The sequence below is a fragment of the Suncus etruscus genome, chromosome 6 (genome assembly GCF_024139225.1).
Source record: "Suncus etruscus isolate mSunEtr1 chromosome 6, mSunEtr1.pri.cur, whole genome shotgun sequence".
Classification (NCBI taxonomy): domain Eukaryota; kingdom Metazoa; phylum Chordata; class Mammalia; order Eulipotyphla; family Soricidae; genus Suncus; species Suncus etruscus.
Window position 1 is genome coordinate 84,640,114 of NC_064853.1, and position 144,179 is coordinate 84,784,292.

Genomic DNA, 144,179 nt, shown 5'->3' on the forward strand with positions numbered 1-144,179 from the left:
AGCAATGAACACTTTTGTAAAAATTATTGTATCTCCAATGAAGTCATTAATACAATAGGAGAAAGTTTAGTAAGTTGTTGCCATTAGCAGTTAAAGTGGTGTGTTTATATAGGGATAATAATGTCAAACAGATAAAATTGTCCAGAAATTCAAAGCATTGTTACTGATACCATGGCAATTAAGGTCATGTTCTCAGCTGTCAGACCTCCTAGAAGTAAGATATTAGGGAAAAGTGCCTGCATTAGCTACAAACAGCCCTTGTGATATCAGCCCAAATAATGTCATCTCTGAAGTTTGTTCAAATCGAGTGTCTTCAAAGAAAACTTTAAAGGGTGATGAGGCAGGTTTGTCGGGAAAATGGTGGTTCTGGGTGATAGGTGCATCAGGAGTGGGTTTGGCAGGGTAAGGCCTTGTCCTTCCTTTTCCATCTGATGTGGGCAGCTTTTGCTGCATAGCTGGTGTACCGATATTCTTTCATGGCTTGGTTTATATCTCATCTGAGAAAAGTGAGTTATGGAGCTGGCTGGGTTTAAACATGGCAGCTGCATTTGTGGGCATGATTACAGCTGCCAGGCTTCCTGGAAGAAGAAAGATATGGGGTTGCGGAGGGTATCCACAGTCACTCCAAAAAGCCCTGCTGATATCAGCCTAAATATAAACATTCATGAAGTTTCATCAGATTTTTATTTGCCTTCAACATTACTCTTAATAGGACTGATTCAGCTTCTATTTGCCTATAAAATTATCTGGCTCTCCTTCAGTTTTGAAGAACAACTTTTCTAGATTGAATAATCTTTTATGATAAACATTTTATTCTTTCTTATTCTTTCCATTTAATTTTTTGAATATATCAATTGTATATCTTCTAGAAAGCAAAGTCTTGGGGTCCATAGCAATAGTACAGTGAATAATGTGTTTCTCAGCATATGGCAAAGAAGGGTTTTATCTCTAGTACTCCATATGGTCCTCTGAGCTCACGAGTTGTAATTCCTGAGTGCAGAGCCATTGGCCCCAAAATAAAGCAACACAAATAGATGAAATATTTACTGAAAAAAATCTGTATGCAATCTGGTGGAGAGAACTCATGAATGTCTTCTTGCTATATATGTGCTTTCCCCCTTGTATTTAAAATCTAGCGTTTATTTGCAGTGTGTATTAATATGGAACTATATAAATACATAATTTATGAAATTGTGTAGGATTCCTGAATTTAGATTTCTGTTGATTTGTTTTGTTTCATTTTGTCTTTAAGGTAGGTTAGTTAGTTCAACTATCATTTTTATAAATATTAAATCAGCATTTTTCTCCCTTTTTCCTTTTTTTGTCCCTTATAATACAAATATTGATCTCTCAGATAATATGCCGTATGTCGTTTTGTTAAGAGAGATTTTTTTCTCTCATTGAGTGAATTACACTGCTCAATTTTGAGTTTTTTGTTTTTGATATATCTGTTTGGAACCCCTCTATTGAATTTCTCAGTACATTTATTATGTTTTTAGTTTTATCATTTTTTGATATTACCTTAGGTTTTCTCTTTATGAGATGCCAGGATTCGAACCACTGTCCTTCTGCATGAAAGACAAATGCCTTATCTCCATGCTATCTCTCTGGACCCTCTAATTGTATTTTTTGTACTTAACTAAAGAAATTTGATTTACAAAGTTACTTAAAGTTGAGTTTTAGGAAAAAAAAATATTCCAACAGTAATCACACCACTAGTATTAACCTTCCTCCACCAGTGATCCCTTTCTCCTTTCCACATCCCTTCTTCCCAGTCCACTCATTGACATCTTAATAGGCACATTGCAAGGTTTGGTCACTGTAGTTTAGAGCTCATAAATTTAGTCTTATTGAGCCTATGCTTTGAATAGACAGCCATACTATTCTCATGTATCACTGAGGGCTCCACTAGTCTATTACTCATAATCCATTGGAATATGACCACTTTCTAGATTCTATGGGTCAAAGATGCTCCTTCTGGCTTTAAAATCCATCACCTGCCCCTATAGACCCCTCTTGCTGACACTGGTCTCTGTTACTGAACACAGTTACTTTTTTTTCAAGCTCATTTTGTTTGTTTAATTCATTTTTATCCTTATAATTATAATCAGTAATTTCACTAAGACATTATGAGACATGTTATGGTTTTGATTTTGTGTTATGGGGAGGGTAGAGAGATATATAGATTAGTGTGCATACCTAACTTATGCCAGCCCTAGGTTTATTTCCTGTTACCACATGGCCCACATTGCCAGGGTTAGCCTGGAGGTCCCTGAGTATCACAAAGCTTAGCCCTAAAGGTCCCCAAAGTTGGAGTGTCCTGGGTGTGCCTGGTACCACAAGGCTTGGACCAGCAGCACATTTTAACTCTGTTTGGTTGGTGGAAAATTACAGCAGGACTCTGGAACTCTGTAATTTTTCCACTACTTGGAGAAGTTCAACTGAAGTTTTGGTTGGTTAGGTATATCCACAGAGATTAGAGGTGAAGCTACTACTGATTTGAGCCATGGACAAAGTGAAAATTTGTTGTATGGGCATATCTGGTGAGCCTTCAACTGCTCATGGATAGAGCCTGGCTCTCCTCTCCAGATTGCGTCAGTTTTCAGCTTCAAGGCATGATTTTCCGTGGTTTGATTTATATCGTTCAAGTATAGAATGAATCTATGGAGCTAGATTAGTGCTTGTCAAATATTTTCTGTCGTGCCCTCCTAGGAAGAAAACATTTTTTCCACCTCCCGTGCAACTGTAAATAGTATCTTTATTTAAAAAAATTTTTTAACCTGCAAAAAATATATATAAAATAATTTGAGCTGATTTTTTAAAATCAGAGGGGATGTCTGTATTAATGGCTACAGTGAGCACGTTTTGCAATGCATAGCTTTTCGAAGCGGGTTTGAAGCAGGACACAGCAACTCTCAGCTCCAGAGACATACAGAGACATAAACAAGGGGGCTTAGCTTATTATGACAGTGTTTGCCGAGGTCAAACGCGCCCCCCTTTACGGAACCTCATGTCCCCCTGGGGAGCATGCCCCACTATTTGAGAAGCACTGAGCTAGATGTTGGTGGACAGGACAGTGGCTGTGGAACTCTGTTGCTTCCTGCCACTCTTCTTTGAGTCCTGAATAAAGAGCTACAGCCTGACATGACAATTTCTCTAATAGTTTTACTGTTGTGGAGTTTGTAAATATAAGATCTATTGGATTTTAGAGCTAAATATTTTAGAAGCTCATCCCTCAGGCAGAATTCTTAGATGGTAGGCCACTAGTTGTCAGATTCAAACCTCCTCTCCTCAGGATTAAGCAGAGGATGTGAATCTTCTACTTCAGGCTGCTGTTGGGGTACATAGTGAAAGAAGATCTTAACCTTTCTTGGGTGCTTTTTATCTCTCTCACTTGAAAAAAGTGTGAGAATATATCAGCTATTTTCAATATGTTCTTCAGAGGGACTTGTTACATAGTGAACTGTAAATACTATGAGTCCATGAGAAACGATATTTTTAGGAATTTCCTTTGTTAACATCTTCAACCAGAATCCAGTTAGACTTAAATAAGATGTTTGTGAAATAGGATTCACTCACTGTTTCCAAGCTTGCCAGGATAACAAAATAAAATATTTAGGTGGAAATATTTTATTTATTTATTTATTTATTTATTTATTTATTTATTTAATTTATTTATTTATCTTGGTGTTTGGGTCACCCGGCAGTGCTCAGGGGTTACTCCTGGCTCTACGCTCAGAAATCACTCCCAGCAGGCTGTCGGGAGATCAATATGGATGCTGGGATTCCAACCACCATCTTTCTGCATGCAAGGCAAAAACCCTACCTCCATGCTATCTCTCTGGCCCCTAGGTGGAAGTATTTTAAGACAAATGGAGCCTTCTATTAATATAAGGAAACTTTGATTACTGTAGTGTGCCTGAATAAGAATGAAATCCAGAACCAAATAAAATATGTAATATGTCTCATCTCTTCTTTCTGCAAGGAAAACAAAATCTCCATTGTACTTGTGATGCTGCAACCAAAAAAAAATTGCTTTAAATATTCTAATGTGGGCCATTAGTTCTCAGCTTTATTTTATTTATACTTATTTATATTAGTTCTCAGCTTTATTTTATTTATACTTATTTATATTAGTTCTCAGCTTTATTTTAAAAAAAGAAATTATGATAACTGGCTCATATTTTTTTTTTGCATTAGCTACTGAGTCCTTAAAAAATGCTTTCTGTAGGGCTATAGAGATATTATAGGAGGTAAGGCAATTGTGTTGCAGGGTCAGTCCTGGTTCCAAACTCTAGCACTATATATGTTCCCCAAGCTCCACTTAAATGCAAGCCTGAATTTGGAGTCAGAACTAACCCTGATTACCACTTGGTATGTTCTATGCCACCCTCAACATAAATAAACAAGCAACCTTTCTGAGACTAAAGGTATAATACAGGAGTTAAGGCACTTCACATGCAGCTGACCCTGGTTTGATCACCAAAGCATTGCTTTGTGCAGCCCTGAAGACCCTCCTGAGGGACTTCTATTTTCATTCAGAAAGAGTTTATTTTTATTCTGTGGCCAGCACCTCATTTAGAAGATGCCTTTTTCTTCCTCTCCATTCTTTGTTTTTAATATTTTTCGATGTGTGGTTTCCAGACTTCAAATGTGTGAGCCAAACATGTCTGTTCCATACTTTCTATTATCCAGTGCAAATTGAAAAAGGAAATTACAATGCTTCTTAATATTATTTTAAAGATATCTTCACACAAATGTTTTCAAATATTAGTATTTATTGCATGATTTGAATGGAAATAGTACAGATACATGCTAATCTGATTCAGTTAGTGCCTTTACTATTTTAGTATTCTGGAAGTTTCCCAGAATTTTGTGATCACTATGGTGGGGATAAAACCCACAAAAATCTGAGATTTGTAGTGAAGAAAACTTGTCCCATATGGGAAAATAAAGCTTTGTCTTTAACTCTTAAAAATTAATATTCCCAAACATGAAAATCAATTTTAATTTTAATGTGCACATAAGTTGTATGCATCTGGGAAATAAACTATAGATCTTAAATTAATCTGTCCTTATTAAATATGTAGAGTTGAATAATTAATTGGAAGCCTTTTTTTGTAATTTATATTTTTGATGTGTAAAGTCTGATACTTTTCACAGTGCATTTTCTTGAGACAAAGTTTTCACTAATATTTTATAGGACATTAATAACACTTACATAACCACATTTCCTTGATATTTCAGCACAGTTTCAAGTCATGTAGAGAAATTTTTAAACCCAGTTAAATGCCAAATATAACTGGAGAAAGAATGAAAAAGTAAAATGGGATTTATCACCAGATATATTTTACTTTGAGATACATACAAATGTTTGCTTCTTATTTGTTCTGTTATCAGGTACTAGTTGAGTGTTAGTGATATATAGATAGGTTTTTAAAGATAGCTTTGATGTCTATTGGTGGGAAAATAAGCATTCATAACAATAGTTTTGGGAACAATTCTCAAAAATATGTTGTTTTGAGAAGACAACATATTCTTTTTTTTTGTTTTTTTGGGTCACACCTGGCGGTGCTCAGGGGTTACTCCTGGCTCTACGCTCAGAAATCACCCCTGGCAGGCTCGGGGGACCATATGGGATGCCAGGATTTGAACCACCGACCTTCTGCATGTAAGGCAAATGCCCTACCTCCATGCTATCTCTCTGGTCCCAACATATTCTTTTAATTTAAACATGACCATAAAGATTTTTGAAAAGTACCAGAGCCAACAATGTATAGCCTGGACAATCCCTGGCATAACTGCACCACTGGACTTTCAGGCCCACTGTGTTGAGTGTAACATGAAGTGATCAATCTGTTCCATCTCCCATTCAATTTGGAATGTGGCCAGCAAAAATTTATTCAAATGAACTGGAAGTTTCTATTTTTAATTTAAATAGTTTTTTTAATTAAAGAATTCTTATAAGATTATTGAAATTTGAATTCTGAATTTTAGGCATATGATATTCTAGCAGCAATCTCATCATCTTCAACTCTCCTCCACCAGTGTTCCCATGTTTCTTCTTGCCCCACCACCCCAGGCTGGCACCTTGAGAGGCTCATTTTGAAGATTGGTGGTTGTGGTTTGGATCTCATGTTTTCAGTGTTGTTGTGTCTGTGTTTTAGATATACGCTCCCACATCAATTGTAGACATTACTTGTATAAACCTGTAGTCCCACCACTTCTGATTCTTTTGTTTTTTCATTTTTCAACCCTCCTTGATCGATTCATTTCCTTCTCTGTCCCTCTTCGTCCTGTAATTCGAGGCCAAAAGTAATTCAGGCACTCCCCTTTACAGCAGAAGCATTTCCTCTTTTGGTTATTCTCTATGTAAGAGATAAGTGAAATCATCCTGTTTGTCTTTTTTTTCCTTCATTCATAATTTATGAATTAGGCAGCATAGATCTATCAAGAAAGTAGAAAGGTATTCGAAGTAGTAATATAAAATGGAAAGTTTTTATATTTAAGAGAGACATTATCAAGGATTTTTCTGGTGAGTGACAAAGTGCATAAGAACATGGGGTGAGGGCATACCCAGTAGTAATCAGGATTGTTCTGTACTCTTGAGTGGTACCTGCTGGTACTTGGGGGGAAACCTGTGTTGCTGGGGACAGATCAGTCATTAGCTGCCAGCAACAGAAGAGCTTTATCCACTGTATTATTTCTCTTACACCAAGGATTAAAGAAAAAAATAATAATTTAAAAATATTGTCTCAAGGGAATTCACCTTAACCTGGGGGGAAAACAGGGAAATTATATCATGGTGATGTGTTTCTAATCCTTGCCAGAAAATTCCAGACTGATTGGTTAAATTTTACTTTGAGAGAGATTAAAGCTGAAAATTAGGTTGTATACCAAATCTTGATGACATTTTGCATAAATGACTTTTATTCGAGGCCCATTGTTTATTTTTTTAATTAACTGAAAAAAGACCCTTAACAAAGAATTCTAGTATGTTTTATTTTTCTTTTATCTTTCAGCTCTCTGGAGAAGTGATCTTGCAAATTGCCAATGAACCAGTTCTGCCCATGAGTGCTCTTGATGTAGCTTTAGAAGTTCAAAACAGCCTTAAAGGTAAATTGTTTTTGATTTTATAATAAATTTAATAAATTCATTCTTAAATTGATTTTAAATCAAGTTGAATCGATTTTTTCACATTTAATGGAAGATACCATGTACTGTCTTACTAGCTGTGGCAAAATAATGTCTTTCTCCCTTTTTTATAGAGGATTACTTATATGAGAGGAGCAAAAAAGGAACTGTATAGAAATGTTAATAGGAGTGATGTATAATCATATAAAAACAAAGCAAATTATACAGGTTTAATTGTGTTTTATTTTCTTAAATAAAATTTTTTATAATTCTTGGTTTTTGTTATTTTGTTACAGGTTCCCAGTGGAAAATATAGTTTATCTATCTTTTTTTAAATGTTTGTATTTAGCATTTAATTAATTCTTACAAAATTTGGTGAAGATGATTTCCTTTCAGATAAATTTGTATGTGGAATAATACTAATTCAGTTTCACGAAGGTGTGGATTCAGTCTAGATTAATAACAGTAGGAAAGGGACAAAACGTTTTATTTTGTGATGTCCACTACAACTTTTTCATGCTTAAATGCAGAAATGTAACACCTCCATATTTACTTTCTTTTTATGAATATAAAATATTTTAATTATACAAAGGACAATAGGTAATTAAATAATTCACTTCTTTCTGAGTCACCTATCTACTTGCAAGTTTTAGTTTTTATAGTTTTTAAATTTTAGTATTTATAGATGGCATCTCTTATAATCAAAACTTATATTTAAAGTAAAATGTATAAAGTGTCCTTATAAAATAATTGATTTTAAAACTTTGGCCTAACTATAATTTTATACCTCTGAAAATTTAATTATTTTTACATTTGTTTTGCTTTGCATTTTGGGTTGCATTCAACAGTACATTAAGGCTTACTCTTGGCTCTGTGCTAGGGTGTACACGTGATAGTGCTCTGGATAACATATGTAAAGCCAGAATCTAACCCAAGTTTTCTTTATGCAAGGCAAGTGTCTTATCCACACTGCTATCCAGCTCCAATATTTCTTTTGACTACCAAGATGGCTTGTCAACTCAAAGACAGCAAAAATTTATCCCTAAATGCTTACTATGATTTTTATTATGATTGAAAATTCATAACTTGGAAATAATTGAGCAGTTTATGACAATTTACTCCCATACTAAATGACCATATGATGCTGGCCTTCGCATATATTAGTCAATCTCAAATTTTTCTACTTTTGTAAAACTTCTTTTTTGCTTTTGTTATTAGGCATTATCTGGCTGTATTCAGGGTTTACTCTTGGCTATGTTCTTAGAGATCACTCCTGGCAAGGTTCAGGGAACCATACATGGTGCCATAGATCCAACCAGCATAAGCGGTATGCAAGGCAAGCACCCTATTTGTTGTACTCTCAAACACTAGTTTTGTGAGCCTTCTCTCACTGCTGTCAGTACTGTTATATTTTTGCCAGCTAGTCTAGGGTCCTTGAGTACTGTGTATAAGATTAACACAGAGAATACCAGATGGTTGTATTTTTGTAGTTCTTTAACAACTCCTATATATTTTTGTAGGCTGTAGCAACTGAAGAAACAAGAACTTCCATATCTAGTATGGCAGCCCCTATTTTCATTCCTAATAAATACTTCTTTTACTCACTTTATTTTTTCTCATTGGATCTCTCCCCAATCTTGCTTGTCTTCTTTTTTTCTTTATCTTCCAATCTCTATGTTCTATTGATCTTATATCACAGTTTCAATAGTTACCATCATGCTGTTAATTGTTTTGCTGTTTACTTATCCCTCTTCTTGTCTGTTTCTGTGTTCTGATTGATAAGCGATATTTAAAGTGAGGGATGGAATTGTATGGTATTGGTGGAACTGGGTGTGGCCAAAATTGTATTGTGTACAGCATTATAAATCAGATCTTTAAAAATGTCATATATTTATCTAGATTATTTAACTCTTATCTCCTCATATACAATAGTAGTACCAACAAGACTTGTTTTGTTTTCTATTTCTAATTAACTGTTTCTAGGATATTTGGGATTATAAAATACAGTTCAAATACATGACACAAAAAGAAACAAGAATCTCAAAGAGATAGCAAAGTGGTGTTTGCCTTGCAAGCAGCCGATCCAGGACCAAAGGTGGTTGGTTCGAATCCTGATGTCCCACATGGCCCCCCGGGCCTGCCAGGAGCTATTTCTGATCAGACAGCCAGGAGTAACCCCTGAGCAACGCAGGGTGTGCCCCCCCCAAAAAAAGCAACAAGAATAGAGCTTTCTTTGCCAATTATTTATTTTTCCTAGAAAAAACTTCTTTTAGGAACTGTATTTTTGGTTATATTTGTTTATTTGTTTGAATATTTTATTATTTCACATTTTTAATTTTTTAAAAGTATCGTTGGTTCTGTGTTTTATACTTAGAGCAGAATAAAATGAGGGGTGTAACATACATAATATTTAATATTAGCTAAATATCCATTCTAAAGGAATAACTGTCATGAACAGATTCAGAGTATATGTAAAATACTAATCTTGCATAATAAAACTGCAAATGTGTCATAATTTGTTTTTCTTAGAACATATTCTCTATAATAAATGACACTTTTGTGATAAAGACAAAATTAAATTTCTTACAAAGTAAATAAATAAACCCAACAGAAATTTTAAATGTCATTTTAAATACCAAGTGATATTATTCATAAAAGATTAAGGACATAAAGCTTCCTGAATATAGTACTTTAACATTATATTTATCATATTAATTTTTAAGTAAAGGAGGATATATTTGAAGGTCAGTAAAAATAAACTAATGGTCATTGTCAGAATTATAATACTATTATTTTCTGTGTGGGAATCTTGCATATTTTTTAAAGATATAATTAAAACCTTTCTTAAAAATGTATATATACGGGCCTAGAGAGATAGCATGGTGGTAAGGTGTTTGCCTTGCATGCAGAAGGTTGGTGGTTCTAATCCCGGAATCCCATATGATCCCCTTTGCCTGCCAGGAGCAATTTCTGAGCATTGATCCAGGAGTAACTCCTGAGTGCTGCCGGGTGTGACCCAACCCCGCTCCCCAAATGTATATATACTAAAATGTTCAGATGGATTTTTAAGAAAATTGTGAATTTATTAAGCTATTTATATAAGTGTTTGTTAAACATTCGCATTATACCTGGTATAATTTTACACCAAGCCACCAAATTCTAAAACAAAATTCACCAGCTAAATATAGATGAATATAGGACTTGAGTTACCTCCACCAAGCATGGCCTTGCTCCTAAGATTGGATGCAGTGAGGAGATTCTTATTACTGGATAAGCCATGAGTGTGGCCCATGCCGAGAGAATTCCATCAGCACTGCTGAGTATAGCTATGCCACTGCGACAAAATTTGAGGTGGAGATCAACACAAAGAGATCCATGGCTGGTCTTCTCCACTCCAGGGCCACACATTATCTCTAGTCAACATGTAAAAAAACACCATGCTGTAAAAGTGACAATGAGGAAACAACACAGAACTCCACTGTGATTAGAAGAAAAAGATGTTAGCCCTGAATAACCAACATGTACCAGCCAATTATATGTCCTTTTAGATAAAGATTTTAAAGAAATCTGGAAGATGTTCAAATAAATCAAAGAAAACATGGAACTAACTAAATAAATCATAACTAATACTCACAAAGAAATGCAATGAGAAATGAGAACATTTCAAACTGAAATAATTGGACTGCGAAACTTGGTAGACAAAATAAAAAATTCACGGTATGGTCTCACCAGCAGAGTAACAAATTTCTGGCTAAGGATAGACTCAGTCAGCTGGAAGATAAGCTGCATATTTTTGTTGAGTATATCCCAGATTGAATTGTTGTCTGTTTACTTTCTTTGAGGATTGTTTCTATTCTCTTATCACTTACTTTAAGTCTCTTATCCAGCTTCATCTGTTATATAAAGTTGTTATGCAGTAACTCATGGATAAACAAAAGTTCAGAAACTTGATAGACTCAAAACCAACCTTAAAATAAGAACCAAATGAAATCTACTTTAAATCAAGTACACAAACAAAACTACTATAAAAAGATGAACCTTAATCCAATGACAATTATTTCTCTCAATGCCATTGGACTAAATGTACCAGTTAAGAGACTAAGAATGACAAAATAGATCAAAATTGATCCCAATATTTTTCTGCTTGCAAGAAAAATATCTGAACAGTCAGAACAAAATTAGACTCAAAATCAAAGATTAGAGGGCATTCATTCAAGCAACCAACTCCCTAAAAAGGCCTATTGGCCATACTAATCAAATAGTGCAGACTTTAGGCTTAAGTAATTTACAAGACAGAGATCAATATTTCCTAATAATCAAGGGATATGTACATCATGAAGGAATTACACTTCTAAACACATATGCACCCAATGAAAGGATAGAAAATATTTAAAACAATTACTGATAAATTTGAAGAAATCAATAACAAAAGAATAATAGTGGGTGACCTCAACACAGTCTTTTCACCTCTTAATAGGTCAATCTGGCTAAAACTTAAAAATAATATACTGTCCCTGAAAAAAGAAATGAAAGAGAGTAGCTTAGAAGATATATAGAGAGCTCTCTGTCCCAGGAAAGCTGGATACACATTCTACTCCAGTGCACATGGAGACATTTTCCAATTAGATCACATGCTGGGTCATAAAACATACCTTCACAAAATCAAGAGCATAGAATTTATAATGACTATCTTTACAGATAATGATGCACTCAAAATAGAAGTGAATTATAAACAGACACAGGGAAATAACTTTAAGACCTGGAAATTAAACATCTCACTAATGAACAACCAATGAGTCAGACAAAATCAAAGAGGAAAACAAAAATTCCTGAAAAGAAATGAAAATGAACACATGAATTAGCAGAATTTGTGGAACACAGAAAAGCAGTATTAAGAGGAAATTTTATGCTTTGTAAGCATTCATCAGAAAATGACAAAGTTCCTATATAAAAATTTTTAAATGGCACAGCTTAAAAAGTAGTAAAATGATAAACAACCAGAACCAAAATAGGCAAATAAGAGGAAATAATAAAGCTTAGAGCAGAAAGTAATGAAGTGGAAACCATAAAACAACCCCAAAAACATCTATAAAAGAGTTGGTTTTTTGAAAAAAAAAATACCCAAGACCAATAAACCATTAGCAATGCTAGGAAAAAATAAATAAATAAACTGAATTAGAAATGATATTACTTAAAATTAAAATGATAACAAAAATTACTTTGAGAAATTTTGTCAAAAAAAGAAAACTTGGATGAAATGAATAAATTCTTGTATTCCTATAACTCCTCAAAATTGAACCAAATTGATATGGAATATCTAAGTAGAAATACAACTTTTGATGCAATTGAATTGGGTAATCAAAAGTGTTCCTCAAAACAAAAGTCCAGGCCTGGCTAGATTCACAAGTGAATTATTTCAAAGCTTTAAATAGTATCTACTACTAAATTTCTTTCAGGCTCTTCCAGGAAATTGAGAAAATTAAATAACTTCAAATAGTTTCTATGAAGTTAATGTCTTCCTGATACCAAAGATAGACAGAGATGCCACAAGAGAAGCTGACCAATATCCTTATTGAACACAGATGGAAACATTCTCAACAAAATACTAACATATAGGATCCAACAGCTCATCATGAAGGTCATACACCATGACCATGTAGGATTCATTTCAAAGATTCAAGGATGACTTGATATGTTGAAGTCAATCAACATAATAACTAAGATCAACTAAAGGAAAAATAAAAAATTATATGATCATATAAATAGATGCAGAAAGAGCATGTAACACGGTTCAAAACCCATTCATGATAATAAAAATTCTCATCAAGATCGGAATGTAATGAACATTTCTTAATATAGTCAAGCTTATTTACCAGAAGCCCTAGGCAAATATTATACTCAGTGGGAAAAATCTAAAACTCTTTTCTCCAGCCAGAGCAGTGGTGCAGGTAGTAGGGCAATTTGCCTTGCATGTGCTAACCTAGGTCAGACTTCGGTTCAATCTCCCAGTGTCCCAAGCCAAGGGCGATTTCTGAGCACATAGCCAGGAGTAATACCTGAGTGTCACCAGAAGTGCCCCCACAATAAAAACCCTCTATTCTCTAAGATCTGGCACAGGACAAGTTTGTCCCTTTGCATTACTTACGTTCAACATAGTATTAGAAATCAGGCAAGAAAAAGATACCAACAGAATACAGATAGGAAAGAGGTCAAATTTCAATGTTTGAACATACATACTATATTTAGAAAATACTAAACAGCTAGTGATATATCAAAGCAGGTTGGGTGTTTGCCTTGCATATAGCTGACCCAGGTTCAATCCCTGGCATCCCATATGGTCCCCTGAGCCTGCCAGGATAGATTTCTGAGCTCAATGCCAGGAGTAACTCCGGAGTACCACTTAATGTGAACCCCCCAAAAACCAAAAAGATAATGAAATATGCTAAAAACTCTACCAAAAAGGTCCTAGAAACAATAAATTTGTATAGTAAAGTGACAAGCTAAAAATTAAACATGCATTAATCTATGGCTTTTTAGTATACAAATAATGAAAAAAAAAGAAACATTAAAATAATGCAATTCACAATTGAACCACAAAAATCAACTACCTTGGAGTCAACTTAACTAAAGAGGTGAAAGTCCTGAACAACTGTAACAAAAAAATAGCAACAAAACACTCCTTTAAAAAATAAGAGAGAGCAAAAGATCATGGAGACATATACTCTGCATATGCATTGAGAGTATTATCATAATTAAAATGGAAATACTTTCCAAATATTGTAAAAAATCCAATGCAATGCCTCTAAATATATCCATGACATTTTTCAAAGAAGTAGATCAAACACTCCTGTAGTTCATATGGAACAGTAAATGCCCACTTATGCTAAAACAATCATTAAGGAAAAAAATTGTAGGTATCACTTCCTTCACATTTAAACTGTACCATAAAGCAATTATCAATAAAACAACATGGCATTGATATAGAGACATACCCTTAGATTAATGGAATAGACTTGAGATTCTGAGGCTGACCCCCTGACACACTATCAGTATTTGATAAAGGGGCAAGAAAGAAAAAGTGGAGTAAGGAAAGCCTCTTCAACAAGTGATATATGATAATTGGTCAACTACATGCAAAAACACTGAAATTACGTCTCCCTTTAACACTATGAACAAAGGTCAAATCAAAATGGATTAATTTCAGACCTGAAACCATAGGAAACAGTGACTAAGATACAAACTATCCAGAGAATGGGAGAAACTGTTCACCCACTACCCCGCTGATAAGAGGCTAATATCTAAGATATAGAAATTACTGACAGAACTTAACAAGAAAAAAAACATTTAGCTCCATTTAAAAATGATAAAAAATTTTCTCCAAGAAATAAAGATGGCATAAGACACATGAAAAATGCTCCACATCACTAATCATCATGGAATTGCAAATCAGAACAACCATAAGGTATCATCTCACACCACAGAGACTGGTACTTATCACAAAGAATAAGAGATAACAGTGCTGGTGAGGATACAAGAGAAAGAGACTCACACTTCCTACTGGTGGCAATGTCATCTAGTTCAAACTTTCTGGAAAGCAATAGGATATTCCTCTAAAAATTGAAAATTGAGTTTACATATGATCCAGTAATACTCCTAGGAATACTCTGTATTCCTATGTTCATTGCAAGACTATTTACAATAGCCAGCATCTGGAAATAACTCGTGTGCCCGACAACAGATGGGTGGCTAAAGAAACATTGGTCCATTTATACAAGGGAATACTTGCAACCATCAGGAAAAAATGAAGTCATGACATTTTTTATACATGGATGGACACGGAAATTATTGTGCTGAGTGAAATGAGTCAGAGAGACATAGACATATATTAATCTCACTCATCTGTGGGATATAAGAAAAATAAAAGACAGCATGGCAATTATATTTAGAGACAATATAGGTGAGAATCAGAAGGACCAAACCATGGTAGTAAGCTTGTTACAAAAAGCAGTGAGGACAATTAGGGTAGAGAAGGGGAAGCTTTGACAATGATATTTGGAATATCTCATTTTGGACAAGAACTGGTCCTTAAGTGGGATAAAGTAAATACATGGCACCTCTTCATTAACCATAATGCAAACCACAGTGTCAAAATGGAGAGAGAGAGAAAGAGAGAGAAGCAAAAAAATCTTCTCAGAGACAGGTGGTCATAGGGGTAAAAGAGAAAGGGGGACATGGCTGGCAGGAATGTATTGCCTATGAAGGGTTTTATAAATTGTCTAACTGAAACCCAATCAACAATTCTGTAACCACATTGCTTAAATAAAGCAATTAAATTTTAAAAATAGAGATGAAAATGTAAGATAGCATGGAAGCAACGCATTTGCCTTGCATGCAGAAGGTTGGTTGTTTGTATCCTGGCATCCCATGTGGTCCCCTGAGCCTGCCAGGAGTAACTCCTGAGTGCTGCTGTGTGTGACCCAAAAACAAACAAAAAAAAGAATTGATTTTCCATTTAATGCAAGTTTAATTTTCTACTTCTTGAACTCTCAAGAGTTCAAAAACATTTGGAAACTGTTTCTAATACTACTGGAATAGTTTTCTAAAATAGTCTTGAAAATGAGATTTAATCTCTTCACTAAAGTACTATCACAATAGCCAAGATATGCAAATCTAGAAATCAGTCAAATGATCATGAACAGAGAAATTGTAGCATACACAGCAGAATGCTATCATCCATACTAACCAGCTATAGGGAAAGATGAAATTATTCAATTTGCTGCTAAATGAATATAATGAAGAGGCTTTATTCTGGGTAGAGTAAGTCAAATTAGGGACAGATATAGAATGATCCCTCATATATATGTATATATAAAACATTTAAATAAATATGTATATTAAGGGAATAAAAAATTGCCAAAGACTGCAGAACTTTGGACTTGGTCTATAAAACTGAGTTTGCCTGATGTGGCGAGGTAGCAAATAGGAAGAGTCCTTGGGACATTGGTATAGGAAAGTAGGACTCTAGTGAAGGAAGTGGTGTTGGAATGATATATGAGTAAAACTATAAATAATGGTGTTGTAGTTTAATGGTAACTAAAAATAGTAAAAGGAACACATTAATCAGGAAGAATTTTCTTGGGGAACATTTTAGACTTGAGGTAATCACATTATTTTACAGCATTTTATCTTTTAGAGCATGTCCTATCATTGTAGCTCATTGGCTTTCTTCCTTTAAGCTATTGAGATATTTAACTGAAGACAGTGACATTTTTAATATATATCGTGGATTTTGTTACTGAGAAAGTCATTATATTTATATACTTCTTGCTGCCTGCTTATTTCATAAAAATATTAGAGTTAAATATATTAAATATGCAATGTAGGAAGAAGAGAGCTGAGAATAGAAATTGGCAGGTTTGTTCCAGGTTGGATTGCTAAGAAACAGTATAGATAGAAGATAGAGAAGATTTAAAAATTTTGAAGCATATATACATTTACAAATTAGCTCATAAAGCAGAATTAGAGAAAGATGTTGAAAGGTAGAGCCAAGCAAGGAATAAGAGTAAAAGCCTCGTAAAATGATATCTTGAAATTAAAAAAATATTGAAGAAAGGATGTTATGGCAAAATATGTGCTTATTTCTGATAGATTATGGAAAATTGAGACTGAAAATTTGCTTGGGTTAGCAATTAGGAGGTCACTAGTAAGCTCAACAAAAATTTTTATCATAGTGTATTAGAGAAATCTCATTACAGTCATTCAAAGATATTTTCTTCATAATATAAATTTGGAACACACACTAAGTAACTTTGAGGTGTTAAAGGAATAATACAGCATGTAGGGCACTTGACTTGAATGTAGCTGACCCAAGTTTGATACCAGCACCCCATAATGGCTCCTGAGACTCTTCCTGGATTGATCTCTGATTTCATAACCAGGAGTAAGCTCTTAGCACTGCCACATGCACCCTCGCCACACACACCAAAAAATGTATCTGAATAGTCTTTTTTATATATTTTCATGAGAATTATCTAGTGAATAGTCTTGATTTGATTTAAAATCCCAGGAAGAAAGCAGAATTGATTACCATGATAATGACTGCACAAATTGTAGACTTTGAGGTTGAACTTGATAATCATTTTACAAATACAAGGTAGAAGATGTGGCAGAAATTGGTATTGGGAGCTCATGAATATCTCTTTAACAAAGAAAACATTAAAACAGTGGGCATGTAAAGGAACTATGAAAATTTAGCAACTGTTGGGAAAATTTTCAGTCATGGTCCTCAGTAGGTACAGGGGTCCCCGCTGGCAATTATCAGTCAATAAAGCCTATATTTCAATGCAAAACCAAATATGTATTGTTGATCATATCCTAAGCTTCCAGATAAACTAGTGCCACCCCAGTGATGTTGTTGGTCTCCTGGAACACATAAAACTCTGTTATCTCCCATTCCCAGGAATGCATATATTTTAAATGAGATATCTAACATAAATATTAATTTCCTCCATCTTTTAGCAGGGGTAAAATTTAGGTGAAGCAGAAACAATTATAATAGTGGGTAGGGCTTTGCTGAGAAAGGTGGCCATTAACTAGATATTTAGAAAACTGAACATATATACAAAGAGGCACTCATTTAGATGAGCCAATTTCTCCAAACTGGGTAAAAAATTAAGGAGTAAAGTAATATAACAAAGATAGCTATAAATGAAAAAGGCTTATTGCAACTTATATCTTGGTGAAATTAAAGAATTGAGAATGTAGGAGATGAAAATATTTATTTGTGTCTACGGCCATACTACCCTGAATGTGCCCGATCTCGTCTGATCTCAGAAGCTAAGCAGGGTTGGTATTGGCTAGTACTTGGATGGGAGACCACCTGGGAATACCAGGTACTGTAGGCTTAGGGAAAAAAAGGAAATGAAAAAAAGAAAAAAAAGCAAAAGAAAGAAAATATTTATTTGTTGGTGGTCCCACTGACAAAGCATCACTTTAAAACTGCAGATATATTGCTTTATTTTGTGGACAAAAGAAACCAATAATATTATAGTGTGATATTACTTAAAATATTAAAAAGTTCTATAGTAAATATATAAGTAATTATAATTTTCCACGATAACATAAACAGATAAATAAAAGAGAGCTCAGAATGCTTCTACCTGGGGCCAGAGCGGTGGCGCATCGGTAAGGTGTTTGCCTTGAACGTGGCTGACCTAGGACGGACTAAAGTTTGATCCCGCAGCATCCCATATGCTTCCCCAATCCAGAAGTGATTTCTGGATTTCTGAGTGCATAGCCAGAAGTAACACCTGAGCATCACTGGGTGTGACCCCCCAAAAAAAACAAAAAAAAACAAACAAAAAGACCCCCCCCAAAACACACACACACACACACACACACACGCAGATGTTTCTACCTGAGTTTTGAAATTTTCAAGCAATAATATGACAGGAGTAACTATATTAAGAGAGAATGGCTATAACTAGTGCTAAAATTTTCAATGAGTGGTGACCTGAAGATAAGAATGTGATCTTTCAGCAGTGGTAACTTGGCATGGATAAATTGAATGCTGCTGAGAGGAAATAGAATTAAACGCTACACTGGACCAAGTGTCATGAGAGGAAAAGCAGGTTTTCAGTTATAGCAATAAGTTAAAGAAAATGTTACATAAATAGGTTAAGTTAATAATCTCTTCTTTAATATTTTTATCTAAAAGTATGTCAAAATGAGAGAGGGGAAAATACAGTTATTTTACAAGTATTGCACTTCAAGCCAGATAGTACTGTTTAAATATACCCTTAACTAAAATCTCTGTTCCCAATTGTATGAGCTTAGGACATTTTGGTTTCTTACTATTATGTAGGGAATGTTTCTGACTTGGGTGAAGAGCTTTTTTCCTTTAGCTGTTGGTTATTTTTTGGCTTTTATTTTCTTTTGATGTGAAAGTCCTTGGGTCTTTCTGGTTTGTTTTGTTTTTTTCACTCACAAAGATGCTATCTGAATTGGGATGTAAAAGTACTAAAATAGAAATAAAGCTAAAAGTAAGAGAAAAACATCAAGAGATATCCTCTTAACCATGATCTGTATATAAACATTAAGCCAAAGTGTTTAATTAGATATCATGAAGCAAAATTATTTTTTGTTCATTGTAATCAATTTTATTATTTTTTATTGTAGGCAATTGTATATATTTTCTTTGAAATAATTTTCTTATAATCTTAATTGTAAAATTAGATTAATGAACAGATGTGAGAATAATAGACAATGCTTGTCAGCAAATAAATATTACATTTTTATTTACATTGCCTATTGATTCTATTAGTTAAAAAGAATTTTCTACCACTTTAAGTGAAACAAATAATTTACCACTTATTTAATGTTTTAATTTTAATATAAGTATTTTATTTTGCTAGGGTATTTATGATTACTCTTATGTTTTTTATTACAATCTTTTTAAAAAATGACCTTCAAGTCTGTACTATAAAATATTGTTTCTCCTTACTGCAGAGTTTAAGTATGAAGGTCTCTGAAACCCAATTGCATTTTCAACAGTGTAATTTTTACCTCTTGACAACCGGCCATCTTATTTATTTATTACTCTAGTTTACAGTAACAGCAGACCATTCTCTGCCATTCTCAGAACTACTAGAAAGAGGGATAATTTACCAGTGAATAATTTGTTTGAGTTGATTTATTGGATGGTACTTGAAAGCTCATTTTGACTGAATGACCTTGGCTCCTAATATTTGGTCAATGCCAACCACATAATAGTTAGAGAATGAATATTTATATCTGGTGCATCTAGATAAAGTGTAAATAGAGACTGATAGGACAACTGTTACAATTTAAGTGTATTTTACAAGTATGCAAAAAATTACACATTCAAAGAAATGGTCCAGGTCATAGGGACAGAGAGGAGTATTGAGAATGAATATATTACCACATAACCTTAAACCAGGCAGCAAACTGGGCAGTGAATACTTAAGCTATTTAAGTACTTAGCCTGCTTAATGGTTTCATACTTTATCCATTTATTTATTATTTATTTATTTATTTATTTATTTATTTATTTATTTATTTTTACACTGCCAGGGATGAAAACCCTGCCTTGCGTATGCAAGGATGCAAGGTAAGCATTCTACCTCTAAGCCATATTCCTAAACTATTTTCTTTCTTTACATATAAAAAACAAGAGTCCAGAGGCCAGAGAGCCAGTACAAGGGTTAAATCACTTGCTGTATTTTTGATTGATGCTGGTTCAGTCCCTAGAAACACTTATGGGTCCTGAGTACTACTAAGAGTGAGACTTGAGCAGAGAGATAGGAATAAGTCCTAAGCACAGCCAGGTGTGGCCCAACTCTATCCCTCGAACTCCCCCTCCAACAAAATAAAGCAGGCTTCCAAATAATTGCTACACAACTCATGCTCTTTAATATTTGCTTTGTGTTTAATATCTGCTGTTCTTCTTTGTCAGAATTCTGGAAGTTAATTATTTTCCATCGTTGTAAAAGCTACAAATGACCAAATAAAGGAAACACCATTTTCATTATATCTCTGATACATGTGTTTAGGGCAAGCCAAACTCTGTGGGAAGCATAATTTTGAACTGCATGGCTTGTTTCCACCTCCTGATTATCTCACTAAATGTAAAATGGTTGTTGGCAGCATTTCTTTCTCTTCTTTGAAAAACTGAGTGCTGATTTGATCTGACTCTACTTATTTTTATACGCTCTGATAATTCATTAGTGCTGATCACTTAATTTTAGAAGAATAGTATTTTAAGGTGATACTACTGAGGCCAGTATCCTGTGTTCTGTTTGATTTGTAGTTTTATATTTGCAATGTCACTTTGGTTCCTTTATACAACTACACCTGTTTGTGATGAATCTAATATATATATATATTGTTTTCTTTATAATTTCTGATCAATTTCCCAGTTAGAAAATTAACTATGTATTGTGTGAATTATATAGCTTTTGGTTTCAGCATCTATGCTTCTAATACTGATTTTAAGTAACACAAATTCCAGCTCTGAATTGACCTATAGATACTAAAGTAGTATAAAAAGAAGATTGTCCCATGCTTTAGCTAAATTTAAAATTATCTCTATTAAGAGCCAGCAGTTTTAGAAAAAATTCACCTTCCTATGGAAATTTAAATCATACTAGAATTTTAATAGTTTGAGCCAAACGAGGAAACTAAGCTGAGGACTTTACTTTGTTGTTGTTGTTGTTGTTGTTGTTGTTGTTGTTGGGCCACATCTGGCAGCAGGTTACTCTTGGATTTGCATTCAGAAATTGCTCTTGCATGCTCTGGGGACCATATATGATGCTGGGGATCAAATCTCAGTTATCCCTGTGCAAGGCAAATGCTCTACCCATTGTGCTAAAACTCTGGCCCCAGGACTTAACATCTTATGTGATTAGCTTCTTTTTTTTTAATATCTTTATTTAAACACCATGATTACAAACATGTTAGTAGTTGGGTTACAGACATAAAAAAACAACCCCTTCACTACTGCAACATTCCCACCACCGATGCCCTCATCTTCCTCCTCCCCAATCCCCTACCTGTATTGGAGACAGGCATTCTACTTCTCTCACTTATATTTTTTTTATAATTTTTATTGTGACCAAAGTGAATTATGAATCTTTCACAGTAATATTTAAGGTACATAGTGATAATGAATTGGGGCATTTCCATCACCAATGTTGCTCTCTCTCCACCCCTGTTCCCAGCATGCATCCCATATCTCCCTCCTTTACCCCCACAAACTGCTAGTGTAACTGGTCCCTTCAGTGTATGGCTTGTTGTAGATTGGGTATTGATTCTGTTGTCATTGGCTTGGGATTTGGTGTTTAAGTATGATCCTTCTTTATTTCTAATCAATTTTCATATGACTATTTGGTCCTGGTACCATTTGTTTATCCCCCTCAATCTATGAGGCAGAACAAGATGATTCAAATTATGTGGTTCTGTTTGAAAAAAAGAAAAGAAAAAAATGGGAGTAGTCCATCTAAAGGTTATGAATATCAATTTAAAAAAAGGAAGGCGGGGCCTGTGAGGTGGCGCTATAGGTAAGGTGTCTGCCTTGCAAGCGCTAGCCAAGGAAGGAATGCAGTTTGGTCCCCCAGCATCCCATATGGTCCTCCCAATCCAGCGGCAATTTCTGAACACTTAGCCAGGAGTAACCCCTGAGCATCAAACGGGTGTGAACCGAAAAAACAAAAACAAAAACAAAAAACAAACAAAAAAAACAAAAAACAAAAAAAAGGAAGGGAAAAAAGGAGGGAAAAAACCCAGCAACTATTAAAAAAAGGTACAACAGCAACAATAAAACAACAACCAATTAATAACTACAATAATGAAGAGAAAAAAGGGAAGGAGGGCTGGTGTGGCAAGGTTTTGTGCTTTGTTTTTTTATAGGCACAGTAAGTATTCGGAAAATTAGAAACAGAATTCTCTTGGCCTAAGTGATGCAGGGTTTCTCCACCCTTGAAGCACACTGTCATGGGAATGACTACAGATTCAGTACATGATCATTTTCACACCCCGAGGTCTTTTTATGGTTCCAGTAAACTTTCCACTCAGTTATAGATGATAAAATCCGGCCTCGGTCACTAGAGATCTTGGTATTTGTTCAGGTCATAGGACATAGCCTAGTATATAGACTTTATGGTTTTATAAGTTCTGTTCCATCACTGTTGTTGTAATCAGTCTTCTGTAATTAGTGGTCTTGGTTTTTGCATAGTTCATAGGGCAAAGCCTAGGATAGAGTCTTTCTTTATAGTTTCAGAAGTTCTGCTCAGTCACAGTTGTCAAAGTCAGACCTCTGGAATTAGAGATCTTTCTTGGTTGTACAAATCCTAGGCCAAAGCCGAGGCTTAGTGTCTTTATTATTGGTCCCAGGAAAAGTTCTGCCCAGTCATGGTTGTCAAAGTTTCTCTCACTTATTAACATTGTCTTGATAGTTGTTACTGTAGTTATTTCTCTAACTTCATACACTACTCTTTGTGGCGATCTTCATATCTAGAGACTGTCCTTCTAGCCCTCAATTCTATTGTCTCTGGGCATTATTTCAATATTGTCTATAATTTTCTTAAACCCATAGCTGACTGAGACTATTCTTTGTCTATGTCTCTCCCTCTGACTTATTTCACTCAGCATAATAGTTTTCATGTCCATCCATATATAGGAAAATTTCATGACTTCATCTCTCCTGATGGCTGCATAATATGTATATGTGCCTCAGTTTCTTTAGCCATTCAGAATTTAAAACCCAGGGCAATTTTGCACATTGTCTGTGCATTGTTTGCTTACATAGATAGAAATGTTTAATAAAATGACTAACCATTAGATAATATTCCCCCACTAAGAATGTTTAGAAGAATCTATTTTCATTATGGATACTTACTACATTACTTTATTAAAGTCTTATTTAATTCAATGATACTATGTGTTTATTTCAAAAAATAAGGTGATACAGATCGTCAGGGTTTATTTTGCAAAACTATTATTAAACTTTCAGTCTATGTTTTTATCAAATAATAACCTTGCTTATTGTCTTTTTCATTTTGCCTTTGTATTCCTACATATACTATTTTTATATCTTGGTTTTTGTTCTTTTTTTCTACACAGATTTATTTTGCATCTGTTTTGTAGCAACCCACAAGCCAACCTAGCTGTGTGAGAGAGAGAATATGTGAGAGACAGACAGACAGATGGTAGACAGACAGATATGAGCGAGCAGCATCTTGCTGATATTTTACCTGGCCAGGCATGGGAGAGGGTAGCCTCTGGCCCTCAGTGGACCAGCAACTCTGCTTCAGGGTTTATCCTGCCCCCCTTTTTTAACAAGACTTTTACGTTTGTATAGTTAGGCCAATTGTCAGTTACAGGAGGGCATATTGCAGTGGGGGGTCTGTCTCAGTCCAATTGCCATTACATAGGGAAGGGGTTGTCATCGCCCCTTAAATGCACATTGATTAATTCCCTTAAATATACCAACATGTTTCATTCTCACTGATTACTTCACCTTACTTGTTTTAAATTAATTATAATGTATTTGCATAACTTCTGATGATTTTTAATCTACTTTCCCATCCTAGTCATAATCAATTGTATTACTAATTATTCCATCTACTATAACTTATGATAAAGCTTTATGCCCATAATGAATGGCATTCAATGGAATGTCTCCCTGAAAATAATTTCAAAGATGGGTTTGTGTTGAATAGAAGCCCTTGGATGGGGCTGGAGGAGATGGATAGAGAGCTAGATGATGGAGGGGCCTTTTTCCTCCAGCCCAGGCCACGTGTCTTCAACCCCCTCCAGCCGTTGGGTCTGAGGTTTCAGGGTAGCATCAAAGAAATCCAAACACAGGTTTCAAGAGATATCATCTTTATTCAGCCCTGGCCAACATGTGTGTCACCTATCATAACCTTTTATGCTGAATCCCTATTCAGATTCAGCCCTGCATTGTATTTTATCTCTCAGCCATCTCTCTTCCTGCTGCTTTTCTCTCTCAATACATCCTCCAAATCCTCTCTCCAACAATCCTCTCCTGCCCTTCAGGCAAAATCTTTTGTTACCCACCAAAGACCCCTCCCAGAAATGGGCAGGTCTTATTAGCAGGCAAGGTTACAGGAAAAATGGAGGATGGGGTAACAGGTTTGGTTTGTTTTTGTTTGCTTATATGGTTTAAGATGCTTTAAATAGGGCCAGAGTGATAGCACAGTGGTAAGAAGTTTGCCTTGCACGCAACCAACACAAGACTGATGGTGGATCGAATTCCAGCATCCAATATGGTCCTCGAGTTTGCCAGGGGTGATTTCTGAGTACAGAGCCAGGAGTAACTCCTGAGCACCACCAGGTGTGACCCACAAACCAAAAAAAAGTAAAAGAAAAAGATGCTTTAAATCTTGTTTTGTAAGTTAATAATGATGGCTTGGTTACATTGCTCTCAATGAGCAATAGGTTTGAAAGATAAAATTGGGAAATCTTTATGCAGTGACATCTCATCAAAATAGAAGGTAGAAGACTCCTATTCTTAAAATAACCATGTATTCTCACAGTTTTAGGAAAGAAAGAAAGAAAATACGGAGTTACACATGTAGGATGGGAGGGTTACAGGTTATTTGGCATCAGGGTGGAACATATAGACTCTCAATTGCTGTCCTTGACACATGCTTCTGATTGGACGACAAATCCTGACTGCTGATTAATGTTTTCTTAACTTTTAGACAAAGAGAAATGTGGGGATTTGTAATAGTTTCAGATTACCAAGACAGATCTTTTTTGTTGTTGTTGTTGTTGCTTGGCCACACCTACGGACGCTTAGGGGTTACTCCTGACTATGCACTCAGAAATCACTCCTGGCTTGGGGATCCATATAGAATGCTGGCAAGGAAAATGCCCTACTACTTCACTATCAATCTGGCCCCCAGATCTTATTTTTATTATTGATTTCACCTTTTAATTCCTTGGGGCCATCTTCAGTAATAGGGCAGAAAATACTTAAACTCCTGCTAATAAGTTGTTTCAAGGCTTTTTTTTGTTTGTTTTCTTTCAGCTTATTAATTCAGCCAATTAATTAAATTTATGTGCTAATTAATATACAATTCTCTGTTTCTAAGGAGAGTTAGAAGAAACCATATAAATTTAATTCATCCACAAAAGCTGTTCGAACTCTTCTAAAGCAGCCAGTCACTATATTTTGTGGCTTGAATAAATCCTATGGGATATGAATAAAGATCCTCTGATTCAACTTTCATATCAAGCGGGATACAATTATTGGGAGAATCTTTGCAGACAATATATGAATTATATCTTATTATTGACTAATATTTAGATATAATGTTAATATGTGTGTCCTTCCTTTTCCTCCTTTCCTTTATATTTTCTTTTGTTTTTTTTTTTATAATTTCTAGTGCATTGCTTACATATAGCTACCTACTATCTTCATGCATATTTTAATTTATTTAAGCCATGAATATATTCATCTATTTAAATATTTGAATTTATACATGAATAATAAATTAATGTTAGGTTATTTTAATTTAATAGTGAAGTAACATCCATTCCCATTTTTTTTCTCTGTGTGGGCCTTTGTTTATTTTACTTCTTTAAATAACCAGCTAAGATTTATTGTGATTCATAGTAAAGAGGCAAGAACAATAGAAAATGTAGATTAAAAAAGAATGTTGATTCTATTGGATAAAATCTCATTGACAATTTATTTTCTTCAATTTGGTGATACCACATATATATATATATATATATATATATATATATATATATATATATATTTTGGTTTTTGGGCCACACCCTGTGACGCTCAGGGGTTACTCCTGGCTATGCGCTCAGAAGTTGCTCCTGGCTTCTTGGGGGACCATATGGGATGCCGGGGGATCGAACCGCGGTCCGTCCTAGGCTAGCGCAGGCAAGGCAGGCACCTTACCTCCAGGGCCACCGCCCGGCCCCAAACATATATTTTAAAGATGATATTAAGTAGCACACATTTCCCAAAAAATATAATCTATTTTTCTTTAAATGAATTTATTATGTGGGGCATAATTCATACCTTATCTTGTCACTATAAATCACTGCAGTCTATTTCGTGATTTTGCAATTGTTAGCACCTTTAAAACTATGATAAAATCATTCAGATAAGAATAGATACTGCAAAATACTGTTACTATTAATATAAAAAGCTATATGTGTTTAATATAAAGTTGTAGCATTAGATTATGACCAGTGCATTTTATTCCTAAATTAAATTTAAATTGAGTAGATCTTTAACATTATAGCTATAAAAAAGAATCAAAAGTTAGAAAATGAAAATATATAAAATTTATGAAGTTGGAAATTATGAAACTCTGAAGAAAGACCAAAATAGGATTATAAAATCACAATTTACCTATATTTTGTTTGCTTAATTGTTGTTTTTTATTATTATAGTTTTGGTTACACAATATAAATAGTTTTAATGATTATGATGTTGACTTGTGAATCAATGCCAACCACCTCAGAAAATGCCCATGACCCTTTTACTCTCTCCTGGGCAACCTCTATCCCACCTTTTCCAATTCCTTGGTAATAATAAATTTTGTGATTATAATTCAAAAGTTGGCCATTATTTTATACTCTCTTCTTTCATTACTCCATGTATCTCAGATAAGTGATGTCATCTTGTAGTTCTCTATCCTTATTTCACTTAACACAGTGCCCCTAGTTCTATCCAACTTTTCATATACTGTGTGAGTTCAACTTTTATTGCAGCTGCAAGTATTTCATAATGTATATACAGCTGCAAGTATTTCATAATGTATATAGTCACTTCTTTATCTATTCATCTGTTTTTAGACATTTTGCTATTGTATTAAGAATACAGCAAACACATAAGACAAAAAATGTCTTGACAAACTAACCCTTTGACCGTCCCTCCTTGCCCACCTTCATCACCCCAATTTTTTTGTACAGAGTTACAGTATATATTTGTTTCACATCTGAAACTATTAATACATAATTTGGGTCAGTTAAGGGTGTCAGGTGCAACTACAGGACCAGGGAAGAAAGGAGGCAGGCAGGGTATGCCACACAGCTATGCCTCTCCTGAATTTTAATGTTCTCAACCAACCATTGACTCAATCATAAGTGGATTGTTTACAAATACATCAAGCTAAAAAAGAGGGGGATATAGGTGTTGTAGCAGAAACCACACAGTGAATGGTGGTACAAAGTGGGTGGTGGCAGTGGAGGTAGGGTCCTGTTCTCTCCCCTAATACCCATCTGCACCGTAAGGTGTGTCGTGATAGGCCTTTCCTCTGAATCAGCTTGGTTATTTTAGGAGAAAATATTATTCGAGGGGTTGTGTGAAACAAAGACAAAAATATGTGGATCATTGGGGGCAGATTTATGTATTTCAGGATATAAGTCACAAGTTGGAATGTCTGCGTTATTTGAAAATTCTGTTCTTACCTTTTTGAGGAATCCCTACACTATTTTTAGAGACCTAACCAGATGACATTCCCTAACAGCAATGAATAAGTATTCATTAACCATATTTTAACCATATTCTAGCCAACACTTGTTGTTTGCAATATATGTCAACCTTTTTGTCATCTGATATATTAGTTTTGGCAGATGGTAATGTCTCTGGTTTAATACTAGTTGCAGGCAGTGAATTATTGGCATTGGGGTGGCTTTTAGTTTGAACACGTGTCACAACTGAGAACATGCTTTTACTTTCCAATGTGGAAGATAGTTCAGAAAGTTTGGCCTGTACATTCTATATTACACAATACATAAAAAGGAACTAGAGTAGAATAAAGCCTATTAAGAGTAGTACCAAATTGCTTAGTATATGTATTACCCCTCCAAAAAGGGCATAGTAAAGGATAGAAAAAGGTGGTTAGAGATGTGAAGAAAAGTCAAGGTATCTATTTCCAAAGCTAGGACACTGTCAAACCTTGACCCAAAGGGGAATTATGGTCCTTATCCAACAGAGAATTACTCATCTAATTATCTACTTGGTCCACCCAGGAATCATGTCACCCATTATTGCTGAGGTCCCTGTTTGAGTGCCAGATGTAAATAATTGCTCACATCCCAATCCTAAATAATTGGGGATGTAGTTCTGGAAACAAGCCTCTGTAGAAAATAATCCAAACGAGGCTGAGAGTTGAAAAGGGTCCAAGGTTTTTTTTTTGTTTTTTTTTTTTTTGTTTGTTTGTTTGTTTGTTTGTTTGTTTGTTTGTTTTTGGTTTTTGGGCCACACTCCTGGCTATCTGCTCAGATATAGCTCCTGGCAGGCATGGGGGACCATGCAAGGCAAACGCCGGGTCCGAGGTTTTTCCAACCCTCCCTCCTTTACTTCTTTTACTTAGTAATTCATTAACTGTCTCCCTTAATAAGTCTCCCTTAATAAGTCAGGCTTATAATATTAAAAATATTTTATCATATCAAACTAGAATAGTGGAACAGTATAAATTAGATTTCTCCTCTAGAAGGTGAAGAGTAAGTGAAAAAGTAGGGAAGATTGATCAATATCATTGTTTGCAGGTTGGGAGGAAACACTTCCTCAACTGCTTTAATTTAAATAAATTGCAAAAATTGGCCCTTCAATGCTTATATGATACAAATGAGTTGACGTGAATGCATGATACCACATAATTATCTGAGCAAGCCTGGAATAGCCATGGGGGCAAATAGCATTTCTGAGAAGGAGCTTCAAAGCAAAAAATAAATAAATAAACAAAGAAACAAAAAGAAAAAAAAGCCTATGAATTGTGTCGAGGTGCTTTTGATGTCTGAAAAAGTTTATTAATATATCTTTGAAATTTTATTTCTTCACTGAGATCCACTTGGAATATGTTACATAGTGAAATCTCTGGTCATATTCCCAAGCATTTATTTTGTTTAATACTAATTCCTTCTTCTTCTGTTGATTACTTATGACTATATTAGAAATTATCTAAATGTAGTAACTAAATTATGTATATGTTCTTCTAGTTTTCTTAGTATTTACATAACACGTAAAATAAGACTCAATAAGTATATACATATTAAAATCAATTTGTATTTTACTTTGAGAAAAATGCATAAAAGTTAAAAATGTTTCTGTTTGGAATTTGGAAGTACATTTCAACTATTTTTTCAATATCAAGAAAATTCCACATGACACACTCTATTGTTTTTATTATAATATTTAACTTGCAATATTTGTCACAGTATAAGATGTCCTGCTACTAAGCTATAAAAATTTAATGGATGTCTTTCACTAGGAGCAAAGATGTAAAAATATCATTTTTAAAGATTATTTTTAATGATTTTATAGTATCATTTTTCTTACTAGTTGTTTGAGAGGCTAGCTCAGAGAATAAAAATATGGCTGTAGATTCTTAGGCCACTCAAAAGTTTCCAAAACTTTAATACAGTTTTACATTAAAAAAGTTATGAATATTCAAATATATATTGGAATGAATATGCTGCAGTTGTAGGGAAGTGATGCACAAATATAGAAATAAGATAAGGATTAACACGTGAAGGGGACAAAGCAATAGCAATGGGTAGTGTGTTTTCCTTGCAATCTTCCTGGGTTTGATCCTAGAATTGCATATGGTCCCTGAGCCTGCCAGGCATGATGTGAACAGAGCCAGGAAAAATCCCTGAAAGCTGTGGGATGTGGCCCCCAGGGAAAAAAAATAACACATCTGAAGATAAAATAATTTGCAAAAGAGTAACATATATTTTCCTTTTTAAAAATAAGTTAATATAGTTGTATTTATCTTTTATAATTTAATATTAGTAACTTAAGTTTGTATACACATTTATATAAGTACAAGTGTTGCCTAATTTTCATCAAGGAAGTTGAAGGCAATCTGTTAAGTAATTTGTTTTGACCATACTGATAGTAAGTAGACCAATGTTTTGCTGCTGTTGTTATTGTTACCAAATCGTTGGTCTTTAATTTAAATGTACATATCACTTCAAGATAAATATGTCAACAAAAACAAATAATTTGTGCTTTTTTTTTTTTTTTGCATAGGCACATTAAATATGGGGCAATTAGAAAGGGAATTCCTTTAGCCTAAGAGATACAGGGTTTCTCTGCCCTTAAAGTATACTTTCATGGAAATAACTACAGGCTCCATACATGCTCTTATTCTCTCCCCTAGGTCCTTTTGTGATGTCTGGAAACTTTGTGCTCAGTCGTGGATGATAAAATCAGGCCTCTGTAACTAGAGATCTTGGTATTTGCACAGGACATAGGATGGAGCCTAGGATGGAGTCTTTCTTTATGGTTCTAGAAGTTCTGTTGCATTACTGTTGTTTTAACCAGTCTTCTGTAGTTGGTGGTCTTGGTTTTTGCACTGATCCAGGGCAAAGCCTAGGATAGAGTCTTTCATTATGTTTCCAGAAGTTCTGCTCATTTGCAGTTGTCTCAGTCAGGCCTCTAGAATTAGAGATCTTGGTGGTTGTACAGGTCTTTGGCCAAAGCGTAGACTAGGATCTTTTTCTTGGACCTGGGATAGGTTCAGCCCAGACCTGGTTGTCACAGTCAGTCTTCTGAAGTTAGCAATCTTGGCTTCTGCACAGAACAAAGAATGACCTGTCTTCATCTTATTGTTAGTTGATGAGGTAAGACAATCTACTCTTAGACCAAGTAGTTGCCATTTCCTCATTGTCAGGATGTCTAGCACTGATGGTGTCAGAGCAGTGTTAAGAATGTCCCAGAGGGAGTTTGGTTTCTGGAGCTGTTGTGGAAAACTCTTCTATGTCTGATATCTAAGGTTCAGGGTTGGATGGTTGGATGGTCACTGTCAAATCACATGGAGTCTAAATTGGGTCCATTTGACATATGTTCAAGGTGGGAGGAGCCACTGTATTGAGTTTTTATTCCTAGTAGATAAGAGCTTGTTTCTATATGCAAAATTTACCCCTTTTTACTGTGCCTGTGCAAAAAGAAATGATGCTATATTATATTGTTGGTGAATTTGGAGGTGGGAGTGTCAGACTCCATCATCTCTGTGCCCTCAACAAATATTTTTATAAATGACTATATCAAGTCATGTATTAAGAAACATATACAGAAAGATAAAATATGGCAATGTTATGGGATGTTTTCAGTCAATGAAAGTAGAATGATAAATCAGATATAGAGGTAAATATTAATGGATATCATGTTATAATCAAAGTATAAACTACACAGCAAGTTTCTTCTATGATACACCAGATAGAGTTTTAGGAAATGACAATGAACAAAAGTATGAACAAAAAAGAAAAAATGTTTTAAGCTGATAGAGCCGATTTTATTTTAAGATCACAAAACATGAACAAATAATTGCTTGTGATCACAAAAAATTACCCAGATAAAATGACATTCCTCAATGGGTCTTACTTATAAAATAAATAAGCTCAACTCGCTCTTAATGGCTATTTAATATCTTTGGATCATTAGTTATAAAAATAGAGTAATTTTATAAAAATAAACCTGTTTAATTTGTAACTTTATACACTTGAAGTAATGTTTAGGGTGGCGGATTTAAAATATCATGGTCCTTTCTGGGATCAGCATTTCCTAAACTTGTTAATTCTCTACATCTGCATCATCATGAATGATAAATTAATTTAAAGCTAAATAAGCTAAAGAGTACAGCATGTTTCACTTGACTCAATTTTTTAGTAAATCAGAAAAAAGTTTTTCTTTTCAAATGGAAGATTTTCAGGAATACTGAACATGCTTTCTCTTCAAATGCAGTATAATCTACACATATATTCTTTCCCTCTGCAAATATATACACTTTTAGTTCTTCATATGTTAACTTTTTTGTTTAGTATTAACTATATGTTGTTAAAATAACATTGTTTTGTGAGTTGGAGAGATAGAATTTGAGTTAAGACATTTCCCTTTTTATGTGCCTAATCATAAGTAGACACCCAACACTATCAATAGTGAACTCGTAGCACAGAATTAGGAGCTAAGCTCTGAACAATGCCTGGTGTGGTACAATAACAAACAAAACAAAAACAGCATAACTTAGAGTTCTAAATTATTCCAGTAAACAAATTATGTATTTTTAAAATAACAAGTTTAAGTTTTAGAGGTTTTTTTGTTTTGGGTTTTTTTCGGGGGAGGGGTTGTCACACCTGGTGGTACTCAAAGGGTTACTCCTGGCTTTACACTCAGAAATCGCTCCTGACTCAGGGAACCATATGGGATGCTGGATTTGAACCACTGTCTGTCCTGAGTTGGCTGCGTGCAAGGCACATACCCTGCCTCTGTGCTATCTCTTCGCCACACAAGTTTAGTTTTTAAATAAAATAAATAATTGGGGGCCAGCGAGGTGGCACTAGAGGTAAGGTGTCTGCCTTGCAAGCACTAGCCAAGGAAGGACCATGGTTTGATCCCCCGGAATCCCATATGGTCCCCCCAATCCAGGGACAATTTTAGAGCACTTAGCTAGGAATAACCCTTGAGCATCAAAAGATTGTGGTCCCCAAAATAAATAAATAAATAAATAAATAAATAAATAAATAAATAAATAAATAAATAAATAATTGAAAATTATAGAAACTCTGAAATCACCCAAAAATTTAAAACCTGGTAAATGCCTATATTTGACCTTATATTTTACTTTGCATGACAGTCAGAAAGTCTCTCTGTGTAATCCTCATAAGAGCCCCTTCTCTCCAAAAAATTTTCTTAAGTTTACATTGTTTATTCAGTAAATAATTATTGAGTGTCAAACTTAAGTTATACCCTAATGAAACTGGAGTATGAAGATGGGATGTATTAAGCCTAATCATAGTAAAAGTTGGCAACTCTATCCTCAACATATATCAGACATGATCTGTAATTCTGAACTGTATTTTATGACTATATTCCCTTGCAGGGGTCTCAAACTCAATTTACCTGGGGGCTGCAGGAGGAAAGTCGGGTTGATCTTTGAGTGCAAAGTCACTAGTAAGCCTTGAACATTGGGGGGTGTGACCCAAACAACTAAAACAAAACAAAACAAAACAAAAAAAGATTCCTCTAGGGCAGGGCCACAAAATATTGTAAGAAGGGCCACAAATAGCCACGAGTTTGAGACTCCTGCAGGTGCTTTCTAAACTCTCATGCATATGGAATTATCAGATTAGCATACTGAAATGAAGATTTCTGTATTCTACTCATTAAGAGAATGAGCTGCTACAGAATGTTTGATACCTTGTAAATTGGTAGCCTTTGAGTATTACATAAAGAAAAATCTCTAAGATCTTTCACCCTTTGCATGCAACTTCCCAAAGTGAATTGATATAGACTCTACCCAAAGCAAGTCCCCATTCCTTCCATCCTCCAACTTCAATGACAAGACCTCAGCACTCCCAACTTAACTTCATTGGAAACATTATTACTATTGATAATTATGGCTGTTGGGATCAATTTTATTCTAAAAATGACTGTGTCCTCACAAAAAGACTGAAACTATAGTGAGGATATCTAGAAAATGAAGTATGAGAAAGGAATGCTTTATGAAAAATGTGGTAAATTACATAAACCTGAAACTTCCCACTATATTTAAGTATTTTACAAGTGGGAGTAATTTATTACAATCTATGAAACAATTTCCATGATTTTTTTTTACTTTATACATATTTTAGACATCTGTTTTTTCCAAGCATCACATGGCCTCAAAGTGTGAGAGCATGGATTTGAAATCAGGTGGTCTAAGTCTGGTAACTATAATCACTATTATAATTCTGTTTGGGGAAATATCGGGTTACCTACAGTACTCTGCTCTTAATTCTGTAATTAGGGTTGGTGCTCAGGGGACCACAGACAGTGCTGAGGATAAGGACCTGGGTTGATTGCATGCAAATCAAGTGCCTTACCCACTGTAATGTCTCTCCATCCTGTGGCCCTTCATTACATGTTACATAATAACATTTTATTACATCAACAAAATAGTAGGAAAACAACAAACAAAATAATATCAAATGCAAAAAAAAGCAATACAGTACAGTATTGGGTAATTTAGATTGCTTTTTATAAGTTAAAGGTGTATTTCAACTTCAAATTATAGGAAATTTCCAATTAGTCAAAGGACTCAGTAAACATTTAACATCATCACATGTTCTTTTTGTTTGTTTTTGGTCCATCCCCAACAACTCTCAGAGCTTATTTCTTGTTCTGCATTCAGAAATCATCCCTGGTAGGATCAGGGGGCCATATGAAATGATAGATTCAATAATTTAGATTAGCCAGGTGCAAGGTAAATACCCTGACCACTATGCATCAAACCCCTGCATCTCCTATTCTCAAAATAGAGTAATCCCTTTGTTACTTAAAAATAATACAAGACACACCTAGCTGTGCCCAGGGCTTACACTCTTCACTCAGGAATTATTCCTGCAGGGCAAGGAATGTATAGGACACTGGAGACTGAATTATGTTCTGCTGCATATAAAACAAATGCCCTACCCTCTGTTCTCTCTCCATTCCCAATATCTATATTTTAAATATAAGATATTTAAATTGTAAGATATTTTTTAGGTCAACAGATCATATTGCTAAAGTCTGGGTTATTATTTGCTCACTCATGACCAATAGCAGTCATGTATCTTAATTTTCTGATTCTATGAAATGGACTTGACAATTCCTGATGAATATAAAGATAAGCCTAGAACTCAGCAGATTCTCAACAATCGGTACTTATTTACTATTATTGTTAGTATGGGTAATAATTAAAATCATTAATAATAGTAACAATTTTAATATAAATGCAATGTCTAGTCACTATTTTTGACTGAATGAGCATTTCATCAAAGTTTAATTGATGTTGACTTTTTCTTGTGACAACATGATCACAGAATATATATATATATATATATATATATAAAATTTGGTGCTGAAAAGTTTTCTTCTCTTAGATGAATTTATTTAACTTCATCAGGTAACCTACCCAAAACTCATCAACTGCTAGCCATGGTGTCACGCCTTTGGCAGAATGCAGAGCTCTTTCAGTCAAATGAGATGCGTCCTGCAAATGATCCCAATGAGAGAATTCCCATCCGAGTCCGGATGCTGAATGACATTCTGAAAGACATGGAGAAAAACTTTTTGGTACAGCAGGTTCCAGCAGGCTTTTACAGGTAGGTATTATGTCTCAACTTTCACATTTTTGTGTTTAGTTTGAAATAGGCATCTTCTTTGAGAAAAACACTATTGTAACAAATAGGAAATGTTTTTATTGCTGAAATTGAAAACCATTCTTCCCCCCAAAATTTTAAAAACATAAATGTAAAATAAAAGAAACTTGGTTTTATAACATCAAATCAAAAATGACCATATTGTATTAATTATTATAAAGGAGAAATATTGTTACTAAATATATGGTATTAATATTTATGTATGGTTATTAAAATTGATAGGTTGTATTGGAAAAACAATATTTTCATTGAATCAGGAAATAGAATCATATTATTCTGCCCAAAGAATATCCTAGATTATCCAGTATAGTATGAAAAATCACATTTTTAATTTTAGGGGATATTTATATATAGAAACAGCCAGGTTATTGGAGATATTTGGCTAAGATCAAACTAGAATAATTGTGACCATGATGAAAAATTACATAAAGGTTATTAATTTATTTTTATGATTATATTTTATCTAACATGTTAAAATAGTATTAACACTTTTGATCTTGATGTAAACTTGACAAATTTTTAATGAAATATTTATTGAAGCAGGATTTGGAAGAGATTTTTAGAGGATTATTTAACTACATGATATTGTTTTTGTGGTTTCTTATATAGAATTATAGAAAGGGAGAGTAGTTTAAAATATTTAAAATACTTTTTTTGAATTGTTGACTTTTCTGAAAAGCTAGAATATAATACCAACATGTTTTTTGTAATAAATGCACAAATTGAATATGGAGAATGATTCATATAGGTGTTGTTATAGTCTAGACATTTGCATGTGTAAATATGTCTATACCTGTGGTGATGATATATTTTGTGTGTATATATATCACATGAATATTTGTTTATATATTTACATATATCTATTTTTATAAATATTTTCTAGTACAGGGTTTACTGTGAGAAAGACAGAAAGCTTAGAGTTGGAATAACAGAGTTAAAAATCTCAAATTTTGACTCTAGGTGTGTTTAGAGGATTGCATACCAGTAATAAGAATGGAGTCAGCCACATGCAAGGCAAGCACCTTATTAGCCTGAGTCTTAGCTCTCCAGTTCCAGACTAGATGAGTCTTAAAATACTGCTTAGTATTAAAACTCTATCATTCAACAAAACTCTTTATTTTTCTGTACTTTAAATTCTTCTTTATTTTTATAAATGATATGTTACAATAAGTACCATATTTTCCGGCGTATAAGACGACTGGGTGTATAAGACGACCCCTAATTTTGCAGTTAAAACATAGATTTAGGCCTATATTCATTGTATCAGACAGAACATTCCTGTGCTGCAACTGTATGTACCACAGTGAGCCAATCACAACAAGCAAAGGTTGAAAGGTTATACTGTAATAGACTTCCTTTCTGACTATAGCCAATCTGAGCAGGCTTTTTACAGTGTAGATTCGGGTCCAGAACATTGACTAATTTGCATGCATAAAAAGCCTGCTTGGATTGGCTGAGTTAGAGAGGCACTCTGAGCAGCCTTGCAGTGATTGGTGCAGGATCGAGTTGAAAAATTCGTTTTGTGGCAATATTCAGACAATTTTCGTTTAGCGGCATATTGAAACATTTTTTGGGATATACTCAGCGTATAAGATGAGCCCCGGTTTTCGGTGGACTTTTTTGTTTCAAAAATCGTCTTATACACTGGAAAATATGGTATTTGTTTTTTAAAATTTGTTTATTTAAAATTATAGTTGGAAATGATCATGCTGGACAAGAACTGGGTGCTGAAAGGGGATAAAGTAACATTAATGGTACTCCTTAATTAACAATATTGCAAATCCCATTGTCAAAAAGGAAAAAGAGAGGAAAACTGGGAATATTGGTGGTGGGAAAAGTCTGCTGGAGAAGGGTGGTATATATTCTATGACTAAAACTCAACCATGAACAATTTTTAACCACTGTGTTTAAATAACTATTGATAAAAAGTTACAAAATGATGTCTTAAGAAAAAGATATTAAATTTAGAATATTTATTATTAATAATTCTAGAATTTCCTCCCTCTCCTCCCACCCCTTTCCTTACTTGCCATTTCAAAGTTTACTGACTAGTTTATATCTCACGTTTCCTATGTTTGTTGAATCTGTGCTTTTTTATATGTAAATATACCACTCTCCATATATAGACGTCCCCAAACTCTTCCTCTTTCTGACCTTTTTAAATTCTTTCCTTTTCTGCCCATCTCCCTCTACCCTGGAAGTCAAGTTTTCAAAGAAGGGAAGTTGAGGTTAGCTGTTCACTTTTCTACCTAGAAAAGTGCCAAAGTGTTGGTATTGTGCACTTCAGCTTTCCTAACAGGCATTAGTAAAGCCTGAGGTTAAGGTGCATGTGCAAAAACTATCCTACAAGTAATATAAAACTTTCCCCCAAATAGTTACTGTGTGATCCAGCCAGAGTTACAAAATGCAGACACATTTCTGTCTATGATATCAAGAGAAAGTAGTCTTCTATACTTCAGTTATACCTCTATTCTTTAGACTTTATTTTCTGAATTTAAAGGAATGTCAGTCTGCTTTTTGATACTATTGATAGTGGTTGTGGTGTTAGTGGTGGTAATTGTGCTAGAGATAGTTTAAGACATCTGAGGTTTTAATGTTAATGCTTAATTTATAACATTTTGTCAGAATATAAACTCTTATAGGCAGTTTACTATGAGGTTATTTTTCATTAAAATGCTACTTACATATCAAATATTAAATGTACTTATAGTTATTTCTGCTCCTTACAACTACAGACATGATATGTATTGAATCTGGAAGGTTTAAACAAGCTGTCCTACTTTTAAAACCTTATATTTTATCTTCAAGGTCAATTATAGATTATTGATTATTTATTATTCTCTTTCTTTTTAATTCTTCTCTGTGAAACACTCACCTAGGTGTGTGTATATATATATATATATATATATATATTATGATATATATATATTATGTTTTAGATAAGGTCTCTGAAGTTTAAAAAAATTAAAAACAATGTACCAGTAATAACAAAGCAGACAAATTGCATAATTTAGTAATCAATGCAATCTATGTTTATAACAATTGTTTGATATTTAGCCAAGTAGTTGCAAAACAAAATAGGATGCAAAGAAAGAGATTATATATCATATATTATATATACATATATTTTTTATTTTGTAGACAAACCTGTAAGTGCTTAGAGCCTTCTCAGGGAACTATATCAAACCCAGGTTGGATGCATGCAAGACAATCACATTCTCTGCTGTACTATTGTTCTGACCCAGATTAAAATTTTAATATGCTAATGCCAACAAAATAAACTATTTCATACCAATGAAGATAAACAAAAAAAACAGAATGCTTGATCACAAAATTAATATTAAAGACTTTGCCGCTTCTATAGAATTAACACTTACTATAGTTGTTTTTCCCCTTTAATGCTTATGTTAATAAAACTATCTTTCTTGGATATGTGATTATAAATGTGCTCACTAAATTTATAAATTTAACAAATATTCACTATCCAATAAATGCTAGAATTGGCACTGAGAAAATATTCTCAAAACTATAAATATATATTTTACTCTGTGAACCTAATCTTCTAGTAAAGGAAGTTAAAGAATAATCAGATAAACTTATGTATAATTACAAACATTAAAAATGTCTAGAAGTATCTTTGCTTTTATGATAGTAAGATTTATTGGGAAGAACAATCTGGTTGAACTCAATCGATGTTTCTCTGTATCATCCATAAACCTATCCAATCATCCATCCATCATTACTCTATTCCTACTATCTTCCATAAAAACACAACATTATAGAGGTAATGAAGAGAAGAAATAGATTAAAAATGATGTGATACTTTAATGATCAGTGTGTATAAGTAAGCATTCTTCAAAGTAATAGAGGGAGAATATCAGTTATAGTTACATTTTAAGTAATTGGTTCATGTGATTATGGAAGCTGACAAGTTTAAAATCTGTAAGGATGATGACTAGAACATCACTAAAGTGCTGAAATCACATTTTGGGGGTTATAAAATATGTAGGAAAGACTGCTGGCAAGTTGTAACATCAGAAAGGATTTCAATTTGCAATAGAAAATTCGACATTTTTGCTCTTAAGGACTTTAACTGACTACAAACTTCAAGTATTATTTTCATAAATATAATGCTTATAAATGTTACTCCTAAAAGTAACTTTATAGAAACAGATAGATTAGCATTTGAGCATACTCTGGGCAACAAAGCTTAAACAAGTTAACCTCTGCCATTAGCTATCACCAGAGATAGTATTGATTTGATTAGAAAAAGAGAGAAGTTATATTTTAATATTTTAGAGGTAGATTGGGTGATGAAATAGATGTGATGATGAAGAGTTAAAACTAATAATTTTTTTTCTCATGAGCAATGTGATTTTAATAGCTCTGATGGTGTATACCAAATGAGTCATTCTATTTTGAATAAGATTTAAGCTGATTTCATGTAAATTAAGATAGCTTTTTGTTAAAACAAACAAACATCAAATGGCTAAAGTAGCCTGAGCCTTAGGGCAAAAATACTGTCCAATTCTATTTGGTCATTCCTAATGTAAATCAAAAATAAGCTTGCCTACTATTTCTCATATAGAAATAATTACAGGCAAATAGTAACTAACTCTTTAAATATAATGAGAAATGTGAGGAAACATGGCCAAACACTTTAGGAAGAAATGACCTAACACTGTGCCAGAGGACTCTTTTTTTTTAATCTTTATTCATAGTAGTTCTCTTTTTCTAATCAAAATTTACATATGTTCCATGATAAAATTTGAAATTTATGCTCAATTTGTTTTCATACAATATAGTCAGTAGAAATTTAGGCTTACGACCAGCAAGGCTTTGCAAAATCCGGCTCCCTGTGTGTGACACCAGGCGGGGAAAATCCGCGAAAGTACACCGGCCCAGTGGGGCCCAACTGTGAAAAACTGTGAGTGTGACCTGTCTATGTCTGTCTACTGTCCTCTTGCGTGAAACAATTGCGAGTGGGGCAAAAAGAGGCTCCAGAAACCTCGCTCGCCCAGACGCCATTTTCAGGGAGGGACTACAGAGCATGAAAACCAGCAAGGCTTTGCAAAAGCCGGCTCCCTGTGTGTGACACCAGGCGGGGAATATGTGGGAAAGTAGACCGGCCCAGTGGGGCCCAACTGTGAAAAACTGTGAGTGTGACCTGTCTATGTCTGTCTAGTGTCCTCTTGCGTGAAACTCTTGCGAGTGGGGCAAAAAGAGGCTCCAGCGGAGCACGGCCACTCTGCTTCGCTACGCGGCCCTGCACTCTTTCTAAGAAAAGAACACCATTGCAACAAGAAGGAAAAATCACACTAAGAACGGCGCTATATCACAGAAGCAAACATTTCTCTCTGGACTGTCTTATCTGTTGCATGCTCGGGCCTAAGATTTGACCCAGTGTGAGGCTTCATCCACGGAGGACTCCCCTCCCTTAGAGGCAAGTCAGCCCATCCAGAAAGGGAGGAGCCAGAGGAGTGTGCTTCCTGCATCATATAGACAATGAATACCACCACAACACGAAGAAAAAACCACAATACAAGTGTGACAATGGAGAAACAACGCAGGCCAGCATCAGACATAGAGAATGAAGATGACAATTCTGAGGACCAGATAACAACCAACCAACTAATCAACTTCTCAGATAAGGACTTTAGACTAGCAATATGGAAGATGGTCAACGGACTCCAAGAAACCATGGATCGAGTTGAACAGAACACTAATAAGAACCAAGAAAATATGAAGACAGAAATCACAAAACTCCAAACTGAAATAACATGTCAACTAACAGGACTGAAAAGTCAGTAAACGAAGTAAATGACAAAATGGATAAGCTCTGGGACAGGGTATCAGAAGCTGAGAATAGACTTGGTGCTGTGGAAGATGAGATACATAACAATTCCATACAGCAGGAGAGATTGGACAAAAAACTTAAAGCAAATGAGCAGACAATGGAAAAATTAGTCAAAGAATGGGAACAGATGAAAACAGAAGTCTATGATAAGATCAACAGAAACAACTTAAGAATCATTGGAGTCCCAGAGACCCAGGAAGAAAATTTCCAGGAAGAATCAACAGTCAAGAACATCATTAAAGAGAAACTTCCAGAGCTAAAAAATATATGTGATCAAATCCTACATGCCTGAAGAGTACCAACCAAAAGAGACCCCAGAAAAACCACCCCAACATACATCCTAGTCACAATGACAAATCCCACAGATAGTGACAAAATTCTGAAAACAGAAAGATCAAAAGGGGAAATCATGTTCAAGCAAGCTTCCCTGAGATTTACAGCAGACCTGTCACCAGAAACACTCAATGCCAGAAAGCAGTGGTGGGATATTGTGACAAGACTGAATGAAATGAATGCTTCACCCAGAATACTATACCCAGCAAAACTCACTTTCTGGTTTGTCGGAAGAATACATGGTTTCACAGACAAAAAACAGCTCAGAAACTTCACAGACACAAAACCAGTCTTAAGAGAAAAACTGAAAGACCTAATCTAAGACAAGACTACCCAAAAGACACACCAAATTTTGAAATAAAGATGGCGTTAAATCCCAGGACAATTCTTTCTCTCAACGTCAATGGACTAAATGTACCAGTTAAGAGACACAGAGTGGCTAAATGGATCAAAAAACTCAATCCAACCTTCTGCTGCCTACAAGAAACGCACCTGAATAGTCAGAACAAACATAGACTCAAAATAAAAGGCTGGAGAAAAATTATCCAAGCAAACAACACCCATAAAAAAGCTGGAGTGGCCATACTAATATCAGATAATGCAAACTTTATACTCAGGAAGGTTGTAAGGGACAAAGACGGACAATTTATATTAATCAAGGGGTACATAGAGCAGGAAGAATTCACTCTCCCTAAACATATATGCACCGAATGAGGGGCCAGCAAAATATTTAATACAACTGTTGACAAATCTGAAAAATAGTATATACAACAACACAATAATTGTGGGGGACCTTAACACGGCTTTGTCAACACTGGATAGGTCAACCAGACTGAAACCCAACAAGAATATACTAGACCTGAGGAGAGAAATGGAAGAAAGAGGCAAGTGGATATATATATAGGACACTCCATCCCCAGAAACCTGGATACACATTCTTCTCCAATGTACATGGGACATTCTCCAGGATAGACTACATGCTGGCACATAAAACATACCTCCATAAGATCAAGAGGATAGAAATTTTGCAGACTACCTTCGCTGACCACAAGGCTTTGAAATTATTTGTGAACTCCAAAGGGACTCAGAAAAAACTCATTAACACCTGGAAGTTAAACAGCCTCATGCTCAATAACCAGTGGGTCCGAGATGAAATCAAGGAGGAAATCAAAAGTTTCCTGGAAACAAATGACAATAAAGACACAAACTATCAGAACTTATGGGACACAGCAAAAGCAGTACTGAGAGGAAAAAATATAGCTTTGCAAGCACACATCAGGAAGGAAGAAGGAGCTTACCTGAGTAGCTTAATGACACAGCTAATAGAACTAGAAAATGCTCAACAAAAGGACCCAAGAATAGGAAGACAGAAGGAAATAACAAAGCTGAGAGCAGAAATCAACGAAGTGGAAACTCAAAAAACAATCCGAAAGATCAACGAAAGCAGAAGTTGGTTCTTTGAAAAAATAAACAAGATTGATAGACCACTGGCAAACCTAACAAAGAAAGAGAGAGAGAGAAACTTGATAACTCGTATCAGGAATGAAAAAGGAGAGATCACTACTGATATGACAGAGATTCAAAGGGTAATCAGAAACTACTTTGAAAAACTCTATGCCACTAAAAATGAGAACCTGTAAGAAATGGATAAATTCTTGGACTCTTATAATCTTCCACGGTTGAAGGAAGAGGATGTAGCATATCTAAACACCCCCATCACCATTGATGAAATTAAAACAGTAATCAAATGTCTGCCAAAAAACAAAAGCCCAGGTCCAGATGGATTCACTAATGAATTCTATCAAACTTTCCAAGAGGAACTACTGCCAATCTTGGCAAGACTCTTTCATGAAATTGAACAAACAGAAACACTTCCAAATAGCTTTTATGAAGCCAACATCACCTTGATACTTAAACCAGACAGAGATGCTACCAAAAAAGAAAATTACAGACCAATATCACTGATGAATGCAGATGCAAAGATCCTCAACAAAATCCTGGCAAATAGGATTCAATGCCTTGTTAAAAAGATCATCCACTATGATCAAGTAGGTTTCATCCCAGGAATGCAAGGCTGGTTTAACATCCATAAATCTATCAACATAATACACAACATCAATAACAAGAAAAATAAAAACCACATGATCATATCAATAGATGCAGAGAAAGCATTTGATAAGGTCCAACACCCATTCTTGATCAAAACTCTCAGCAAGATTGGAATGGAGGGAACCTTTCTCAATATAGTGAAGGCCATCTACCACAAGCCAGTGGCAAATATTATCATCAATGGAGAAAAACTGAAAGCCTTCCCTCTAAATTCTGGCACAAGACAAGGCTGTCCTCTCTCACCACTCCTATTCAACATAGCACTGGAAGTACTTGCTATAGCGATTAGGCAAGAAAAGGATATCAAGGGAATCCAGATAAGAAAGGAAGAATTCAAGCTCTCACTGTTTGCAGATGACATGATACTCTACTTAGAAAACCCTAAAGACTCTATCAAAAAGCTTCTAGAAACAATAGACTCATATAGCAAGGTGGCAGGCTACAAAATTAACACACAAAAATCAATGGCCTTTCTATATACCAATAGTAATAAGGAAGAAATGGACATTAAGAAAACAACCCCATTCACAATAGTGCCACACAAACTCAAATATCTTGGAATCAACTTGACTAAATATGTGAAGGACCTATACAAGGAAAACTATAAAATCTGCTTCAAGAAATAAGAGAGGACACACGGAAATGGAAACGCATACCCTGCTCATGGATTGGCAGGATTAACATAATCAAAATAGCAATACTCCCCAAGGCATTATACAGATATAATGCCATCCCTCTAAAGATACCCATGACATTCTTCGAAGAAGTGGATCAGACACTTCTGAAATTCATTTGGAACAATAAACACCCTCGAATAGCTAAAGCAATCATTGGGAAAAAGAATATGGGAGGAATTACTTTCCCCAACTTTAAACTGTACTACAAAGCAATAGTTATCAAAACAGCATGGTATTGGAATAAGGACAGGTCCTCAGATCAGGGTAATAGGCTTGAATACTCAGAAAATGTTCCCCAGACATACAACCACCTAATTTTTGATAAAGGAGCAGGAAATCCTAAATGGAGCAGGGAAAGCCTCTTCAACAAGTGGTGTTGGCACAATTGGATAGCCACTTGCAAAAAATTGAACTTAGACCCCCAGCTAACATCATGTACGAAGGTAAAATCCAAATGGATTAAAGATCTCGATATCAGCCCCAAAACCATAAGATATATAGAGCAGCACATAGGCAAAACACTCCAGGACATTACAGGCATCTTCAAGGAGGAAACTGCACTCTCCAAGCAAGTGAAAGCAGAGATTAACAGATGGGAATATATTAAACTGAGAAGCTTCTGCACCTCAAAGGAAATAGTGCCCAGAATACAAGAGCCACCCACTGAGTGGGAGAAACTATTCACCCAATACCCATCAGGTAAGGGGCTAATCTCCAAAATATACAAGGCACTGACAGAACTTTACAAGAAAAAAACATCTAATCTCATCAAAAAATGGGGAGAAGAAATGAACAGACACTTTGACAAAGAAGAAATACACATGGCCAAAAGACACATGAAAAAATGTTCCACATCACTAATCATCAGGGAGATGCAAATCAAAACAACGATGCGATACCACCTCACACCCCAGAGAATGGCACACATCACAAAGAATGAGAATAAACAGTGTTGGCGGGGATGTGGAGAGAAAGGAACTCTTATCCACTGCTGGTAGGAATGCCATCTAGTTCAACCTTTATGGAAAGCGATATGGAGATTCCTCCAAAAACTGGAAATCGAGCTCCCATACGATCCAGCTATACCACTCCTAGGAATATACCCTAGAAACACAAAAATACAATACAAAAACCCCTTCCTTACACCTATATTTATTGCAGCACTATTTACCATAGCAAGACTCTGGAAACAACCAAGATGCCCTTCAACAGACGAATGGCTAAAGAAACTGTGGTACATATACACAATGGAATATTATGCAGCTGTCAGGAGAGATGAAGTCATGAAATTTTCCTATACATGAATGTACACGGAATCTATTATGCTGAGTGAAATAAGTCAGAGAGAGAGAGAGAAAAACGCAGAATGGTCTCACTCATCTATGGGTTTTAAGAAAAATGAAAGACACCCTTGTAATAATTATTTTCAGACACAAAAGAGAAAAGAGCTGGAAGTTCCAGCTCACCTCAGGAAGCTCACCACAAAGAGTGATGAGTTTAGTTAGGGAAATAACTACATTTTGAACTGTCCTAATAACTAGAATGTATGAGGAAAATGGAGAGCCTGTCTAGAGTACAGGCGGGTGTCGGGTGGGGAGAAGGGAGACTTGGGACATTGGTGATGGGAATGTTGCACTGGTGATGGGTGGTGTTCTTTACATCACTGAAACCCAAACACAATCATGTATGTAATTAAGGTGTTTAAATAAATTTAAAAAAAAAGAAATTTAGGCTTGCAGATACAAAAGTATAAGAGTAAAGAAATTAAAACTGAAGAAACTATTAAATATTCTCTTTGCCAATAGTTTGAAATTTTCTTTTGTTCCCAATTTTATCTTTTCCTTAACCTGAAGTAAAAAATAGTTATTTTTCTAAAACCTGATTTTAGTTTTAGTTTTTATTTTATAAAAGAAAAGATCAAATAGATATATAGAACTCATCCTGCAAAATGAAAATTAAGCATTAATTATACAGTAAAACATAAAAATTAATTTCTAGATCTTAAAGAATTCCTTCATTTTATTTAATGCTTAATTTTATGTTTATGTTAAAATGTTTGATAATCCACAATGCCATATTATTAAAAGTTAATTTTTATATAAATAATATTATGTTTTATAAAATTTTATTGATCTCAGTTCATTAGAGCTATATTTTAAAATTTTGTTAGTAAATAAAACTTTCCATTGTAAAATAGTTTTTAAAAATTCTTATTGATTTTATGAAATTTTTATTTCTCATGCATAAGATATAAAGCAGATTTTTTTTGCTTCTCCGTGATTCTATTACAATAAAATGCCACATATTTGGCTTCAAACAGTAGAAATATATTCTTTCATATGTCAGAAAAAAACATAATTCTGAAATGAAGCTGTCTACAATGATCATGTGTTCTTTTTCTAGAACTCTCTAAGTAAGAATCCACTATTTATCTTTTGCATCTTCTGATGGCTCCTCATATTTTTTCTTACTGCCTATTCATACTATCTCCACCTCTATATTTACAGTACCTTATGTTTTATGTGTATCTATGTAAACTCTACATATAATTCTACATATAGCTCATATAATTATATCTGAGGCCCATGTAGATAATTTAGGACCATCTCCTAATAATATTTCTCAAAATTATCTCTCACAGATGTGCCAGTTGTTAATCTATGGATATACCTTTAGGGTCACCTTTGTAGCTTATCATAACAGCTAACATATATGTGGATTAGTTGATAATTTTCATAGATAAGTCATCTCAAGTCAGATCATTCTACTATGCTCAAACTTGAGGCTGATACTGTAGGAACTCTATTTCTCTTTGACTATCTACTTTCTTCATTAAATATTATTTTAGGATACAGGCACTGAAAGAAATGAGGACTAAGAATACTACTTGGATTTAGGAAACTAAATCAGGAAATTTGCTACCACATAGAGAAAACTAAAGAATATCAGTCTGAGTGAAATTAATCAGAAAAAGAAGGAATGATCTCTCATGTGTGGAAAATTATTTGCTTCTCATGAAGTTCATAGGTATTCATCTTTTAATGATAATTGGAAAAAACTTGCTAAGAGACCTCTAAGAACTAAATAGTAAAGACAATGTCTGAGGTTCTCTAAAATGAACATGAATTGCATGATTATAAATAAGATAACTCATGGTAAACATTAGTTATGTGACACTGTCAAAAAAGTGATAGGTAGCATAAGTTACTTTTGTCAGTATGGTTGACTGAACTTGAGGCTATAATGTCAAACTATATATCTAATTTTCTCCGTATACCATTTGTGGTTTATTGTGTCCAACTAATTTCTTTTCAAGGCTTATAAGTTATAATATTTATGGAGTGTTGATGATCAAAACACAGTGGAACTTGAAGGTCAAGGTAGAAAATTGCATCTTGAATTAATTTTTATTGGTGATGTATGGTACATATAGTAGCACATTTTGTACTGCTAAAATTAAAAATCTATCAATAGGTCTAACAGACACCATTATTTTAGGATTTTATAGCAGTCTATTTATCCATACTAATTCTTGGATTACGTGATTAAAAAGTCTCAGTTGCCAGAGGACATATTCAAAGTCTTTTAATTGGATTTTAAGTTTTATATTTTTATTATAATATGGTAAACAAGAAATGTAAAGGCATTCAAGCTTTCAGCAATCTTATAATCCTAAAAGTAACTATATAGAGATGACATGTTTTCAATAAAACAATATTTGAATCACATAAATGATAAAAGACAAAATTATAGAGCCACAGGGAAAAGTAGCTCAATGAGCTGGAGCAGATGCTTTATACGCAAGAGGCCAGGTTGTATTTCCAGAATTAGACATAGTGTCTTGAGCAACATATCCCCAAATTTGCAACAGAAATGAGCACAAAACACACACATTAATTTAAAAAAAAATTGAAAAAAGATGGGGAAAGAAAGAGAAAGACAGAGAAAAAGAAAAACTTTAAATTTTAGTTTATTACTCAATTTATTTAGCTATTTATACTTACTGGGGGAAGGGGTGGTTCCCAAGCAGAAATCCAGGGATTTAAGGGTCACTCTAAGATACTCATCCAAAAATGTTTGGAGTCTATGGTTCCCAACTGTCAAATTGCTCTTCACTATAAACCACTGGGAACTCTTTCCTTCTCCTCTTCCTTTTTCTCTTCTTCCTTCCAATCTCTTCCACTTCCTTTTACTTCAGCCTCTCCACCTATTAATCCTGCTCGTTTTTCTCCTCCTTCTCCTTCTCTTTCTTCTTTTTCCTCCTCCTTCTCATCTTCATCTTTTTTTTTTAAGTCACATCTATTGATGTTTAGAGTTTCCTCTTGGCTCTGTTCTCAGGACTTGCTTCTTTGGGACTTGAAAGAAGGACCATAGCTGGTATTGGAAATTAAAGCCTGATTTGTGGTGTGCAAGGCAAGCGCCATACTGGCTGGACTAACAGTTTGGTTTTTGATGGATTTTGTTTATTCCCTGGTTTGTTTCTATTTTACCTATAGTGAAATAGTATGTATTTGTTTTTCTCTTAAGATTTGTTTCACTTAAATTGACTGTCATCAGTTAATTTATGCTGTAGAATAAGACACAATTTTATATTTTTTAAGCTGAAAAGTATTTTGTTGTTTATATATTCTGCATCTTTGTTTTTCTGCTCATTTATTTTGAGTTTTATTTCAAATCTTATAAATTTTAAATAATTCTGCAATAAGCATTGATATTTATGTATCTTTGGCTAAATATCTAAAAAATGGAATGTCTTAATCATTTGTTAACTATATTTACATTTTTAGAAATACTTTTTTTCCAAAAAGACCGTATTAGATTACAACCCCCATCAAGTTAAGGTATAAAATGATCCAGTCTACACAAGTAAACTCATCTATACTCAACATCACAAGTCCTAAGAATTTCCTTTAAAGGATCCACTTTCAATTTACTTGGTAAAAATTATAAAACTTATAAAAGAGTACACTTTGCTTCCCTAAAGAAATTCTCCCTTGCCTAAACAGTAATGGTAAGGCTGTTATCAGCATTAGTATATATTAAGTGAATTATAAATATAGAATAATAAGGTCTCTGTCATATAAATATATAAAGTTACAGGTTTAAATGACACATTAAGCAAAATGAAGATTTTTAATGGTACAAATATTTTACCTACCGTATTTTCTGGCATATAAGACGACTGGGCGTATAAGATGACCCCCTAATTTTGTAGTTAAAACATAGGTATAGGCCTATATTTGCTGTATCAGACAGAATGTTCCTGTGCTGCAACTGTATGTACCATAGTGAGCCAATCACAACAAGCAAATGTTCAAAGATTATACTGTAATAGACTTCCTCTCTGACTCTGGCCAATCTGAGCAGGCTTTTTACAGTATAGATTCGGGTCCAGAACATTGTCTAATTTGCATACATAAAAAGCCTGTTTGGATTGGCTGAGTTAAAGAGGTGGTCCGAGCAGCCTTGCAGTGATTGGTGCAAGATCGAGTTGGAAAATTTGTTTTGTGGCAATATTCAGACAATTTTTGTTTAGCGGCATATTGAAACATTTTTTGGGATATACTCGGCATATAAGACAACCCCCAATTTTCGGTTTACTTTTTTGTTTCAAAAGCCATCTTATACGCCAGAAAAATACGGTAAATGTAAATTTGGTTTTCTATATTTCAGAAGAGAGGGAAAATAGTTTTTTTCTGGAATAATACAAATGAATATTTAGGCAAAAGTATTTCTAGTCATGTAACTAAGATATTACTTCAATTTACCAAAAACTCTTCTAGAGATGAAAACTGGTTACTCTAGAGCTGAGCTTTCTAAACTCTGGGTTGCATATTGAATGTGGGGGTTGTAAAAGATTCAGCAACAATCACAGTTTCCTTACTACACAATGACAAAGATTGATTCAAAACCAAACACATAATGAACCAGAGGTTTTTCAGGAAGCTCCTGGCCATGTTGTATTTTTCTGGTTAAAACATATTGCAAATAAAAGAAATTTAAGAAGCCCAACTCTGGAGTCCCACTAAAAGAAACTGTCTATTTGCATATTTCATTAGTTCACCAACATTATTGTGCCTCTAATGTTCAGAGAATTATGCTTGGAGCTAGAATATCCAAAGATAAACTTCATTCCCTTTTAACCCGCTTTAGAAGGTTCGTTCTCATTTCTCTTGTTAATTTGCAACATCTGTCAGTTTGAATAATCTAAATCTATAATTATGCATAAAATTGTTTGAAACACCCTATCCAAAAAAATTCCATGCACTTATCACATTCATTGTACATTATTGTAGAATGATGTCATAAGTCAATTGAAGATTTAAAATGAACTATCAGGGCAAAACCTGAGTTGCATTGATTGAGTGATTAGCAGAAGTGGTTGAGCATATGGCATTAACATAACTGGAATAATAGTGACCAGTAGAAAGACTTGTTAAAATGAGTATTAAACTTTCTCTCTCTCTCTTTCTCTCTGTCTCTGTCTGTCTCTGTCTCTGTCTCTCTGTCTCTGTCTCTCTCTCTCTCTTTCTCTCTCTCCCTCTCTCTCTCTCTTTCTCACTCACTCTCACTCTCTTTCTCTCCAAACAGCTCATGAAGCTGATGGCACATTGCTTCTAACACTTTTGTTCCTCTCATAATAATTTCTTTTTTAACTCTTCTTTTCTTATTAATAAATCTTTATTTAAACACCATTATTACAAGCATGTTTGTAGTTGGGTTCAGTCATAAACAGAATACCCCCTCTTTTAACCAGTGCAACATTCCCACCACCAGTTCCCTCCCAATACTTTTTTAGATTTTAAATATAAACTTTTCAGGGATTAGAAATATTGGGTAAAAGTTAGAATGCATTGTCATAATGCAAAAGTCGTGGATTTGATCTCCAAATTGTTCCCCCAAAATATTGAACTGTCCCACCTCAAACATTTCTAAAGCCAATATAATCTTGCTTTTAGGTTTTTTGGGGGGAGGGGGAGATGTGCATGCCAAGTAAATAAGCATATTTTTTATTCTTCCCCGCCGGTGGATATCAGAGAACTTATATGGGGTGTCAGGATTCACACTTGGATTGACCACACACAAGACAATTACCTTACCTGCTGAACTATCTATTTAACCCTGGTTTTATTTAAGACTGTACTCTTCTATTCCTTGGCCTTGCTCTCAATTTTTATAAATTATTACCTTCATATTTTATTTATTTATTTATATATTTTGGTTTTCAGGTCACACCCAGCAGTGCTCAGGGATTACTCCTGGCTCTATGCTCAGAAATCACTCCTGGCAGGCTCAAGGGACCATATGGGATGCCAGGATTCGAACCAATGACCTTCTGCATGAAAGGCAAACGCTTTACCTCCATGCAATCTCTCCGGCCCCTACCTTCATATTTTAGATGTTTAGAAAGTCTTATAAACAATGTCTTTATAATGTTAGAAAAACACGGATTTTTGAGGGGTGGGAGAGATAGCATGAAGGTAAGGCATTTGCCTTCATACAAAAGGATGGTGGTTCAAATCCCGGCATCCCATATAGTCCCCCAAGCCTCCCAGGAGCGATGAGCATAGAACCAGGAGTAGTCCAGAGCGCAGAGCCAGGGGTAGCCCTGAGCACTACCGGGTGTGACCCAAAAACAAAACAAAACAAACAAACAAAAAAAACCCCACAGATTTTTAATATTCTTTGTGTAGAAGTACTAAGTTTCAAATAATACTTTCTCAGCGAGTATTTCTTATAACTAGATTCTGTACTAAAAGCATTTTAATGACATACAAAGGATTATTTGTTTTTGCTGTTATTCCATTGATAAAGGTGTTAATTATAAAATTTAGGGGGCTGCTGTACTTAGGTAGTTTAGAAAGCATATATTTTGTTCCCTTTGAAACAACATATTTCTATTTCTACCTGTCGATAATAAATTTAAAGTTTATTAATTGTTGAAATAGCTTTTCAACTGTTGATGGGGGTCACATCCATTAGTGCTCAGGGCTTACTCCTGTCTCTGAGCTAGGGTGTCAGCCCTGGTGAACTCAGAAGACCATATAGAATGCTTGAGAATCAAGGCCAGTTGGCCCCAGCACAGCAAATTCCCCTATGCATTGCATTATCACTCTGGCCCCATGGAAGAACATTTTTATTTTAAGACCCAAAACAATAAAATATCAAATGAAAAGTCTTCAATATTGTACTTTTCTAAATGAGATCTTCCACTTAAGAGCTAGCTATATGATACCGAACAAGTTAATGCTTTTCTGCCCAATTTCTTCCCTTATAAAATGAGTATTATAATAGGTACCTATTTCATTAGTTGTTTTGAGGATTAGGATAAAGTCCAGTTGTCATTCTGGATGAGGACTGGTGATGAAAAAGCAGTAAAGTGTTATGCATGCTACCTGACCAGTATTTAGATATGCCAAAAAAAATTGTCTAAAAGTAAAAAAAAAAAAAATAAAGGAAAAGGGAAAAAGACTTAGAGGCAGACTAGAAAGCAAAAGAGAAAATGAGGACATTGTTGGAGGGAAGTAGACACTGGTGAATGGACTTGTTTTGAAACATTGTGTTCCTAAAATTAAACCATGAGTAACTGAAATTTTGTAATTAATTACAATTAATTACAATTAATTAATTTGTGATTTAATATTTTTTAAAAAATAAGCCTTATATCAACATTGTCAAGAATATTTTAGGGAAATTTTATTTTATTTATTTATGTATTTATTTTTTGGTTTTTCAGGCCACACCCATTTGATGCTCAGGGGTTACTCCTGGCTACGTGCTCAGAAATTGCCCCTGGGTTGGGGGGACCATATGGGACGCCGGGGGATCGAAACGCGGTCCTTCCTTAGCTAGCGCTTGCAAGGCAAACACATTACCTCTAGCGCCATCTCGCCGGCCCCTGGAAATTTTATTTTTAAAAGCTTCTTACCTTGCATTTGTTTGTTTGTTTTTTCTCTCTCTGGAGCCCAACAAAAATCAGATTAAACAAGAATAAAAACTATTTAAATGTGAAGCAGAAATACACATGAGACAAATTCAGTGATAAATTAAAATTCTAGTAAGAATGTGATCTATAATGCATTTAAACAAAGAAAAATCAATTTTAAAAAACAGCAGCAAAAAGAAATGGGGCTATAATTTGCCAAAGGAAGCAAACTATATGCTAAATATAGGAAACTAATTGATGAACAGCATTGTTTAAGTAAGACATGTCATGTAGATTCTTTATGCTGTCTCTGCACAGATAAGAATAGAGATTTATCTCCAGTGATTAAAAATTGGGGGAATAAAGGTTTCTCGATTTTTGTACTGGTCAAAGAAATGTCATGCTAAAATGGAAAATTTCGGTGAAACATTCTGATCTTCTAGAATATATTAAAACTATAGCCATTATTAATATATATTATCACCATTGCAAATTTTTATGATCCAAGTATTTTAGTAAGTTCTTGTATAATTATAACAATTAAAATATTGGGAAACACTTAAGAAACCAGAAATTGCCCATGAAAAAGCTCTTCCTAAGGAGATATAAGCATCCATGAATGAATCCCAAAGATGTGTACTTGGCAAATTATGCTTTATGTTAACTGCAGGACATCAGCAGTTGTGCTCCTCTGTACCTCTTTGAGATATTTCAAATGTGTGTTCTATTTCAAACAGACTAAGAAATCTGTCCTGTCATCAGTACCATTGAGACCCAATAACTGGATCTCCTTTTATATTCCAAAGCAAAAAGTATAGAAATTTGTTCATTGACAATTTTGTCTTCTGCAACTGTTACTCTGCTGGTAAGGCTTTCCAGTGTGATTTTCATTTCACCTACCATGTTTTTAAGCCCTAATATTTCTGTTAGAAGTTTTCTCATTCTTAATCTCACATCTTCTTGAGTCTTATTTATTGACTGTCTATTCCATGGTTTCTTTGAGTTCTTTGAACATCATCACATTTACTCTCTAAAATCCTTATCAGAGAGACTGTATATTTGGCAGGTACTTGTCGCATCTTTGGAGCTATTTCTTCACATGGCTGTGTTCTATATTGTTTCCCCATTGTGACCTTTGTGGTGTGGTGTTTTTTACATGTTGTGCTGGGGTTTATTGAAAGAAGGACTGTGTAGCTGTCGAGCATAGCACCGTCACTCTTCTCATTGTACTAGTCTTGCTGGGTCCCAAATGGGCAGGCAGGGACCTCCAGCCTGTTCCAGGGCAAGACTGGGTCACTGCCTTGTGTTGGTCTTCCTGAGTCTCAATGGGCAGTCGGGGCATTCTTGCTTCAGCAAGAATTTAAATTTTTTAAATTTAATTTAAATTTAAATTTTAAGAATTTAAAATTTCTTGTAGGGAATGGGTAGAAAGCTTAAAGAAGCTTTTAAAAAATACAATGTGAGAATATTATGATTAATATTATAGTTTTAAAATGTTCTACAGTATATATATACCTTTATAGTAGTGGATTTATTTCAAAAATTAAATATTTTTTATTTTATATTGTCATGTATTGACCTTATTTGCATATTTATTTTTTGTTTTTGTCTTTGTGGGTGTTTATTTTTTTGTTATTGTTGTTTTGGTTTTTTTTTTTTTTTGGTCACCCTCGGTGGCGCTCAGGGGTTACTCCTGGCTCTATGCTAAGAAATTTCTGGCAAGCTCGGGGAACCATATGGGATGCTAGAGAATCGAACCTGCAACCATCCTGGGTCAGTTGCATGCAAGGCAAACACCCTACCACTGTGCTACCACTTTGGCTCTACATATATTTAGTTTGCTAATAGCCTTCGATATTTTTTACAGGTTATAGATACCTGCATTGCAACTAGCCTAGATTTGATCTCTGACATCTCATGTGGTACCTTGGGTATCACAGGAATAGTTACTTGGGCATCACAGCACAGATCCATAAGTAATCCCTGAACATCACCAAATGTGGCTCACTTTCTCCAAAGTATATAATAACCTTTACAGTTTTTCTGAGTAAATTTTAAAAATTTCTTAATTTCTTTCAAATTTTGTAATCAGTATTTATAGTGTCATTTCAACCACCTTTATAGTTTTTAAATCACTTATTCTTTCTAGTTAAAATTAAGCAATGTTCAAAAAAAGCAACATTCTGTTGACTTAAAACATTATAAAATAATTTTGAATAACATATTTTCTCTTTAAGAGAAATTGGTATTCCTTGCTTCAAGAAAGTTGTTTTGAAATATCATTAGAATTTATTACCTAAATTTGATCTGAGATCAAAATAACACTAATTAGTAAGAAAGTAAGAATGTGTTTTTTAAGAACAATGTGGTTCATAAGAATTGAATGTCTGAATGCAATAAATACAGCTTAAAAGCCTATATAATTACTTACATTAGCTTAAATCACAAAATTCAAGGACACCTGACTTTAAATATTTTAAACTCACATCTCTATCATATGAACCAGAATAAATATCTCTTCTTTCTCTTTCTCATCTCTTCCTTCAGTAGTAACTTATCAAAACTGATTTTCTTCCTACAGACAAAATAAACGAATGAAAATAAAAACATGTAATAGTAAATGCTCTTTGCTTTGTGTGTGTATGTGTGTGTTAAGATCAGATATCCTTGCTCACAAGGCTTATCGCTGGCTTTTGCTCAGGGATCTTGCCTGGCTGAGCTTAGGAAGTCTTATGTGGTGTTAGAGAACAAAACTGGGCTGGCTATATTCAAGGCAAGTACCCTGCCAGCTGTCTTTCCCCTGTTCCTTAATGGAATATGTTTCATATTAATAATTAATACTATTTAACAAGAGAAATAAAATTGGATGATTCTGCCAGAAATGCAGGAAACAGCTGCTCTTAGAAAATTTTCCTTCAAATTTCATTGCCAAGATTTGGTTTTATAACCATGGCTAAAATAATCCATTTTGTTAAATATGACCTTTAATTTTCTAAAACAATATTACGGTGATTTGAACCAGATGAGTCAAGTTAAATTAAAAACAGTAAGATATTCCCCTGGAGTTTTTTCACATAAGGTATTCAGTGTAAATCACATAAAGTATTTTTAGCTTGTACTATATATAGTGATTATATGAATGATGCATCAAAATATTTATAATAAAATATTTTGTCTAAGTCTAATACATCAATATATTGCTTTACAAAATATTAAATTAAATATTTTAACCTAGATGATATTCTATTTAATATATAGATATTGTATAAAATATTTATTTATTCATTATATGCTTTGTAATACATATTATAAGTTTATCATTTTTAGCCCTGAACAATTAATATAATCACTTATTCATGTTAAATGGTTTTAAAAAGTTTTTACATCAAATAAGCAAGTATTGACTTACTTTAGTTAAACAGAAAGTCTAAATCAACTCTTGCTTTTAGAATAAAACATTTAAAACCATCAATTGATACTTCCTTTCTGGTTTTAAAGAAAAGAATTTAAAAGAGTAAATCTGATTTACTTATATAGTTTGGCATTTTTTCTTGACCATACTGGTTTACTAGAGCCAATATGGTAAACAAAGAACAATATATAGAGGCCAATTTAATATTTGTGTCAATTAAAAGAAATGCCTTTCTCCGGTAATTGTAAAGTACTTGCATGGATATAGGCCATCTATGGAGGGAAGGAGGTCCTACTAATTGATGATACAAACAAATATTAAGAAAAATTCAATTCCAAGAAAATTAAAAAATAAAATATATTTGAATAGTAAAGTTTTAGTTCATACATCTAGTTAGAGATAAGAGGAAACAAATTATTTTCTAAAAAGGAAAATAAGAAAACAACAACATAGTAAAATAAACAAAAAAAAAAAGGAGGGAATAACTACATCACTCTCTCCTCCAATTCTAGAAGGTGCTGATAGCTGTCTCTTACTTTGATTAAATGAAATTTTTCCTCAGCACAAAGATATGTTTCTTTGTTGATAAATAAAGAATAATCCTCTGCAAATATTCAGAAAGGTCCTTATCAAGATGATTTGCTTTAGCATGTGGATTATTTGAAGTTAAAATAGATTAGAATTTTCAAACGCACAGACTTTTGTTATATTCCCTTAAAAAATGTAGAAGAGTGATGATTTATTGGGGTATCACCTAGCTTTAGGATTTTTTTTACCATAAACAACTTTTTTAGTAAAGAAACATTCCTATATAACATAGTAAAGTTTGTATTAGAGAATAATTTAATCTTTTTTTTTTTGTCAGCATTCACATCCTTTTGACCCTCAAATTTCTGTTCCATTTATCAATATTTTTGTTGTTTTGGGGTCACACAAGAGATGCACAGTGGTTACTCCTAGCTCTGTGCTCAGAAATTACTTCTGGCAGACTCAAGAGATGATATGAGATGTGGAGACCAAACCTCTGTCAACTGAGAGCAAGGCAAACACCCTACACACTGTGCTATCATTCTGTCTCGTTAAAATCAGAATCTATACCAGTATTTTTGCTCCATTGGTTCCAGAATCTGTGTATGTATTGGATAACATATGCAGTAAGGTGGATTTAAAAAAATTGGATTTTTTGCAACTCTGTCTTACATTAATTTAATTGGTTCAAGGCTTTGGGGAATAAAACACATGGGATATGAGATTATTTACTCTCCACACCTTACAAAACCAATCATACAGGAGCTATGCAAAAGAACTCTTCCATGACTTCTTAACATATAAGAAAACTCGAGAGAAATAATGTCTTAGATATACTGAGAAATCTTGAGGCAGGAACAGTATAGAGTACAATTATTCTTTCCACTATTTCCTGCTATTTTTATATTTTGTAAAAATAAAAACAATAAAGTTTGGCCATATAAGGACTAATATACTAAAGCAAGGGGACCTGTATTAAACAACAAGATACTATCATAGTTCAGACACCTTTGTCCTATGATTTGGTGGAACAAAAATATCACCTAGAAATCTGTAAATAGGTTTAAGCAATTCTAATGCCTCAACCAAGGATTCTAATTGTTTAACACATACCTCATGCAGAATTATTTGACGTGATTTTTGAATCATGTCTTCTTGGTTCAACCAGGCATTTAAAGACCTATCACATCACATTGCACATTGCAGTCTGTTTGAAAAATTAAAAGAGAATAGAGAATGTGTGCCTATAGCAACATAACATAACATAAGCCCTTCCTTTCACACATAGGGAAGAAATTACATCAATTATGTATTGTACCATTGAAAACAACTTCAGATTTAGTAACTTAAAACAAATGTTGATTTTGTCATTAATTACTCAATATGACCAGTTAACCTGAGCTCAGCAGGTAAATCTTTTTTACTTGTCTGAGCCTGGCTGGATATCATTCAGCTGTGTCCATGTCTGCAACCAGTGCTTATGACAAGTTGCCTGAGGATTAGAGAGCACTGAATAACCTCAGCTGAATAGCTCCTCTTTGCTTCATGTGTTTTCTCTCCTTATAGAGAGAGCTTAGTACAGCTCTCTCTGGTTTAGAATTGGCAATATTTGACAAACTCCCATCTAGAGATAAATATATACAGACAGAAAGATAGATAGATAGATTTAAAATTATATTTTCTAATTCAAATATTGGGAACAAACTATGTTCCAGAAAAAAGAAAATAGATTTCTCCTTTGATGGAATGACCGAGTCATATTTTTAACTGACTTCAGATCTAGAAAAAAAAATAGTAGTAGCCATAGGCAATAAACTGTGAATATCTTTATTGCCTTGGATTTTTGCAGATTATTGTTTAGAAAGATCAGTGCTCTCATTCCACTTAGTACAGAACAGATTACATTTATTAAAAGAGTATTTATATCATAAATAGTACAGCTGTAGTGTTTTGTAACATCTCGTGAAAATAGAATCCAAATCAAAGAAATTTTCTAGTGTTGATAAAAATACAGTAATCCTTGTTAATTATAAGTTGCAATTGGGATGATCCTTTAAAAATAGTAATTCTCGGGCCCGGAGAGATAGCACAGCGGCGTTTGCCTTGCAAGCAGCTGATCCGGGACCAAAGGTGGTTGGTTCGAATCCCGGTGTCCCATATTGTGCCCCGTGCCTGCCAGGAGCTATTTCTGAGCAGACAGCCAGGAGTAAGCCCTGAGCACCGCCGGGTGTGCCCCCCCCCCACAAAAAAAATAGCAATTCTCGAAAATACTGCTGGCTTTTTTTTTTCTAAATTCAGCATGTACACTAAGTTAATTTAAAAAAACTGCAAGTGTTTAGTGGAATTTCATTAGCAATTTCTCATCAAGGATATAAAGACAATCAATTCACATTTTGTATTCTTTTATGACCATAGGAAGGAAGTTTGGAAAAATAACCATCATTTATATCATTAATTTGTTAAATTCACATACAAGGAAATGACTCATGAAGACATTAGTTGGCTTTCTTGAAAATTTCTTTTTTTTTTTTTAATTTCCATTGTTTTAGTTGAGTGGGAAGGATTTGCCAATTGAGGAGAGATTCTTCGTCTTTTTCACTAATGTTGTTAGGAGTTATTAATTAGGATTCTGAGTTTGGAGTTGTTCTTTCCTGGTCACTGTGATGTGTCATTGAAACAGACCCATTAAAATGAGTGATGTGAGTTGTAATTTCATTAGTGTCATCAATAATGTATTGTGTCTTCCTCTTAGTCGTCTTTTTGTGTTGTATTTGGGTCAGGATGACTTCATGAAATACATTTATAAGATTCAAATTATTACAGATGAGAGAAGCTAGGCATGAGGTGGGATTAATGTCATTTTAACACAATAACTACTAAAATGATTTTAATTAAATAATATTTTAATTAGTTTTAATGTCTCAACATGCCATACTTAGATACATATATCTACAAAAATAGTACATCAATTTATTAAGTTAATTACACAGTTCATCCTTACTGTGAGTAAGCTTTTCTTAACTGAAGTAAAACAACTGTGTAAACGTAGGAATGGATCACTATGTTTTATAATTTCTCAGGGTTTTACAGTGCAAACTTGACATGAACTTTTCAAGTGTTTTTTTTTTTTTTCTTTCTTCATTTCTACTTTCCAGATTTCTACTGCCAGATATTTCATTAGATTGGCAATCTGCCCAATTCTTTAAAAAATCCTAACCTCACTGGACCGGCTTGATAGCGCAGCGGTAAAGCGTTTGCCTTGCACGTGACTGACCCAGGACAGACCTGGACCTAGGTTCTATCCCCAGCGTCTCTTATATCCCCCAAGCCAGGAGTAACCCCTGAGTGTCACTGGGTGTGTTAAAAAAATCCCAATCTCTAAATTTACCTACCTACCTACCTACCTACCTACCTACCTACCTACCTACCTACCTACCTACCTACCTACCTACCTACCTACCTACCTACCTCTATCTATCTCATCTATCTCATCTTTCTCATCCATCTATCTATCTATCTATCTATCTATCTATCTATCTATCTATCTATCTATCTATCTATCTATCTATCTACTCATTTATCTATTTTTGTGAGGGTTACTGCTAAGTGGTTCTCTGGAGACTTGGGATACCACCAGTAATTTTTGGCCAAAAAAGTCATTAGTTCATTTCAAGTGCTTGGGGCTTTGCTTCTGCTCAGGCCCTGCACCAAAATATACTAGGTAGACCATGTGGTACTAGGAATAAAATTTTTATCATAGGCAGACTAGTACTTTAGTACTCAGTACTCTCTTATGCTTCAGCATCTCTCCATTTAGACGAAGAGGTAACACTCTCCCCCCTTCTCCTCTCTTCTCTCCCCTCTCCTCTCCTTTCCTCCCCTACCCTCCCTTTTCTCTCTCCTCTCTTCTCTCCTCCCCTTCCCCTCTCCTCCCCCCCCTCTCTCGACCGACCTACCGGCCGACCAATTTACCGACCAACCAAAAAAAGAAGAAAAGAAGAAAAAAAAGGAAAAGACAAAGAGGCACCTTTGAACATTCTGATATTATTGTATATGTGTTGTTGAAATCTTTTGAACATCTGTTAACAGGCCATTAGTTTTAGTGGCATTTACTTTTTTTAAATGAAATAAGGTAGTTTTAATGCATGACACTTACTTAGAAAGATGCGAGGGGAGAGAAAGATGCTATTAAAGAACACAAGCTTCTCCAGAGAGAAAAAAGCGAAGATACACAGGGATAAGCAAGGTAGATATGTGTTCAAAGGAGTACAAGAGCTTAAAGAGTTAGTTAAATTTAGTGACATTGGATGGGGATATAAAGTCATTTTTCTGAATAGCTTTTATTAGAAATATTTTAATTAAATATTTTAAAGGCATTAAATATTTTGATACTGAGCAATGGATCCAATAGTAAGTAATATTAGTGGTTTTGCTTCCCAAGGAGGACTCTGATATAATATTTAAGAAAATTCTTAATATGTAAAAAAATTCCAGAAGGAATAAATATATACAAATTATTTGAAAAATATAAAAATATACCGCATTAGATCTTCAATTCAAGGAGAAAAATTTAAACAATATGCTAGTATTTTCTTTAGAGAGGACTCAGAATAATTTATGTATAAGCAAATTGATAGATGGTTTTAAGTAATATGTTATACAGTAGAAAAATGAGGAAAAAAAGAGCGCTTTGGTATGTTAGAAGCAGAAACTATCCACCTAATGAAAATTTAAAGAAGGTGCTTTTTTTAACCTTAATTGGTTTGTGAGTTAAAGCAATTTATCAGAGGTAAACTGTCTGTCCTAATTAAAATCAACTAACATTTAAATGGTCTCAGCATATAATAATTTTTTTCTTCTTATATCATGATGGAAGAATCCTACACAGTCATCTTCAACTTCACAATTGTACTTTTATGCTGACTTGTGTTCAATTTAAGTGGCAATAGATATGAATGTTTATCTTACAAAATAGTTTACCACAACCTACATCTTGTATCATGTCACATATTGGAAATGTATTTAACTATTTATTCATCAAAGAATTTCACAAAGGCCCAGAGAGATAGCACAGCGGTGTTTGCCCTGCAAGCAGCTGATCCAGGACCAAAGGTGGTTGGTTCGAATTCCTGTGTCCCATATGGTCCCCCGTGCCTGCCAGGAGCTATTTCTGAGCAGACAGCCAGGAGTAACCCCTGAGCACCGCTGGGTGTGGCCCAAAAAAACAAAAAAACAAAACAAAAAAAAAAGAATTTCACAAGCCACGAAAGACCTATATGTATTCACGTGGATTATTTACAATTATTTCTATAGCATGTTACGTACTACATTGCTTAGTTGTTAGAAAAAGCCAAAAAAGTTACATGGGCATTTATAACATAATTCATATACATAATGCATTTTAAACATATTAACCTCTAGCTATAAAACATATAAACAATAATTCAATGCTTGTGTTTTATGCCTAAATGATCATTTCCTGGAAATGTTTTTATTCGTTCAGTTTCTCTACTCTAGATATTTCTAAATAGCTCTGCCTAAAACTTTATATAGGTATATTAAAGACAGTAATCATGTTTAACTAAATTGTCATTGAGGGATTCAATTTTAGTTTTTATGCTTCATTATATTATCTTGTCATTAACTTTAATATTAATAACATTAAATATTTAATAACAACAGATTATATATAGAAATGTATTTCTTTCTAGTGATTTATGGAAATATAAAAGTCACCGTTAGGGCTTTAACTTACTAACTGTGCTCCCAGTAATATACTAAAATCAGTAATACAATTCACTTAAAGGTTATTTCTGTTTAATAAGAATTATGATATTATAGCCATGCTGAGTAAGGAATAGACACATTTTAAATATGTACAATTCTTAAATTATGAAAATGTATATTTAGCATAAAGTAATTTATTGTTAAAAATGAAACTGATCAGGAAGAAAACCAAAATCTAAATATTATGAAAAATGATTAACTAACATTCTAACATTATTATACTAATCTGTTTTTCTTATTATAAAAATATTGTAACCTAAAATATATGCTCCACAAATAATACTTTTAAAATTATGTAGTAATAAAAAATGTATTTAAAATTATTTTTCTCTCAAAATACCTTAAGTAGTAAACGAATATATTATATGTATGTATAGAAATACACATTTTTCCCAAAAATTCACTATGAAAGTCAATGTTTATAACAAGTGATCTATCAAAAGTGGCCATTATTCAGCTACAGATTAATTATGGTATTCTAGACTCTTGCTTTTTATTAAACCAGATCTAGATTCATTCTCTGGGACTGCATATTATGTTCCTAGCTGTACTAGTAGTAATCCCTGAGCACAGAGCAAGGAATAACACTCAACACTACTGAGCATGGCCCTATTTCCCTTGAATAACAATTAAGAAAGAACAAAAGTGGTTTTTTATTAGTTCTATAAGAGGTCATATTACAAAAGACTCTACAGTACAGTTCCATCTTTATTTAGGAAGGGTTTATGAGTTAATTAATATTCTTATTTTTAATATAATTTTTATTTTAATCATAGTGGCCTATATATCATTGACAATAATATTTTAGGTACAGATAAACATAAAATCAGGGGAATTCCCATCACCGAATTGTCCTCCCATCCTACCTCTCATATCCTCCTCCCTCACCCCCGGGGCTGCCAGAATAAGTGGTCCCTCTGTGCCTAGCCAACTACTTAGTGGTCCTACACCTGTTTGGTCTTGGTACCTCCCTTATTTCCCGTTCTAGTTGGGAGGCAGGACTAGATAGTTAAGTTATGTGGTTTTGTTTGAAGAAGAGAAAAGTAATAAAGGGAAAAAATCAAATATGCCAAAAATGGGCAAATCCTTTTGGAAGCTCTCATCCTAGTTTTGAGAGATGAAGGGGAAAAAGGAGGTGGAACACCACAACAATACAAAAAGAAGTGTCAAATAAAACATCCAGTGAACACTCCAACAATAAAGATAAGCACCACATAAAGGCCATGATCTTGAGATAAAAAACATGGCAGAGCACATAAAGGTAGAAAAGAAAAGAAGAAAATAAATAAATATGAACAGAGACAACAACTTCAATAACCACACCAAAACAAATAAATCGGCAAAAACTAATATTCCTATTAGATGTCTCCTCCATATTTTTTACTTTATTTAAAGAAAATGCCTCAAATAGTTGACTAAGATACATTTGTCAGAAAAGGGAGAGCAAAGTTATTAGAATAGAATAGAAAGGAAAAAGAGAAGGAAGAAAATTTTAAAAAAGTACTTTGACAAGAAAATTTCTGAAAGTTATTTTATCTCCAATGAGATCATTAGGAAATACATTTGTTTCCATGTAAGTGAAAACAAAGTTATTAAGAAAAGAATAGAAAGAAAAATAAAAACAACAAAGAAAAATTTTTAAAAAGAAAGAAAAAATGGATTTAAGTGGCCACAAATTTGTGAAAATTACTGTATCTCCAATGAAGGTATTAAGATAATGGAAGGTTTAGTAAGCTTTTGTTTTTAGCTGTCCATTATGTTATTTCACTTGTTTCCAAACATTAAGTGACCTCAGCTTCACATTGGTATCTAACTGGTTCCAATAGGAATGACAGCATCAAACAATGAAACTTTCCAGGAATTCAAAGCAGCATTATTGATACTGCAGTGTTTGTGCGGCATGTTCTAAGCTGCCAGGCCTCCTGAAGAAAGAAATGCAGGATGAAGAGTCCCTTGCTTGCTCCATTAAAAGCCCTGGTGTATTTAACCCAAATACTGGCATACCTGAAGTTTGGTCATACATGAAGATTGGTGTGTTTGTTAGAATTGTAGAGGAGTGATGGGGCAGGGCCAGAAGCAAAGTGGTAATAATTACAGGTGATGGATACAGCAGACATGGCTTTGGCAGGGTTACGACTTGGGAACACACTCTACAGCTTTCAGCTGTATTGCCCATGTATCCATGGTTCTTCATGGCTTTTACATATATTTTGATATGTATATATCTTTCGAAGTGAACTATGAAGCTGGTCCAGTGCTAAATATTCTCCATTATTTTTAATGTGGTAAAAATAGTAAATTGAAAATTAAAACTTTCATATACTATTTTAACTTTTGCATAATTTAATTATCATCTTAATACAATCAAACTGTGAACTTTTTCATATTAAACATGTATGTGCATATAATTGGTTCTGTGGCTCATTAACATGGTCAAATGCTTTCTTGTGAAAATTTCTTTAATTTCAGTAAAAAAAAGCAGCAACAATATTTATTTTTAAAAGTATCCTGCCTCCAGGGGCTGGCGCAGTGGCGCAGCAGTAGGGTATCTGCCTTGCGCGCGATAACCTAGGACGGTCCACGGTTTGATCCCCTGGCGTCCCATATGGTTTCCCAAGCCAGGAGCGATTTCTGAGCGCATAGCCAGAAGTAACCCCTGAACATCATCACTGTGTGTGGCCAAAAAACAACACAACACAAAATAAAACAAAATAAAATTATCCTGCCTATAAAAATATTTTTTAGGAAAAAAAAAATATTTTTTAGGGTACAACATATCCAGAGATAAACTTGTGACCCACATACCAGTTCATTTGGAACATATTTTTTCTTCAATATACAAGTTTGTAACTAAATTCAAATATAAATAGCATTGAAAACCTGTATCTATTACATGTATTTATTCTCAAAATAGTTATTCTCTATTCAATCATAAAATATCTACTAAATTTATAAAATGAATTAAATTTATAAAATGTCAAAATCACTCTTGGCAATCAGATCAAGCTAATTTATTATTAGTGATTGTCGCATTTGAGATTTGCTTTTGAAAAATTACTGAACTAGCCTCTGCATATAAGGATCCCTGATACACATATATATATATTTATGTGAATACTTTACTATTGATACATAAACACTTTACTAAATATATAAAATATTTTTACTAAATTTATATATGACATTTTACTAAAAAATACAAAAATTCAGGGGTCAGAGTGATAGCTCAGTGGTAGGGCGTTTGCCTTGCCTGGTGCTGACCAAGAACGGACCTGGGTTTGATCCTCTGCTCCCCATATAATCCCCCAAGCCAGGAGCGATTTCTGAGCAGGAATAACCCCTGAGCGTCACCTGGTGTGGCCCAAAAGCAAACAAACAAGCAAAAAAGTAATGTGTTTTTTAATATGCATAAAGAAGTGTTATATCTTTGAAAATGTAAGTATCAGAGACCATACTGACAGGAAAATACACTAAAATAAAGGTGTATAGTTGTGGGAAATATTTCTATTTTAAGATCTTTGACATAGACGATAGGAGTTAAATTGATTTCAGATGTAAGATTACCAACGCATATGAGATTCAAAGGCAAATTAGGCAATTCATGTCTATTTGCTGATTTTACTAAGAAGGAACTAAAGACCCAGGGCTTCAAAGAGAAGGAAAACAATTCACTAGTAAATGGGAAAAGCAAATGTTTAATAAACAAATATTTACCATGTTGTGGCTTTATACTTCACAAGATTTCTTTTACTGTAACTCTGTAACCCTATAACGATTATTTAGGCGGTTAAGGGAAAATTTAAGTCACAAAATAACTAATAATGAGGCCCCACTTGTTTTTAGTTTAAAATAACTCACTTGCCTTTAAGTTCCTCCTTAGTAAAGAACCTGATATCATCAGAAATAATTTGGATAAGGAAGACAGATGACTGGGAGTAATATGATATGAATGACTAAATGGTTGCAGTGTCCATTCACCCTTCCAAAATAGAATGGAAAATTCAGGAGTCTGAGGCAGAGGAGGTTGGATGAAATAATATAAAACATCCTATACTCATATAAAAATGAACTTAATACTAGGAAAAGAGTATATGAAATCATATACTGAAAGTCTTGTATCATCTTATACTTAACCATACTGCAATGCATTTTTATTCCCTTTCATCTTGATTAACAGCTTCCCTAAGGTCTGGAGCAATAGCATGGAAAGTAGGGCTTTTTGCCTTGTACGCAGCTGACCTTGGATCAATCTTCAGCATCCCATATAGTTTCCCAAACCAGTCAGAAGTGATTACTGAGTGCAGAGCCAGTGTAACCTTTGATCACTTTCGAGGTGTAGCCCCCAAAGCAAAATAATTTGTAATGCGTATAAAAAGCTAATTTATGTATAAAACAATATACCAAAATAAAACCTAAGATATTTTTTAAAAGCCTAGAATATATCCAGATTTCTGAGAATGAGAACTTTTTTCTTGGACAAATCCAAAAGAAATCAGTTCATTGGTTAATAGATAAAAATAAAATCAGGGGGCCAGAGCAATATCACAGCAGTAGAGCATTTGCCTTGCATGCAGCCGATCTAGGATGGACCTGGTTCGATCTCAAATGTCCCACATGGTCCCCCTATCCAGGAGCGATTTCTGAGTGTATAGCCAGAAATAACTCCTGAGCATCACCGGGTGTGGCCCAAAACAATAAATAAATAAATAAATAAATAAATAAATAAATAAATAAATAAATAAAATCTGATTTTTTTACGTATCTTTCACAGTAATATTTTAGGTACATATTAACATTGAATCATTTTTGCCATCAAAGTAAAGTAGCGATCAAGCTGGGCACTAAATTCAATCAGAAGTGTTCTTATAATAAAAATCTGATATTTTTTAATACCAGGTCCAAGTGGGCCTGATGTAGTTTCAGGGGATCAAACCTGAATTGTACATGGGCATGGCAAATTATCCATTAAACTAATGCACTGAACCATACACATTATTTTATAAGATGACTCTAATATGAAACACATACAAAGAGAGCTGGTGTAATGATTTCCTTTGTCTAATTTCAACAACTATTAAGTAATAAAAACCTTGTTAAATTCTCTACAACCCCACTCTCATTTTGATCTCCAAGTATTTTGAAGTAAATTTCATTTATTATAAACTTAATTTAAAATATTATAGCATTTTAGAATATAAATATATGATAATTAAAACATTATATACTAAATTATTTTATTTATTTATTTTGTTTTGGGGTCACACCCAGCAGCGTTCAGGGTTTACTCCTGGCTCTATGCTCAGAAATCGCTCTTGGCAGGCTCAGGAATCATATGGGATGCCAGAATTTGAACCATTGTCCTTCTACATGCAAGGCAAACACCCTACCTCCATGCTATATCTCCGGCACCTAAATTATTTTAAATTAAAACCATTACTATTTAATTTTATACTACTATTCAAAAAATGGGTGAAATAAAGAACTAAGGACCTGGTGAGATGACACATTATTTGCCTTGCTCATGGTGAGACTAGATTGATCTCTGCTAGTGCATGTGGTACTCAAGGTCTCCCTGGAAGTCATTCCTATGTAGAGTCAGGAATAAAACTCAAGTACTGCTGGTTATAAACCCCCGCCAAAAAATAGGTCTGTACTTCATAACTGGTTAAAAAGTTTCATTTAGTCTTAAGAAATAGTTTTCAATATGATGAAATTTGTCTTAATTAAATGAAATTTAGATACCTGGAGACATCTTTGTTTTTCACAACTATGGACAAAATTTGTATTCCCCTGGCCTAAGAGGTATTGACATAAAACTTCCTAATGGCCAATGGAATGTTATTGACATTAAGACCTTCGAGAGGGAATTAAGTTCAAATATAGTCATGTTGGTGGATCCTCATGGTAGGAACAAGCTAATGAAATCTCTCTTAGTGTGCCCACATCACAGTAGACATTTTGAGACTAAAATCTGAAAAATGTCACTCACAAGGATCGCAACTGGTACCATGAGTTCTAATCTCTGGATTTCTAAAGTTTGAGAGGTAAATATTTGTTATTGAAACTACTTAATTCTAAAGTTGTCTTTTGTAGAAATCACAATGGACTTAGCACTTTGAAATTGTCTGATGCTACTGGTATTTAATGAATAAACACCTTAGTGACTACTTACTATTATACAATGAGCAGTGTAAATGCAATCTAATCTATACCCATTAATTTTCTAGAGGTAAATATATTTCCAATTTTTATTTTTATGACTTTTCTCTATCACTCTTCTTAGAAATGTCTGTATTAATACTTTATATGAAAATTGCTTTGCCATATATTATTGACACACCTTATTTCTTTTAGAAATATTCTGTACCACCTTGATGAGAAGACCAGACAGTTTTCTATACTCCAGGAGGCTTGGGAGCACTGTGAATTACTTGCATCGAATGAAACCTTTCAAGAAGTTTTATCAGAGGTGCTGAACAGCATTAATTCAGCTCAGGTTTACCTCAAAGCAGGACTTGATGTGTTCGAGAGTATCGTGGTTGACAAAAACTGAGAGAACTCTTAGCACTTAAAATTATTTGTTTACAATTTATTAATTACAAATTTTAAACTGACCAGATTTTCTACAAAGACTTTCTAATGTTATACTCGTGCTGAATTTTTAAAGTTTATATAAAGAGTATTTTGCACATTTAATATTTTTCCTATATCTGAACATGTTAAAGCCAGTTGTTGAAATACTACTTAAAAGTACCTATTAGAAATATGCTGTACTTATCTATGTAATATTTGGGAGTGTATTTAAGATATTCTAACAATCAGCTCCTATGGGCAAAAACATGGGTAGTAATATTTTTCCCTTATGTTAGAGCTATTGATGACCATGTTTCTTTAATGGAAATGGAGAATTAATATTGTTTCAGATTAACTTCACTACTAAGTGTTCAATATGAAGATTTTAAGTATTCTGACTAAATGATTGGTTGACCAAAAACATTTCTGAATGTTTCTATATGATGAAATGAAGTGCTCTTCAAAACACAACTAGATGTAGTAATACAGTTGTTATGAAATTTCATTATATATATATAATAATGGGGGAAAAGCCATAAACATTCCAGAGAAAAATCTCTAGATAGCTGCACAAAGCAATTTAAATGCAAATTTTTCCTAACAACTTAAAAAGGTGACTAGATTTGAAGCCCTTAATTTGCCTCAGTTGAATTTATAAAAGTTTCAGGAATGATGTATAACTTAAGAGAGAGAGAAATTGGTTGTTTTTTTCTGTGTTGTTTCTATTACAAACACAGAAACAGAGCTATTTTAAATTGAGAGCCTTGTTATTCATCCTACTTGTATCTTTTTTGAAACTCCTGAAGTAAGGTAGTTTTCAGAGAATACCATATAATTTTCACAGAAAAGTAATAAAGCTTCTCTTTGAAAACTCCAAATATCTTAAAAAGCATCCAAATTCTATTTCTGCCACTGACAAATAGAACTACTATGAAATAAATAGTGTTTGAATCAATGAAAAAAACTTTTATTCTATGAAGAAACTTTTTCTGTTTTCTTTCCTATATTCTGACTGATGCAATGTTGAAATAATTTTTGCTTCTAATTTTACACAGAAAATACAGTATTATCCTAAAAGAATGTCTTCCCATTCATCAGTTCTTCCTTTATATGAAAATAAAGCTTTAAATTGTCATTGAATGACACTAGCATCCATTCTTCCTCCAAATCTTAGCATTCTTTTGGGCGATAGTTTAAACTTGGATCTTTTCTTTAGAAATATATTTGAAAAATGCTGATATTGTATGGAGTTTTTACATTTAGCGATGCAGTCCTGAAATATTTCATGTGAATTTTTCCTCTCTAACATAACCCTCAAGCATGATATCCCATTGTATCATTTTCAGGTAGACACTGTATGTCTGTATTCATTTTTTAGGGATGAGCATATATGTAATCTTAATTTAAAGAAAAGCTAAAGTTGATGGGAAGGAATTAATAAGTATTGGTTACCTGATTTACAAAGGTTAGCTCTTCCTACTTTAAGTAATGTTTTCTGGGTGTTTTTGTTTTGTTTTGTTTTGTTTTGTTGGTTTTTTTTTTGGGGGGGGGGCATAACCTGTGATGCTCAGGGGTTACTCCTGGCTCTGCACTCAGAAATTGCTCCTGACTTGGGGAATTGAACCAGGGTCTGTCCTAGGTCAGCCACGTGCAAAGCAAACACCCTACCACTGCACCACCACTCGCTCTGGTCCCATAAGTAATGTTTATATGTTAAAGGCAAAGAAAAAGAGAATTTAGGCAATTTGCTAAGCACTTCAAGTAGAAGGTCTGTTTCTCATGTGCACACACTTTTACATAAAAATTAAAACTATCTTACATGTTTTAAAGCAGTGTACTTGTGTTTTTGAAACAAGTATATTTGCAGGTGAAGTATCTATTAGAAAGGATTCAAAAAACCAGGCTTCTTTCTCCTCAACATCAGTACTTGCTCTTACGTTGCAGAAATCAACAATGAAGGAAAAAGGATGATAGAGGTGAATAGGAGCAAATGCCAAAATCTCTATCTTACATGATTATAGTATATAATTCAATTTAAATTTTACATTAAATTTCTTAATTTAAAAAAGAAAATATTTTTAAAAATGCAAAACAAAATACTAAGTAAAATTAATCCCCCAATCTATAAGAGTTTTGAGAGGGAAAAAAGCGTATTTTTCCTTAAAAATTGTATACTTAGGAATTGTATACTTAGAATATGTTGCATACACAGAACTCTTAATATTTATTTTTCTTGTCAAAATAATAAGACATTTGCTATTTGGAACTAAACTTTATAATAAACTAACATGTTTTTCTTCTGTTTAAGAGACTAATATTAAAAACAGATGATTGTCCATCAACTTTATAGATACTGCTTTGTATTTTTAACTGAAACATTCTCTTATCTAATTAAGCAACATCATTGCTACAGATGATTTCTTTCAGGGTCTCTCCTGAAAAGAAACATTTTAATGATTTCCCCAGCGATCCAAGAAACTAAAATTATATGCAAACAACAAACATGTTTTTGGCATAGATCTAGTAGTTTTATATCTGTGTTCTTGGTACTCACCCTCCCTTCATATATAATATGCCTAGAGAGAATTAGTCATAAGTAGCAAAAATACCACAGTAAAATTTGGATTTGGACACTGTACATATAAGATGCTGTCTTTGAAAGCCAAAGAACTCTGGAGTTAATTCAGAATGCATACCATGGGGCAGGAGTGATAGCTCAGCTGTAGGGCAGTTTGCTTTGCATGCGTTCAACCTAAGAAAGACCCAGTTTGATTCCCAGCATTCTATATGGTCCCCAGAGCCTACTAGGAGTGATTTCTGAGTGCAGAGCCAGGAGAAATCCCGGAGGGCTGCCAGCTGACACCTAAATACTGCTTGAAAATCCTAACAAAACAATATACTTGGCCAATTTGGGGGTTGGGGAGATGATGGAAAAGCATCAGTTTTAAGCACAAAGAAATTGAAGAGCATCAGTTTAAATCATAGAAATAAGTCATTGTTCCTATCAGGTATAGCAATTGAAGCCAAAGTAATTAGAAGCAAAAATAATACTAAAATTGAACTTCTGTTTCCTATTTTCTTGTAAAAATATATCTACCTCATTCCCAGAAGTGATGAGGGAATAGATGAACTTTTCCAGTTCATTTTGTTACCACCCATCCCATCAGGTAAATTGTTGACTAAAATCACTGTTTTAATGGCTAGTTCATTCATTCTTTAACTAATTCATAGAAAAATGTCTGATGGAATCCCAAACACACAAGAGAGTAAGCACTTGGAGAAAATAGTCTATGTATTACCAAAAATTATATAGGACAGCATTAATGAAAACTTTTCAAGATAGAACACTTCAGTTCAATGTTGATCTAGTTATTTAGATCAATGGATCTCAAACTGTTTGGGAAATTAAGACCTAGGAGACTAAAGTTTAGGAATAAGCATAGGAATCTATGTTATTCTATGCCTTGAGAAAATATTAGATGGAAAAACACCTAAACAAATTGAAGTGTGGTAGTAACAAGAAGAAACTAAAACTTTACCATTCATGGTGCCATTAAAACACCATTAAAGCACCATTGTCTCTGGAGAAAGGATGTACACATAGCTAACATCTGTGGCACTACAAATCAGGCACTATCCTAGACTTGCTCAGATATTTATTTTTTCTAAAGAAAAATTCATTAAAAAATAAATCTAGGGAACAAGTCATTTACATCATTCTCCAACTAATAAAAATGGTCAATGTATGTTTATAAGCTGTGTTCTCATATAATCTGTTCCATGTTCTTCATACTATGTCCTTCAAAAAACATTAGGAGGCTATTTTTAGAATATAAAGTAATAAAATTTCTATATAAATACAAAATAAATGTATTTATCATAACTGTCATGTTGTGTATTTCTCCACTTTATGGTTTAATGAAGGAGTTTAAAATAAAAACTCTTGTCATTTCTTATGACTACCCACCTGTAAATGGTATACGCACATATGTAAATGAAAGACAAATATACTGTAATTTAAAATGAGTAAACATCTATAAATTCTCATGGCAACAAGAAATAAAATTAAGCAAGGAAACCAGGTCACATTCTTCCGATTTTTGTGCTTGAATATACCTATATGATTATATTAGAGAAAAGAATAAGTGACGATGTTGTTTATAACCTAAGATTTTGATCATGCTTAAAAAGTAGAAAAAACAAATTGTCTTTTAAAATTAAATGTTGCATACAGCAGGTTCCTCTATTAGAAGGATAGATATTATTAAAATAATATGATGATTGTTACCATCTGAATCATGGTAAATCAGAACTTGTTTAAAAAAACTAATTATTTGCACAATAAATCGGTAGACCTAGCCAAAACATTTTTTCTCATGAGATATTCTTTGATGTGTCTAATTAATCGCTCCTAAATTTAAGCTTTCTCTGAAGGTAACATACTATCATCTTATTGGTTTAATCGGCTATTTAAATGTGCCTTAGCAGCACATTCTTTAAGTAGAGAGGACTTATTTGGTAATTAGAAGAAACATGAATGCACGTATTTCAGGAAACGTACCAGTGACATCACTGTTCTATCCCAAGGACACAGATACAAGCTAAAGGTAAAAAAAAAAAAAAAAAACAATGTGGAATTTGAGAAAAGAAAGTCTACCAAGCTACTCCAGTAACTATTTTTGCATGAGTCTAAATGACTTATTTCTTTGCTCTTACAGATATAAAAAGTCCCCCAGAGTTATAATCACTCTATTAAGTCAAAATATTTCTCAATTAAGTGATTTGTTTTTGTTTTTGTTTTTGGGCCACACCCAGTGTTGCTCAGGTTACTCCTGGCTATCTGCTCAGAAATCATTCCTTGCAGGCATGGAGGACCATATAGGTAGGATTTCTGGGTTCGAACCACTTTTGGTCTTGAGTCGGCTGCTTGCAAGGCAAACGCTCTACTGCCCTACTGCTGTGCTATCTCTCAGGACCCCTCAATTAGGTGATTTTTTTAATGTAATTTACAATTTCTATTAATTTTTAATTTTTTATAATTTTATTGTTTTACAAATGGATAGGATTGACCCAAATTATATATTGCCCATAATTTGAATGAGGATTTATTACAGGACACCTTTTTTTTTTTTTTCAGTATGCTCCTCCCAAGTAGTGCTCAGATGTAACCGAGGCATTCGTGATCAAACTCAGGTCCTTGCAAATGTACTCTTGCCCTCTGTGCTGAAAACAGGTTTTCAAATGTAGGTTTTTTTTTTTGGTCATTACCATATGCATTCAATTTTAATTTTCCTTTAGGTTTTAGATACGCTATGGCAATGATTCTGAGTTTTAAAACTTGACTGAGTAATTTTACCATCTTGGCAATATATATTTATTTATAAGCCAGAGTTTTATTTCCATACCTTTACATTATCTTTCAAAGGTAGATATCTTTCAGAGATAGATGCTGAAGTGCCTTTACCATATCTGGAACTACTGAGAACCTTGAACAGTTTCTTAAAGTGAGTTAATTTTTTAAAATAATATCTTTATTTAAGCACCCTATTACAAACATGTTTGAAGTTGGGTTTCAGTCATAAAAAGAGAACACCTCCCTTATTTTTAAGAATATTTACAATCTCATATCTCTCATATCTAGCTATACCTAAACTGAGCAATAAATCAAGAAAAATTCAGATATCATTCCAAAAATTGAATTGTTTCATATAAAATTTTAACTGTTATCAGAGAGATTAATTTATTCTTAAGTATACAGTTTCTGTAACATAATACAATTTTTAACTTTCAACCAAAATCAAATTTACTAAAGCCAAAGAAACACATACCTCTTAATTTCTTAAGAAGGATTCTGTCAAAAATTATCCTAGGAGCAGTTGATTAAGTGGAAATCTTTAATGACTGTAGACGGAGTCTAATGGTATCCATCTAATTCCTATAATGTCTTAAGCCAATAAGCACTGAAGTAGCACTTCTCAACAGAAAAGATTTTATTTTCCAGAGGCTAATTAATATGCACCACCTTCATCACCAAAGAACAACACAGGTGCCTTTACTATGCCATATGTTATGTACTATATTCCAGAAAGCTCTAGAGATTAACATCCAATCATTATTATGAATTATTATATGACATTGAAGTTAATATCAGTCTTTTGTTCTGATTAAAATGCAAAGTTGGCATGCAGCTAGATGTGGAGTTAGAGTCTCTCATTTTAATGTACTACATATTTTTTAAGTCAGAATGTGTAATAAATTATCTATGCTAAGTAACTTCTCCAACTTCTTGGAAAGATATTTATTCATTAGTTACCATGCAGATGGACATCACTTGGAACATGGTTTATTTTTTATTATTTAGTCATTATTTAAAAATATTTTTAGTATATCTAGTAGTGTTTTATTAATAGTGATGATACATTTTGTTGTTCTTACTTGATGTTGCAAATAGTCTACCTTACTCTAAAGTATGTTAATTATAAAAGTTTATATTTTATATAAAAGTTTATAAAATATTTTATGAAAATTTATAGAACGATATTTTGCTTCAATACTGTTACTGACAGGAAACAAAGTTCATGTGGTTTAGTGTATCTCACATAATTATACTTAATTGTGTTATAAATATTTCTTTTCGAAGCTGATCGAGTGCTCCATCAGGTTATTTAATTTTTATATTTAACAGAAAGTTTCTAATGACAAATATATTCCAATTATTTGAAATTGATATTTGAAAAATAAATATTTCAGAATAAAAGTTTCAGAACAGTTTAAAGGGCTAATTTATTTGTATAACTATTTAGATACAACATATTATTTTAATAATGACATTATCTATATGTTTGAAGTTGAAAAACATTTAACTTACTTCTAAATGGCCAGTGGGGTCCTTGACAGCAGCAAGGGTGGCGACAGTCAGTTTTCCCAGACTCTGGGTTACTATGTGTCCAGAGTGTGTCCCTTAGCTCTCTTGGGGATCCTGTAGGGGCGATTTTGTTCTCTGTAGTCAGGTGGAATGCCACCGGTGCCAGGGCAGAAGGCTGTCAAGGGTGTGTGACAGGCAATGCACGGCTATACCGTCAGGTCCTGGGCAAGGTGCCTACTGTCTACGTGCCCTGTTACTCCGCAGACATTTCTTTGACATAGAATTTTTTGTAAGTAAAATATCTTACTTAATTATATGAAACAAACAATGTTCCTACAAATGCTAATAAGTAGATGATTTATGTATTAATTTTGAAAAACAAAATGGATTGTTTCTCTTTAATAAATTTTATCTGATTAAAAGCAACTTTAAAATAACTTGTGCAATATTTTGATTATGGTTGTGGTCCTTAATTGTTTTCATTATATGGAAACTCTTATTGTAACTGTCTCTATCTTGATTTATTTTTTTCTTTGGTTTTTGGACAACATCTGGTGACAATCAAGGGTTACTCCAAGCTCTGCACTTAGAAGTCATCCTGAATTGGGGGACCATATAGATTGTCAGGGAATTGAACTGCAGTCTGTCCGAGGGTCAGCTGCATGTAAGGCAAATGCCCTGACATTGCACTAGCGCTCCGGCCCCGCTACCTTGATTTTTATCAACAAAATATTCGACTTGTGTTTTATTCATATATTTCATTAAAATTTATAGTTTGATTTCTATAGTAGTATTTTCTCAGAAAATTATTTACATTTAGATTAATTGTAATATATAACTTTTTACATATACTCTCATAAATGACTATCACATTACTTATTAAGGTAATAATTACATTATTATGATTGTAATATAGTCACAATTTGAGATTGTGATTTGAGGGGGAGAAAGGACATAAGTTTTCAGTTGCTTAAATATTGTAATTAAAATAATATTACTAAAATGAAGTTATTTCTTAAGAATTATTTTGTGAATCATAAATGTAATAAAAATAAGAAATGCTATGAAGGGGCCAGAATGATAGCACAGCAGTATAATGCTTTTGCCTTGCACACAGTCAACACCAAACGGACGTCGCCTCAAATCCTGGCATCCCATATGGTTCCCTGAGCCTGCCAGTGTTCACTTCTGAGCGCAGAGCTAGGAGTAACTTCTGAGCGTGACCAGGTGTGACCCAAAAACCAAAAAAGAAAAAAAGAGAGAGAGAAAAAGAAAAGCTTTAATATTAAACCTTCTGCTGGGCCTTTAATGACTTAATTGGTCATTCAATGATTTTCAAAAATATACTTGCTACTGAAACTTTTCTCTTCCATCTCATTAGTCTTTCTATTTTTTTTAAATAACTTTGCCTTTCTTCTTCCTGAAACAAATGTATTATGATCAACTGTCTCAACTGTGTGATATATTTTCTTTAAATAAAAAAATTCAGTGAGATATAGATCTTTAAAACACCATTTAAAATACTAATGATAGACAAAACAGTGCTGTTATATTTTGTTATGGTAATTAATTTCACATTTTCAATATTCAAAATGAGCTAGTTACTAGTTTATTAGTAAGTTATCTTTATTATGATGTTGATTATTTTTTCAAAGATCCAACTTTTGCAAAATTCACAAAGAAAGAGAGAGAAAGAAACCCATTAAACCGAATTAGTAATGAAAAAAGGAGTTCACTACAGATACAGAAATTCAAAGGTTAATCAGAGACTACTTTGAGAAACTATGTCACAAAAGAAGAGAACCTGGAAAAAATGGACAAATTCTTGGACTCTTATCATTTTTCACAGTTGCACCAAGATGATATAGCATAACTTAACAGACATATCACTATTGAGGAAATTAAAATGGTATTCAAAAGTCTTCCCAAAAATAAAAGCACTGATCCAGAAGGATTCACTAATGAATTCTTTCAACCTGTACAAGAGTATCTACTACCAAGCCTTTTTAAGACTCTTCCAGGAAACTGAAGAAACAGAAACATTTCCAAATAGTTTTTATAAAGCTAACATCATCTTGATTCCAAAAGCAGATATAGATACTAAAGAAAAGACAAACTACAGACCACTATCAATATCCCTGATGAATACAGATGCAAAGATTCTCAAAATCTTAGCAAATAGGATCCAAGGCCTCCTCAAAATGGACATACAGCATGAGCAAGTAGGTTTCATTCCAGAAACACAAGAATATTTTAACATATTCAAGTTAATAAACATAATATACCATATCAAGAACAGAAAAAATATAAACCATATCATATTAATGGATGTAAAAAAAGCATTTGATAATTTCCAATACCCATTAATAAAAAAAAAAAACCTCAACAAGAAGTGAACGGAAGGGACTTTTTTAATTATAGTTTAGGGTAGGCTATTTACAACAAGGCCATGACAAATATTATACTCAATGGAGATAAACTAAAAGCCTTTCCTCTAAAATCTTGTATAAGACAAGGCTGACCCCTCTCACCACTCCTATATAACATAGTATTGGAAGTCCTTTACGTAGCAATTAGGCAAGAAAAAGATATCAAGAGCATTCAGATAGGAAAGGTAGAAGTAAAATTCTCACTGATCAAAGATGACATGATACTATATTTTGAAAACCTTAAAGATTCTACCAAAAAGCTTCTAGAAACAAAAGATTCATATAGCAAAGTGGCAGATTACAGAATTACAATAATCAATGGCCTTTTTATATATATATAAATGATGATAGAGAAAAAAATAACATTATAATAGCAATCCCATTTACAATAGTGCCACAGAAACTCAAATACTTCGGAGTCAACTTAATATGTGAAAACCTATACAAAGAAAACTACAAAACACTGCTTTGAGAAATAAAAGAGAACACATGAAAATTGAGACAAATACCCTATTCAGGGATTGGAAGGACTAACACCATTACAATGACAATATTTCCCAAAGCATAGCACAGATTTAATACAAACCTTCTAAGGATACTCATGACATTCTTCAAAGAATGGACCAAACACTTCTGCAATTCATTTGGAACAATAAAAACCCATAAATAGCTAAAGCAACTCTTAGAAAAAAGAAGATGGTAAGCATAACTTCCCTCAATTTTAAATTATATTACAAAGCAATTGTCACTAAAGCAGCACACTTTGGAATAAATACAGACCCTCAGATCAATAGAATATACTTTATTATTCAGAGGAAGTTCCCCAGCCATATAGTCAATTAATCTTTGATAAAGTGGCAAAAAACTTCAAAATGGAGCAAGGAAAGCCGCATCCTCACGTGTTGTTGGGATAACTGATCAGCCAAATTCAAAAAGAGAACTAAAATTTGGAACTATATGAAATATCCAATTATATCAGAGGATATACAAAATATTGTTTAAAATGACATTTTGATATCAGGATGATATTATAACATGTAGCGTTTTTTTCGTTGCAATTGACCAACCCACATTTTATTTCAGAATAAAGAACACCACCCATCACCAGTGCAACATTCCCATCACCAATGTCCCAAATCTCCCTCCTCCCCACCCAACCCCTGCCTGTAATCTAGACAGGCTTTCTATTTCCCTCGTACATTCTCATTATTAGGATAGTTCAAAACGTACTTATTTCTTTACTAAACTCATCCCTGTTTGTGGTGAGCTTTATGAGGTAAGCTGGAACTTCCAGCTCTTTTCTCTTTTGTGTCTGAAAGTTATTATTGCAAGAATGCAAGAATATCTTTCATTTTTCTTAAAACCCATAGATGAGTGAGACAATTCTGCATCTTTCTCTCTCTCTCTGACTTATTTCACTCAGCATAATAGATTCTATGTACATCCATGTATAGAAAAATTTCATGACTTCATCTCTCCTGACAGCTGCATAATATTCCATTTTATATATGTGCCACTGTTTCTTTAGCCATTCATCTGTTGAAGGGTATCTTGGCTGATTCCAGAGTCTTGCTATGGTAAATAGTGCTGCAATGTATATTGGGGTAAGGAAGGGATTTTTGTATTGTATTTTTTTGTTCCTAGGGTATATTCCTAGGAGTGGTATAGCTGGGTCATATGGGAGCTCGATTTCCAGTTTTTGGAGGAATCTCCATATTGCTTTCCATAAAGGTTGAACTAGACGGCATTCCCACCAGAGTATATGAGTTCCTTTCTCTCCACATCCTGTTCTCATTCTTTGTGATATCTCATGATGTCACATGCTGTTCTCATTCTTTGTGATGTGTGCCAATCTCTGGGGTGCAAGATGGTAGGTACCTCATCATTGTTTTGATTTGCATCTCCATGATGATTAGTGATGTGGAGCATTTTTTCATGTGTCTTTTGGCCATTTGTATTTCATCTTTGTCAAAATGTCTGTCCATTTCTTCCTCCCATTTTTTGATGGGATTAGATGTTTTTTCTTGTAAATCTCTGTCAGTGACTTGTATATTTTGGAGATTAGCCCCTTATCTGATGGGTACTGGGTGAATAGTTTCTCCCACTCAGTGTGGGTCTCTTGTATCCTGGGCACTATTTCTTTTGAGGTGCAGAAGCTTCTCAGCTTAATATATTCCCATCTGTTAATCTCTGCTTTCACTTGCTTGGAGAGTGCAGTTTCCTCCTTGAAGATGCCTTTAGTCTCAATGTCCTGGAGTGTTTTACCTACATGTTGTTCTATATACCTTATGGTTTTGGGTCTGATATCAAGGTCTTTCATCCATTTGGATTTAACCTTCATACATGGTGTTAGCTGGGGGTCTAAGTTCAATTTTTTGCAAGTGGCTAGCCAGTTGTGCTAACACCACTTGTTGAAGAGGCTTTCTTTGTTCCATTTAGGATTTCTTGCTCCTTTATCAAAAGTTAGGTGATTGTATGTCTGGGGAACATTCTCTGAGAATTCAAGCCTATTCCACTGATCTGAGGGCCTGTCTTTATTCCAATACCATGCTGTTTTGATAACTATTGCTTTGTAGTAGAGTTTAAAGTTGGGGAAAGTAATTCCTCCCATTCTTTTTTCCAATGATTGCTTTAGCTATTCTAGGGTATTTATTGTTCTAAATGAATTTCAAAAGTGCCTGATCCACTTCTTTGAAGAATGTCATGGGTATCTTTAGAGGGATTGCATTAAATCTGTATAATGCCTTGGGAAGTATTCCCATTTTGATTATGTTAATTCTGCCAATCCATGAGCAGGGTATGTGTTTCCGTTTTCACGTGTCCTCTCTTATTTCCTATTTTCTTATTTCTTGGAGCAGAGTTTTATAGTTTTCTTTGTATAGGTCCTTCACATTTTTAATCAAGTTGATTCCAAGATATTTGAGTTTGTGTGGCATTATTGTGAATGGGGTTGTTTTCTTAATGTCCATTTCTTCCTTATTACTATTGGTGTATAGAAAGGCCATTGATTTTTGTGTGTTAATTTTGTAGCCTGCCACCTTGCTATATGAGTCTAGAAGAGTCTATTGTTTCTAGAAGCTTTTTCATAGAGACTTTAGGGTTTTCTAAGTAGAGTATTATGTCATCTGGGTGTTGTTTGTTTGGATGATTTTCCTCCCGCCTTTTATTTTAAGTCTATGTTTGTTCTGACTATTCAGGTGCGTTTCTTGTAGGCAGCAGAATTTTGGATTGAGTTTTTTGATCCATTTAGCCACTCTGTGTTCTTAAATGGTGCATTTAGTTCATTGACATTGAGAAAAATAATTGTCCTGGGAGTTAGTGCCATCTTTATATCGAAGTTTGGTGTGTCTGTTGGTCAGTCTTGTCTTAAAGTAGGCCATTCAGTTTTTCTTTTAAGAATGGTTTTGAAGACCTTCAGCTGCTCTGACATCAATCTACTTAAAAGACACTTCCCTTAACACTGAGAAGACTTAACAAGAATAATGACCTGCTTACTGGACAGGGCTTGCTGTATTGCCCCTTAATTGTGAGGTTTGTCTATAACATCACCTGGAAGCAATCCTCTACCACGGAAGACCCTACCACTGCTCAGACATCATCCTGCTCAAAAGAGACTTCCCTTAACACTGAGAAGACTTAACAACAACAACAACCTGCTTACAGGAAAGGGCTTCCTGCATTGCCCTTTCATAGTGAGGTGAAACGAGAAGACACTCCACATTATGACTTCAATGTAGGATATGCAGATTCCAGAATCTTTAATACAGGAACATGATACCAACAACAGAGACTGTGTGAAGTGTGTTGGCACTACGGACAATGTCTTGGATCGGACGATAACTTGCCTGAAGCCTAGAGCTGGTCTTATGCCAGGAAACTTCAGGGGTAGAATCTTTTGTATTTAGGCCAGTTATTCCTTTCCATGCCTCTCATATATTGGTGGGCCTATGCAAACAACAATTGCCACTCTAACCATTTTTACTGTGCTCCTTTGACTCTAATCCTTAAAACACACCCACTTAAAACTTGAGATTAACTTAAGCTAATATGCATGTACATGGAAATGTAAAATTTACTATGCCTCTAATGTTTAAGGAGTTACATAAGTTTTATGGCTTTAGATTGCCTTGTGTGCTGTTAAGAAATATTATAATGTGCTACAATCTGGGGACTTGAGGGACAAAATAATTGCACATGAATTCTATTTTATTTATCTTAACGTTCCTTGGCTAAAAGTTCAAAGTTAAGATATTAGCAAGGGGACTTCTTCTGACAATTATGTTATGGGTGATTGTCCTTCCACTGTAACTTTACCTTGTCCTCTTTCTTTGCATCTTTTGTTCTCATAATTCAAAATAAAAAATTAAAAAAAAGAATAGTTTTGAGTGTGTAAAGTTTCTGAGCTGTTGTTTGCCTGTGAAACCATGTATTGTTCCTTCAAACCTGAAAGTGAATTTTGCTGTGTGCGGTATTCTAGGTGAAGCATTTATTTCATTGAGTTTTGTCACTATGTCCCACCACTGCCTTCTGGCGTTGAGTGTCTCTGGTGACAGGTCTGCAGCAAATCTCAAGTATGTTCCCTTGAATGTAATTTCTCTTTATGATCTTGCTGCTTTCAGAATTTTGTCTCTATCTATGGGATTAGTCATTGTGACTAGGATGTGTCTTGGGGTGTTTTTTCCGGGGTCTCTTTTAGTTGGTACTCTACGGGCATGCAGGATTTAATTGCATGTATTCTTTAGGTCTGGTAGTTTCTCTTTAATGATGTTCTTGACCATTGATTCTTCCTGGAGATTTTCTTCCTGGGTCTCTGGGACTCCAATGATTCTTAAGTTGTTTCTATTGAACTTATCATAGACTTCTATTTACATCTGTTCCCATTCTTTAAATAATTTTTCCATTGTTTGATCATTTGCTTTAAGGCTTTTTTCCAATTTCTTCTGCTGTATGGAATTGTTATTCATCTCATTTTCCAGTGTACTGATTCTATCCTCAGCTGCTGTTAATCCATGGGAAAGCTCAACCATGTTTTTCTTTAATTTATCTACTGAGTGTTTCAGACCTGATATTTGACCTGAAATTTCAGTTTGGAGTTTTCTGATTTCTATCTTCATATTCTCTTGATTCTTATTAGTGTTCTCTTCTATACTTTCTTTGAGTTCTCTGAACATCTTCCATCTTGTGACTCTAAACTTCTTATCTGAGAGCCTGACTAGTTGGTTGGTCATGTTCAAGTCATCAGAGTTGCTATCGTCATTCTCTATGTCTGGCGCAGGCCTGCATTGTTTCCACATTGTCACACTTGTATTGTGGGTTTTTCTATGTGTTGTGGTTGTATTCATTGGCTAAATGATGTGCACGGCCGCGAAGCAGAGCGGCCACGCTCTTCTGGCTCCTCCCTTTCTGGGTGTGTAAACTCACCTCCAGGGAAGGCTCCAGGGAAGGCAAGTCATCCACAGATGAGCCACACACAGGATAAAATCCTGCCAAAAATGCAGCACAGCACAGAAGACAGGCAGATAGGGGTGCTGGCATCTGAGTTCCCAGAAATCCTTTAGAAATTTAATCCTAGTCTGAAATGGGTAATCCCCTCAGATAGTTGGGGCTTCTCATCCTCTTACTGACAAAGGTGAAAGAGCTTGAAGCCTCCAAAACCTTCACTGTGGTCTCCAGGGTCACCCAGAAAATTGACATTCACCTCTGAAGCAGGCAGGATCACTGGCAGGAATGCTGATGAAATCCAGTCTCAGGCAGCTGAAAACAGCATGACCCAAGATGGCTTCTGCACCCTTCTGACTCCTGGCAGAAATCAGCAGAAATCAGTGTGTGTATGTCTTGACCCACCTCTGAAGCAGGCAGGATGGCCAGCAGGAACACAGATGAAATCCAGTCTCAGGCAGCTTTGAAGCATGCAGGATCACCAGCAGTAACGCTGATGAAATCCAGTCTCCAGCAGCTGGAAATCACATGGCCCAAGATGGCTTCTGCGCCCTTCTGACTCCCGGCAGAAATCCTACTGATTTTAATTTCTAAATTTGCATATGACTGTCAAAATGGAATAATCCTACATTGTATTCATATAAGCATAATACAGGGCAAGAGAGATACCTGTTTTCCTTGAAGGAGCAAATAAAATGTTGTAGTCAGTACTCTGCAACAGATAGGTCTGACTATATCCAGAAGAACTTTCAAAAGTCCAAGACTGCACTTAGAAGAGCAATACTTAAAAGTGTAAGCATTATTGATTTGCTGTAATAACCAGTTTTAGAGGGCAACCAGGCTTTCTAAAACAGTATTTTCATTATCTAGGTCAAAATCTACACATATTATCTCTTCTTTGCCTAAGCAATTCCACTGAGATATCTGTGTATATGATAAACAATCTGAAAGGAACTGGAATCAGACAGGCAACAACATCCTAGGTATTGTTCATACCAGGAACACATGAAAACTATCTACATCTTAAGACTACAGAGTTCACTCCCTTAAATCTATGCCTTTTAGCTCAAATGTTACTCCCCTATGTCAACTTTCTGTTTTGCTCACCTTGAGAGGCAGACCTGCCCACCTCTGGGAGGGAACTTTAGCTTTCTGTTTTGCTCACCTGGAGGATAGATGCAGTGATAGATTGAGGGGTGGGGGAGGTGGGAGAGAGGATTCAGCAAAAGAGGTGGCAGGGAGAGAAAGGTTTGAATGCAGGGCTACTGATGAGAGCATGGGGGGTGGGGAGTAACACTCAAACACACCTTTTTATCCAGATTTCACTCCCAAAGATTTCAATGAGGTATAGTTGATGGAAATTTTCAGAGATCTTTATATATTAACACTAAAAATAATAAATAGGACTCTCTGGAAACTGCTTTAGTGCTGAAATTGGTTTCAGGAGCTTGAAGACAGAGATCATACAATATCAAAAAGAAAAAGACAAAATATTAATACTATTTCGTGAAATTCTGTGCAAAATCCAGAAAATACCAGATTTAGTCAGATTAACTCTTCTGAAAGGAAAAAAAAAACATTCTGAGAATCAGATAATGTATAATCTGTGGTACCTTGTTCTCAATAGAGAACGTTTTGTTGAGGTAGGAAGGAAGTTACAAAACTCTAAAGTGTAAAGTCTGGAAACTAAAAAAAAAGGCTCTTGAGGACCTCTCTGATTCATTCCCAAAAGCCAGTTAAAGAGGACTTCAGAAAAATTCAACTCATACATTCACAGTGTAAAATAATATGTATATAAAGATGCAAAGGAAAAGGGACACAAGACAATTTCTTATAAATTGTTTAAATTTGTAGAAAAATATTTTTATTCTAATTGATAAATTGACACAGGTAATCAACTTAAACTTATCTCAGAAGCAGAACCATGAGAAACAAAAGTAAAAAGGGAAGAAAACAAAAGAGACCCAGATATACTAATGTTGTTCTTTCTTCTTTTCTCTATGCTCTTAGATGAAATGAAAGGTCTAAGTCTCAAACTCGTGGCCCTTGGGCCGCAAACGGCCCTCCGTACAATATTTTGTGGCCCTGCCCTAGAGGAATCTTTTTTTTTGTTTTGTTTTGTTTTAGTTGTTTGGGTCACACCCCCCAATGTTCAAGGCTTACTACTGACTTTGCACTAAAGGATCACCCCGACTTTGCCTCTTGCGGCCCTCAGGTAAATTGAGTTTGAGACCCCTGGTAGATGCTAGAGCTAGGAGGATGAGTATTGAAATAAAATATACAAGTGTAGCTTTTTTAAGTGAGAACTAAGTTTTAATTGAAATAAGATTATTTTTGATTAGCATGATGTACACGTTTAGCAGGGTGTACACAGACACCGTTTAACAAACTTTTATTTGATCGTTGATGCAATTTGACAGAATAGTCGGAGACAAAAAGTGGGAAAAAGGCTTTATTTTAAATGTAACCAAATCATTTACTTGATCTCAATTTATTTCTCAGCATGAGAAGAGATTTTAAGATTATGTCCATTTTATTGTCAAAATTATTTGACAGAGAAATATTAAATTGATGGTAAATGAACGAGTTGAAATACCATCTAAAATATCCCAAGTTCAATTTCCATGCTATTTTGTATACTTTGGTTGTGTTTGCACCTTGAAAAATATTCAAAGTAAATACAAGGCATGCATTCACAGTAATAAATTTCTTATACATTCCACGTTTTTAAAATGTCTTCTGTATGCTACATTTTAAAATAATGTTCATGTTTCAATATGAATTTTAAATATGCCCTTTTCTTGTAAATCTATAATTGCACATTTGGAAACTGGTCTTCCCCACGAGAGATATGTTATTCTTCCATATGTTCATAATAAATAATTAAATTCTATTATAATCTTTGTTATGGCAGAGTTTCTTACCAGAAATTAAGTTTTTTATGAATAATAGCTTAGTTTACATATTCTTTATGTGAGTCATAATATATATAACTTCTTTTCAATTTCTTAGTATTCAACTTTGAATTAAATTATGAACAGTATTTTAATATGTCTTAAGGAATGGGCCTATTGAGTACCAATCCATGTTTGATCCTGAATCATTTGCACATATTTGTTGTTCATTAATGTGTTTAAATTAAGAGGATAAATTTGTATGAATTATTAATCAATATTAAAGTCATGGAAAACATTATTAAAATAATGAAATAATTTCTGTACTCATAGACAAGCTTTGGAACTGCATGTTTAGAGTTTATCTTGGTTGGAACTTTATCTTAACAAAGATTCCTAAGTGATTATTGTATCTGCATAAAGTCATACTGTTTGCTATCTACCCTGATTATGTACCAACTCAACTGAGACACAAATTAGGCATATATTATAGATGTATTTCTATATGGACATTTCTAGATTGGCTTATATTTTGACTCAGTAGACTAACTAGTGAATTGTCTTCTCCATATGAGTTTTATCACATCTTTTAGAAGCATGAACAGAGGGAAAAACAGAATAATAAAAGTTTTTCACTCTGTCTTTGAGGTAGGATTTATCTTCTGCCTTCTGACAAGAAATTAGGTTGGAAACTAAATCATCTCTCCTGAGTATTCAGTATTGGAACTTTTCAGGTTCTATTAACAAAAGCCCCATCTTATCTTAAGTTTACATACACAACAATCAGTCTCGCTTCTCTCTGTACACTCTCTTATGAATTGTCAGGGGGTAGAGAATATGGGAAGAGTCTTTGTCTGGCATGAGGCTGACTCAGGTTTGATTCCCTAGCTTCCCATTTGGGCCTCTAAGTACTGCCAGACATAATTTCTGAACACAAAGCCAGGAATATCCTTGGAGTCTTGCCAGGGATTACCCCAAAACAAACAAAAACATAATTTCTGTTGTTCTAGAGATCTAAAATCAATATATCTCTACTATTACTCCAGTTTTATCTTGGTATGAGTAATCTACCACAAGTTTTTTAACTTAAAAAAATAAACAATATCCCAGTTTCTGTAGGTTCAGGTACAGAAAGTTCACCACAGGGTCTCACAGGCTAAAATGATTGTCAACAAGATTTCTAGTATTTGAAGTTTGTTAGCTCTTCTGAGCTCTTATTGTTCTTCGTAAAACTAACTTTTTTTCACTGTTGGAATTTTGGTGTGTTTGTGTGCAAATTCTGTTGCTTTAGTCCATAACTGGCACAGTTTTAGGGACTATATATGGTGCTGGTGTTCTAACTTAGATTGGCCATGTAGAAGGCAAATTATTCTAATATCTACACTATCTCTCTGGCTCCAGAATTCATTTTTTTACAGAAATATAACTCAAAATGTCTCACATTTCTAAGGTCATGAAGAAAATGGCTCTGAATTTTAAGAGTCTTTTTTGTTGTTGTTATTTTAAATGAACATATTTCATTTGGTAAATCTCATCAATACTTAACTTTCTTTTGAATAAATCAACATTAACCTGATTTGGGACATTTGCTTTTGTTATATACTGTAAAACAATCATGGGCATAACATCCATTTTTCCCCCACAGAACCCACATTTGAGGAAATAGATGTGGGCAGGAGACATCACTGGTATCTTAGAATGCTGTGTACTTAAAAAATTAACTCGTTTAGACCATTTATATTATTTTTTCTTCATCTTCAGTTAAAAAATAATTTATGACTACAATGTAATAATCTAAGAACTTTAAAACTAATGAGGTTTTTGTTAGCATGAAAATAGATTTTCTTCCTCTGTTAGGCTCTTGAGAATTGTATGAAAGATTTGCATACAAACTTCAGATTAAGATTAAGAAGGTAAAAGGGGGGAAAAATAAAAGGTAAACTATACTGTACATTTTAAGTAGATAGGTTTGGGTCCCTTTCCAAATGTCAAGTCTTTTCCTTTACCTGTGTACAACAACACTCATTTTGTCTCACAATGATACAATGCCAATGTATGACTTGCCAAATTTTGTCGCCAGATCTCAGAATCCCAGTGTTTCCGTGATGTTTCAGCTTTCCTTAGTTTTCAGCCATGACCACGTATGTATGTGTGTGCTCTGTTCCTGTCTCTAGTTCTTTCAACTGTAACACAGAAGTTCCTGTTGGCCATCTTTCTGTCTCTCCTATCAGGATGCTCATAGGTGAGATCCCAACCCCTATCACTACCTGAGCATTTAAGACTCCCAAAATGGGAGCTTTTCTATGCAGCTGTAGCCTGTCTTTATCTTTTTAAGGCCCGTGGAGGCTGTCTGCCTTGGTTATCCTGTTTGGGAACACGAGTCCTATCTGATCCCATAGTGGATCAGGCCTCACGCAAAGACAGTGCAAAAGATGAGTGCCAAGAGCATGCAAAGAGCAGAGAGACTGGTTGGAGGCTTCCTTTTACTGCTACCCCTACCAGAGACATCTATTATCTCTTCTGATTAGATACCTTTTTTGTTTGTTTTTGGATTTGGGGCCATACTCGGCAGCACTCAGGGGTTACTCCTAACTCTGCTCTAAGAAATTCTTGGCAGGCTTTGGAGACCATATGGGATGCTGAGGATTGAACCCGGGTTCATCCCAGGTTGACAGCATGCAGGGCAAACACCCTACCAATATGCTATCACTTTGGTCCCTAGATACATTTTTTATGGGTAAGATTTAAATTTATCAACTAAATTTTACATGGAGCTCCACCATTCTACCCTCACTGTATCAATTCCCAAATTAAGATCTACGGACTGCAGGGAATATAACTAGGTATATAAAAACATCATAAAGTAAATAAAGCCACAATACAAAAAGAAACAAAAACCTAAAGACAGAGCTGGAAAGATTATATAAGAAGTAGTGTTTGCCTTGCATGACTGACCCAGGTTTAATTCTTGACACAATATATGTCAAGCATCACCAGGATTCCAGAATTCAGAGTCAGATATAAACCCTGAGTATCTCTGGGTGTGGACTCAAAACACCTGCTCCCTGCAAAATTACTAAACAGACACAAGCTTCACTTTTATTACTCATTAGAACATAAGGCATTTCTGTGATCAACATGGAGTAGGGAAAATAATGAATTGGAAGGAAATATAGAGTAGCCAAAGATACCATCAAAGATGAACTAAGGGGGCCAACGAGGTGACACTAGAGGTAAGGTGTATGCCTTGCAAGCACTAGCCAAGGAAAGGACCACGGTTCGATATGGTCTACCCAAGCCAGAGGCAATTTCTGAGCACATAGCCAGGAGTAATCCCTGAGTATCAAAAGGGTGTGGCCAAAAAAACAAGCAAACAAAAAAAGATGAACAAAAATCTTTGTGATTAAATTTCCTCTGGATAAACCTTCTACTTTGTATTTCAGAGATATATAAGGAGGAGATAAAAGATGATAACCTAATAAAGCAAAGTTTATTCAACTTGCATACAAACCTTCAAAAGAAGATTTATTTTAACTTACCAGTGTTTGCAAAGTTTTCAGAGCGAGACATTAATAAATTAAGTGATAATTGACAAAATATTATTTTACTCTGCAATTGGTAAAATATATCATGTGTTATATTAGAACAGATATTTAAGATGAAAAAATATGGGGCCAGGAAGGTGGTGCTAGAAGTAAGGTGTCTGCCTTGCAAGCGCTAGCATAGGACTGACCGCGGTTAGATTCCCCGGCATCCCAGATGGTCCCCCTAAGCCAGGAGCGATTTCTGAGTGCATAGCCAGGAGTAGCCCCTGAGAGTCAAATGGGTGTGGCTAAAAAAAAAGAAAAAATATTTTTTCTCCCTGAAAATTTGAATGATATGATTAGTAATAAATTCACGATACTAAACAAAATTGATAGTTCCTTATAATATTTTGATGTGATTACTTTTTCTTTATTTAAACATCTTGATTACATATACGATTGTGATTAGGTTTCAGTCATGTAAAGAACACCCCATTTACCAGTGCAAAATTCCCACCACCAATGTCCCAAATCTCCCTCCATCCCACCCCACCCCACCTGTACTCCAGACAGGCTTTCCAGTTCCCTCATTTATTCACATGACTATGGTAGTTCTCTGCGTAGTTATTTCTAAAACTGCACTCACCACTCTGTGTGGTGAGCTTCATGAAGTGAGCTGGAAGTTCCAGCCCTTCTCTCATTGTCACTGAGGATTGTTGCAAAAATGACTTTTATTTTTCTTAAAACGCATAGATGAGTGAGACTATTCTGTGTCTCGCTCTCTCTCCCTCTGACTTATTTCACTCAGCATAATAGATTCCATGTACATCCATGTATAGGAAAATTTCATGACTTCATCTCTCCTGACAGCTGCATAATATTCCATTGTGTATATGAACCACAGTTTCTTTAGCCATTCCTCTGTTGAAAGGCATCTTGGTTGTTTCCAGAGCCTGGTTAATGTGAATAATGCTGCAATAAATATAGGTGTGAGGAAGGGTTTTTTGTATTGTATTCTTATGGTCTTAGGGTATATCCCTAGGAGTGGAATAGCTGGGTCGAATGGGAGTTCAATTTCCAGATTTTGGAGAAATCTCCATATCGCTTTCCATAGAGGTTGGACTAGATGGCATTCCCAACAGCAGTGCATAAGAGTTCCTTTCTCTCCACATCCCCACCAGCACTGATTATTCTCATTCTTTATAATGTATGCCAATCTCTGTGGTGTGAGATGGTATCTCATCATTGTTTTGATTTGAATCTCCCTGATGATTAGTGACGAAGAGCATTTTCATGTGCCTCTTGGCCATTTGTATTTCTTTTTTATCAAAGTGTCTGTTCATTTCTTCTCCCCATTTTTGATGGGATTAGATGTTTTTTTTCTTGTAAACTTCTGTCAGTGCCCTGTATATTTTGGATATTAGCCCCTTATCTGATGGGTGTTGGGTGAATAGTTTCTCCCACTCGGTGGGTGGCTTTTGTATCCTGGGCACTATTTCTTTTGAGGTGCAGAAGCTTCTCAGCTTAATGTATTCCCATCTGTTGATCTCTGCTTCAACTTGCTTGGAAAGTGCAGTTTCCTCCTTGAAGATGCCTTTAGTCTCAATGTCATGGAGTGTTTTACCAATGTGTTGTTTTATATACCTTATGGTATCAGGTCTGATATCAAGGACTTTAATCCATTTGGATTTTACCTTTGTAAATTATGTTAACTGGGGGTCTATGTTCGCTTTTTTGCAAGTGGCTAACCAGTTCTGCCAGCACCACTTGTTGAAGAGGTTTTCCCTGCTCCACTTAGAATTTCTTGCTCCTTTGTCAAAAAATTAGGTAATTGTATGTCTGGGGAACAATGTCTGAGAACTCAAGCCTATTCCACTGATCTGAGGGTCTGTCTTTATTTCAATACCATGCTGTTTTGATAACTATTGCTTTGTAGTACAGTTTAAAGTTGGGGAAAGTAATGCCTCTCATACTCCTTTTCGCTAGGCGTGCTTTAGCTATTCGAGGGTGTTTATTGTTCCAGATGAACTTCGTAAGTGGTTGATCCACTTCTTTGAAGAATGTCTTGGGTATTTTTAAGGGGTTCACATTAAATCTGTATAATGCTTTGGGGAGTATTGCCATTTTAATGATGTTAATCCTGGCAATCCATGAGCAGGGTATGTGTTTCCATTTCCGTGTGTCCTCTCTTATTTCTTGGAGAAGGGCTTTATAGTTTTCTTTATATAAGTCCTTCACATCTATGCTCAAGTTGACTCCAAGATATTTGAGCTTGTATCACAATAATGTGAATGGGATTGCCTTCTTGACTTTCTTCTCTTCCCTATCATTATTGGTGTATAAAAAGGCCATTGATTTCTTTGTGTTAATTTTGTAGCCTGCCATCTTGCTATATGAGTCTATTGTTTCTAGAAGCTTTTTGGTAGAGTTTTTAAGGTTTTCTAAGTAGAGTATCATGTCATCTGCAAACAATGAAAGCTTGACTTCTTCCTTTCCTATCTGGATTTCCGTGATATCTTTTTCTTGCCTGATCGCTATAGCAAGAACTGCCAGTACTATGTTGAAGAGGAGTGGTGAGAGCTAACAGCCTTGTCTTGTACTAGAATTTAGAGGAAAGTCTTTTAGTTTTTCTCCATTAAGGATAATATTTGCCATTGGCTTGTGGTAGATGGCTTCAAGTAGATTGAAAAAGGTTCCTTTCATTCCTATCTTGCTTAGAGTTTGGATCTAAAATCGGTGTTGGACCTTATCAAATGCTTTCTCTGCATCTATTGATATGATCATGTAATTTTTATTTTTCTTATTGTTAACGTTGTGTAAGATGTTGATAGATTTACGGATGTTAAACCATCCTTGCATTCCTGAAATGAAACCTACTTGGTCATAGTGTATGATATTCTTGATGATACATTGGATCCTATTTTCCAGGATTTTTTTTTAAGATATTTGCATCAGCATTTATCAGGGATATTGGTCTGTAATTTTTTTTTTTTTTTGGCAGCATCTCTGTCTGGTTTTGGTATCAAGGTGATGTTGGCTTCATAAAAGCTGTTTGGGAGTGTTCCTGTTTTTCAATTTCATGGAAGAGCCTGGCTAGGATTGGTAGTACCTCCTCTTGAAATATTTGAAAAAATTTATTAGGAAATCCATCTGGGCCTGGGCTTTTCTTTTTGGGCGGATGTTTGATTACAGTTTCAATTTCCTCAGTAGTGATGGGGGTGTTTAGATATGCTACATTCCTCCTTACTTAAATGTGGAAGGTTATAAGTGTTCAAGAATTTTTCCATTTCTTCTAGGTTCTCATGCTTAGTAGCATAAAGTTTCTCAAAGTAATCTTTGATTACCCTTTGGACATCTGCAATATCTGTCGTGATCTCCCCTTTTCATATCTAATACAAGTTATCATGTTTCTCTATCTCTTTTTTTGTGAGTTTTGCCAATGGTTTTTCAATCTTGTTTATTTTTTCACAGAACCAACTTCTGCTTTTGTTGATCTTTCGGATTGTTTTTTGGTTCTCCACTTTATTGATTTCTGCTTTCAGCTTTGTTATTTCCTCTGTCTCCCTATTTTTGTTTCTTTTGTTGATCATTTTCTAATTTTTTGAACTGTGTCATTAAGTTATTCAGGTATGCCCCTTCTTCCTTCCTGATGTGTGCTTGTAGAGCTATAAATATTCCTCTCAGGACTGCTTTTGCTGTGTCCCAGAGATTCTGGAAGTTTCTGTCTTCGTTATCATTTGTTTCCAGGAAAGTTTTGATTTCCTTTTTGATTTCATCTCAGACCGACTGGTTGTTCAGTAGCAGGGTGTTTAATTTTCAATTGTTAAAGTTTTTCTTCTGTGTGCCTTTGTAGTTCACATCTAATTTCAGAGCCTTGTGGTCAGCAAAGGTAGCCTGTAAGATTTCTATCCTTTTGATTTATGGAGGAATATTTTATGTGTCAGCATGTAGTGTATCCAGGTTTTTTGGGATGGAGTGTCCTTTATATTTCTTCTAGTCCTCTTTCTTCCATTATTCTTCTCAGGGCTAGTATGTTTTGTTGGGTTTTAGTCTGGTTGACCTATCAAGTGTTGATTGGGCCGTGTTGAGGTCTCCCACATTTATTGTGTTATTATTGTTGTCTTCTTTCAGATTTGTCAGTAATTGAATTAGATAATTTGATGGTCTCTCAGTGAGTGCATATATTTTTAATAGTCTGATTTTTTCCTGTTTCATATATCCCTTGATTAGTACATAGTGTCCATCTTTGTTCCTTGCCACTTTTCTGAGTATAAAGTTGGTGACATCAGATATTAATATTGCCACCCCAGCTTTTCTGAGGGTTTTGTTTGCTTGGATGATTTTCCTCCAGCCTTTGATTTTGAGTCTATGTTTGTTCTGACTATTCAGGTGTGTTTCTTGTAGGAAGCAGAAGGTTCATCTTTTTGACCCATTTTACCACTCATTGTCTTTTAATTGGTGAATTTAGTCCATTGACAATGAGGGAGATGATTGTCATAGGATTTAATGTCATCTTTGTAGATAAGTTTGCTGTGTTTGTTGGTCTCTCTTGTCTTAGAGTAGACCTGTCAGGTTTTCCTTTAAGGCTGGTTTATCATCTGTGAAGTTTCTGAGCTGTTGTTTATCCATGAAGCTATATTCTTCCTTCAAACCTGAACGTGTGTCAGTCTGGGTGCAGTATTCTTGGTGAGGCATTCATTTCATTCAGTCTTGTCACAATATCCCACCACTGTCTTCTGGCCTTGAGAGTTTTTTGTGACATGTCTGCTGTAAGTCTTAGGGATGCTCCTTTGAATGTAATTTCCCTTTTTGATCTTGCTGATTTCAGTATTCTATCTCTAGTTGTGGGATTTGTCATTGTAATGAGGATATGTCTTGGAGTGTTTTTCTTTGGGTCTCTTTTAGCTGGAAATCTTCGGGCATGCAGGATTTGATTGCATGTAGTCTTTAACTCTGGGAATATCTCTTTGATAATATCTTTGACAGTTGATTCTTCCTGGAGATCTCCTACCTGGGTTTCTGGGACTTCAATGATTCTTATGTTGTTTCTGTTGAGTTTATCAAAGACTTCTATTTTCATCTGCTCGCATTCCTTGAGAACTTTTTCCATTGCCTGTTCGTTTAACTTAAGGTTCTTTACCAATTTCTTCTGTTGTGTTGAGTTTTTCTACATCACATCTTCCAGTACTCCAATTCTCTCCTCAGCTGCTGTTACCCTGCTGGTGAGGCTATCCATTGAGTTTTTCAGTTGAGCTACCGTGTTTTTCAGATTTGTTATTTCAGTTTGGAGTTTTCAAATTTTTGTCTTTGTGTTCTCTTCAGATCGATCTATGCTCTTTTTGAGTTCTATGAATATATTCCATATTTCTATTCTAAACTCCTTATCTGAAAGGTTAATCAGGCGGTTGGAATTTATTAGGTCATCCGAGCTTTCATCTTCATTCTCTGTGGATGGTGTTTGCCTGTGAGGTTTCCCTATTGTCACGCTTGTAGTGTGGTTTTTCCTACGTATTGTGGTGGGGTTCATTGGTTAGAAAGAGTGCGCGGCTTCAAAGCGGAGTGGCCACGCTCTTCTGCTGCTGCTAGTTGACAGTATTTTGCGGGTGTGCTCCCTAGGCCTCTGAGGAGACCTTCAGGTATTCAGAACCACAGACAGGCACAGGAGAAGTTTCCCTTGAAGTCCTCAGCGTAAACAAAGGCACAGCAGAGCGGAGCCTCCGCAGGCCAGAGAGCTCAGCTTATTGGATGGTGACCCCCACAGCCAGAGTTTACTCACTGGACAGCTTCAAAATGCAGTTTTTTGGGGGTGCGCTCCCTAGGCCTCTAAGGAGACCTTTAGCTATTCAGCACCACAGACAGCCTCAGGAGAAGTTTCCCTTGAAGTCCTCAGTGTGAACCTTAATGTGATTTCTTAACTAGAAAAAAACAAGTAATACAGAGAAGGAAAGAAGAGGGAATTTTATATTAATTTAAAAAATCATATTTAATTGATTTAATTAATAAATAAATATCTCAATAACTGAAAACATTTTTCAAAATTTCACATAGGGATATGTGGTAAGAGAAAATTGTTTTTCTTCCAGTCTCCAGTAACTTGTATATTATATAAATCTTTATATATTATAATAGTCAGAAACCCAAGCAATCTATCATATTTGATCAAGACAAACATAAATCATTTATTCATAATTTACCATTCCTAACTTGATTCATTGATTCATCTCCAGACAAGACAAGGTCAGTACCAAAAAAAAATGATTAAGATTCTTGCCCTTAGGAGAGAACAGCTTAACCAACAAATTCATCTTCACATCTGACCTCATGAATCTTGACACTAGAAGTAAAAATAGAACTAGACTTTATAGATGTCCCTTCAAATAGAAACTATCTTTGTAGAAGTGAAAATAGGAGTTTTAAGGTTTAAGAAAATATAATGGGTGTGTCATAGTTATACGTGATTTCCTAATACAATTTGATACAATTAACATAAAATTCAATTTTATTACCATTGATTCTTAACATTTCCCATGTGATTTTATAGGTTCCATTTCTCCCTAATACTCTACCTTGTGACAGCCTAAATTTTCATATAAAATTTAATTATTTTTGTTTTTGCTGTTTTGTGGGCCAAACCTGCTATTCTCAGGGCTTAATCTAAGGCTCTACACTCAGATCACTCCTTGTAGTTCAAGAGACCATATAGATGCTGAGGAGCAAACTTTGTGTCAGATGTATACAAGGTGAGTGTCTTACAGGCTATATTATATCTCTTGCCTCTTATATTATTCTTAATGCCTCAGTAAGAGTGCACAAAAACACATAACTGTCCTAACTTAAGAGAAAACTAAGTTCTATTTCCATCTCTAGGATAACTTTGACTTTCCTAATTACTTTTTAATCATCTCACATTTCCTGAACTCTCCTTGCCTAAAGCTCCCTTTAAACTCCTATATAAACTTTAAATACTCAGAAGTATAAACAAAGCAAAATTGTCCATAGACTTATTTAGCAAGTATTGCTACCATAAAAACATAGGCTGTGAAGTATAATTATTATATGTAGAAGCCCAACATCATATTTGGTTTCTTCTGAGACTTCCTTTCTTGAATTCTCAATGACTTCCTGGCTGTGCTTTTACATAATGAAAAGAAAGAAAGAAAGAGAGCTCTCTATTTTCTTCTGAACATAATATGGACATTCCATTTCCATGGCTCAGGCTTTAACTATATTTAGAACATCATTTAACTTACAGTTCATAAGTCATGTAGTACACCTGTGATATTATATATAGCCAATATTCCTAAAAATAAATAAAATGATCAATTTCTTATACAAAATACAAATACAGGGCCGAAGAAATAGCACAGTGGCAGGGTGTTTGCCTTGCACGCAGCCAATCAAAGAAAGCTGATTGTTCAAATCCCAGCATCACATATGATCCCCCTTGCCTTCCAGGAGCGTTTTTGAGCTCAGAGCTAGGAATAACCCCTGAGCCCTGCTAATGTGACCCAAAAACAAACAAACAAAACTACAAAGAAAATTTTCATGGGGTTAAGGACAATGCCAAAAATTAGTAGACTTACTCCAGGAATCACAGTTCATTATAATTTATTTACATTTCTAGTCCTCTAACTCAACATCAAATGTGCTGTTTTCTTCCTCCCTCCCTCCCTCCCTCCCTCCCTCCCTCCCTCCCTCCCTCCCTCCCTCCCTCCCTCTCTTCCTCCATCCTGCCCTCTCCCCAGCCATCGCTCCTACCTCCATCCCTCCATTCCTCCCATTTTTCCCTCTCTCCTTCCATAACTCCTTACTTTCTTAGGTCCCTTCCTTTCTCCTCCACTCCCTACCATCATTCCCTTGCTCCATCTCTTCCCTTCCTAGCTTCCCTCCCTCCTTCCATCACACCCTCCTCTTCTCCTTCCCTTCCTTCCTTCCATTGGCAGTTCATGGGCATTGGCCCTGAATATATGGTACGCATAAACCTTAATGACATTAGAACGCCTGTGGCAAATGACCCAGGGAACAGTTTGGAAATAATCATCCAACTGTCAATGAGGGGGTGGGGGAGAGCATCATGGTTGCCATGCCCTTAGTAACAGCGCAATTCCTGGCCATGAGGGGCATGAGCTGCGCCAGCCTCATGCTATTGCCGACCTGCCTGCCTATCGCTGCCACAAGAGCCCTGAGCTTACCTGGGACCGGGAGCACATGCCCTGACAGCAGGAGGATTAGCACACATGGGCTACCAGGGGTCTCAAACTCAATTTACCTGTGGGCCGCAGGAGGCAAAGTCAGGGTGATCCTTGAGTGCAAAGTCAGTAGCAAACCTTGAACATTGGGGCGTGTGACCCAAACAACTAAAACAAAACAAAACAAAAGATTCCTCTAGGGCAGGGCCACAAAATGTTGTATGGAGGGCCGTCGTGGGACGTGAGTTTGAGACCCCTGGATGGCGCAGTTAACCAGGCTAATGGGGAACAGAGACTAGAACTCAAGGCTCCAAAAGAAGTGAATGCACCGCAGTTGCAAGAAAAAGCGCAAAGCTGCTAAAGTAGACAATGACCATAGCCAACAGACAGAAGAGCCCAGCTTCCAGGAGGTCACGTCTACATGCTCAGCCTGGGCTTCCCTGCTCCATGGCCACCTCGGCTAACCTGGGTCCTGGGTCAACAGCACACCTGAGAGCCAGCCGACCAATGGTGAAAGAACCACATGTGGGACCCTGGGGAGAGCACAGCTGGAGGGCGTTAGCTTGGACCAGGCCCGCCGGGCTCCCTGCCACGGCCAGCAGAACTTCCCGGGAGCAGCCGTGACCTCTGAATACAGAGCCAGGAGGAAGCCCCGAGAACCAGTGTGGTCCGTGTCCCCAAAGCAAGACTCAAGCAACTAGAAAGCCACAGATGTTTTTCTGGATTTCCTGTCCCAGTGGGAGAGGGTGGGCAATGCATGATATGGCTGGGGGTGCTGAGCCCTCGCAGCAGGACAGGGCTGATCGGTGTACATGCCTGTCCATGCAGTACAGATCCATTCCCTCACTGCCCCAACAACCCCTGCCTCCACGGAGCCTCCGAAGGCCTCAGAAAAAGGTGGACCGGAACCCTCTCAAGGAAAACGCAGACTCTCCGAAACGGAAACACAACTCTCTTTACTAGAAACGAGACAGAGAACAATGCCATGCATCGCAAGACTTGAAGCAGGGCCTTTGGGGACAGTGATGGCCCCGGGAAAGGGCCAATTCGTCCAGCAGCTTGTTTAGCAACCTCTCGGCCAACTCTGCACGGACACAACAGAGCCTCCTGGAGGGCCGCAGCAGGAGCCTAGAGACACCAGAGACGTGACCTCCTGGGTCAGCAGGGAGGGGCCCCTAGCCTCCATCACTTCAGTCAGGAACATGAGGGTGTCGGGGCCCAGAGCTGGTCTGAAGTGCCTTTTGGAAATAAAGAAGCTGAGCCCCAGCTCAGACAGGGCTGTCCCGGGATAGAATTGGAGGCGCTTGGCTTACCTGGCCAGGCCCTGCTCTGTTGCAGGTGTGGCTCTAGGTGAAGAGGCAGGCGAAGGCCTGGATATGGAGACACAGAAGATGGGATGTGTGGTGAGTCCCTGGGCCCCTGCAGCAGGGCCAGCCCCTCGCGCCACCCCAACCCTGCTGTGGCCAGGCCACACACCTCCTCGTATTCCTCGAGGGTCACCTGGGTCCTCCAGCTCAGGCAGCGCAGCTGCAGCAGGTGATAGAACTAGGCCTGCTGCGGGCTGTCCAGGAAGAAGAGCAAGGACCTTTTGGAAGTCCTCCTCCATGTCGCATGCCACATATCTGCACATGGGACAGGGTGTAAGGGCAACAAGCTGCCCCCCACCTCTCTGCTTCTTCCTCCCTGCCTGTCTGCAAGCCAGCCAGTCTGCCTGCCTGTTTGTCTCCCCAGGAGGCCTGAGCCCACCCTGGGCCTGGGGAATGTGCCCTGCCAGCAGAGAGGGTCTAGCGCAGAGGGGCCCCGGGCTGAGGGACTCCAGTGCCAGCATTGCTGGGCTGGGCGGGGCTGGGCTTCCTAAGGCTCCTGGGGTCCCAGGGCAGACTCACAACCCCTAGGAAGAAATGGATGCGCTGCAGCTGTCAACAAAAGAGACAAAGCGGCTAAAGTAGGCTCTGACCATGGCCAGCAGGTACTGGGGAAACAGGCAAGGGACGGTCAGGGGGATTGAGAAGAAGGATCCGTGGGGAGTGAAGGGATGGGGCTGGAATGTGCTGCCGATGCAAGGATGCAAGGATGCGGGAAGATGGACACCAAGGCAGGTCACTGGGGCCTGAGGACCAGTCCATAGGGACCCCAGACACAGTCCAGGCAGACTCAGGGTACCCAGACCCAGGAGGGCAGGGCAGCAGGATCTGGCCACAGGCATGGAGGGCAGGGGGAGCACCAGGTTCAGTTTAGTGGGATCCCCCAACCCACCCCGTGTCCCCAAGGTTCACTTCATAGCCCTGGAAAGAGCCCAGGCAAGGGCCCTGTTCCTGCTAAGGAAAGCAGGACAGGACACCCCGGGGGAAGGCAACCGAGCAGGACCCCAAGGCGGAGCTCCAAGGGTAGACACCTTGTCCTAAAGCAGCAGGTCTCGGTCCCAGGCTTGGAAGCTACTCACCATGGGGTCTTCTACTGAAAGACATGTTTTGTGCACCCCAGCAAGGGGTTCAGATCTCCAGGGAGATGAGGGCTCAGGGCCATCTCTACCCCTCACCTCACTGAGATCCCAGGAACCCCCCACACAGGAATGCGTCTCTTGGCTACCCTACCTTGTGCAGTGTCAAGGTCAGGGCTCAGGAGCTCCTACCCAGCTGCCTGCGGAAAGCTTGGTGGGGCTTGGGGAGCACTTGGCTGTCCTGTTGCTGCTGCTGCTGCTTCCTGGGGAGCCCACGGGGCCCCTCACCTTCCTCCTATTCCTCCTCCCGGGATGGCTCTTGCCTCCTCCCCCAAAGCTGGGGACTGAGCTGGGCCTGGGGTGTGGGTCCCTCTCCTGCTCCTGCTCCGGCTCCTATTCCTCCTCCTCCTTCTCCTTCTCCTTCTCCATCTCCTGCTCCTCCCCTGCCTCTTCCTCCACTTTCTCCTTATCCTTTGCCTCTTCCTCTACTTTTCCCTCTCTTCCTGGTTGTCCTCATCCTCCACTTGCAGGTACCATACCTGCCATTCTGTTCTCTGCACAGTAGGGGACCCTTCACAGACAAGGATGTCTAACAGAATAGAGGCATTCTTGGTCTCCTGCTCTTTCTCTATATCTTTCTTGTCCTCCTTCTCCTTCTCTCCTCTTCCTCCTCTTCCTTTTCCTCCTCATACTCGTTCTCCTGAATTTGCTCCTCTTCCTGAAGCTCCTCCCAGCAAAACTGGGCCCTCTTCTCCTTCAGGTCCCCATTTGTGCCCCAGGTTCTGGGGACCCAGCAGGGAGCTGCAGGAGAGACCAGACCAGGCTCTGTCCACGTGTCAGCCTTTGCCCATTCTCCAGCCCCAGGTATGCATCACACCACAATGCCCAGCTCCCTCAGAGTTCTCCTCACTCCACCTCTACCTGGCCCTGGTTCAGCCCCTGGCACCTGCAAACTCCCTTGTAGGGTAGGCACTCTGTGTGGGATGCCAAGGGGCAGCCCATTTTCCATGTGCATGTTACTCCCCTCTGGGTCCCCAGTGTCCACCTGTTCCTGGCCCAGCTATACCCACCCCCAGAGCTCGTGTCTGGGGCCCTCTTCCCTCCTCTCTTTCAGGGTCTCCTCTTATCCTTGTCTCCAGACTCGGACCCTACACTCTCCCTGTGTCCCACCACTCACCTGGAGGGTCCAGCATCTTTTTGTCCATCTCCAAGTCCAGAGGGTACCCCGAGCTGCGGGGCCAGGGCCCTGGAACTCAGAGTCAGGTGTCTGGCTCCTGCTGGCCATCGGCTCGACTATAGCAAGCACCTCGTGCTCCCTTGTGGGTAGGCAGCTCTGTCCATGTTTCAAATGCTTGATGCTCTGGGGGCTGAGACCAGTGGCTCCTGTTGTCCGGTGGCACTGCCAGGTCCCGGGGTCCTGGGACCCTTCAATCAGGGTCCTCGGGGGCCCTGATGTCATCAAAACCCACCCCTGGCACCCAACCCAGCACCCAATTTGAAAATAATCACCCAACTGTCTGTGCGGGGGTGGGGAGGAAGGGTCTGAGAAGCTTCATAGTGGCTCTGCCCTGGGCCCTGGCTGGCTCCAACTAGTATCCTTGGGGGTCCCAGTCTCCTCTCAATGTGTGACTCCAGAGACAGGAGTAACTCCTGAGCAGCGTGGCTGTCACCCCCAAACCAAAAGTTCATATATCCATCAGTCAGTGAAGTGATCCATAGATCAGTCCCTGCGTGCAGTGGAACTGCAGCTTTCTCCTGGTCTCAGATACCTGATGGGTTGGTCAACTCCCATCACCTTGGGCCCTGGTGGCCCCTACCAAGACCAGCAGCCAGGGATTACTCGGTATCACCCAGCACTAACCCTTGCACATCCATCCCTGTGACTGGCTCAGAAACACAACAAAGGCAAGAAGGATTCCTAAATCTTTTCTCACTGCTGCCTCAGTCAGGCACCTGCCAAGGCCTCCCTCTGCCCAAGTGTCCTGCATCAGAACTGTTTCTTCCTGGGTGCGAACAGTGCAGGCGAAGGCCTCGGTGCTTTGGGGGTTAGGTGCAGGGGCACCAGGTCCCCGTGGGGTTCAGATAGTTGCCCGATGTGAGACAGCAACACCCTATGGAGCTGTGGGGGGGCAGACACGGGACATAGGGTCCCCATTCCATAGCTCTCCTGGGAGGAGCTCTCAAGGGACACACAGGAGAGCCCAGCTTCCAGCAGCGCCTGGGTGCAGACAAGGAGGTCATGTCTCCACATGGGCTCAGCCTGGGCTTCCCTGCTCCATGGCAGTCTTCCCTAACCTGAGTCCTGGGTCCACAGCATGCCTGAGAGCCTGCCGATGGTAAAAGAATCGCACATGGGACTCTGGTGAGAGCACAGCCAGAAGGCGGCTTGGACCAGGCCCACCATGCTCCCTGCCACGGCCACCAGAGCTTCCCCCAGCATCTCCAGCTGTCGTGAAGAGGCCGGTGCAGCTGGCTCGAAGGCCTGGATCTGGGGACACAGGAGATTGGATGCATGGTGAGTCCCTGGGTCCCTTCGGGCAAGCTGCTCGTGCCACCCTAGTCCCACAGACGGCCAGCCCACGCACCTCCTCGCACTCTTTGAGGGTCACCAGGTCCTCCAGTTCATGCAGCACAGCAGTAGCAGGTGCAGGCGGTAGAACTAGGTCTGCTGCGGGCTGTCCAGGAAGAAGAACAAGATCCTTTGGGAGCCTGGAAGTCCTCCTCCATGTCGCAGGTCAGGTACCTGTGCATGAGCAGGGCCAGAAGCTACCCCCACCTTCCTGCTTCTGCCTCCCTGCCTCCCTGCCTTCCTGCCTGCCTGCCTGTCTGTATGTCTGTTTCCCCAGGAGGTCTGAGTCCACACCAGGCCTGGGAATGTGCCCTGCCAGCAGGGAGGGTCCAGCTGCTAGAGACCTCCAGATAAGCTGCTGTACTTCCTTTAGAAATCAAGGGGGTGGAAGGTGTGAGATTCAACTCTGACATAGGTAAAAGCTTTTGAATAGGTGGTGGAGAACCACATAATATCTCAAAAGGGGTAAGGTTACCACAAAGGGGAGGGAGTGTTCCTGGCCCAGAATAAGGCATTATGCAGGAGGATTGTTCAATCCTTCATGCCAGTCTCCAAGGACAATATGGCTAAAGTCTCCTTGATTGTTCTATTCATCCTCCAAAATCTTTTTGGCCACTCTTGCTACAGTTTCTCTTTTGGTGGGGTAAGTTTCTACCCACCCAGAGACAATGTCTACAAAAACTAGGAGATATTTTAGTCCATATTTGGCAGATTTTACCTCAGTAAAATCTATTTCCCAAAATTACCCTAGTCTATCCCCTCCAAGTCAATGTCCTTCTAGTGTTTTAGTGGTGTTTTAGTGCATTCACCACCTGACGGGCTTTACAAGCTTTTACAATCTGCTTGGCCATTTCTCAGTCCCTTCCAGGCAGAGTGGGGCAAATAGTTGTTCCATTTGTAGCTAAGTAACTCCAGCATGACTCGAACTCCTAAGTGAGTTAAAGTATGCACCTGTTGAAGGTATGCCATTGCAAGTTGGTCTTTTGTCTCTTCAGGCTCAGACTTCTCACTTTGAATGGGGAGATTCGTCAGCCAATCCTCTGTGATCAGAGTGTAAACCTCTTGCTCCTCCCTGAGGACCACTGCCCTGGCTTCCTCATCAGCCCATCAGTTCCCCACAGCAACAGAGTCTGACCCCTTTTGATTCCCTGGGCAATGGATTATAGCTAACTCAGTGGGCATGAGAACCACAGACAGGAGTTGCATGATTTCAGCTTTATGCTTAATGTCTTTCCTTGCAGAGGTGAGGATAGATAGCTGTTGATAGATAGCTCCATGAATTTGAGCAATGGCAAAGGCATAGCAACTGTCTGTATAGAAGTAGCCCTTTTCCCAGCTGACAGTTCTAAGACCTTTGTCAGGACTATTAATTCTGCTTTTTGGGCAGAGGTCCCGGCGAGGAGCCTAGCTGACCAGATAATTGGATTCCTGCTAACCACTGCTGCTTCTGCCCATCTCTCACCCTCATGTAAGAAGCTACTCCCATCTGTAAACCAGGTTACCTCTGAATGTAGGAGAGGTTGATCTTTCAGATCCTGATGGATACCTATTTCCTCTGCGAGAATGTCCTGGAAGGTATGCAGCACAGGGCTTAGGGATTCTTCAGGCAGTAGAGTGACAGGGTTCAGGACTGAGGGAGTTCCAAAAGTCACCTGGTTTTTATCCAGGAGGATGCTCTGATAATGGATGATGTGAGCATTTGAAAGCCACCAGTCAGGAGGTTGTCCGATCATGCTTTCCAGCACATTTGGTGCCAACACTGTGAGTTGCTGCCCCAAAGTCAGTTTGTCTGCATCCTTAACAAGCAAAGTGGCTACAGCTATAGCCTTGAGGCAATGGGGCCATCCACTAGCTACTGCATCCAGACATTTAGATATGTCGCTTCCATGGTCCCAGGGTCTGCATCAGAACTCCCCTAACAACCCCCTTACGTTCTTCCACATACAGAGTAAAGGGTTTCTCAATATCAGGCAACAGTAAGACTAGGGCTGACAATAGTGCCTTTATGATGTCATCAAATGCCTGCTGCTGCTCTGGTCCCCACTCAAAGTCCACATCATTTTTTTAGTTAATGGATACAGGGGAGCAGCTAAAGAGGCAAATCCCAGTATCCACAATCAACCAAAACCAGCAGTTTCTAGGAATTCTCGAAGTTGCCTCTGGGTGGCAGAAGGGGGAATCTGAGCTACAGTTTTCTTTCTAGCTTCAGTTAGACACCTTTTTCCCCCTTTGATGTTTTATCCTAAAAAAAGTAACCTCCTGCCTACATAGCTGGGCCTTTTTAGCAGAAGCTTGGTACCCCAGACATCTGAGCTCAATTAACAGGGAGAGGGTATAAGACTCACAGTCTTCCATTGAGGAGGTGACCAGCAAAAAGTCATCTATATACTGGAGCAGGGATACCTCAGGGTGACAGACCCAAAGGTGGCTTAGATTCTGATATAACGCTTCATCGAAGATGGTAGACTTCTTGAACCCCTGAGGCACTGGATCCAAGTCAACTGCCCTGCGATCCTTGCTTCAGGACCCATCCATTCAAAGGAAAACAGAAGTTGGCTTCAGGTGTATTCAAATCCTAATTGGGGCGATTTAGAGGAAAACAATCATCAATGGTGTTCTGGAGTGGGGTCAGTCACCCATCATGGCCAGGAACATTTTTTATGGCTTCCACCAACACACAATCTTACTCCTCCATTGTAAAAAGAACCCCTAGAAATTGCTGACAATCATCCCAGGTGGGCTTATGAATAAATGTCAGCTGGAAAGAATGTTCAGGTGGCCATCCGACCTTAAAAGTTTGCCTTCAGCTGAACAGGTCTGACATTTTTCTTCCTTAACAATTAGAGACAGGTTTTGAGCACAGTTGCAGATCTCGGACCAATGGGCTAATGTTAAAGATAATGGAGTTGAGGCAGACTGTCTCATCATAAGAGTGGGTAAATGACAGTATAGCATAGTTCCTGCTGTCAGGAACATGAGGGTGTCAGGGCCCAGAGCTCGGCTGAAGTGCCTGTTGGGTTGCAAGATGCTGAGCCCCAGCTTAGGCAGGGTTGCCCTGGGACAGAAGGGGAGGATCTCGACTTACCTGACCAGGCCCTGCCCTATTAGAGCAAGCCTCTAGAAAGGTGAAGAGAAGGGCATAATCTCAGCCCCAAACCCACAGTTACCCTGGGCAGGGGACACATGCCTTCCCTGCCAGAGGGTGAATCCCGCATGAAAGTGTCCAGGGCTGAGGGTCTCTATTGCCAGTTTGGCTGAGGTGGGCTGTGATTTGCTGGGATCTCTGGGACTATTTGGGTCTAGGGCGATGACTCACAGTGTCAGGAAGAAGCGGATGCATTGCCATTTCCAGCAAAAGTGGCCACAGCGGCTAAAATAGGCTATGACCATGGCCAGCAGGTACTGGGGAGACATGATGGGATGGTCAGCGGAGTTGAGATGAAGGACCCATGGGGATCAAGGGTAGGGGTTGAAGTGGGCTGCAAATGCAAGATGGCAATGATGCAGAAAGCTGGATACCAAGGCAGGACAATGGGCTCCTGTGGACCTGGGTACAGTGACCCCAGACATGTCCCAGGCAGACTCAGGGTGCCCAAGTTCATAGGGCAGGGCACCGGGGGGAGGAGTGGGGTCAGTGCAGGCACCAGGTTCAGGGAGCAGGACCCCCCCGAAAACCACCCTGTGTCCCATAGTTTCACTCTGTAGCCCAGATAGAAGCCAAGACAAAGGCCCTGGGACCTGCTGAGGAGAGTAAGGGGGAAAGTCTAGCGGGAAGGAGATGGAGCAGGGACCCCCAAACGAGGAAATGACCCACGTAGGCAGGCACCTTTTCTGAAATCAGCAGGTCTTGGTCTCAGAATAGAGAGCTCCTCACCAATAGGGCCCATTTGAGCTTGGCACCAGGAGCTGGCCACAGGTGTAGGGAGTCAGAGCAGGCACCAGGTTCAGAAATCAGAATCCCCCAATCTGCCCCATGTCCCCAAGTTTTACTCTGCAGCATGGGAAAGAGCCAAAAAGAACTGATAGAAAGGACCCCTGTGGATCCCTGACACTGTCACTCCTGGGAGGTCCTGGGAGAACTGAAAGGTTCGGGAATCCTGGAGCGCTTGAGAAGGGTAGTGTCTTACAAGCTGGTAGCAGGGAGTAGGTTCTGCTGTGAGGTGCAGGACCGAATGCAGCAGGGCACAGCCTGAGCTGGATACAGTGCTTGGTGCTTTTGGTGTTGCGGTGCATGGGGCACCAGTTCCCCTTGGGCAAGGAGCTGACATGCATCTCAGGGGTGTTTCCAGTGGTTGCCTGGTGCAGGGCCACATTGGTGATGCTCAGGTGTTATTCCTTGCTATGCGCTCAGAAACTGTGGTCTGTCCTAAGTCAGCACATGCAAAACACCCTACTGCTTGTTCCACTGCTCTGGCCCTGCTACTGAACATTTTGAAGCTGCGAGCTGATAGCTGGCTTTGCACAGAGGCCACACAGGTGGTGTGAGGTGTAGTGAGAAGTCTGAGTGGGGAAGCTGGTCTGAGACGCAGGACGGGGCTAGCAGGATGGGACTGGAGCAAAATGGCTATGTGGCACCATTCTGGCAAAACTGGATATGAGATAAACTTCTTTAGCTTTTTCTTCATCAAGGGTGACACCTAGTAATGTTTAGTATATCTTATATAACTAAGGCACAAATTGGGGTCAGGAAAAAAGTAAGGCCAATGTCTTATAAAAGTTGTATCACTTCAGCTCCCAGAGTAGCAGTTTCTAAGAACTGTGGCATTAGGAAAAAAAAGTCAATGGGTTTGGGGGATAATAAAGTGAGTAGAGCAATTGCCTTGAATTCAGTCAACCTGGGTTCAATCCTCACAATTTCATAAGGTCCTCGAATACTTCCAGGATTAATGAGTGCAGGACTAAGTGTAACACTTGAGCATTGCAGGATGTGACCCCCCGAAACCAAAAGTTATTTATTTTTACTATTTCATTGTCTTTCCTTCCTCCTAAACTATGATGCTTTTAAATATAGAGTAAGTAGTATTTTTTTTACATTGAGAAAATGAATTTGTTCTTGTCTAATGATAACACTATATAAGTCATTAATTAATAAATGTTAATTTAGGCCATACAGAGAAATATGGTCCTGTTATTTTTCAGGATCTCTTTATTTATAAATATTTTCCTTTTATTTTACATGGTCTTTCTTTCTAGTATGTTTACAGTAGTTGTACTGATTTTGCTGTGTTGTACTGATTCTCATTTACAAAGTTGAGTTTTAGTAGTGTCCTCTCTTGTTACCTGCAGCAAGAGATTTTGATTCTTTAAATCCTTGTCACCTAAGTAGAGTTTCTCAAACTTATTAAAGTTTAAAGCTCATGCAAGGTACATATTAAATATACTAATTTTTGAATCCAACCTTGAATCTGTTGATATAAAACTCCATAGAGTGCATGAAGTAATATGTACTTTTAAAAACATGCTCCCAGATGAGGACAAAGAAAATAAACAAGAGAGTATCATGAACTAACCTCTTCTACCTTCTTTAGTAGAATTGTTTCCTCCTGGTATCTTTATGGGTCATAAGTTGAAATTTCATTAAGAAGTAATTCAACTTCCATAGACAATGCTAGGTTCTGTTTTATTTTTTATAATTTTAAATTAGAAAATCCTCTGGTGGAACCCAGATATCTCTATATTTCTTTTATGCATTAGACACTGTAAAAACTTTATCCAGCTTTCTCTAATCCTAAACTCTCTGAAGTTTTGTTTCAAATATGCCATTTCAGCTGCTGTTGCTAAATCTTGCAAGAATTCTGGGTATTGGCAATCTGTAACGTGGCTTTGATTAGATGTGACAGCTCATGTTCTGGATTTATCTTTTATCAGACTGGCATCTGAGGATGTATGGATTCTCTATGAAATTACAAACTGTGTATTACCAGAATTAAGAATGAGAATGAAAACTAATTACATTGTAATAAGCTTATAGATGAAGAATTTAATAAATATTGCCAATTTATATTATGACTTTTATTTGGTGGACGTTTTATATTTTTCCATAATCACAACCCAATGAAACATATACCATATAATACCTATCTCTCTTTTTACTTTTTGACCTGAGACCTCTCTATCAGTGCTCAGAGTCCTGACACTCGACTCAGAGATAGTTGCCTGGTGATGCATCCTGACAGTTGTTTGCTCAAGTCGAGTGATGTGGTACTACTTGTCCTGATAGTACTGAGAGCACCAGAATTAGAGTTATACCTCATTATGTTTGGGAAAGTATAAGATTTGGGGTCAAATTTGGATCTCACTTATATGTCCTGGCCCTTGGATATATATATATATATATATATCTCATTGGTCTTCATAGTCTTTCTAAATAATTTTTGTTAAGTTGAAAATATTCTAATTATTCAAAACAGATGTTACTTTAATTACCTTTTATTAATAACTATGCATTTGAAGTAGTTTTCATAGACTGAAAACTCTCCAAGTATTTTATTCATAGTGTTCATACTGAAAGAATGTAAGTTTGTTTTATATCACTATAGGCATATTAGTGTCTTAAAATTGACACTAAGTATTAACTATTTTATTAGTTATTACCATATAGCCAAAATTCTATAACAAGATAGAATAAAACTACCAAGTATCATTAATGATAAACCCATACATGGCCCATATGGTCTGATTTTGTCTGAAGTTTGCTATCTAGAAAGCCCTTCTCATAAATGTGGTCAACTTGAAAGTAGATAATTCAGATTTAGTAATTGATTGCATCATTGGGGTAACAATTTTGAGAATAAGGAAATGGTGTGTGGTATAATTTTATGGGTTAAATAAAGTCTATATAAGAAAGGTTGAGGTGTTCAACACAAATAAGAATGTGCAAAAATTAAGCCAATAAAATACTCTATAGTGCACCTTGAGACCTATAATAGCCACATATAACATACTGATAGAAGACAATTTACTGAATTTTCTATCTTGGACCCAGAGGAAGTGAGACAAATAATCCATCTGCAATACATGCCCATTACTTTACATTGCTACTAATACAACAACTGACAATATTGTTAAAATGACAAAAAAATTTTGTAAAAGTACAGGAGTGTAAAACAATAAGTAAACAAATAAATAATATAAAAACAAACTATAAACTAGGATATTGAAGTATTACTGGTTGATAAAGTAAAAGTTGTTAATCATATAAAATTTTAGGTGGAGGAAAATTTAAAGTAACAAACATAATTGTCACAAGTACAACTATTCAAAACATGTCAAGTTGAAGCTTTAAGTTAATATGACAGCACAGGAGAAAATAACTTTCCATAAAATAGTGTCAAGGACATGGAAATTATAGTTCTGTATCAGACAGTTAAAATTATTATAATTTAAAAAATTAAACACAGAAAACAAGTTCCAGCAGCAAAAGATAACTTAAAAATCTAGTAAAAATCACATACAAAACTAAAAAAAATGAATCTATGATCTCAGAAAAGAGATCAATCATATAGTAATGAAAGATTTAATATGAAAATAATAGACATTCAATATGTGAAGACTGTATTACTCAGTAAGTTAGTCTGAGATTTATATACATTTCAATAAAAAACATAATAGAACAGAAGCCTAAAAGATAGTGTAGTGGGATGATGAACTTTTCTTGATTTTGGCAAACCAAGATTTGATCCTCAAATTTATGTCACTGAGTACAACCAGGAGAGATTCTTGGGAATAGTCTAGAGTAAGTCTTGAGTACTACCAGATTTGTTCCAGAAAGACTTAAGAAAATGGCACAGAATCAACTATGATTCTTAATTGCATTAAGATAAACAATGATCCTAATGAGAATGGATGAAAGGGTCAAGAATATTGCTCAATTTCTAAGCTCCCATATGATCCAGCTATACCACTCCTAGGAATATACCTGAGGAACACAAAAATGCAATACAAAAATCCCTTCCTCACACCTATATTCATTGCAGAGCTATTAACAATAGCGAGACTCTGGAAACAACCAAGATGCCCTTCAATAGATGAGTGGCTAAAGAAACTGTGGTACATATACACCAGAGGTCTCAAACTCACTTTAACTGCAGGCAGCAGGAGGAAAAGTCGGGGTGATCCTTGAGTGTAAAGTCAGTAGTAAGACTTGAACATTGGGGGATGTGACCCAAACAACTAAAACAAAACAAAACAAAAAAGATTCCTCTAGGGCAGGGCCACAAAATGTTGTATGGAGGGCCGTTTGCGGCCCACAGTTTGAGACCCCTGATAGATATGCACAATGAAATACTATGCAGCGGTCAGGAAAAATGAAGTCATGAAATTTTCCTATACATGGATGTACATGGAATCTATTATGCTGAGTGAAGTAAGACAATCATATTTGTAATCATGGTGTTTAAATAAAGATAATAAAAAAGAATATGGCTAAATTTCATGAAATTTTCCTATACATAGATGTACATGTATAGGATGTTATGCTGAGTGAAATAAGCCAGAGGGAGAGAGAGAGACACAGAATATTCTCACTCATCTATGGGTTTTAAGAAAAATAAAAGACAGAAGAGAGCTGGAAGGTCCAACTCATGACATGAAGATCACCACAAAGAGTGATGAGTGCAGTTAGAGAAATAACTACATTGAGAACTGTCATAACAATGTGAAAGAATGAGGGAAGTAGAAAGCCTGTCTAGGTACAAGCAGGGTTAGGGTGGGGAGGAGGGAGACTTGGGACATTGCTAATGGGAATGTTGCACTGGTGAAGGGGGGGTGTTCTTTACATGACTGAAACCCAACTACAATCATATTTTAATCAAGGTGTTTAAATAAATATATTAAAAACAAACAAAAAGAATATTGCTCAAAAGGTAGAGTTCTAGATCAGGGGTGGCGAACAAGTTAGACACAAAGAGCCAAAATTGGGGCCGGAGAGATAGCATGGAGGTAAGGCATTTGCCTCACAATCAGAAGGTTGGTGGTTTGAATCCTGGTGTCCCATATGGTCCCCTGAGCCTGCTGAGCCTACCGGGAGTGATTTCTGAGTGTAGGGCCAGGAGTAACCCCTGAGTACTGCCGGGTGTGACCCAAAACAAAACAAACAAACAAAAAAACAAACAAACAAACAAAAAAAAACTACCAAAACAAAGAGCCAAAATTTTAAACTGAGTGAGAGTCAGAGAGCCACATCACACAGTGACCTGCCAAAACAGACAAACACTCCCACAAAAGCATATAATGTTAACAATAATATATTAAACAATATTGAATTTTGCCATTCTGAGTGAGGGTCAAAATCCTGCAGTGATGGTGAGGGTGTGCTGCATCCTCCACACTAAGAACTAACGGCAAGATGTGACTCAACATGTGACACACAGGTTCCCCCCCCCTACGCCCCCCCCCCCTTCTCCCGCTTGCTGGCCAGTGCAGTTGTTTCCGAGGGATGGGAAACTGAATGACGCAGCCTGGGGGCAGGACTAGCGCTCGGAGATCTCTCCTCAGAGGTTCCTCCTCAAAAGCATCAAAACAAAATCCGAATTTGGCAAAGAGCCACAGAATAAAAAATAATAAGATGCAAAGAGCCTCATTCATTTTGGCTGGGAGCCGCATGCGGCTCGAGAGTCGCGTGTTCACCACCCCTGTACTAGAGTATAAAAGTACATGAGTTGATGCCAGGAGTATATAACATCCAGAGCCTTAAACTGTGTCCCCTATAAACAACAGCAAGGCAGTAAACTGTCTTAGACTAAGGTGAGAAAAAGAATAACATAAATAATATTTATAAGATTAGTAATTACATTTTGTGAGTAAAGACAAAGCAAAGCAAAATTCCTACTTGAACACCATTAAGAATGGCAACTTAAGAATAATACTTGTCCCAGAAGAAAAAGAGAATGGGATTCAGGAATAGAGGATAATGACAAGAAAAATTAAGGAAATAGAAATAGAAATTTTAAAGAAATAATAGTAAAAACTTCCCAAATTGGGTGAATAAAATGATTATTCAAGTAAACAAATTTAACAGAACATCTAGATATCTAAATGCAGAGCTTTATACCAATACACATAGCAATGGAGTTATCACAAGTTAGAGACAACAAAAGTATATTGATGGTAGCAAGGAGAGAGGAAGACAGGTAACTTATAAAGATGTTTCTATCAGATTTTTATTACATTTTACAATAAGAATTTTATAGTCCAGGGAGAATGGAATGGCATATTCAAGGTATTATGATAGACTGAGGGAGAAAACACATTCAAAAATAAACCCTGATAGAAATCAAGTAGCAAAATAATCATGAAAGTTCAGAGAAAAAAAAACTGTTGGTTTTAATAATTTTTTAATCTTTATTACATTAATTTCTACTCAATTTCATTATTAACTTCCATATATTGACTGAAGACAGTTTTTTTCTTTTTCCCAACCTTAAGTCTTTTCTCTGAAAAAGATTAGTAAAATAGACACAACTTTAGTTAGGGTATCAAAGTGAGAAAAAACACAAAATTGGAGCCATAAGAGAAATTAAAACAAATATTTCAAAAGCACAAAGAATAGTATAATTGTACTATGTAAAAACTTTCAGCAACGAATTTAACAATAAAATTATCAAATCATTATAATGATCACAGTAACTTTGTTTAATAACAGCCATGATTACTTTGCCATTTGATTCCTATCTGGGTCTTATTTCAAAATACAATTTCTCCCTCAGCCTATCATGTATATAAAATAAAATGAAATACAAAATCAAAAAAGTCTATTAAAGTACTTTTCAGGGAAATGCTCATGCACTCCATTATCTTTTCTGGATCATCTTGGGAATGTAATAAAAGTGAAGGTTAAAAATGATACATGTTCCCCAGCATTTCTAACTATGAAATCTTTTAATTCTGTTATACCAAGAAAAATATGTTACTTCAGCTTGTTACTATATATTATTATTGTATCTATGTTTTGACCAATAATTAATGTATTCTAGTTGTAATATTATTCAATATTTTATAGATTATAATAAAGTATTCATTTACATATATTGTCATGTCTACAAATGAGATAAAAAAGAAAAATCAGGTTAGAAATGAGAAATAGGGAACAACTTATTTTTGCTGCCAAGGTTCTGTCTGTCATTTTGCTTATTCTGCCAATTTGCCAGATATGCCAGGGCTTTCTCCTTACACTGAACTCAAGTCTGATGTTGGGGATTGAACCCAGGTCAGTTGTATGCAATGCAAGTGACTTACTGCATATTATTTCTCCTACACAAAGTCTTTTTATTTTAAACATTAATTTGAAAGATACCAGAAAGATAATACAATAGGTAAGTTACAATAAGTAACTTACATGCAGTTGATTCAGGTTTGATCTCTGATAACTTCTTTGGTTCTCGGAGCCCACCAGGAGTGATTACTAATTCAGCATAAGGGGTGAGTTTTGTGCACTACTAGGTATGAACCAATAATAAACAAAAAAAGATTAATATTTGGGATTTATAGCATTTATGATCGAAGATAAACCATTGCAAGGAATAGAAGAAATTCCACTTCAAATAACAGAAGGTTCTCTTGGGGTTGGATTTTAGAATATGCTTTGCCATTTAAATTTTTTCATAGAGGTCCAGCACAGGTGTTTGGCCTCAAGCAGTGACCTAACTCTTAGAAGAGATCTCATGATTAATTGAATTTGACTACTGTTAAAATTTGTCTGATTATAAATTCAGATTTTGAATTTAATGCTTATGCTTAGCTTCTTTAGGTAAAAATAATAAACAATGTTGTGATTTCAGATTGCATTGAAAATTTAGGGTTTTCATCTTGCTATTATCTACTTAAGCTCTGTTATCCTAAATATAGCCAACTAACTACAGTATTCTGGTATTCTTTCTTTCTTTCTGTTTTCTTTTTTTACCATTTCAAAATAGTGATCATTCAGTTTTATGGGCAATGATTTCAAAGAGTATTTTAGTCTGGTGGAGCACAGCACATGAATTTTCTTTGCAATTTATAGTCTGCTAATATTCTAAAAACCCCTCAGGATTCACTTTAAATTTAGTCTAAAATAGCCACGATAAATATTCCAAATTGTTGAGTACAAAATGTCAGTTTTGTACTTATAGTTCCAGTCAATATTCTAAGTATAAAACAATAGAGACATTTCTTAGCTAACTTACACAAAGGGTAGATGCAATTAGTAGCACATTTAATTTCTTTTATATTTTTCTCTATCATTATTTTATTTATTATTTGATTCATTTTTATTTAATCACTGTGATTAAAAAGTTTCAAGTGCACCACCCTTCACCCATGAACATTATTTTTGCCACCAATGTTCCCAGTTTCCCTCCCAGCCTCCCCCTGCCTATCTCTGAGACAGCTCTCTCTCTCTCTCTCTCTCTCTCTCTCTCTCTCTCTCTCTCTCTCTCTCTCTCTCTCTCTCTCTTTCTCTCTCTCTCTCTCTCTCTCTCTCTGGTTCTCACTCGCTCTCAATCTGGCTCTCTCTGGCTCTCAATCTATCTCTGTGTCTCAACCTGCCTTTCAGTCTCTCAATCTATCTCTGCCTCTCTGTGTCTCTTTGTCTCTTCCTTTGTCCCTCTCCCTTTTTTGTCCTTTTAGACATTGATTTGCAATGACTTTATCTTTTTTCAGCACCCAGTTCTTTACCCTAACTGAATTACTTCACTATTTGTGTTGCCACTGTTTTAAACTAATGGCTACATTTATATTTTTGTATCTCTTTATATTGCATGGTATATATTGTATGGTATATTATTTCCAAATTGTTAAAACACTAGAAAAGAATGTATGTTATCTTTCTTTGAAATGTTCTAAGTTATCAAAATTAGTCTCTAAATTAATTGTGTTTAGAATGATTCTATATTCTTTTGTTTTATTTTATTTTTATAGGTATTCTAGTGTTTTTGAGAGGCAGCTATTAAAATTTCCATCTATGGGGCCTGAATTATAGATCAAAGATATAGAGTGCATGCTTTGTATGCTGGAGCTTAGTCTCAATAAATGAACATGCAGGGTCAAATGACCTCAAAGTACAAATTCAAGAATAAGAAAATTGTGGCTAAACAAATAAACAAAGAACTCCAACTAAAATGTAGATATTTTTCTAATTCTTTCTAATATATTCATATTTGTTTCCTGTGATTTGAAATTCTATTGCTTCATAAATATACATATAGAATTGCTATATATATGGCAAATTAAACTTTTTATTATTGTATCTATTAAGGTACTAATACAAATATTCCTGTTCTCTTTATTAACGTTTTCATGATAAGTTTTCTACATTAATTTCAACCTATCTATATTATTATATTAAAATGTCTGTTAGATAGCATATAGTTTGATCACACATTTTACTTTACATTGACATATTTTATTCATTACCCATAGATTATTTATATTTATTTAGCAATTTAAATATTAAGATTGACCTTTCTTTTCCTTTTTAGTTTTTCTATATTTTGTAGGTTATCAAAAATTTTTATATTTAATTTTAATGTATTGAAATTAAATTAGCATACTTTAGATTTTATCTTTTATACAGCTTCCTAATTATTAATTGTACTTTTTCTTACAATAGCAGTACTTATAAAATTTGTCAATCCAGAGGAATAACACAGTGGGTAAGGCACTTGCCTTTCACTCAACTAACCTGAATTCAATTTCTGATATACCATTATGATCCCTTGAACCCTTCAAAAATGTTTCCTGAATTTAGGTCCAAGATGCTCTGAAAAAGTCTGGGTGTGGCCTCAGAATAATAATTAAAAAAATTAAAATAAAAAAATAGGAAGAACCTTGCCTACTTTACCAACTTTAAACACTCTACCTTAAATTATATCTCTATGTCATTTATTTGTAAACTAATTATTCTCTATACAATAATAACTAATAATCTAATAATGTATTCATAAGCTAATGAACTAATTAATAAACTAATTTATTCATAAACAAATAATCCTCTATACAATAATAATAAAGGCTGTTGGGCTTTTGCTTTTTTAAACTTAATTAAAAAATTTAAGACAATTTTTTTTAGTTCACCTGTTTGTTACCTGTTTTCTTTCTACCCCCATCACTTCTAATATTCCTTCTTATAGGGTGGATTTTTAGTCACAATAATCTTAGTTTTCCATCAGTTTAGAATGGTTTTTTAATCCTGAGGCAATTTTGATTTATTGTAGAATGTGAATTAAAATACAATTGTTTTGGCATTTTAATTTTTTTCTAGTAAGAAACTCATTTAAATAGTCCCTTCCCCCAACAAGCAGGGTGTCATTTCTTTCTTGTTGTCTTTAAAATATTTTCTTTCTCATTTTTAACTTTTGTTTTCCGGAAATTTAACTGTGTGCCTAAATTTAACTGTATGCCTTCCCTTAAGTTTGTACAACTGAAATTTTATTTTATTTCCTTTTTTGGAGGGTGAGGCTTTTAGGGCCACACCCAGCATTACTAGGGGGTTATTCCTATTTCTATGTTCAATAATGACCCCTGACAGGTTCCAAGGGGCCAGATACAGTGTCTGGGATTGAACCAAAGCTATTTACAGTGTCTTGACTCCTTAATTCTTTAATTAAGGCAACTACCTTTCTGGTCCTACAGTTTCTTGAATATTAAGATTAGCTATTTTTTCATATTTTCTTATTTTTCATATTTTTTCATAATTTTTCAAGTATATTCAGCTCCACCACTTCTTTCCTATTAAACATACATATTGATTTATATTACATATCTATATAAATTATATATACATAAGTTATCTTTAATTATATTGGTAAGTTAATTGGTTCTTTCCTTTGTCAAGTAAATTCTATTGATGAGCCCATTCATTATAATTTTAATTTTAGTTGTGTTTTGTATTTGTAAATATTTCCAGTTGATTCCTCATTTAATTTACATATTGTTAAGATGCCTACTTTTTGCTGATAGTTTTCATATTCTCATTTGCTCATATTATGTTCAAAATTTCTCACAGAAACTCTTTTATTATACCTACCGTAAAACATTTATAATTCCAGAATTTTTCGCCATGATACTATCATCTATTATATTTCTTCTTATAATTAATTTTGTTTTATTTTAGGAATAGTGGTTTATAGAGTTGTTCATAGTACAGTTATTTCTGGCATTCAGTATTCTACCACCCATGGAACATTTCCTCGATTCTGGTCAATTTCTGTTCATCAACGTTCCTGGAGCCTGTTCCTTGGCAGATAGAAATAATTTACTTAATATTTTGTAAATTCTTGCTGGAAAATCAGAATTAGAATTGTGAGGGCATCACATGGCAGCTTAAATGGCCACAAAGTCCACCAACAAATTAGAGGATCTGTAGCACTTTTTATAATGAACCACCTATAAATGAATCACCACTGTTGCCATAAAGAAACAGTGAAGTTAGACCATTGGCATAATGGCAGTTGTAGGGAGGATCCCTATATTTCCTAGGGCTTCAGCAGGGCAACATCCCACTGCACCCCTCATAAGGAACCCAATTCAATAGGCTCTGAGGCCAGTATGTCCATGAGATTTTTCTGCCTCTCACTGGCTGCTTGTACAGTCAAGGTGGAACTCTGGTTTGTGGGCATAGCTGGGTCTTGTAGTACAGAGGCACTAGGAGACCCAGCCTACCTCAAAAGATCCCTGGAGCAATCAGCCATAAAACTGGCATACCTGGAGAATATGGCAGCTAGAAGTCTCTGCAGATATGAGTGGAGAAGTGTTGAAGCTGGGTCACTGACATGGTAGCAGTTATAGGGCATATCTGTGTGTGCAGAAATAAAGATCGTCTTTATGCTTGGTGTGGTGAAAAATATTTTTATTTGAAATGTGGAAAAGAATTTGTTAATATGCTGAGTCATTAAAATTTCTAATTCAATTGACTTCCAATGGCACTGATATAACAGACACAAGTGATAGAACTTACTAAAGCTACTGGAAGTAGAGATACACATATTCAGTAGGCATCCATTTTCACTAAATAGTGGAAAATTCTCATTTCAGCTAAGCCATGAGATTTCTACATGACGAGATCTCCATTGATGCTTCCCTGACTGGGGAAAGCTAGCCTTACCTTGTTGTTGCCCTATGTGGCTTTTACTCATTCTCCTGAGTGATAAGAGAGTGACTTTATTTGTAGGAGGCAGCAGAAAAGGTCCTAGTTATTTAGGCTACTTCTGACATCATCCATAGGGGGAATAGGAGAAATTTCTCATTATTATTAATAGATAAAAATGAAAGTTCTAATTCTTTTCAATCTTCTCTGACAGAATTTCAGAGTACTGAGGGTAGGGAGTAGGAATCAGACTGAATTGTCTCTATAAATTTGAAAGGTTGGACATAGAGACTTTTAACTTAATCCTCTCCTTTTTAATAGAGTTTTATTTTTAATTTCTCCCACTCTCATTGGAGGTCAAGAATTTCTGATTTCTTCAAACGTGGGATATAAGTAAAACAGGAAAATTAAAAAAACATGTTGTCATCTCTGGGTTCTCAAGATTCCTAAATTGACTGACATCTCTGTCTTTGAGTACTTTTATTGTTGTTGCTGTGGTGGTTTTTAAATGTATTTCTCCAAAGTTTATATTTATGTTGATTGAGAAGAATTGGTAAAATCCTTTATTTTTTCAAAGTAAAGATGTTTGTTATCATTTTAAGTATACATTTTCATTTTATTCTGAACATATATGTAAAATGATAATGTATATTTTAAAATGATAACAAACATCTTTACTTATCTCCCTCCCTCTCTCTCTATATATATATATATATATTTTGTTGTTGTTGTTGTTGTTTAGGGGCTACACAAGGTGGCACTAAGGTTATTCCTGGCTCTGATCTCAGAAAGCGCCCCTGGCAGGATTGGGGCATCATATGGGATGCCAGGGATTGAACCCAGGTTTGTTCCAAGTCAGCCATATGCAAGGCAAACATCCTACGACTGTGCTATCGCTCCAGCCCCTGAACATAATTTTCTACAAAGTTTAGATACATATTACCTCTTCCTTAAACATTAGAGTGCACTGTAAAGGTGTCTTTGTCACTTTGTGCTTTTCTACAATATTATCCACCATATTTAATTGAGACTAATATAACTATATATTTTAAATATGAAAATTATACAGGATGTAAGAATATGTATAAAACTGTTATCAGATCTACTTAAATATGGGGCTGGAGCACGCACTACAGTGAGTATGACATTTGCTTTGCACACAGCCAACCTGGGTTCGATACCCCATATGGCCCCGAGTCTGCCAGGAGTGATTTCTGAATGCAGAGCCAGGAGTAATCCCTGAGTGCCACTGGGTGTGACTCAAAAACCAAAAAAAGCTCAAAGAACCCTACTTAGCCATTTTGAAATATTACATAATGTTTTAATTTAATAACTCTCAAACCAAAATTTCAAATATAAAATTAAAAAGTATCAAATTTATAAATAACTAGAATATCACATAGTGACAAAATATTTAGTTGTGATAAAATATTTTGTGCAACTATTACAGAATTAATTTTTTAGGAATTACTCTATTTCAATATTTCAAGTGGAGAATCACATGAGTAAAAGTGATAGAATAGAAAATAACTTAATATTTTGTAAAATATTAAAGAAAAATTGAGCCAACTGAGTCATCAAGTTCTGTGTGAAACAGCATTTGTATTATATTATATTACATAATTGCATTGTATTATACTGCTATATGATAGCAATATACATTTAAAAAGTGGTTTGAGTTTAGTTGAACCAAAATTTTATTTTTACAAAATATGAACTCAATACTCATTTAGATGTTGTAATTGTGACTTTTTTGTGTAAAGGTTAATTGAAATAGAAAGTAGTGCATGAGCTTTGAAATATGCAGTCATTTTCAGTTATATTGTACAGCTTTAAAATTTGTCTATAAATACAGAATTATATTATCTGTGTTACCAAATAGCTAGAGTTTTAAGTTTTATGCATATAGGAATTAATCAGTAGTTATTGCATACCTTCATGAAAGACATGATTGATTTAATAGAACCTTTCCCACTTTTCAAATGTATTGACTCCAAAAGATAGTTTCCTTGATTTAAAAATAAAGAGTTTTCTGTTTAATAGGAAAATGGTAAAATTTGTAAAGAACTATGGCACTTGATCATAATTACATTACTATAAGATATCTATAGAAAGGTGTTTGAAAGGCCATAGAAAGGGTCAGATAATACAGGAATTATTCTCATAGCTTGTTTTCAACCAACTCTAGTTCATTCCTGGCACTACATATAAGTAGTCTCAAACTGCATGTGGCTCAGAAGACCCTTGAACACAGGAGAGTCCTAAATAATCTCTAGCACTACAGGGCCCATTAAAACCTTATCCCTGAAAAGTGCCATCAAAATACTAGCACATTGACTAAACATTATTGAGTGGAACTCTTGGGCTCCTTGAGAATTGGTGGGCAGATTTATCCAAAACTAAAATTAAAATTTTAATAGTTAAATAAATATAAGAGAAGAGAAACACACATATTTCTATCAAGTTGAGAAGTCTTCTGAAGAAAAGACACATATAAATGAGATCTCAAAAAATAAAAATTTTAAACACAGTGAATAGGGAATTCATTTCCAGTTGAGAAAACAGAATGAAAAATTATGTGTATAAATATTTTAAAAGTATATTCATCAAACAATGCACTGGCTTTATTATAACACAAGTAGCATAGATTGACAGGCTGATATATAAAGGTAAAATAGAACCAGATTACTTTACTTTTTATTTGTTAGCTAGAAGTATTTTGTGACTTTCAAAGCAGGATTATATCCTGATGATTTATAATACTTATTTTATATGAACATGCATTATTCACAAGATGGGTAAAAAAATAAAGATAGAAATTAAAAAAAACTTTTAACATAGGAACTGACAATATGCTTTGCAATCTCTGTATAGATGGGTCCAAAAAGGCAAATATTGTATTAACTTTGATTTATAGAAAGTAAAGAAGTGATTGTTTGAATTATCTCGAGTTTATAAATAGCCCATTTTTTAGGATTTTTTTTTTTTGCTTTTTGCTCCACACCCTGTTTGCTCAGGGGTTATTCCTGGCTATGCACTCAGAAATCACTCCTGCCTCGGTGGACCAAATGCAGTATCGAGGATCTAACCAAGGTCCTGGATTGGTCGCATGCAAGGCAAATGCCTTACCACTGTGCTATCGCTCTGACCCCTTTTTAGGATGTTTTTTAAATGTCTGAAACTGTTGGAAATAATTACCTAGAAATAGTTTTATCTATGTAAAATATATTTTAATTTTTTTATCAAATTGCCCATTTATTAGTGAACGGCTAGTAATTTTCATTCTTATATTTATTATTTTGTGCTAAAAAGATAAGGTTAAATAATTGATTGTTCTTACTAACAATAATAGTCTAAGGTTATATATAATTTAAAGTTTCTCTAGTTGCGATGTTCTTTGCCTCAGTTGGAGAGGAATTGAAGAGAACCAAGACTCAGACTATCACTGAAACCTTGTTTTTCTGAACCACAATGCAATGTTCTCCCTTTATTATGCATTAAGCAAGTATTTATTCAGTTCCTAGTCACACTAAGTTATCTTGTATAAAGTAGTATATAATATATTTATAAATAGCATATATCTGTAGAGTCTCAGCTCACAAAGTTGTTCATGTTCTCTGATTTTATTGGTATAGAATAGATAGAATTTTAAAGTAGTCCCTGATATTTCTATTCTCAGAATTCATCCTCAAGAAACAAACCCCTATAGTGTAGGAAGAGTAAATACAATGATATACTTTTATTATTAAATTACCAATCAATTGACATTGTGCTAAACAATATAAAATGTATTGTTGAACAAGTAAGACTAGATATTTTAAAGAAAATAAGATGCAGAAAGACACTGTTCTGTTGGCATGAAATAAAAATTAAACAATGATTTGGGAGGATAGGAGCTTATAATACAGCAGGTAAAGAGTTTGGTTTGCACAGAGCTGACTTGAGTTCTAGCCCTAGAACTACATATGGTCCCCAGAATTGTGCTAGGAGTGAATGCCTAAGCATGTAGAGGAAATAAGGCATGAGCACTGTCAGTCGTGTCCAAAAATAAATAAATACATAAATAAATAAAAACACAGGGAAGGCTTCAAATGATAAAATATAGACCATACTTCATAACTGAGCAAGAACAGAGAGGCTTCCCTCAGAAAAAAAGAAAATTGGACTGTATTAATCATCAGTGAAACTGCAAAAGAACCATGAGCCTCAGATGAGATCATGGTGTTAGTTGGCAATCCATTTTTTACCTAGATTATCCTGAAAAGGGGATTGAGATAATATTTTCCTGGTCTCCCTATCATGAAAGCTGAATACAGATAATTTAAATTCTAAATTTGTGATAATTTAACTAGCAATAATAACAAAAAAATACATGCATTCAATAGCCACAAATGTGGGACATTCTTTTCTGATATTGCCTTTTTGTAGTTTAAAGACAATTGCTTAGCAAAGAAGGAATAAGGAAAATGGTAATGAAAGCAAAGGTAAAGCTAAAGAAAAATGAATAATCACATTAAGAATTAAGACAAGCTAGAATAATTCTGAGCATGCTCAATGTCCTGAGTAGTATCAGATTTGCAGAATGGCTCACAAGGAACATGAGTATTAGCCCTGATGGCTTCCTTTGCACCATAAGTAAAATCACCAGACTAAAGTACCAGAACCTCATCCCCAGAGAAAGAGCCACCAGAAATGATTCCAATCTTCTCTCACCAGCACTTGTGGGAGTTGCTCCTTTAAAAAGGAAAAAAGAAAAGATAAAGATTTGAGGGAAAAATTTGAGGACAATTTGAAGAGTGAAAATTAGTTAAACTGTGGGTCTGGTCTGTATTGTAAAGCAGTGAAGTGGATATAAATATTTCTTAAGTAAGAATGAACTACTGAACTGAAGTTGATGTTATATAATCTCATCTTTGTCCACATGTATCTTCAACTTATTCAAATGACTTAAAACCTGGGGAGTGAGCTAGATTCTTGATCTAAGACTTCTAGTCTTAGAACTCTAATCTACACAGACTGGAGCTATAACAGAGAGGTAAGGCATTTGCCTTGCACACAGCCAAGCCAGGAGAGAAGATGGTTCAATTCTCAGCTTCTCATATGGTTTAGGAGCGATTTCTGAGCACAGAGTCAGGAATAATCCTTGAGAGCCACTGGGTGTAACTCAAGCCCCCCCCCCAAAAAAAAAAGAATTCAGGAAAATTTATCTCTGTGGTAGTACCAGCGATCAAGTGCTATTTATTATAGTAGAACTGAATAAAATTCAGTAAGAAAAACCTATTAATGGGTCAAAATAGTATAGTAAGAGAGTATTTATCACATAGTATGCCTGAATAAATGCATGTTTGTTTTTCCACACTTATATATAAGCAAAATAAGTTGCAGAGATATGTATAAGGTAAAAGCAGCTGTTTTGGAGGGTCCTACTTTATTGTCTTTTAAGTTTTCAATCATTTGTAAATGAACCTTATTTTACACTAATTTAGTGGGTCATTCACTATGATATGTTTTTGGATGTAAGAAACTTTTTTCTGCTACCTAGATAATTTATCAGAGCATATTATTAAAATAGTTTAAAATTTAGATGGTTGATGGTAGAGACAGAATAACGTTCAAAGTTGGGTGTTTAAAAATAGATAAAAGCTATTGGTTCTGATTAGCTATTAAAATTTTGTCACTTAAAGTCCACTATGAACTTTAAAAATAAAAAAAAACTTGGATATTACATTATTTTAAGTGTGCTTAATGGTTGTCAAGCTAATGCTTCCCCATATCTTTTAAATGCTATCTCAGACTATGTAGTCACTCATAACTCTAAAAGGAAGGATTAATTTTCTCAAATATATCATCTATTTTATTGGTCACTATGATTTGGTTCCAGATGGCAAAACATTTCTTGATTTATTTTTTCAATATACATTGAAGACAAAATAATGGCCCAGTAGAGAAAGAACTAAAACAATGAGATTTATATTAAAATAAAAGTTGAGAAATGAATTACCACAATGGGACTTAAGAAAAGATATCAGAATAAGATTTGATAGGATTGGGTTTTTGAGTCTTTTGTTCTTTATTTATGTATATGTGCAAATCCACACACCTATTTATGCATATTTGTGTATTGAATCATGTGTTAAGTTTATTTATTTTTAATTACATAGGATACTTAATGTAAAAACATTCTCAGCTTACAAAGGAAAATATTTATTAAATGAAAAGAACCATATTATTAGGATATACAATAGTGCATTATTTAAACTGGGACAATTCTGCCTAGAACATCTATCTAGATGCTTGTTATAAAGGAAATGCTATCAACAGCAAAGTTCTTAATAATAATAACTAGAAAATACTTCTCTGAATTATTATATATTTTTCATACTCAAGAGGGAGCAGAAACGTCCAAGGATGCCTGAGTTTCGATATAGAAACAGAGGAATCACTGTTCTCACAAAATGTGTTTAAAAATCAGTAGGAGATTAAAAAAACTGCTTCTATGATTTTTTATATCCTATTTGAATTGTAGCCACACAGAAAAATGATTAAGATGAGGAACAGTCATAGTGCTCACACAGGCTTCTCTGATACAAGGCTTAGATATTAAGAATGGTAACTGCCAGGGCTGGAGAAATAGCATGGTGGTAGGGAGTTTGCCTTGCATGCAGAAGGATGGTGGTTCGAATCCTGGCATCCCATATGGTCCCCGAGCCTGCCAGGATCGATTTCTGAACGTAGAAGCAGGAGGAACTCCTGAGCGCTGCTGAGTGTGAACCAAAAAAAAAAAAAACAAAACAAAATAAAACAACAACAACAACAACAACAAGAAACCCCAAAGAGTGCCTATATGAACTGCCTATGTGAACAGGTTGCATTTTATTTTTAAGTAAAGCCCTTATAATTATAATGCTATCAGGGGAGTCCATCACAACAATGAAAACGTGTGGTTCCCTTAGCAGGAAAGGTTGTAGGAAGAGGTACAAATCACTTAAAGGAGAGGTTCAAGGGAAAGGCTAGCTGACAAATACCAGTGGAAGAGCTGAAGGGTCTTTCAAACGTGTTCCTTTGCAGGGAAGGAGATACTTCTCTTCAGTCAGAATCCCCATCTTTCTTCATGAGAGAAAGCTATAGAACTATTGGTAGAGTGCACAAAAGGATCATAAATCCTACCCAATTCAGTGTTCAAATTTATCCCATAATTCAGAAGTATGTCACAAGAACCGATTGATTGATGATATTTATACAATCGCATAGACAAATTTTAACCTGTTGTTCCCTTTTGCTTGCATGCTTATCCTAAGAAAATAAACACATTTCTTTTTGTTTTTTGTTTGTCTGTTTATTGGGCCATACCAGGTGATGATCAGGGTTACTCCTGGCTATGCCCTCAGAAATCACTCCTGACTCAAGGGACCATATGGGACACTGGGTAGTTGAACCACTGTCAGTCCTCAGTCAGCTGAGTGCAAGACAAATGCCCTACCACTGTGCCACCGCACCAGCCCCCACATTTCTTATTCTTACTGCTTTAACTTTTGCCTTTGTGTAGTATACTGCTTTTTCTCAACAGTTCCCACATTTTCATCAGTCATCTCATTATAATGCAACAGCTAGTGATCACATCTTGGGAATTGTGTGTCATATTTCAAAGACCAATGGGCCCCGTGTATCTTACTACTGCTTCCCAGCCAGCTCTTCTTTAATAGAGTTTCCTCTATGACCAATGATGCATTCATAAAGTCAATATTGACTCCTAGGTTTATTTTATTTCTTTCCTGTGTGCACTTCTATATGTTGCACTATTAATTACTCACAATTCAATGTAAAGTTTGTTTATGTCCAGAAGTCCATTTTCAATTACTTCATGACTGTTGCTAAACCCAAATGTTCTCAAAGGATTTTGTTTCAGGTATCCTCTATATTCTTACAAATTATAAAGCATCCCAAATATTTTGGGTTAAATAAATTAATATTTTGATAGTTATATCATTAACTAATAAAACCTATTTTAAATTATTTATTAAAAATAACAATGAAAATACATTAATGTGTACATAAATAATAAAATTATATGAATATCATTTAAGATTTCCAAAGCAATATATTATGGAAAAGAATGACTTTGTCTTAAGGGATTCACAATTTGTCAATTGTTTGGCTTCTCATCCCACTTTCTGAATTGATTGTATTATGTATATTGTTTTAATTATTTTATATAAAGTTAGTCAACAGTCATAGTTAAAATATTAAAAACTGAAATTGCTATCCCAGAGTGATAGTACAGTGAGTAGATCATTTGCCTTGATAATGCCTTGGCAACCCCAAATTTGTCATTGAGTATTTGAGTTATTAAAAAGTTATTTTAATCATAAAATATCTCTATTTCTATGTGTATACATAGTTTTTGAAGCCTCATTCTGATATTCTTGGCATTACTCCTGGCAGGCTCAGTATACTATAGAGGGTGCTGAGGTTTCAGCCCAGGTCAGCTGCATGCAAGGCAAGTATTCTATCTGCTGTACTATTGCTCTGATACCTCATCACTATACTTTCAAATATAAAATCTCTGGATACTTTTAATATTAAACAATAATATATGTATTTATTCATTTTTATCTACATATTTATTATAAGACCCAGGTTGCTAGAACCTTACATAAAAGCTCAGGATACAGAGGAGCCAGCCTTGGATCAAATATCCTTCCATTTCAGTAAATATTAACAGATGCATCCACACCCACACTTTTACTGCACTTGACAAGTAGCCTAAATGGCAAGCCTTTGAACAAGGGAAAAAGAAAAAAATTAACAGGAGAAAGTGAGAATGCTATGGAGACAAGGGTAAAATCTACGATAGCCTCTCATCAGGAAACTTTATTTTCCTCATCACTGTTGTCATGAAATGACATTGAACCAAATGATGGTATTCATGAATGTGCAATTAGCACATATTCCTATGTGTATATAAATATATATTTTAAATTTCTAAACCATTATATTCATATACTTATTATAACACAAATTGCATACATACTATTAATCTACAAGTTTTATAAAATAACCAAGCACATAGATATGAAATATATATACTAAAAATAAACATATTTCTACATATACTTAACATAGAAATCAGAAAATATGTTGGTAGGTTAAAATTAAAAATTTAACTAAGGTTTAGAAGGAGCAATAGGCACTATAAACATAGCATCATACACTTTAGCATTGTTTCCTATTATACCACCTCAAGTCTACTTCTCAATTTCCTTATAGAAAAATAAAGTGATATGTTGAAAGAGAGAATCATTCCAGTTTATTCTCATAGATCAAGCAAATGAAACTTTCATCTCATAGAACTGACAATCTGATTTTCGGTTAATTTTATAGTCCTAAATCTCTCTCTACAGATTTCTACTATAGTGATTATGTGTGGTAATGAATTAACCCAATTAAATTCTCTCAATTAAGATTCATTCAATACACACAAACATGGCTAACATGTAGATATGTTTGGATCAATGAAAACAGCTTTCCTTGTGAAGGTATTTTATGATGGTCCTCTCTTTTATGGTTTCATTTTGTGAGTCTATTCTACATGTTCTAATGTAGAGTTCAATGGTACAATCCCCTGATGTAACAAGGCATGGCCTCGATTTGTCTGATTTACAGATAATCCCACTTTGATGGTGACAACAGATCACCATCAAGATGTGTGTCACCTGCCTGCAGTCATGCATCTACTTTTTCAAGTAGTGATTTCTGGCTCTATAAAATGCTTTTTTCTTTCTTTTTTTTTTCTTGTTATTTTTGTGTTTGACAGCTTTGCTTCCTTGTGCCATGAAACTATTCAAGTACCTTTTTCTTTAACTGTATTAACAAGTGACCCAAGCAACAGAGCTGCCATTCCATTCTGAAAGTTTAAGGATCTGAAGCCTAATTCTGTCTACCCTTAGGGATCTTACAGGTAACTGCTGTATTAAATGCCATTCCCACATTCCTTTCAGAAACAGACAGCCATTAAAGAAATGGTTTGGGGGAAAATGCTGACATTTGGAAAGAACCAATTGAAGAGTCATGAAAGATAGAACTTTAGAGTTATCCCCAATTCTATGTATATTGACAGAGTACAACTAAATTATCAAAAGACAGGGATTGGAAAGAATACAATAATTAGAGTATTTGCCTTGCTTATGATGGTCTTCAAGACTTTATTTGCACCCCACACCCAGGATGCTGGGAGTGATCCTTAAGTATAGTGCCAGGAGAGGCCCCAAACAAAGCAAAAATGGTTGAGGGAGCTTGGATTTGCCTTGTATCAAAGTAGAAAAAATGTAATTCTCATAATAAAAAGGGCCAAAATGCATGAATTTCTGTATGTGTAGACCAGTATTTGAAAAAAATAAACCCCAAATTGTGTGCTTAATGATTGTCTTTGCAAACACAGGGAAAAATTAGAGGGACAAGTAGCAAGCTAGCTCTAAATTATTATAGCAATGAAAGTTAAATTAGGTCAAGGACATTCTTACAATTTTTGCAGACCTGAAATTTTTCTTATATGATTAAACTTCACAACTGATTTTCAGTTTAATGCATTTACAAAAATGTACTTCAAACTGCCTTCATTATATTATTTTCTTGGCACTTTAAAAATTAGTGGTGCTGTCATCATTTTAAATAAAAAATGCATTTGGCTCCTGTGCTATGCAATTTCTCTTGTACAGTTTGAACCTGTATTATATACAAAACTTGTGTCAACATCCTTTAAAGAACTACACTCAGCTTATACTATGTAGGTTATCATGAATTATAACCCATTCAAGGTGCAGATCAGACAACTGTATTCCTTGGGAATACATCTGAAATGAATTTTGAAAAGTCTGGAGGTTCTGTTTGGTAAAGAATTGTGCATGAAATCTCTTGGGCCTCCTCTCAGGAATTTTTCTGAAGAAAATCTCTTTGGTGTGTGTACGTGACATTTAGAAAAGGAAGTCAAACATTACACCTTTGGTGGGGCCACATACTTCTTTAACTGGATTCGTTTATATTCTGAACATCTGCTCAGCAATATGGGCACAGTGTATATTTTAGAAAAAAGATCCATACAAGTTATTTCTTTAATAAAAATAAATGATAGCCAAAATTATATCTCTTATTAATAAAATAATTTCTACCATTTATTAAATTTGTCTCTGTTTCAAGAGACCTCTAATCCCTACAACAAAACCTGATATATATTCCCATTTTATATCTTATACTGTGAGATTGACGACAGAAAAAAAATTCATTATTCTTCTGAACAATGATCAATATCCCCGTGTTTATAAAAATATCAAGTATCATGATCACATCTGATTCACTTTAAATTATATGGTGGGGTTGTATATATATATTTTTTCATTATTTCTCTTTTGCATATAGACTAAATACATCATTAGCTAACCAGTGTTAGTATTATTAAGACAATCTAGCATATAAAATAATAATTTTAATTATCTTGATAAAGAGTTAAATTTTACCTTGTTTTCTATTTTTGGAGGGTGCCTCCTCTGCAGTGATCAGGGGGTCCTGCAGAGCTTAAAAGTCTTTGTTCATTGGGGCCAGCAAGGTGGCGCTAGAGGTAAGGTATGCCTTGCAACTGCTAGCCAAGGAAGGACCGCGGTTCGATCCCCAGGCATCCCATATGGTCCCCCAAGCCAGGGGCAATTTCTGAGCGCTAGCCAGGAGTAACCCCTGAACATCAAATGGGTGTGGCCCGAAAAAACAAAAATAAATAAATAAATAAATTAATTAAAAAAAAAAAGTCTTTGTTCATGGAGCCAGAGCAATAGCACAGTGGTAGGGTTCCTGCCTTACACACAGCTGCCCAGGATGGACCTAGTTAGATCCACCGAGTTTCATGAAGCCCCCCTAGCCAGGAGTAATTTCTGAATGCATAGCCAGGAGTAACCCCTGAGCATCACTGGGTGTGCACTCCCCCCCAAAAATAAACCATAAAGGCAAAACAAAAAAGTCTTTGGTCACATCTAAGTTTACTTGGAGATACATGTGGTGAGCAGAAATTAAACTGAGACTAGAATAAGCAAAAAATCCACCACTACCAACTGTGTTATTCAGTCTCCACATTTTTTCATATATTTTTATTTTTCATTATTTAATTTTTTAAAAATAATTCAAGTACTATTTATATGTGGAAAACTTCAAGTTTTTATTTTATTTCTGAATAAAGTACAAAGCTGCAAAGAAATGTAAAAATAGAGCAGAAGATTTCACTTTACCAACAGACTTGAAGCAGTTTATAACTTACATCTATGTTAACGCTTGAAACTAGTATACTTATATTAAAGGCCTTTATAAATGGCTGCATTTGCTACATATTTTAGGCAAAAATAATTGTACTATGTCCCAATAATCAAAATATGCCATTGTGTATACTTGGTTCTATTTTGGTCCCAAATCTGAACCTATTCATCAACTCAAGAAATATTAGTTGAAATTTTAGTCACTGTCATCAGACAAACAAAGCAAAAACAGGTTATGATCTCTACATATGTAGAATGAAAAGAAAATCTGTAGCATAAATTGTCTTTAGTGCAATATTTAATAACAGAAAATATGAAAAACTTAGAATCATATGGAAATGAATTACATACCTTTTAGGCTTTGTCAGTAGAATTCTATTGTTTAGTTATTTCCTATAAAAATATGAAATGAATAAATGTGATTTGTTAAAGCACTTATTTTTTATTAGAGAAACAAAGAAAAACACACATTAGGGTGTGATATTTATCCAGATGGCATTCATTTTCTGGCAAAGGCAGCATAATGCTGTGAAAAGAACATGGATTTGGAGCAAAGCATATTTAAGTTTAAATCCTGGTTGCTCCATACACAATCTATGTTACTAGATAATTTCCTCTTTGCAACTTAATGTGCTGTGTAATAAGATGAACGAAATACTTATAGGGTTGACACTTTTTTAAATAGCACTGTGAATGTTCTGTTTTTATTGAATAAAACAAATAAGATGGTTTGTGATAAAAAAAATTGTTTTTAGAAGATTGATATATGTACTTGTACAAAAAATATCTACCTGGACAGCAAAAGAAGTGGAATCTATCTAGATGTGCTTTTTCCCTTTTATTTTTTCCTCTAAGCTTTCTCTTTCTAATTTCCTATTACTTGTGTCCTACAATATAAATGTAAAACCCAAGTGTTATTTTTAATAATATAAAGAACTGACTAAATCTTTTAATTTGAATTTTTGAAAAATATTGAAAAATAATTTGAAAAATAACTGTGGTTTACAAAGTTAATACCTCAGTTTCAGGCATACATATTTAAACACCAATCCCATCACCAGTATCAAATCCTGCTAGATCTTTTTTTTAAGTTATCTCTTTATTTTATAGTTTGATAAACCATATTTTATTTTAAGAACCACAGTAGGATTTCCTGCACCGCACATCCACATCATAATATCCAATAGCTTGTCTACTTTCCCTCTACCATTTCCTACCTCTCAATTCTATGTCTCCCATTCTTTTTACCATTGTAAACTTCCTATAACTATTTGTCAGTTTGTTGTACTTGGTTGTTTATTTTCCCTTAATGTATTTCTTTATGTCATAAAAATTAGAGCAATCATTCTAAATCTTTGCCTCTCCTTAAAACTAACTTCATTCAACAGAATACTTTCCATATCCATCCACATAGCAGCAGATCGAATAATTTCCTAATTCTTTACAGCTAAGTAGTATTCCATAGATTATCCATTTTTCTGATTTTGAACATTTGAGTTGTTTCCAAACTTGGCTATTGTAAATAAGGTTGAGTTATCTTTTCTGAATAGAATTTTTTGATTTCTCGAGATATACCAAGAAGTGGAAATTCTGAGACATATAAAAAAGCTCAATTCTTAGTTTATTAATTTGTTTTAATTCTTTGATTTTTAAAAAGTGTAATTTTTGCGGAAAAAGTTTGAAAAATAATTTTCCCAAAGGATTGGACAAGTCAACATTCCCACTAGCAGTTAATGAAGGTCTCTTTTTTCTTTTATCTATGCTAAATACTAATTGATATTATTATTAATAATATGTTTGAGACTCTAATTTGACATGATATCTCATTGTTTTTATTTTCATGTCCTTCATGATAAGTGATGCAAATTATTTTTCATGTACATTTATATGTCTTTTTTGAGTAAATTTCTATTTCTTTTCCCCATTTTTAAATAGAGGTATTTTTTCTTTTAAAGACTCAAAGTTAACAAATCTTTATTTTCCACTTTTGGATATTAACCAATTTTCAGATTAGTGGTGGGCAAACATTTTTTCCCAGTCTTCACTGTGTCTTTTTATTCTGTTCATTGTTTTTCTTTGTTTGTATGTTTGTTTGTTTTTTTTTGTGAACTGAATTTTTTTAGTGAACTGAATTTTTTTATTTTGATATTTTGATTTTTTTTTTATTTTGATGGCTCTGCCATCAGAAATCTCTCCTGCCTTGTGAGATCGTATGGGATGCCAAGGATCAAACTGAGGTATGCTATCATTCTGGTCCCTAAAAGAATTTTGTTTTAACAAAAATAAGTTGTGTTCAAAATTTTGATGTTAAGTAGTAGGTTTTCCCATTACATATAAAAAATAATAAAATTGAGTTTCATATTTAAATGAGTTACACAGCCAATTAAAACATTCCTCATACTGAATTTGTTTTCCTCTATTATATCTAGAAAAGTTTTAGATTTTTATTTTGTTATTTTTATGATACCTCTCCAAGAAGAAGCATATAACTTAGCCAAAATCTGGAAATATTTGCAGTTAATAAAACTCCATCATAAATATCCAATTACAGACTTTGCTGGAAAAGACTCTCCATGAAACAATAAAAAATTATGGAATTGTATTTCTATATCTATATGTAATTATCAGTATAATTTTATATGCATTTTATAGTTCACATTCTAGCACTTTAAATTAGTTGGTACTCCACTCTAAGTCCACATCAGGGATTGACAGAATTCTGGTCTAATTCCAACAATTATTCTAATTCTGCAGGAACAAGATGCATGAACCTCTTGGTTTACTGCAGCACAGGAAAATTCCACCTATTTCACAATGAGAACTGTTGAAATTCTCCAGTACTAAAGGATTATGTAAAAATAAAATTGGACTATCCTTCAAGCTCATAAAAGTCTCAACTCTCCTGGATGAATTAAAATACAATGAATAAGCTATCCATGGATATTTAATGAATCTATTCAGATAAAAGTATTCATTATATCTCTTATATATTCTATTCAAGTGCACACAACTTATTCTCTAGGATTCTCTAGGTCACAAAACAATCCTACATTAAAAAAATAAAAATATATCAATTTTTTCTAGATCATAGTGCTCTTTATAGAAATTAGTCACAAATGGGAAACTGAAAAAATTTCAAATATCTTGTAATTAAATAAAACTATCTATAAGCAACAGTTGCAAAGATGCAATCAAAGAAAAATTTTTTTCTACAAATTAGCCACCAGACTTGTGTGATACAGTAAAAGCAGAAGAGGAAGTTCATATAAGTTTACATTAGGAAAATATTTTCAATCAAACAATCTCATGAAACTAGAAACAACAACAGCAATAAAGAGACCCAAAATAAGAAAATAAACAATAAAAGTAATTGTACAAATTAGAAAAAAGAATCGTATCAAGGACACAAAAAGCACTGTTAAAACTCAAGAACAACAAAGAACCTTATCAATAAGTGGAAGATGAACAGACACTTCCCCAAAGAAGACATACAGGGGCAGTATGTCCATAAAAAGATAATTATTTTCATGGATATCGGGGAAATGCAAATCAGAACAACAATCACCTCACATCTGCAAGAATAATATATATATTTTTTAAATTTGGAAATTGGAAGCACTTTTTGGGAGTATTGTGTAAAAAGAAACTTTCATTCACTATTAGTGGAACTGCTCATGTTTTGTTAACTTCTTAAAAATTGTGATAGAATTTACTTATTACCTAGCTAAATGTGTCGAACAATCCTGGAAACAAGTTTTTTGCTCAATAAAAACTACCCAGCTTCACTGAAATGAAAATCTAGGGAAATCAGTTAATTCCACTTATTGCAAATAAGCCAACCCGGAAAAGAGAGGAATAATTATTTTTTAAAAAATTAGATATCATATTAGATATATTATTGTTTACAAAGTGTTTTACAAACTGGGGCAATAATTAAGATAAAAATTAATATCAGAAAAAGTCACTGACTAGTACCCTTAAGCAGTAGCACAATTAAATAAGAACTTTCAAAGAAAACCACTAAGCTAAGGATGTCCATCTCTCACAGAAAGCAGTGAGGAGTTATAAAAATACATTCTTCGGGGTAGCTCCCATCTCTGTAGGTGCTCATGTACACACTTCTTAGTATGCATAAGACCTCTTTGTCTTCAAGGTTATAATTATAAGGAGATAAATTAGACGCAGAGATGAGAACAAGCTGTAACTGCAGAGGCCCCCGAGGCTACATAACATAATTGTTCACAACAATGTTTCAAGTTAATGATAGCTAGTTTTCTTTGAAAAAAATTAGATAATAGAACTCGAGCTGTAATGCAGCTAATAGGGCATTTATCGAATATAGGACAGACCTGGTTACATCCCCAGCTCCAATATTCCCAAGCACCATTACAATGATCCCAGAGTGCAGAATTAAGAATAATTTCTGATCACAACCAAATGTGGTCTTAAAACACAAACAACCAAACAAAAAATTGTGTCATCAACTCACAAAGTTAAAAAACTTTTCTATCCTTCCTTCCTTCTTTCCTTCCTTCCTTCCTTCCTTCCTTCCTTCCTTCCTTCCTTCCTTCCTTCCTTCCTTCCTTCCTTCCTTCCTTCCTTCCTTCCTTCCTTCCTTCCTTCTTTCCTTCCTGGGAACTAGTTTTTTAGGTTTTTGTAAGGATGGTTGGAGGTATCTGACTGCTGTCAGAAATGTGCTGGCAGGGAAGGGTTTGTGCCACACCCCAAATTTTTCCTAATGCTGCCCTGGCACCAATTTGCTATAAAGTGGGTTCATATGATACCGTGATAACTTGGAAACAATAGCAACTTTCTTTCAGGGCAGGTTTCCCTGCCTCATCTCCTAAAAGGTGAGATGAAACCAGAAGATGCTAAATGATACCCTGACTTTGACAGAGGATCTGTACAAAAACCAAGATCTCAATTATAGAAGCCTAACTGCAATAACCATGACTGAGGATAACTTTTCTTGGACACATAAATAAAGACTGTGGGTTTAGAAAAATTAGTTTGCCCTGAACTTTATGGGTAGAGACATCTTGTCTTTAGGCCAAAGGTTTTTCCTTTCTATTTTCCCCATTGTTTGCTGTACCTGTGCAAAAAACAGCTACTTTTTTTTATCTTTTAGAGGGGCGTCCACCTTTTTCATAGAACCTTGGAATCCAAGTGACTTGGTTTTACTTCATATGTCTGCATTTTTATATAAAATTAAAACTGGGTAAAAAAAAAAAGAAAGAAAGGATGGGGGCCAGGGGCCAAGTGGTCTCAGGTGAATTGGTTGAGATAAAAATGAACAGAACTAAATATTCAAGCCAAAGTCAACCACAATTTAATCAAGAGATCTAAACTATAACAGTCTAAACTTAAAATAGGCCCACTACACTGGCAAGCCAGAGGTCAAAAGGTGGTGTTATAGGATATACTTTGGGAATGATGTTGGAGGGAGGTTGACCCTTATGGTGGACTAGGCTCTGATTCATTGGATGTCTGAAATCCAACTATGAAGGACTTTGAAAGTCACAATAGTTTAAATAAAATAAAAATTTAAAAATATATAATAATAAAATATATTTTGACCTACACTCAGTGGTATTCAGGGCTTTTCGTTCTGTGCTTATGGTTCACTTTTGTTTGTTTATTCAGAATTTAGAAAGTTTATTGGAAATTAAAGGAGAAAGGAAAAGTAATTACCTATATAGGGAAAAACTTAATACATGACTAAATTATCATGGATCACGTTTGGCAGAACTTGGGGGAACATTTATTTTTGCCTGTAATTAAACCTGGATTAGCCTTGGTCAAGATAAATACCTGACCTGCTTCATCCTTAAACTTTGTTTTAATTCTTAATAAAATATGTTAAACTTGAGGTCGAAGAGATAGCACAGTGGTAGAGCGTTTGCCTTGCAAGTGGAAGACCCAGGACCAAAGGTGGTTCGAGACCTAGCATCCCTTACGGTCCCCAGTGCCTGCTAGGAATGATTACTGAGTAGAGAGCCGGAAGTAACCCCTGAGTGTCGGCGGGTGTGGCCCAAAAGCAAAAAAAAAAAAAAAAAGTTAAACTACTATATTAGTCAATTGGTTCTTTGAACATTGAGTGAAACATCTTTCATCTTTTCTTTACCTAATTGTAGAAAATATGTGATTGATTATTTTTTAATTTTGTATATAAAGTTTTAATATACTATGATATACACATTTGCTATTTTATATTCAAACAATATGAGTTATTTTATTATATTTAAGTCACTGTGCATAAATGAAAATTTCTTCATGTCATAAGTTTAAATATGCATTACATTAACAAAAACCCTTATTCTTACTATAAAACAAGAAATATTGTAGATTTGTAACAATTTTGCAACCTCCTAAGTTGAAAAATATGTTGGTTTAAAACTGAGTTGAGAGAAAAGAAGAAATATATATCTTTCTAATGAACAGCTAACTGGCTAAAATTTGGAAAGATGTTTCTTTATATTTCAGTAGCATTAAGTTCACAGTCAATGAATTTTATGAGAAGAAAATTTCCAAACCTAAACAGACTTGATATTTCTGTTTATAGATATAATTTGTAACATACTAATCTTATTTTAGTGACTTCATAAATCTGTTGGTAGTTTGGGTGCCCAGTAAGGTGAATGTATCAGTGATAGCTGTCATAGTTTTATACTAGAACAAATGAGTAGAAATAGAAATATTTTAGAGATATGGAATATCACTGATGGTTGTTGATTGACCAGTTTTTTTCTTTCTCATCACTAAGAAATCTAATCATTTAAAATAAAAAGACATTCTAAAAGAAAAATTGGTTCTGTTGGGGTCTAAAATATATATTTTAAGAAGACCCCCCAGGGAGCTTTGTTTTCCACTATATTAGGTTACACTAAAATAACTATGAGCGAAAAAGTTTGTCCTTTCCTGAAATGGAATCAGGTGTGTGAGGGTAGGTTGGAGTTGGCTAAGGGGGAGTATATGCACTATTGCTTGCTTTTTTTTAAATTTTATTTATTATACTGTAGAAATTGATTTGCTTGGTTTTGAAGGCCAACAAGTACCATTATGTATGTTCATCTTCAAGATAGAGGAAAGGATCATTGTCATAATATTCAATCCTAATTCAAAATTCTGAGATTATTCAAAACAATAATATAAATACAGATTTGAATCAAATGCACAGGACACAGGAGTAAGAACATCCAAGGGTAGAATATAAAACTCTCAGCTCACTCAGTAAAAACATGTTTTCCTTCTTCCACTTTACTGTTACATTTTGCTGCTAACAGATTGCATGAGGTCCACCCACATTTGTGGCTATACATAGCCAACTGATGAAAGCTAATATCTTTCTAAAACAGCCTCATGGTGCACTCAGAAATACTTTAAAGACCTTATAGCATCATTTAGCCCATTTAACTTGGCACACAAAATATGTCTTTTATAAGTAAAGATTTTCAAAAGACTGAAACCTCTAATACTACTTCCAAGTCTGGCCAGAAATATATCCATTGGACACTAAGATAGGTTTCAGGTATCTTTAGTCATTGTAGCCTAGTGTTTTATTTTTTTCTGACTCAGATATCATTGTTATTTTGGGGGTTGAGGGGGTTGGGCCACACCCGGACGCTCAGGGGTTACTCCTGGCTATGCGCTCAGAGATTGCTCCTGACTTGGGAAACCATATGTGACGCTGAGGTTAGTGTGTGCAAGGCAAGCGCCCTATGGCTTGAGCCACCGCTCAGGCCCTATCTGATGCAGATAATCTTTTTTTTTTTTTGCCTAGTTTCATTTCTGAGTATTTGAATTTTCTCTCCATTTCTGTTTGTAATTATGTTCTATGTTCAAAGCACTGTGGTCTAAGAGAATTGTTGATATTATCTCTATCCTCTTGACTTCATGGAGTTACATTTTGTGAACAAAGATTTTTGTTTATCTTGGAAAATGTCTCATGTAACACTGGAGGAGAATTTTTAGTCAATTTTTGGGAGATTAATGGATTTATATGTCCAGTAGACCCATTTCTTCCGTGTCTTTCCTTTAAATCCCATGTTTTTCTGTTGAGTTTTTGCTTAGTTTAATATATTCACAAATGGTAGAGGAGTGTTAAAAGTCTATTAGTATTGTGCTTCTGTCAATATCAAGGATAACTTTAGTGATAAAGTGCCAAGTATTTGTTAAAACTTTGTATTGTAAATAATTTTCATTTAAGAAGCCTAAACTTTTATAATTATTCAGCTCTACTTTTATACCATGAAAGGTACTATAAAAAATACATAAAGTAATTGTTTGGCTGTTTTACAAAGCAAACAAAAATAACTTTGTAGTTCTATACTTCAGAAGGCAAACACTGCAATTAACTGAGTAGCACAATTTCTTTTATTTACACAGTGTGTAAATAGATTATATTTATACAGTTATATGACATTGTACTATTTCACGAGTAGTAGAACTTTTTTCAAACATTTTGTTAATATTCTCTAAATCTTTTACAATTTATTAGTTTATTTGTCAATATTTCAAATAATATTCTGTTATTTAAGTGGTGTTTATGGCATAACTAAGAGATATCAACTTAAAATACTTTCCAGAAATATCCAAAAGCAGTATGTATTTTCATTCATTGAAATTAGATCATGAGAGTGCACCAATTTAGTCACATGTTTTTATTCAATTCTAATTCTAATTCTTTTAATATTTCTACTACACCTATTCTTATATCCTCCATTAATGTCCTTACTCTACTGATTATCTATGAAGATTAGAATTAACCTCTTCTAAACTCTAGCTAGTGTTATTAGTTTGATGTCTGATTAGAAATTATAAATGTTTGAAAAGGCATTTAGGAAAGTAGATCTTTCCTAAACGAATTTCAGAGCACCTATCAGAAGAATGACTATAGTATATATATATATATATATATATATATATATATATATATATATATATATATATATATTCATATATATGTACAAAATATTTATTAAGTCATGACATTTGAAAGTCCAAGTGATGCTTTTTATGGGGGGGTTTGGTTTTGGGGCCACACCTGATAATACTCAGGAGTTACTCCTGGCTATGCGCTCAGAAATTGCTCCTGATTTGGGGGACCATATGGGATGCCTAGGAATCAAACTGTGGTCCATCCTAGGCTAGTGCAGGCAAGGCAGAGGCCTTACCACTTGCAGCACCACCCTGCCCCAAAAGTCCAAGTGATTCTAATTCATGGGATGAAGAATAAATGTTTAACAATCAAGCCTTAAAAAAACATTCATTTTCTTGTACATTTCCTTTAGAGTTCTTGGGTAATCTATCAAGTAAATTGTCACTGAGAAGCAACATTTTTCCCCCTGAACATTAAGTCTGGATATTGGTCATAAAAAAAATTTCAGTAAATCATGATATAGACATATGGTTTCACCGACTTTACTGCTTCATTTATTGATCAAGTTTTCTTTATTTTGAAAATCTGCATTTAATGATGCCACCTACATCAATTATTCTTACAAGATATTTTAAATAACACTTCAGTGTCTATATCAGCTCTTGTTGGTTTTTTTTTTTTTTTTTTTGCACTTATAGTACAGAGCTTACTTCTCCCTTTAAGCTTCATGAATTGATCTCTGAAAGATTAAAATGTTTTATCAGCAGTCCTCCCACCTCTCTGGAGATTGAAATAATTAAAGATAGTGTCATGTACAGGATTAGAGTTTGCTAGGCAGGAATAGAGTGCAAGCATTGATTTATCAACAATAATACTAAAACTTTATTAGCAAAATGAGTTTCGTTCTTAACTCTTTTGTGTTAAAGTAGCACTTTCAAATTGTTTCAAAAAATAATTTTTCAACATGTTACTTTTTGCAAAATAACTGCATTTACAAAAATGTTAGATATAGAATTTTAAGATAACCTCAGCTTTTACCCTACCTTCCTCAAAAAATTTTATAATTTTTATCTTCTGATACATTATGAGTCTCAAACCAATCCTTTCACTAATAAAGTAAAAGTCATGGTTAAAAGTTATAGCAAGTATATATTAACATTTACATTTAATTATATCAAATAAGTAATTGATCAATATTAATTTAATATAATAAAACATAAGCAATCAATTTAACTGATGATGAATATTAATATTTACAATTTCAATGTTTGGTATTAGACCCACAGAAAGGGAAACAGATTAAAATGACTGAAGACTCAAAACATTAATTATTGTATTTTCTGGCATATAAGATGACCCCTTACTTTTCCTGTTAAAATATGGGTTTTGGACTATATTTGCAGTATAAAACTACCTCTCTTTTAAAACACACCAAATAGCAATTAAAAAATAGAAGATTTGATTTCAATATGGAAAATTTAATTCAAATGCTATGTCATGCATGTACTTATCTGGAAAACTGTCACTTATAAACATAAGTCTATTTGTCATCAAACATGTAAACATAAAACAGTGATCTACACTGAGAGCAGGGAGAGGGTTCCTCCCAGAGCAGCTGGCTGGATACAGTGATTAATAGGACAGCTAGAGGGAGAAAGTACCTCTCTGTGTCCATAAAAGCTGAACAGAGGGATGCCGTTTGTAAGGAGCAAGGGGTGGGGGGGATTTTCACTTGTCCCTGAAGCTGGAGTAAGTTTCAGCATGAGTATACCAGTGTATAAGATGACACTGACTTTTAAAAAGTTTTTATGGGCTAAAAAGTCGTCTTATATGCTAGAAAATATGATACTTTGTTTTTACCCCTGACCAAAAATGACAATATGTGGCACACCATTACTAGCATATCCATCCATTTGATCAAATTATTTTATTAAGAATTTTATAAAGTACAAAATTGGTTTGTCCTTTGGGCATAATCTCTTCATTTCAATATAAACATCAAATGTGTTTAGTTTTAAATATTGCTTGAGTTACTTTGAAAAAGGAGTTTCTGTGGCTATTTTAGGCAATGGGGAGAAATTGAAGAGCGTGTAGCCAGTTCTTGTGATAGACTTTTATTAAATAGATGCATAGTTACAAAACACAAATGTGAAAGACAAATAAAAGTGTTTCACTTAATGTATTAGAGTATACGAGTATCACTAGAAAGTATTCTTTCTGTTTATATTCATAACCTGTACATATAAAACTTCTATATATGATGCATTATTATAGCCAATTGCCTATATGCTGCAATGTCAAATTGGCAAAGTTTGATTAACAATAGACCTGTTAGAGCCTGAGCAATCACACAGCAGGTAGGGCATTTGTCTTGCACAAGACCGACCTGTGTTTGATCCCTGGTATTGTACGGGCAGGCTTACAAAAAGGTCAAGCCCAGCAAAGGCCTAGCCTATATCCATATATTTTATGTCTCAATTCTCACATTCTTCCTGGAGAACAGGGAAACTGTTGGCTTTCCCATAGAGACAGAGTGACCTTGATCACTGCCTCTGCACATCATGTAAG

At 35.4% G+C, this 144,179-nt stretch overlaps 1 protein-coding gene and 1 pseudogene across 1 annotated transcript; both read left to right on the forward strand.

Moving 5' to 3' along the window:
• Window positions 1–7,048: 7,048 nt before the first annotated feature.
• On the forward strand, window positions 7,049–70,011 carry LOC126011814 (inactive N-acetylated-alpha-linked acidic dipeptidase-like protein 2). The gene is made up of 3 exons (XM_049775598.1): window positions 7,049–7,116; window positions 35,574–35,772; window positions 69,813–70,011. Exons 1-3 carry the CDS (start codon window positions 7,071–7,073, stop codon window positions 70,009–70,011), a joined length of 444 nt encoding a protein of 147 aa, XP_049631555.1. The 5' UTR covers window positions 7,049–7,070.
• Window positions 17,920–18,038, forward strand: LOC126012804 (uncharacterized; annotated as a pseudogene).
• Window positions 70,012–144,179: the final 74,168 nt, after the last annotated feature.

What these genes read in the sequence shown, in the direction of transcription:
- LOC126011814 (XM_049775598.1), top strand. Translation starts at nt 7,071, where the DNA reads ATGAGTGCTCTTGATGTAGCTTTAGAAGTTCAAAACAGCCTTAAAG. An exon ending in AGTTCAAAACAGCCTTAAAG is followed by an intron (nt 7,117 to 35,573) that starts GTAAATTGTTTT and finishes TAACTTCATCAG; the next exon opens with GTAACCTACCCAAAACTCAT. An exon ending in GTTCCAGCAGGCTTTTACAG is followed by an intron (nt 35,773 to 69,812) that starts GTAGGTATTATG and finishes TATTTCTTTTAG; the next exon opens with AAATATTCTGTACCACCTTG.